Source organism: Bos indicus, chromosome 11 (genome assembly GCF_029378745.1).
Source record: "Bos indicus isolate NIAB-ARS_2022 breed Sahiwal x Tharparkar chromosome 11, NIAB-ARS_B.indTharparkar_mat_pri_1.0, whole genome shotgun sequence".
Classification (NCBI taxonomy): Eukaryota; Metazoa; Chordata; class Mammalia; order Artiodactyla; family Bovidae; genus Bos; species Bos indicus.
Genome location: NC_091770.1, coordinates 46102887 through 46247065, shown reverse-complemented (window position 1 = coordinate 46247065; position 144179 = coordinate 46102887). Strand labels below are relative to the sequence as shown.

At 43.9% G+C, this 144179-nt stretch overlaps 3 protein-coding genes, 2 non-coding genes and 2 pseudogenes across 6 annotated transcripts; 5 read left to right on the top strand and 2 right to left on the bottom strand.

Moving 5' to 3' along the window:
- Positions 1–761: 761 nt before the first annotated feature.
- On the top strand, positions 762–1565 carry LOC109565750 (enhancer of rudimentary homolog pseudogene; annotated as a pseudogene).
- Positions 1566–45329: 43764 nt separating this feature from the next.
- Positions 45330–56391, top strand: IL1A (interleukin 1 alpha). Its single transcript, XM_019970253.2, has 7 exons — positions 45330–45396; positions 46029–46083; positions 47400–47448; positions 49104–49326; positions 50848–51021; positions 52741–52862; positions 55052–56391. The coding sequence occupies exons 2-7, from the start codon at positions 46037–46039 to the stop codon at positions 55241–55243; spliced, it is 807 nt and encodes a 268-aa protein (XP_019825812.1). The 5' UTR covers positions 45330–45396; positions 46029–46036; the 3' UTR covers positions 55244–56391.
- An 8558-nt stretch (positions 56392–64949) lies between these two features.
- On the top strand, positions 64950–87202 carry CKAP2L (cytoskeleton associated protein 2 like). 2 transcript variants are annotated; one of them, XM_019970251.2, is made up of 9 exons: positions 64950–65046; positions 67187–67253; positions 69171–69222; positions 70278–71518; positions 74712–74919; positions 78969–79124; positions 82975–83038; positions 84427–84616; positions 86055–87202. In XM_019970251.2, exons 1-9 carry the CDS (start codon positions 65016–65018, stop codon positions 86278–86280), a joined length of 2235 nt encoding a protein of 744 aa, XP_019825810.2. In that variant the 5' UTR covers positions 64950–65015; the 3' UTR covers positions 86281–87202. The 2 variants fall into 2 exon arrangements, with proteins under 2 accessions (XP_019825810.2, XP_019825811.2); XM_019970252.2 differs by lacking the exon at positions 69171–69222 and having other exon boundaries at positions 65008–65046.
- An 8320-nt stretch (positions 87203–95522) lies between these two features.
- NT5DC4 (5'-nucleotidase domain containing 4) lies at positions 95523–103956 on the bottom strand. Its single transcript, XM_070799825.1, is given in 17 exon segments — positions 95523–95665; positions 98461–98521; positions 98878–98929; positions 99354–99524; positions 99700–99766; positions 100014–100087; positions 100090–100114; positions 100910–100942; positions 101447–101567; positions 101780–101832; positions 102020–102113; positions 102457–102511; positions 102605–102696; positions 102908–103003; positions 103085–103202; positions 103309–103379; positions 103880–103956. Coding segments are annotated over 17 exon segments (1371 nt in total). The 3' UTR covers positions 95523–95554.
- A 3814-nt stretch (positions 103957–107770) lies between these two features.
- LOC109565556 (large ribosomal subunit protein uL16-like) lies at positions 107771–108783 on the bottom strand (annotated as a pseudogene).
- A 13068-nt stretch (positions 108784–121851) lies between these two features.
- On the top strand, positions 121852–121925 carry TRNAN-AUU (transfer RNA asparagine (anticodon AUU)). Its single transcript has one exon. It is a non-coding gene; the product is annotated as a tRNA-Asn (tRNA).
- A 20667-nt stretch (positions 121926–142592) lies between these two features.
- On the top strand, positions 142593–142696 carry LOC139186043 (U6 spliceosomal RNA). The gene has a single exon (XR_011569612.1). It is a non-coding gene; the product is annotated as a U6 spliceosomal RNA (small nuclear RNA).
- The last annotated feature ends 1483 nt before the right edge of the window (positions 142697–144179 follow it).

Sequence of the window (144179 nt, the reverse complement as noted above, 5' to 3'; positions counted from 1 at the left end):
CCAGCAATTTCACTTTTGGGGGTTTATCCTACAAATGGGCATACAGTCATGTGCATTAATGATCAAAATGATTCATTGCGCATCACTTGTAACAGCAAAAGATGAGCAACAACTCAAGTTTCTATCAAAGAAGACTGGCTAAATGAATTGTGAGACATTCGTAGAATGAATTATGGGACATTCGTAGAATGAATTATGGGACTCCTCTCCAAGATATTGTGAAACATAAAAAAGAACAAGAGGCAGTGTTTATAGTGTGCTAGCTTTTATGTGGGCTTCCCTAAAAGTTCAGTCATTAAAGAGTCTGCCTGCAATGCCGGAGACCTGACTTCAATTCCTGGGTCGGGAAGATCCCCGGGAGAAGGAAATGGCAACCCACTCCATTATTCTTGCCTGGAGAATCCCATGGACAGAGGAGCCTGGCAGGCTACAGTCTATGGGGTCACAAGAGTCAGCCAGGACTGAGCAACTAAGAACACAGCTTTTATGTAACAAAAGGCAGGAAAAAAAATATATAAGGCAATACTCTAATGATTAGGACATGGAACTCTGCTCAATGTTATGTGACAGCTGGATGAGAGGGGAGTTTGGGGGAGAATGGATACGTGTGTATGTATGGCTGAGTCCCTTTGCTGTCCACCTGAAACTATCACAACGTTGTTAATCAGCTACACCACAATACAAAATAAAAAGTTTAAAAAGAAATAAGGCAGTCCCTTCCAATGTCTTTTATCTGATTTTGAGAACTCCGGAAGATACATAACAAATTTAAAAAGTAGTCATGGTGCGGCGGCGGAGTCGGCATCGGCTGCAGCGGGAGACTTTGGCGCGATGTCTCACACCATCTTGCTGGTACAGCCTACCAAGAGGCCAGAAGGCAGAACTTACGCTGACTATGAATCTGTGAATGAGTGTATGGAAGGTGTTTGTAAAATGTATGAAGAATATCTGAAGAGAATGAATCCCAACAGCCGCTCTATCACATATGATATCAGTCAGTTGTTTGATTTTATTGATGACCTGGCAGACCTCAGCTGCCTTGTTTACCGAGCTGATACCCAGACATACCAGCCTTATAACAAAGATTGGATTAAAGAGAAGATCTACGTGCTCCTTCGTGGACAGGCCCAACAGGCTGGGAAATAGCTGAGTTTGCAAGCATTAGGGGAACAGGGGTGGGCTTGGAACACAGGTGTGTGCAGTGTGCTGTAGTGGAAGTTTTGTATTATAGTTTTCCTGTTTCCATTTTGGTATATCCTAGCCAGAATTGAATGTATTAGATAAAATGTGATGATCTTGTTCAATCTGAAAACCCCTTTGCCCCCCCCCCTTTTTTTTTTACTTAAACATTTTTATGATGATTTAGATGGAAGTTGGGTTTTGTCAGTTAACATTGGTTCCAGTCCCTCAAACTGTTCATACCTTCTTTATAACATCCACTGTACTAATCCTCCTTCAAGTTGGGGTGGGGAGTGGAGGCGCAGTTTAGTTACGTCCTCAAGATAAAGTCTTGGTGAAAAATAAATAAATGTTCTTTAGTTAAAAAATAAATAAATAAAATAAAATGTAGTCATGAGGGGCTGGGGAGTAAGATACAAGGGGATGAGGGTGGGAGCAGGACATTTCTTTCAATACTTTTTATATTGTTTGATTTTTGAATCATGTGAATATATTAACTACTCAAATAAAATAGTACTAAGTTGTTAAAGCCTTCTATCAAAACAAAAAAGGGAGAAATGGCATATGACTTAGTTGGGGAAAAACAATGTGCCGGTCCTCAGTGGCTCACTGCCAACACCCTCTCCTCCTTCTTCACAGTTCTCCCAGCCAGGGCACAAGATGTGGATGGAACTAGACCCTGCAACCCAGCAAAGCCTCTCTCCCAGCTCAGTCTGCTTCCTAACTGCAGTGCAAAGGATGGGACGGCTGTTAGGAGCAGGCATCCAAGTGGTACCCATCCACAACACGGAATAGGACTCCTGGGAGGCAGGCGGCTGCTTTGGGGGAGAAAGCAGATGTGCCCTCTGGGAGCCCCAGTGGTGGCATTGTTCCGTTTCCTTGGTTCAACTCCACCCACTACTCTCAGGCCCCAAAGAAAGGACATGCCAGCAAGAAAACCAACAAACTGTGAAGGCGTCTCACTCATGTGTGTGTAGGTGCTCAGTCTCTTCAGTTGTGTCTGACTCTTTGCAACCCCATGGACTATAGCCCACCAGGCTCCTCTGTCCATGGGATTCTCCAGGCGAGAACACTGGAGTGGGTTGCCATGGCTTCTTCCAGGGGTCTTCCCGACCCAGGGATTGAACCCGAGTCTCCTGTGTCTCCTGCATTGCAGGCAGATTTTTTTAGTGCTTGAACTATTAGGGAAGCCCTGCAAATCATCTATGTGAGAGTAAATTGGTATAGCCACTTTGGAGAGAAAATTGATATGTTTAATTTATTTTTTTATATTTATTTTCATATTTGTCTGTGCCAGGTCTTAGTTGCAGCATGCAGAATCTTCAAACTTTACTGTGGCACACAGGATCTTTAGTTGTGGCACATAGACTCTAATTCCCTGACCAGGGATCAAACCCGGATCTCCTACATTAGGCGCATGGAGTCTCAGCCACTGGACAGGGAAGTCCTGACAGTGCCTAATTTATTTTTAACATGACTTACTGTTCCACTACTGAATGTCTTCCCTAAAGAAGCAAGTTTAAGGACTTTTACTGTAGAATTGTTTAGGAAAAAGTAAACTGGAAACAAGCTAAACATCCTTTGTTAGGAAAAACCTTAAATAAAACACAGCAAATTAAAAAGAAAACGAGAGCACTGAAAGGAGAGAGATCCAGGTGAATCATTGTGTGCAAAAGTCAAACTGCAGAACTCTAAGCACAGAATGAAATCATCCATATAAAAGAAAAAATAGACACTGCCCATCCAAAATGTATAATCCGGACTTCCCTGGTGGCCCAGTGGCTAAGACTCCGTGCTCCCAATGCAGGGGATCCAGGTTTGATCCCTGGTCAGGGAGATAGATTCTACATACCACAACTAAAGATCCTGCATGCGGAAACTAAAAAAAAAAAAAAAGATCCTGCATGCCACAGTGAAGATCAGAGGTCCAAAATCTTGGGTGCCACAACTAAGACCCAGCACAGCCAAACAAATAAATAAATAAATGTTTTTGGAAAAAGAAGTAAAATGCATAACCATGCGAGTCTAAGAGTATGGAAGGCAAAGAGCCCTAAAGAGTACAGACCAGGCTGAAAATAGTGGGATGGGGCTGGGAGGGGGTCATGAAGAGGAACTTCAACTTTATTCATAATGTTTGAATTTTTTACAAGAGGAATATATTCATGAATTATACATATATATATGTACTTACATTTTAATATTTTTCATTAAGATATTGTATTTTAATTGTTTCAATTCCTGGACCTGAGACAAAGACTAAAATAGAGCCTCCAAGGGCTGTTCTATTCCTGGTTTGTGGACAAGTTATTTCCCAAAACCAGCTCCCCTCCTCTGCACTGAGGAGCCTTATCCTGGAAAAGAAAAATGGCCTATTTTCTGTGTGTATCATTCCATGCCTTCTTTTTTTGTTTGCTGTTCTTAATTTTTTTTTTGGAGTATAGTTGCATTACAATGTTGTGACCGTTTCTACTGTACAGCAATAGCCCCTTCCTTTTGGACTTTCTTCCCATTCAAGTCACCCAGATCACTGAGTAGAGCTCCCTGTGCTATACAGTATGTTCTCATCAGTTATTTATCTTATACATAGTATCAGTAGGATATAAACGAGAATCCCAATCTCCCAATCCCCCTTGATGTCCATACCTTTGTTCTCTACATATGTGTCACTGTTTCTGCTTTGCAAATAAGATCATCTATACCATTTTTCTAGATTCTACATATATATGTGAAAGATAGAGGCATCCCAGTATTCACAGCCACATTATTTACAATAGCAAGGACAGGGAAGTAACCCAAGTGTCCATCCACAGATGAATGGCTAAAGACATGGTACATGTATACAATGGAATGTTGCTCAACCATAAAAGGAACAAAATTGGAGACCTGGATGGACCCAGATACAGCGTGTCATACACAGTGAAGTAAGTCATAAAGAGAAAAACAAATGAAAATAGTCTGTTGGAAAGGAAAGGGAAAGGGTCAGAGGGTTTGAGTGAGGAGAGCTGATACCCTCCCACCCACCATGAACTCAACCGGAAATACAACGGGAAGTAGGAAGTCTCTCCAATGAACTGGGAATTCAATTTGTCTGCCCCTCCAGCAGGTTGCACTCTCCACCACCACAGCTCCAACTATCTTTCAAGGAGATCCTATCCAGGTACTTGAAGAGTAGGGGGCCAGTGCTTGGGGATTTTGGTTTGATGTACTGGATTCTGTATCAAGCCAACATAGGGTTAGGGTGTGGCTCATGCCGTAAGCTTGGCTTGCAGTAAGCAGGTGCGGGAAGGTAAATGATACAATGATGGATGGGAGCATGTCCGGTCTGAAAGACAGGTTGGGGGTGGTGACTGTGCCAGCATCCCGGTCAGAGGGACAAGGGTAAGACTGTGCCTTCGGATAGACCTCCTCCCTACCCATTCCCTACTCCCTGGTACAACCTTGCTGAAGTACTCAGAACCATCTGGTTGAACCGGACACCGGGGTGAGGATGATCTAGAGAACTGGTGAGATGCCCGCCCAGGGGTGTGGGACCACAGTCAGAGCCTCCTCCCAATTCCTATCACATCCCACCCACATCCTGGCTCCTAAATGGGCAGTGTGGAAGCAAGCCAAGTGACGTCCACGGGAAGTCCAGAAGTACTGCTTTTCTTATTTGCAGAAGCATGACTGTTTGCTTACACCAGTAATCGTGAAAATTCACATCCCTCTCTGAGAGCAGGTTATAAAACCATGAAATGCAGGATGTGGACAAGGAAAAGTAAGACTGGGAGGTGCAAGGAAGGTGCCACGGGCCTGGGACTCAGGACATCACTGCCTCTGAGAACAAGTTCCCTTCTGGCAACTGGGGCAGCTAGAGACAGAGGGGCCCAGGTGGGCTGAGGCAGGAAGGGCCCTCTGGAAACCAAGGTGTGAATTATGGTTGTTATTTGAGTCTGTTAAACTCAAACTTCGTCTTGAGTTTCCCCACAAGCTGTTTGAAAGGGCCAGTGCTTCTCTTTCTCTCCAGCCCCTGTGCCCCCATCCCACCAGCCCTCAGAGACAAAAGATATGAAAACTTTCATCTGCCAGGGATCATACAGAAGTAACATGGGAAGTGAAGGTCACTCCAGCATCCTTCCCAGCATTCATGTGACTGTTGCCCTGGTGCTGTGTTGCCTGGACTGGTTGAACGATGCCAAGAGTGACAGCAGCTCATGTCGGTGTGTCAGGTGATGGCAGTGACAACACTTAATCAAGTTCTGCCGCACAGTGATGAGGAGAAGGCTGAAGTGGGGGCCTGGGGCCACTTTGACCTCTGGCTTCTTTTCTTTCTCTGTAATGATGGGAGTGGAGGCGAGGTTGGGTCATCGGCTCTAGCATCTACACCAGTGATAGGAAAATAGCAAAGCTTTCTTAGGATAGAGAATAAAGGGTGGGTGCAATCTTTCTTAGGATAGAAAATAAAGGGTGGGTGCAATGAGAGGTGCCATTTTATGGGAGGTGGCTTGAGCAGAGATGTAAGAGGATGCAAATCTTGCAAAGATTTGGGGGGACAGCATGCCAAGGGGAGAGAACCAAGGAGAGTAGAGGAGGAAAAAACTTTCCTCTACCATTCTAGGATCTTTTGAGCTGGTCTAGTAATGAAATTGACAAAAGACATCAAAAAGAGAAAGAAAAAGTCAAATTTAATTGCACACATCCAAGAACCTCAAAGGTATATAGCTCAAAGAAGTGACCAAAGCGGGCAACTGTTATACCTGTAAGACAAAGAAAATTTGAGAAAATTTGACAAAACAGAGGGAATTTTGCTTGGGGCAGCAGACTATTGAAGTAACGAAGCTTATTTGTTTATACAGCTTTCTTGGCCTTGAATTCCTTATCTCATATTCCCTATGTCTGACATCCGTCTTGTGTAGGTAGGGTAACTTTCCATGATAGATGTATTTCTGGCATTCATGGGAACAGAGGAGGGTCAGAGCCTTCTTCTTACACTGTTTCCAAAGTAACTTTATTTCAAAAGAATCAGTACATTAAAGTGACATACTTGGAGGTGGCCTGCTTTGAATCCCATCAAAGTAAGGTCATGTGACTGAAGCAGAAAGGGCAAAGGAGGGAGAGCTGGAGGATGTCCCCCGTGGCTCAGTAGTAAAGAATCTGCCTGCCAATGCAGGAGACACTGATTCGATCCCTGGTCCAGGAAGATCCTGCATGCCTCAGAGCCATCAAGCCCCTACTGCTCTACTGAGCCTGTGCTCCAGAGCCCGGGAACTGCAGCTACTGAGCCCACATGCCACAACTACTGAAGCCCATGTGCCCTAGAGCCCATGATCCACAACAAGCCCACACACCACAACTAGAGAGTAGCCGCAGATCGCCACAACTAGAGAAAAGCCCTCGAGGCAGTGAAGACCCAGCACCATCAAAAATACATAAATAAATAAAATTATAAAAATAAAAAGAGAGAGAGAGAGCTGGAGAGGAGGACAGGAAGGCAGGCCAGGGCCAGGTCTCTGTGTAAGGAGTTTGGACTTAGCATGTTACACAAAGCATACTACACCCGGAAGGGATGACGTCATAGAGGCTTTATCACTCTTGCTGTCATGTGAAGAATGGACCCTGGGGACAGAGGAGAGGATGTTAAGAGTGGAAGCAGAAAGACAAGTTGGAAGACTGTGGCAATGAACTGCAGAGGAGATAATGTTACCTTGGACTAGGGTAAAAGCAGAGAAGGTGGGAAGGGATGTGTTCTGGCGTAGTGACTACCGAACTGGCGGATGGAGTAAATGTGGGAGGTGAGGGAAAGAGTGTAATCAAGGGGAACTCACAGGTCTGAAAGCTGGTTAAGTGGGCAAATGCGGGTATCTAATGGAAGTGGGGAAGACTTGGGAAGGAACAAAGGGTATGGCGAGGGGAGGGGTGGTCCAGAAGTCTTGTTTTGTCCAAGTTTCATTTGAGGAGTGAAAACTTCATTTCATATGAGACTTCTATGAGAATATAAAATGGGCATACTCCTTGAGATTCAGATTCAGAAATAACTGGCATGTAAAGGTATGAAATGCTGGGGGTCTCATGAGAATAGCTACTAAGAGTATGTAGCTATAAAAGAGAGAGTGGCCAAAGACCGAGCCAGAGGCACTACGTGGAGAGGTGGAAAGGGAGAAATGGAGCCTTCAAAGAGAGGTATTAACTACAATCCAGACAGGAGGCAAGATTCTATCTATTTACATTGCGTGAGGGAAAGATGAAAATGGTTAAGATAAAAACTGCATAAGGATGCCATTTGAAAGATGTCCATGGGGCTTAGATATGAAATCAACTCACAGCTCAAAAGCTTGATTTGAAGGCTGCCCATTGAGGAGGAGGAAAGACTGAGGGAAGAGAAAAATCGGGAAAAGGAAGAGAATGACAGGAGAAAAATGATTAAGAGGGGTCTACCAAATCCAAGGATGCTGACAGGTTGAGTACATGAGGACCTGGCCACTGGATTCAGTGAGAAAGAGGTGGTGTGTGGCCATAACAAAAATGAGGATAAGACTTCTCTGGTGGCTCAGTGGTCAAGAAAACCCCTCCCAATGCAGGGGACTCAGGTTCGATCCCTGCTCCGGGAAGATACCTCATGCCAAGGAGCAGCTAAGCCCATGCACCACAACTACTGAGCCTGTGCTCTAGAGCTCAAGTACCACAACTGCTGAAGCCTGTGTGTCCTAGAGTCTGTGCTCTGCAACAAGAGAAGCCACAGCAATGAGAACCTGCACACCGCAATGAAGAGTAGCCCCCACTCACCACAACTAGAGAAAACCTGCACGCAGCCATGAAGACCCAGTGCAACCATAGATAAATAAGTAAATAATGTTTTCGTTCATTTTAGAAAAAAGCAAGGACAAAGCTGAGGACATGGCAACCCACTCCTGTATTCTTGCCTGGAAAATTCCATGGACAGAGAAACCTGGCAGGCTACAGTCCGTGGGGTCTCAAAGAGTTGGCCATGACTGAGTAATTGAGCACATCCAATAGAAGGCGAGCAAGTGAAGCCAGTGAGTAGGCAAGGCTCCTCTCAGTAGTTCTGCTGTGAAATAAAAGTGGGAGTGAGAAGGCCAGACAAATGCCAAGGTAGCTGGAGGGGGCTGTGGGGTCAAAAGAGGATTTTTATGTTTAAGGTAAGAGCTGTTATAACACACAGGGAGGTTTATATGAGTCAGTCAGTAGAGGGGAGAGAAAAAGGAGAATCACAGGAGCCAAAACCTTCAGTAGCTCACAGGGGAGGTGATGCTTGGCGCAGGTGTGCAGGGATATACATGGGTACAGCAGCAGGTAGGTCAGTCATTCCTAGGATGGAAATACGAAGCAGCTCTTTCCTGCCTTCTGAATGAGACAGCTCAGAGTGCTCAGTGATGCCAGCTGTCAAGGTCCTTGTGGTCATTAGTCCTGCACAGTCTGGGTTCTCCTCTCCTGATTCCCTACGCAGGACTATTTCACTGCCTCACTCTTACTCTCAGATCCAGCAGACTGAGCTGCCCCGACTATGTATGTATGTTCTAGTGGAGTCTCCTCTGCCAAGCCCCAAACACTATTGTGCTTTACCATCAGCTCTTTTGGGCTTCCCTAATGGCTCAGATAGTAAAGAATCTGACCACAGTGCAGGAGGCCCAGGTTCGATCCCTGGGTCAGGAAGATCCCCTGGAGGAGGAAATGGCTACCTACTCTAGTATTCTTGCCTGCAAAATCCCATGGACAGAGGAGCCTGGCGGACTATGTTCCACAGAATCAAAAGAGTCAGACATGACCGAGTGACTAACGCTTTCAGACTTTCACCTCCTTTAAGGTCGTACCAGGTTCTAGAAGGCCCTGAAAGTCATCTCCCCTTTATTCATTATTACATGATGACTGTCAACAGTGGCTTTCACAGGCAGTAAATGCATGAGAATGCTGAAATGTTATGTGTATGAGTATTAAAGTTCCCATTAATCAATACAATGAGTACAGAATCTCAGTCATCAACGAACACTTGGCGAAAAATTCAGGTAGTAAAGAAAGTTGCAACTGATAAACCAATAGGAGATATTAACTACAATCCAGACAACAGGCAAGATTCTATCTATACACAAGAGGTGGGGAAAAGATGAAAAGCGGTTAAGATAAAAATTGCCTAAGGGTGCCCTTTGAAAGACGTCCATAGGGCTTAGTTGTGAAATCAACTCACAGCTAAAAAGTCTGATCCGAAGGCTTGCCACTGACTCAGCAGCCTGACTCCAACACTAAGGGTTGACTGAGTGTGTTACATTGTGGTTTGCGTCGAGAATTATCCAAAAAGAGGTCACTAACGGGTTCAGATTTTCAAGCCAATGGTCCAAATTAAATTCCTAAATCTTTCACCCAGGAACCTCAGGGTCAGAATCTTTGACCTACACACCATCTAAGACAGTTAATCTATGATCTGTGCCCCTCTGTTAAGGAGTTTAACAACACTGGGAAAGTACTTAAAGGAGAAAAAAAAAGGGTAGAACTGATGATATAAATAACATCCATTGTTTTGTCACCTTGGTATTAGTTTAGAAATAAGTTTCTAAGATTTTCCTGGTAAACTGTCTTTGTTATTTAATGTGCCTGAAACCATTAAAAAATTGAAACATTAAAGAATTTGAAATATTAACTTTGCCATTCCAATTTGAAATGTGTAACTGATATTAGGCTTCTGATTTTAATTTGAAGGATAGAAAATTTGATTATGTTGGTAAAAAGTGTTTGAATTTTTAGAGCCTGATTTACTAATTTCTTTTTTCTTTTTCTTTTTTTTGGAGTTATAGAAATTGCTTAGGTGTTTAGAAATACTTTACTCACTAGATTTCTAAATCTGCCCCTGGCAGGTTTTTGAAGTGTTTGCAAGAATCACTTACTAAATTTGCAGGTATATTAAATTTATAGCTTAAAATATTTAAGGAAAACACAATTTACTATGCTAAAATAAAAGCTAAATATTTAATGAGATTTAATATTTTAAGCAGTGAAATAACAGTCTATTAATTTAAAAAATGAGAGTGATTTTCTCATTGCTGTATCAAAAATTAGCCTTATAAATAGAATAGCAAGGTTTGTAATTTGAATTTATTAAGAAAAATCTTGGTTTTTAAATTTATAATGGGTATGCTGCTGCTGCTGCTGCTGCTAAGTTGCTTCAGTCGTGTCTGACTCTGTGCGACCCCATAGACAGCAGCCCACCAGGCTCCCCCGTCCCTGGGATTCTCCAGGCAAGAACACTGGAGTGGGTTGCCATTTCCTTCTCCAATGCATGAAAGTGAAAAGTGAAAGTGAAGTCACTCAGTCGTGTCCGACTTGTAGCAACCCCATGGACTGCAGCCCACCAGGCTCCTCTATCCATGGGATTTTCCAGGCAAGAGTACTGGAGTGGGTTGCCATTGCCTTCGCCAATAATGGGTATAGTTCACAACAAATTTAGGCTCAAATAAATGTTTTTTTCTAAACACAAAAATTGCTCCTTTTTTTTTTTTTTAATTATTTATGTGGCTGCACTGGGTCTTAGTTGTGGCATGTGGGATCTAATTCTATGACTAGGGATCCAACCCGGGTCCCCTGCATTCAGAGTCTTAGCCACTGGACCACCAGGGAAGTTCCCACACAAGCAACTCTCAAACCTTAAGGAAAAAAAAAAAGAATTAACTAACATCACAGGAAGTCATCCCACTAAGAGAAGCTGGTCCCCAGTGGTCTTCAGGATGCTGTGCTTCTTCTTTCTTCCCAACTTGTTAACAGTCCTTGAATGCTTCATTCTCACTGGCCCCTTTGAATCTCAAATGATGGACAACTCTGCTGCCTAGTCTCAGGGCTGAGTCCTAGTAGGGAAAACATCTACCCAACACACGCACGCACGCACACACACACACACACACATTTTGGCCACAAAAAGCAATTTTCAAGTAATTCAGATTCTTGGCTTATTTCCACAAACCCCATGAAAAGTGTCCATAGCCCAAGCATCACTTCTTCTTTTTTTCCCTTCAAGATTGTTTTTGATGTGGGCCATTCTTAAAGTCTTTATTGAATTTATTACAATATTGCTTCTGTTTTATGGTTTTGTATGTTGACTGTAGATCTTGTGGGATCTTAGCTCATCCACCAGGGATTGAACCCACACCCCTCGCATTTGGAAGGCCAAGTCTCAACCACTGCACTGCCAAGAAGTCCCTGAGTAGCATTTCTTAGAATGTCCCTATCTCTTCCATCCATTTCCTTCACAGCTGCCTCCACCCTTTCTCTTCCAAGCTCTCTGTTAAAATCTCTGCCGCATATCCTAGACCCCTTCTCTTTACCGACTGACATCACTAAAGTCTAAACAATTGGACTTACTAAGGCAGAACTGCTCATTTAAGGCAGGCATAAGAGTAAAAACATTATGTTGAGAAAATTTATCCAATGGGGAAAAGACAAAAAACTATTTGCACCTTTTCAGCATCTAACTCGGAGAAGGCGATGGCACTCCACTCCAGTACTCTTGCCTGGAAAATCCCATGGACGGAGGAGCCTGGTAGGCTGCAGTCCATAGGGTCGCGAAGAGTTGGACACGACTAAGCAACTTCACTTTCACTTTTCACTTTTCCCTGTCATGCATTGGAGAAGGAAATGGCAACCCACTCCAGTGTTCTTGCCTGGAGAATCCCAGGGACGGGGGAGCCTGGTGGGCTGCCGTCTATGGGGTCGCACAGAGTCGGACACGACTGAAGCAACTTAGCAGCAGTAGCTGCAGCATCTAACTAGCATGCCTAAAAGGCACCAGATGTTCTAAATATTTTTATTTCCTAGAAGAATACAGATAGTAAATCTTTTATGCTTGAGAGTCATAACATCTCCATCACAATTGCTCAACACCATTGCTTTGGCATAAGACCTGTAACAAATGGACAGGCTGTGTCCCAATACATTTTTATTACAAAAACAAACAAAAGGCCAGATTAAACTCATGGGTCAGTTTGCTGAACACCTTCTCCAGAAGAAAGTGCGTGCGTGCTAAGTTGCTTCATTTGTGTCTGACTCTCTGTGACTATAGATTGTAGCCCACCAGACTCCTCCCTTCATGGAATTTTCCAGGCAAGAATACTGGAGTGGATTGCCATTCCCTTCACTACGGGATCTTCCCTACCCAGGGATTAAACCTGGGTCTCCTGCTTCTCCTGCCTTGTAAGTGGATTCTTAACAACTAAGCCGCCAGGAAAATCTCTAGAGGAAAAGTGTTTTTGTTTAACTTACTGTTTACTATTGATCAAGGCCCAGATGGTGTTGAGTTAGATCTTGATCTGCAGAAGATGGATGAGTGGTGAATCATTTTTTTCCCATAGGATAGCAAATCAATCCTGCCCAGAGAAAATAGTGAACTATATTATTACCCTAGTTTGTATCTAGCTTTGCTATATACATATTGATACTTGTATACATAATTTACATGTATATATATGTAATATAATACATATTATATACATTCATTACATATATACACACATAATATATGTGATATATAGTATAGTGTGTATGTTTTAGGTAATGCATATTTTACATGTATAATATCTGCTCTAAAAAGGTGTAAGATTAGACAAATCTGATGTTTTGTTACATCAGCGAGGTTACATCTATGCTCTGGTAGACTGGTTTTGTGTTCTCAGAGGAGGGAGAAGTTAGGGCCAGAGAGCTACTTGTTGAGAGTTTTTGTGTTTCATGCTGCTTAGGAGAAGCCAAAGGCCAGCACAAGTATTGAAGGCCCCTCCCAATTCAACTTACAGACTGTAGAGCAACTTTGGGAAACCCTCCCCTACACTGGAGCTCAAGGAAGCCATGTGCAAATGAGAGGAAGCAAAAACGTGTGTGGATCTGTTCTGAAGCTCCTGGGTTGCACCATGGCTTTGGGAAATTCCTGACACAGTGAAAGAGACTAGGCGAGAAGGGAGAGGTCACACATCAGCAAGTCCAAGCAGAAGCCCACATAACATAGATTCTCTGGCTGATGAAGTCTAAGGACATTTGAATCACACCATAGTTCATTTTTTTTTTTTTTCTTTTTGGTTTAAAACTCAACATTCAAAAAACAAAGATCATTTAAAAAAAAAAAAAAACAAAGATCATAGTGTCTAGTCCCATCACTTCAAGGCAAATAGACGGGGAAACAATGGAAACAGTGACAGACTTTATTTTCTTGGGCTCCAAAATCACTGCAGATGGTAACCGCAGCAATGAAATTAAAAGACACTTGCTCCTCAGAAGAAAAGCTATGACAAACCTAGACAGCATATGAAAAAGCAGAGACATGACTTTACCAACAAAGATACATACAGTCAAAGCTATGGTTTTTTTCCAGTAGTCATATACGGATGTGAGAATTGGACCATAAAGAAGGCAGAGCACCAAAGAAGTGATGCTTTTGAACTGTGGTATTGGAGAAGACTCTTGAGAGTCCCTGGGACTGCAAGGAGATCCAACCAGTCTTGGAAGGACTAATGCTGAAGCTGAAGCTCCAATACTTTGGCCACCTGATGCAAAGAACTGACTCATTGGAAAAGACACTGATGTTGGGAAAGATTGAAGGCAGGAGAAGAAGGGGGCGACAGAGAATGAGATGATTGGATGGCATCACTGATTCAGTGAACATGAGTTTGAGCAAGCTCCAGGAGATGGTGAAGGTCAGGGAAGCCTGGTGTGCTGCAGTCCATGGGGTTGCAAAGAGTAAGAAATGACTGAACAACTAACCAACAACAACAACTTTTTGGTCACACTGAGCCACATGTGGGATCTTAGTTACCCAACCAGGGAGGGAACCCAGGCCCCCTACACTGGAATTGTGGAGTCTTAACCACCAGGGAGGTCCCCAGTAGTTCTGTTTTTAAAGGATGCAGATTTTTGTCCAGTGCTTTTTGTGCATCTATTGAGATGATTGTATGATTTGTGTCTTTTATCTATTACTATGGTGTTTCACATTGACTGATTAATGTGGAAACATCCTGGCATGGCAGAAGTAAATCCCACCTGATCATAGTGTATGATCCTTTTAATGTACTGTTGAATTTGGCTTGCTAAATTTTTTTGAGAATTTTTGCATCTATATTCTTCAGGAATATTGGCCTGTAGTTTTCTTAGTAGCCTGTTGTGATAGCAGGGTAGTGCTGGCCTCATAAAATGAGTTTGAAACTGTTCCCTCCTCTTCTAAATATTTTTTGGAAGGATTTTGGGAAGAATTGGCATTAATTCTTCTTTAAACGTTTGGTAGAATTCACTAGCCATCTGGTCCTAGAATTTTCTTTGTTGAAAGTTTTTGATTACTGATTCAAAGTCCTTATTCATTATTGATCTGTTCAGATTTTCTATATCTTCATAATTTAGACTGGTAGATTATACCTTGCTAGGAATTTATCCGTTTCTCTATTTTTGGGGGGGGAGGTGTTTTTTTAAATTTTTTTTTGTATTTTATATTTCTTTTCTTTTCTTTTATTTCTTTCTCTTTTTTTTTTTTTTGTACTTTACAATATTGTATTGGTTTTATCCATTTCTCTAGGTTGTCCAGTTTGTTGGCTTATAATTGTTCATAGTCATTTATTATGCTCCTTCGTATTTCTGTGATTTGAAATCACGGTTGAAAACTCTCTTTAATTATAATTTTGCTTATTGAATCCTCTTTTTTTTTCAGGGTTGTCAACTGTGTTTATCTTTTTAAAAAATCAACTCCATTTTGTCACTCTCACCTATTGTCTTCCTAATTTCTATGTCACTTATTACTACTGTGAAATTTGTTCCCTCTTTTGTTCTGCTAAATTTAGGTTTAGTTCATTCTTTTCCTACTTTTGTGAGAAGTAAGGTTAGGCTACTTATTTGCAATACTTCCTTTCTTTTAATGTAGCATTTATCACTATATACTTCCCTCTTAGCACTGCTTTTGCTTCATTCTGTAAGTTTTAGTATATTGTGTTTCTTTTTTTGTTTGTTTCAAGATTTTTTTATTTTCCTTTCTATTTTATCCTTGACTCATTGGTTGTTCCTCAGGGTATCACTTAATTTCCACAGATTTGTGAATTTTCCTTTTTCCTCCGTTATTGATTCCTAGTTTCACAGCACTGTGGTCATAAAAGTTACTAGGTATGATATCAATCTTCTAAAATCTGCTAAGAAATGATCCCCTGGAGGAGGAAATGGCAACCCACTCCAGTATTCTTGCCTGGAAAATTCCATGGACAGAGGAGCCTGGTGGGCTAGAGTCCATGGGGTCGCAAAAGTTGGACACAGCTGAGCATACACAATGTGTAAGATACATTTTGTAACCTAACATATGATCCATGCTGACAATGTTCCACACGTGCTTGAAGAAAAACATCTATTCTGCTGCTATTGGATAGAACGTTCTATATATGTCCGTTAGGTTCTTTTACTCTAAAGCACAATTCATGTTCAATATGTCTTTCCTGCTTTTCTGTGTAGATGAGCTATCCATTGTTGAAAGTCCCCTATTATTGTACTATTGTCTATTATTCCCTTCAGGTATACTAGTATTTGCCTATAGATTTAGGTGCTCCAATGTCGAGTACATACATGTTTACAACTATTATATCCTCTTGATGAATTAACACCTTTATTATTAAACAATTACCTTGTGTCTTGTTACAGCTCTTCACTTAATGACTATTTTATGTGACGTAAGTGTAGTTTGTCGCCAGGTGGGGTGAAAATGAAGTGAGTCCTTCACGTAGTGCCCCAAAAGGGAAGCTGGTGGCTGATCCTGCTTTCGCCTTCCCAGAAACAGGGACTCTCTCAAGCTGGGGAATTCCCTCTTGGTGCTGTGCAACACTGGCTCGAGGGATGGGATGATGTAGGCAAAATGGAACTATTCTTCCTTCCCGTTTTGTGCGGTTATGCTCAGATTTTCTCTTCCTCTCTTTTTCTCTTCCACCTTCTTGCTGATATTTTGTAAGTGGATTCCAGAGCTCTCTTGAAGCTGTTTTCATTCATAGATAGCTGTCTAAGTGTTGATCCTTGTTGGGAAACAGAGAATGGGGTCTCCTATCACCATCTTGTGACATCACCTCAGTGATCCTGTTTTAGATGAGGAAATTAAGGCCCAGGAGGATAAAGAACATAAAGAAGTTAACATATTCATTCAGTAATGTTTAGTGAGCACCAACCATGTGCCAGACCCTGTTCTAGGTACTAGGAGGCAACAGGAGGCAACATTTTAATGTGAAGAGACAATAGTAACCATGTAAAAAAATTATTTAGTCCTTCCCTGGTGGTGCAGTGGATAAGAATCTGCCTGCCAATGCAGGGGACCCAGGTTGGATCCTGGGTCCAGGAAGATTCCGCATGCGTTGGAGCAACTAAGCCTGGGCACCACAACTACAGAACTAAAACCTGCACAGCTACCTGCACACTAGAACCCACCAGCCACAACCACTGAAGCCCCGGTGCCCGGAGCCTGAGCTCTGCAGCAAGGGAAGCCAGCACAATGAGAAGCCCATGCACCACAAAGAAGAGGAACCCCTGCTCACTGCAGCTAGAGAAAGCCCACACAAAGCAGTGAAGACCCCATGCAGCCGAAAAGAAAATAAATAAATAAAATTTAAATTTAATTACTTCAGTTAGAGGTAAATGCTGTGTCAGCAATAAAACAGAGTGACACAGCAGAATTAAGGAGGTTCATCAAGGAAGACCTCTCCCAGGAGATGACTCTGAACTAAGCACTAAATGATAAGAACAAGTCAACCACGGAAAGGAAGAACAATCCAGACCAAGAGAACTATAAGTTTATATAAGCATAAAGACCCTAAGGCAGCAACCTGATGGATGAGTTCAAGTAAAAGCTAGAAGGCCAGTGTGGCTGGAGCATCATAAGAAAGAGGAGACCCTCTGAGAGAAAACAAAAATTCTTGGGTTTTGTCATATACCAGTTTCCAAGGTGTCAATAGTTCCATCATGGCCAACTTCAAGCTACCAACATGGTATCAATAAATACGAACCTGGAAAGCCCGGCACAGAGTCATCTCAGAAGCAGATGTAAGTGGCTTCAGCACATTACTGAGCGTGGTATGAAATGAAACTGATAAGGACCAACATCATCAGGTTTTATAAATCATTTCGAGGAATTTGGAGCTATTATAAGATTATTGGGAAACCATTGTAAGATGTTAAGTAAAATGTAACACTACCAGATTTACATTTTTTAAGCATTATTGTAACCATTGTGTGAAAAATGGATTGGCCAGGAGCAGAAGTGGAAGCTGAGAGACCAATTAGGAAGTTACTGCACCATCCAAGGAATATGGTGGCTCAGAATATGTTGCATCCAAATTTCTCTAGAGAAAAACAAAGAAAGAAAAAAATGATTTTGGATACAATTCAGAGGTAGAAGTAATAGTCATCCTAGTGGATTGGATATGGGAATGAGGAAAATTAATGAATCAGATAGTTTCTTTAAAAAAAATTGTTTCAGGAGATTGGGATTGACATATATCACTACTATACATAAAATAGATAACTAATAAGGGCCTAATTATAGCACAGGGAAACTCTATTCTGTAATGACCTGCAAATAGAATCTTAAAAAAGAGTGAATACACATGTATGTATAACTGATTCACTTTGCTGAACAGCAGAAACTAACGCAAACTTATAAATAAACTATACTCCAATAAAAAGTTTTTTGAAAAGAGAACTTCTTAAGATTAACTAGGTAAATCTTGGTGCTATTTACTGAGGAAGACCAAGAGAGGAACAGGCTTAAAGTAGGTGATGAGTCAAAGATTCTCATTCGGGCATGTTTAGTTTGAGATATCAATTAGATACTCAAGTGATGATGGCAAAGAGTTGGGTAGATGTACAAGTCTGAAGCTCAGAGAAAACAAACACAGGCTGGAGATATAAACTTAGGAGTGGACAAACAGAGGGTAAATGAAGCATGGGACTAAAGAAGACAGACACAAAGCTGAGCCTGGGACATGCCAATATTAAGAGGTAGGAGAGGAAGAGCCAGCAAAGGTGATTGAAAAGCGCAACCAGGGGCAGAGGAAAAGTAAGAGGGAAACCAGGAAAATTAAGTGTCACACAAACCAAAGCAAGGAAGCACTTCAAAAACAAGGGAGTGGCCACCTGTGTCCAGTGCTGCTGATAGGTTGGGGCAGATGAGGACAGAGAACCAGCTGCAAGATGGTGGTCAAGGATTGGCTTTGGCATCAGGGGAGTGGTGGCCACAGAAATCACACTGGAGTAGAATGAAGAAAGGGCAGAATTACAACCCTCCAGGAAGGAACACAAAGAAGTGAGGTGGTGGCTGAAGAGGGATGTGGGGTCAAAGAGGACTTATTCACAAGGTCAGAACTTAGGCAGAGACCTGGGAAAGAGGGAGGGATGGATGATGTAGCTGAGAAAAGGGTCCTGAACAGACCATGGGCTGGGGCACGAGGGGAGATGTAGAAGCCGGAGTTCAAGATGACCATTGTCCCTAGGGACACTTCGTCCACCATAATAGAAGCAGAGATAGGTGAACTCGGTGTTTCAAGTGGACAATAAGAGAGTTCCTGCCCTACTGTCTTTGTTGTTTCAATAAAGTACAAAATGACTATCAGTTGGGCTTAGGGGTGGGCAAATGTAGGCACATTTCTCCCTCTATTCAGCCATCTCCCCTGTAAAAGTAATTGCAGTTTTGCATTGTTGAAATTTGCTCTTTACTATTGGAACACATTCTTAAATAAATGTGGTTATGTTATACATCATTTTAATGCTCATTTCTTGCTTTTTTTTTTTTTTGGCTAACAACTTATTACTTGCTGTTTATTTTACATTTGTTTTAGACTATAGAAATGATATTAGACAAAAAGCAAATTTGAGGGATTCTTTTTTTATTCAAGTTCAAAATGGATCATAAAGTAGCAAAGATAGCTGACAACATACACAACACATTTGGTCCAGAAACTGCTAACATACAGTGAAGTGGTGGTTCAAGAAGTTTTTCAAACGAGATGAGAGCCTTGAAGATGAGGACCATAGTGACCAGCCATCAGAACTTGACAATGACCAATTGAGAGCAATCATTGAAGCTGATCTTCTTACAACTACATGAGAAGTTGCCAAAGAAAAATGTCGACCATTATATGGTCATTGGGCATCTGAAGCAAATTGGAAAGGTGAAAAAGCTCAATAAGTGGATGCCTCATGAGCTGACCAAAAATTGAAAAAATCATCATTTTGAAGCATTCTCTTACTCTACACAACAAAGAACCATCTCTCAATTGGATTGTAACGTGTGATGAAAAGTGGATTTTATACAACAACTGATGATGACCAGCTCAGTGGTTGGACTGAGAAGAAGCCCCAAAGCACTTTCCCAAAGCCAAACTTTAACCAAAAAAAAAGAAAGGTCATGGTCACTATTTGGTGGTCTGCTGCCCATGTGATCCACTACAGCTTTCTGAATCCCGGCAAAACCATTACATCTGAGAAGTATGCTCAGTGAATTGATAAGATGCCCCCAAAACTACAATGTCTGCAGCCAGCATTGATCAACAATATGACCCCAATTCTTCTCCACGATGATGCCCAACTGCACGTGGCACAACAAATGCTTCAAAAGTTGAATGCATTGGGCTGTGAAGTTTTGCCTCATCTGCCATATTCACCTGATCTCTTGCCAACGGACTACCACTTCTTCAAGCATCTTGACAACTTTTTGCAGGGAAAGTGCTTCCACAAGCCGCAGGAGGCAGAAAATACTTTCTATGAGTTCGTGGACTCCAAAAGCATGGATTTTTATGCTACAGGAATAAATAAACTCATTTCTCATTGGCAAAAATGGGTTGATTGTAATGGTTCCTATTTTGATTAATAAAGATGTTATAATGATTTTAACCTAGTTATAATGATTTAAAATTCACGGTCTGAAACCGAATTACTTTTGTACCAACCTAATTAATACACACTGTCATACTTGATACCCTGAATTCTTCCCTCCTCTTTTTGTCCTTGTCCTTCTGGTCCTGCTCGGACTCACCATGCTCCCTCACCTGAGTAAGAAGTATACATTTTTTAATTTTTATTTATTTATTTATTACTTATTATTTTTGGCTGTGCTGGGCCCTCATTGCTTTGCATGGCTTTCTCTAGCTGCTGCGAGCGAGGGCTACTCTTCATTGCGGTGCATGGGCTTCTCATTGAGGTGGGTTCTCTTGTTGCAGAGTACAGGCTCAGGACCCTCTTGCTTCAGAAGTTGCAGCACATGGGCTTCAATAGTCATGGCTTGTGAGCTCTAGAGTGCAGGCTCAGTGGTTGTGGCACATGGGCTTAGTTACTCTGAGGCATGTGGAATCTTCCTGGACCAGGGGTAGAACCTGTGTCCCCTGAATTGGCAGACAGATGTGCCAAACACTGTGCCACAAGGGAAGTCCAAGAAATCTACATTTTTAAAGCAAAGCATCTGGAAATAACACATTAGTCCCTCAACCCTCCAAGTGCTTCTCTATTCAGAAGTATCTCAGCCTAATAGGGAAATTTTGTTTCCCCAGAGCTAGTAGGAAGGCCTTAACCTTGAACCTGATACCACAGCTATTCACAAATGATGAATGACATATGAGACTCTGGCATGTTACTCTCTGGCCTGCAGTATGGCTGCATAACTTACATTTAACCTCCCACCCTCCATCCATAGAAAGTGAGATTTGGGTTATCTGCCCCAAAGCGGGGATGGATGTCCCAGAACCATTCACAGTCCTCGCCAATACCTCAAAAGTGGCAGATGGGGATTCAGATACAACCTGTAGAATGTCTACACAGCTGACACTCAGCTCTGCTTACTGTTACAAGTGGATACCCACCCATTTCCCTTTCCTCCATAATGACACCAGGGCCTTCTTCCTCTGCCATCCCAGACAAAGAGGAACCAGTCCTCCAAGCCAAGCAGGGGTGGAGGCCAATGCCTGAAAAATAAATTATTTCACCCACAGCTTTTTTTTTTTTTTTTTTGTCAACAAATACCTCTAGGCTGAGTTGGCAAATGAGAACCTGGGAAACGTGCAGGGAAATTCTGGTCCCTGCTGCAGCTACTGAGTAATCACTCTGAATTCGTCTTGTCTCTCCCAGAACTCTGCCTCCACTTCCTTGGGAATTCCCCCAGAACAGGGAGTTTGCAATGAACTTGATGTCCTGCTGTTTATTTCTAAAGCTGCACATGGAATATTTGTGGAACTTCCTTTGCAAGAGCAAACGGTGACCTTTAAACTTTCATCGAAAGAAAAGGAAGTAAATGCTATAATAAGATTCTCTCAGCCGATACTGTCTGGCAGGGCTAAGAGACTCTTACCTTTGGAGTGACCCTAGCAGAGCCCCTGAGAGACACCTGGGCAGGGGATCCCTAGTTTCTCAGGGCCTAAACCCCAGAGACCCTTCCTCCTCCCAGCCACTCTCCACTCTCAGGAAGCCTTAGATTCCATTTACTAAGATTAGGATAACAAAAACTCATCTAGACGAACTCTGTAGTCTCTACCTGAACCTATTTCCCAAACCTGTCCCTCCACACCCACCCACTCATCAGCCACTTGGTCTTTCTGTATGAGGAAGGAACTTTCTACCTCGTCACCAAAAAAGTCCAGGCCTTCAGGCTGCTCCTCATCAGCTGAGTTCCTGCCACCTCAGAAACTATACGCTCTTAAATTTCTCTTCCTGGGACTTCCCTGATGATTCAGTGGTGAAGACTCCATGCTTCCACTGCAGGGGGCATAGGTTTGATCCCTGGTCAGGGAACTAAGATCCCACATGTCATGTAGCATAGTCCCCAAAATAAAAACTAAGTCTTTTCCTGGCCTCAGGCCCTGGAACCCCTTAGAAATGAAATGTAAGTCACTCAGTCGTGTCTGACTCTTGCAACCCCATGGACTGTAGCGCACCAGGCTCCTCTGTCATGGAATTCTCCAGGCAAGAATACTGGAGTGGAATGCCCTGCCCTTCTCCAGGGGACTTTCCCACCCACTGCACTGTAGGCAGGTTCTTTACCATCTGAGCCACCAGGGAAGCTCAGAATCCCCTTACTCAGAGGCTTATCTTAACTCCCTTCCCTTTCTCCCTCTTCTTTTCTTGGCAGGAAGACTCACCTTTAACTGACTCCTGAGGTGCCTCTCTTGACCTTCACAGCATCCTAAACTAAGCTGCAGCATCTCATTTGTCTTCATTTACCCTTACTCACGGCAGGCACGTTCTCCTCCTGGGAAGTTTCCCCACATCAGCTACTGAAATAAAAGAAGAAAAGGAGGGATGAAGGGAGACAGAGAGGGAAGGAAGGAGAAACAAGCTTTTACTGAACAGTAAACATAACCAGTACATTGGGCAGTCTGAACAGCACGAATGGCAACATGAAATGATTTTGTTTTCAGCTTGTTTTTGTGTATGGTGTTAGAGAATATTCAAATTTCACTCCTTTACATGTAATTGCCCAGTTTTTCCAGCACCACTTATTGAAGAGACTATCTTCTCCATTATATATTCTTGCCTCCTCTGTCATAGATTGCGGTGTGTGTGTTGTGTTGTGTTGTTGTGCTCAGTCATGTCCGACTCTGTAGCCCCCTGGACTGTAGCCCACCAGGCTCCTTGCTGCTACTGCTAAGTCACTTCAGTCGTGTCTGACTCTGTGCGACCCCATAGACGGCAGCGCACCAGGCTCCCCCATCCCTGGGATTCTCCAGGCAAGAACACTGGAGTGGGTTGCCATTTCCTTCTCCAACGCATGAAAGTGAAAAGTGAAAGTGAATTTGCTCAGTCGTGTCCAACCCTCAGTGACCCCATGGACTGCAGCCTACCAGGCTCCTCCGTCCATGGGATTTTCCAGGCAAGAGTACTGGAGTGAGGTGCCATTGCCTTCTCCACCAGGCTCCTTAGTCCATGGGATTCTCCAGGCAATAATACTGGAGTGGGTTGCCATTTTTTCCTCCAGGGGATCTTCCCAACTCAGGGATCAAACCTGCATCTTCTGTGTCTCTTGCATAGGCAGACAGATTCTTTAACACTAAGCCAGTTGGGGAGCCTTGTCATAGATTAACTGACATAAGTGCATGGGTTTTTTTTTTTTTTTTTCCCGGCTTTTCTATCCTGTTTCATTGATCTATATGTCTGGTTTTGTGCCAGTACATACTGTTTTGATTACTGTAGCTTTGTGGTATTGTCAGGCAAAGTGATTCCTCCAACTCTGTTCTTTCTCAAGATTGTTTTGGTTATTTGGGATCTTTTGTGTTTCCATACAAATTTTAAAATGATTTGTTCTAGTTCTATGACAAATGCCATCGGTAATTTGATAGGAATTGCGGTAAATCTGTACAGTGCCTTGGGTGATAGGGTCATCTTAACAATATTGATTCTTCTAAACCAAGAATGCAGTATATCTTTTCATCTGTTTTCCTGCAGCAACTGCTTCAAACATGCTGTCAGAGCCCTCTGATGCCTCCAACCAGTGCAGAGCTTTCTCTCGAATAATCTTCATTTTTGAACAGTCTCAGATTCCAGATAAAGATGGCAGATATGAACTCATTCACTACTGTTATTTCTGTTCCCAAACCCACTAAAATAACATTAAAGGGGTCTTTAAAGGCACAAACCCACAAGGATGAAGAGAACAGGAAACGAGACAGCAACAATGACCAGACAGCTCCCTGGCATGCCCTGTGCTGAGTTCACCTTCACAATAGAGATGCAAGAGTTCCCAGACTCACACAGGAGTTTCTCAAGGGGGAAAAAAAAAATTGAAAGCTGGAAAGCAGTAATTGGACCAGTGGAAGCTGACCTTAAGTGAGCAGAGGGAAAACTGAGAACCAGGCAACATCTAGTATCTCTGAAAAAGGGAGTAGAGGTTAAACTATGGAAAGTTGCTTAAAAGCTGATAAACAGACCAAAAAACAGTACATCTTGTGCAATTCTATTTTCATAAAACTCTAGAAAATGTAAACTAAGTCACAGTGACAGAAAACAGATCAGTGTTTGCTGGAAATGAAAAAGGGGAGAGGAATTATCAAGAGGCCTGCAGGAACTTATGAAGTGAGGAATGCCTTCACTATCTTGATTGTCGTGATGGTTTTGCATGGGTACATCAAAACATATGAATTGTACAATTTAAACATGCGCAATTTATCATATGTTGGTTTTACCTCAGTAAAGTTGTTTTTACCTCAGTAAAGTTGTTTTTTTTTTTTAGAAGTATTGACAGGGCTGTGAGGGAATTCTCATTTGTTGCTGCCTGGCTCAGTGTTTTTGAAAAGCAATATGATAGTCATTTAACATCTGGATAATAAAGTGGAGAACGAAATGGCAACCCACTCTAATATTCTTGCCTGGGAAATCCCATGGACAGAGGAGCCTCGTGGGCTACAGTCCATGGTGAAGCAAGGAGTCAGACATGACTTAGTGACTAAACAACAACAACAAACAATAATTAAAATGACATTACCAGGGGAAAAAATTAATAAGTAGATCTACAGATCATTTTTCCCATGCTAATACAAGACAACAAATTGATTCTGTAAAGGCTGTAAAATAAAGTGTCTTTGAACTAGGGAACACCAAGTATATCTGAAGGTGGGAGAAGTATTACAAACAGTAATTGCTTAAATTTATTTATCTATTTTTATTTTTGGCTCCACTGGGTCTTCGTTGCTGCAGGTGGGCTTTCTCTAGCTGCAGCAAGTGGGTTTAGTTGCTTCCCTGCAGTGCTGGGGCTTGTCACTGTGGTGGCTTCTCTTGTTGCAGAGCATGGGGTCCAGGGTGTCTGGGCTCAGCAGCTGTGGCACACGGTCTTAGTAGTGCCACAGCATGTGGACTCATCCCGAACCGGAGATGGAACCTGTGTCCCTCGCATTGGCAAGCAGATTCTTAACCACTGGACCACCTGCGCTACAGGAAGAACCTGTGCTACTTTTCAAACTTGTCTGGATGTTTAAGGATTTTTGTGGTGAGAACTGGCAGGGGAGGACAGGAAGCAAAAATACCAATCTCACATCTAATTCAAAGTTTCTCATGGGTCCTACTCAGCCTGGCCCATGGCTCTGGGACAAAGAGGCATGTCGGTTCCTTCACTTTTTCCTCCTTGCCCTTCTTCCTCTGTCCTACCTTCCTCCCTGATTTGGAGCCTAGGAAGAAGCAGTGGGGAGTAGGGAAAGTCTTTCATGTCTGGGGTTTGCCAACCAGACCGAGCCTGCCCTGAGTGATGGGAGGGCCGGGTGGAAACCTAGGTCAAGCCAGTGCTTGGAGACAGCTGGTCCAGGCAGGTCAGATGAGCAGGTGGGGCAAGCAGCAGGAAGTCCCTCATTGGCATGAGCTGATTTGAATGCGGGGGCAGGAGAATCCACCCAGGAATCTGCGGTGAGGAAACATTGTGGCATTCTTCTTTAGTAAGTGCCTCTGTTCAGGCACTGAAACCAGAGAAGGGGCTTGGGAGAGTTATCTCATCAGAGACTCCAAGAGAGGTGGGGGTAAAAAAGTACCCAAGACACAGAGGCAGGTGGTAGGGACATGATCTGCTCTCTTCCGTCCTGATGCAGAATAGCCTTGATGCTTGTCCACAGGCAGGTCCTCAGAGGGCAGCCCCTCCTGGAGGGACCGTGCCTCTGGCCTGTACATCAGTTTTCTCTGCTGATACCCGGCAGCAGGGCCAGCACCATGCCCTCAAGAAGCATCACAAGCCACTCCCAACAAGAGCAGCGTCAGTGCCACTGTGGAGACTGTAATTCCCAGGCCAATTTACATATGAGATAGTGTCAAAGCTATCTCTGCCTCTAAGATAAGCCGGGTGAGACACAGGAGCAGACTCTGAGTTCTTGGCCAGAAGGAAACAGCAGTCAGGGGAAACTGGAATTACGCTTTTGTAGTTTCTTCTTTTTTTTTTTTTAATTTTTATTGGCATGTAGTTGATTTACAATGTTGTGTTAGTTTCAGATTTATTGAATAGTGAATCATTTATACATATACATGGCAATCCACTCCAATATTCTTGCCTGGAAAATTCCATGGACAGAGGAGCCTGGCAGGCTACAGTCCAAGGGGTCACAAAGAGCTGGACATGACTGAGCATGCATACATGCATGCACTTATTTTTTAGATTCCTTTCCATATTTGTTTTGTTTTTTGGCCACACCATGTGGCATGCAGAACCTTAGTTCCCTGACCTGTGATCAAACCCATGCCCCCTGCATGCGAAGCACAGAGTCTTAACAACTGGACTGCCAGGGAAGTCCCCATTTTTACTACAGAGTATTGAATAGAGTTCCCTGTGCTATACAGTAGGTCCTTATTTGTTTTTGCAGTTTCTTTACACCCACACAATTGTGAGACCCAGAGTACCTTTGTTTTGTCTTTTAACAGCTTTATTGAGATGCAACTGACCAGTTTAAAAAAATGCACACACTGAAAGAGTACAGTCTGATCATTTTGACAAAGGCATACACCCGTGAAACTATCCCCACAATCAAGATAATGAAGATTTCCATTAACCCCCAAAGTTTCTTCATGCCCCTGTGTAACCCCCCCTCCCCTGACCAGCCCCCAACACCAGACAACTACTAATGCTTACTGCCCCATTAGTCAGTTTGTATTTTCTAGAACCTTCTATAAATGAAATCATACAACATGTACTCTTCCACGTTTGGCTTCTTTCAGCATAACTATTCTGAGATTCATCCAGATTGATGTGTATGTCATCAGTTTATTCCTTTTGGAAGCTGAGCAGTTTTCCACTGTGTGTGGATGTACCATAGTTTGTTTATCCATTCATTTACTGATGACATTGGGTTGTTGCCACTTTTAAAATATTTATCTTTATTTACTTATTTGCTTGCTTCACGTTTTATTTGTGGCACGAGGGATTTTTAGTTGCAGCATGTCAAATCTTAGTTGCAGGATGTGGGATCTAATTCCCCAATCACGTACTGAACCAGGTGCCCAGCACTGGGAGTGTGGAGTCTTAGCTACTGGATCACCAGGGAAGTCCTTGCCATTTTCAAATAATGACAAAGTTACTATAAATACTTTTGTATATGCTTTTGTCTAAACATATGTTTTCACTTCTCTTAGATAAATAAAAACCTAAGTGGAAGGTCTGAGTCATATGGTAAAATAAATGTTTAAATGAATAAACTGTCACCTTGTTTCCCAAAGCAGTTGTATCATTTTCGTTCTCATCAGTACAGTATGAAAGTTCTATTCCTCTACATATTCATCAACACTTGGTATGGTCAGTCTTTTTCATAGCAGACATTCTTGTAGGTGTGATATGAGGTCTAAAGAGTCTAGAGTACACCGGTATCTTCTTTGGCACCAAGAACAATGCCAGGCCTAGGGGAAATATTTGTTGCTTGATTGATCAATCTTCTTCCAGTAAATGGAATCAGTTACTAACTGGTAGTCCTATGGGTTAAACTGTGCCTAACCAAAGGCACAGACACAGAGACAATGATGCAGAGAAGACAGAATATCTAGTAAAATATGAGTTAAGTAGCCATGGGCAACTCACTCAACTTCCCAGGGGCTCAATTTTCTTATCTGTAAAATGGGAAACTTTAGAACAATTGATTTGCATAAGTTTATGGTTGGTCAGGGAGAAGGCAATGGCACCCCACTCCAGTACTGTTGCCCGAAAAATCCCATGAATGGAGGAGCCTGGTAGGCTGCAGTCCATGGGGTCGCTAAGAGTCAGACACGACTGAGCAACTTCACTTTCACTTTCCACTTTTCATGCATTGGAGAAGGAAATGGCAACCCACTCCAGTGTTCTTGCCTGGAGAATCCCATGGATGGAGAAGCCTGGTAGGCTGCAGTCCATGGGGTCGCACAGAGTCGGACACGACTGAAGCGACTTGGCAGCATGGTTGGTCAAAATTTTATCAGTGAATAAAGTTTTCCTCTATCATATTACAGAAATTTCATTTCTATGAGAGATGCAAATTTCCAAATATTTTAAGGACTGCATCAGATGCAAAAGCAGAGAATTTGAATATTTTTGAGCACTTATTTTTTTTACCAGGAAACTCACCTTTTGTTTGATTTCCACACCTACCTTATAAGGAGAGGTACCCCATTTCAGATGCTAGAAAACATCAGTCTGTCAGACTCCAAAGCCCAGGTTCTCCTTCCTGCAGCAAGAAGTGAAGGAACTAGTTCTCCACAGATGCATTAACCACGCAGGAACCCTGCCTATGTGAAATCTGTCCGCCAAAGCTGAATGGAGTTGTAGTTTCCCAATAATCTCCTCAATCATTCTCAACCCAATCCTTAACATAAATAGCTTCGCCAGGCCTAGAGACAAAGTTGTTGAGGATTTAAAAAAAAAAAAAGAATGTGTTACAAATGAATTTATATGCAACACAGAAATAGAACCCCAGACATAGAAAATAAACTGATGGTTACCCAAAGGGAATGGGGGAAAGAGAAATAAATCAGAAGTTTTGGATTAACATATACATACTACCATATATAAAATAGGGGCTCCCCTGGTCTCTCAGCTGGTAAAAAATTCATCTGCGATGAAGAAGACACTGGTTCAATTCCTGGGTAGGGAAGATTCCCTGGAGAAGGGGTAGGCTACCCACTCCAGTATTCTTGGGTTTCCCTGGTGGCTCAGACGGTAAAGAATCTGCCTGCAATGCAGGATACCTGGGTTCGATCCCTGGGTTGGGAAGATCCCTTGGAAGAGGGCAGGGCAACCCTCTCCAATATTCTTGCCCGAAGAATCCCCACATAGAGGAGCCTGGCATGCTGCAATCTATTGGGTGGCAAAGAGTCAGACACAACTGAGCAACTAAGCACAGCATAGCATATACAAAATAAGGATCTACTGTAAAGCACAGGGAATTGTACTCAATCTTTTTTTATTTTGTCTTGGGGTATAGCCCATTAACAATATTGTGATAGCTTCAGGTGAACAGTGAAGAGACTCAACCATACATACACATGTATCCATTCTCCCCCAAACTCTCCTCCCATCCAGGCTGCCAGATAACATTGAGCAGAGTTCCCTGTACTATAGAGTAGGTCTTTGTTGGTGGTTATCCACTTTAAATATAGCAGTGTGTACATGTCCATACCAAAATCCCTAACTATCCCTCCCCCAAACCCACCCCAGCCCACGAGCAACCGTGAGTTCATTCTCTAAGTCTGTGAGTCTCTTTCTGTTTTGTAAGTCAGTTCATTTGTATCGTTTCTTTTTAGGTTCCACACGTAAGGGATGTCATACGATATTTCTCCTTCTCTGTTTGACTTACTTCACTCTGTACAACAATCTCTAGTCCATCCATGCTGCCGCAAATGGCATTATTTCATTGTTTTTACTGGCTATATATGCAATGCTTTTAATAATCTATAAGGGAAAAGAATCTGAAAAAGGATAGATAGATGTATAACTGAACAACTTTGTTGTACACTTGAAACTAACACAAAATTGTAGATTAACTATACTTCAATAAAAATAAAAAATAAAAAAATTTTAAATTGTAATTAAAATAAAGAAGAATGTGGTTCACCTTAGCTCCATTAGACAGAGCAGAGCATGAGCAGCAGAAAGGCCAGCCCATACTATTCTTCACACTTGGAGAACTCAGGAGTCCACATATTTCAGGAGGGCCACAGAAAAGCTGAGCCTTCACTGAGGAGAGAAACCAGCTCAGTGAGGGGTCTGAGAGACAAGCTATGTGAAGAGAACTCAGAGAAAACTCGGCAGGGGGCGGGGGTTGGGGCAGTGCATATGATCAATGTCATCACCTTCCTCAAGAGCTCTGCTGTGGTGTCCTAACTTCCGTGCATCTTTTCGGATATATCTTGGATCAACAGCTGGAACTCACAGAGGTACTTACAGGCTTCAGTTCATTCACCAAAAGCGAGAACATTCTACTAGCAGAGCTGTCCACTTGCACAGTGGGCTGCTTCACAAAGTTTGTCGTTGTTTGTTGTTTTGGTTGCTAAGTCCTGTCTGATTCTTTTTCGACCCCATGGACTGTAGCCCTCCAGGCTCCTCTGTCCATGGGATTTCCCAGACAAGAATACTGGAGTGGGTTGCCATTTCCTCCTCCACGGGATCTTCCCAACCCAGGGATTGAACCCGCATCTCCTGCATTTGCAGGCAGATCCTTTACCACTGAGCCATCAGGGAAGCATGCTTCACAAAGCTACAAGTACCCCCATCTCTCACATCACCCTAGTCTTTGCAAGAAATGCAGGTGAAGGTACTTACTTCTACCATGAGGAAGAGTTGGACTAGGAAAACAGTCCAAAATTCTAAGAAGTAAGGTACGGTCGATCACATACTAGGAGTTTTCTAAGGTCTCTGTTTAATGAAACTCAAGAACTGAGACAGGAAATGCCAAATTAGACATTAAGAGATTGCATTAAGACAACGCAAGTGGATGGAAATGAAGTAATGAGTTCTAGGGCCTGGCTCAATTATAGTGAAGAGGGCTGAAAAAGAAGATTTCCCAGAATATTAAGTAAAGCTAAACATGGGCCCAGGCCAACTGGAGAGGAATAGTCTGGAGGGACTTTTATACAATGATCTGCTACCCAAAAAACTATCAACATATCCAGTGAAAAGAGGCATACGCACCCCCTTCAGAAGCCCAGAAGAGAAAAACCCCAAGAGCTGAAGGCCAGAGGAAGAGCTCTTGTAAAATTTTCATAAGCAGTTGGGAAAGACTTTTTTTTAATGTTTTAAATGCTTTTAAACAGTTTTAAATGTTTTTCTTAGTATAACAAAAGTAATATATGTTTGTGGTTGAAATACTTTAAATAAAGAAAAGCACAAAGAAGAAAATTTTAAATATCTGTAATCCAAAATTCAAAATATTTCTGTTTGTGACATACTGGTATATATCCAACCAGTCTTATTTGTTTTTATAACATGGGACCATAAACACTGTTCGGGAACTGAAATGCAGACCAAAAGGGAAAAAACATATTTGCTTCAATGGAGTCAATGAGTTTACATTATTATTTTATAAAGAAGTTTTAAAAAGTAATAATAGGGACTTCCCTGGTGGTCCAGTGGCTAAGACACTGTGCTTCCAGTGTAGGGAGCCTGGGTTCGATCCCTAGTGAGGGAACTAGACCCCACATACCACAGCTAAGAGTTCACTGCTGCTGCTGCTGCTAAGTCACTTGAGTCGGACACCAGGCTCCGCCGTCCCCGGGATTCTCCAGGCCATCTAAAAACCCTACATGCCACAACCAAGACCCAGAATTATGTAAATATCTGCCTTTATTCTTCTCATAATTTTATGATTTCTTTTTTTTTTTTTATGTCTATGCCTTTCATTTATTTGGAATTGAATTTGAATTTGGAGGCTTTCCTGGTGGCTAAGACAGTAAAGAATGTGCCTGCTAATGCAGGAGACCCGGATTCAATCCCTGGGTCGGGAAGATCCCTTGGAGGAAAGAATGGCAACCCACTCCAGCATTCTTGCCTGGAGAATCTCATGGACAGAGGAGCCTGGTGGGTTATGGTCCATGGGGTCATATAGTCTGACATGACTGAGAGACCAGCACTTTTTGGCATGGAGAAGATAACCTTTTCATTTTTTCAGTGGATGATTCCTTCCTGAACAGCATTCATTCATTAACGTAAGTATTCCCCCACTGCTTTTAAATACTGGAAGTTTGGCTTTGACATGGAGTCCACCACCTTTCAGGCTACATTTCAGGAAATTTTAGACTGAGCCTCAGAAGATCCTGTCTCCTCCCTCAAGCCTATGAGACAGAGAATACGTCACTTCCTTTTTTTTCACTTTGTTTCTATGAATTTCTTCTTTCCAAACTCTGCAAGGTAAGGCCACTGGTTCCGTTTTGTAGAAATTCTCAGGACCACAGACAAAGCAGAACTAAATAAAATGGGGAAATACGGGAAACGCTTTCTATGCGTGAAGCCCACCCCATGTGACTCAAACTGTCTAGAGCATAAATCATTATTTTCCTCCCCAAACCATTTCCGCCTCCAGACTTCTCCAATTCTATTGTCCAGACTGATGTCACAGTAGAGTCCTCGTTCTCTCTCAAACACCCAGGACCCATCAGGGTCCATTCCTCTTTCCCCACTTGGGCCTCTCTGATCCATTTTCTCCATCCGGTCCCATCACGACTTCCCTCTGCCCAGCCTTCTGTCACTTTTCACCTGGAGGAGCAGACTGAGCTTCCACCCCGACTCACTTCCTGTGCTAATCACTGTCAGAAATTTCCCCCATGCAGCATTGCTCTGCTCCAAACACTCCAGGGGTTCCTTCTTGGACATAAATGGAAGTTCAGATATTATACTTAGTGATGCCCACCACAACTTGGGAACCCCACCCACCTCTTCAATCTTTTCTCCTTCCTCTGACACAAGCTCTCAATTGATCTCTTCAACATTTTGTTATCTCTCTCCTCTTTTACCTTCAGTCTCAGCTGGATTTAAGGATTATTTATCCAAGTATTGAATAAAGCATGACAGTGCCCAATGTTAATTTCTAACATTTTAAATTACATTGTACCTTAATTCTCATGTATTTACTTTTCTCAGTGGGTTAGTAAGGCTTCCTAGTTGACAAAGTGGTAAAGAATCCACCTGCCAATGCAGGAGATGCAAATTCCATTCTTGGTAGGGAAGATCCCCTGGAAGAGAATATGGTAACCCTCTCTGGTATTCTTGCCTGAAAAATTTCATGGACAGAGGAGCCTAGCAGGCTACAGTCCACCGGGCCACAAGAGTCAGACATGACTGAGCACAGCACTGCACAGCAGTGGGTCAGTACCCTCACAAAGCACAGTTCTCAGGCCCAGCCTAAGACCTTGCTTTCTCCAAGCTCTTCTTTCAAGAGACATCAATATCTGCAAGGTGCACTATATTTGGTCCTGGAAATTTTGCATGGAAGATTTTATCAGATCACTTTCCTCTAAGCCACGAAAAGACTGGGAGCACAATAGGCCATGGGATGACTAAAATGAAAGGGCTGGAACAGGTCAGAACAAGCTAGAAGGAGCAATGAGTAACACCACAGGTGAGCCGATGGCTTCAGCTGCACTGTGCCCTATGGATGGACCAGAGCTGGCAGCTTCTTTGACTCCCAGGAACTCACACTCTCTATGCTTTCCCTACTTCCTTGACTTCCCATTTACTCTTTCTACCCTTTCCCAGGCACCTGCCCTCTGACCGCCAGCTGCACCTCTCAGAGCCTCTCACCCTTTCTCAAGACTTGCACTGCTAAGGATTCCACATCACCATCTCCAGCCCATTGGCTCTTTCTGAGCTGTAAACATATGGCCCCAACTCCCACTGGCTTCAGTCACAGGCTCCTCCCACTCCACAGCCTCTTCTGCAAGTCCGTTACCATTTATCTTAGAATATAGTGCTGTAATTATTCCCCTCACTGCTCCTTCCACAATAGGGATAACTGTTAATAAAATACATCAGCCATCCGAGAGGATAGTTTTCTTGGAGCCATCTATCTTCCTCACATCCCTTGTCTAATCATCAAGTTTTGTAGGTTCTACCTTCTAATAACCCAAATACACCCTTTCTCTCTACCTCCACTGCCAGGACCCACGTCAAAGCCATCCTTATCTCTTACTGGGAGGATTCAGTAGCTTTCTCCCCTCATTTGATTTCTCCAGTTTAAACACAATACAGATCTTTTAAAAATACAAACCTGATTTTACCTGCTCAAAACAGCTTGATACTGCCTTCAGGGTAAATCCGATGTCCTTAATGTGTTTACAAGGCTGCCAGTCATGACCTAGCCCTGCCAACCCCTTCACCCTCACGTCAAGCCACTTAAAGTCCCCTCACTATTTTGGCTTCTGCCAAGCTGGCCCTTTTTTCAGTTTCTCTAATACACCATAGTCCTTCTAGATTGGGGGCCAACATGCATGCTGTTCTCATTGCTCAAGATGTGAATCGCTTTCCCTACATCTACTTGCACATTCATCGGGATAAATCCTCCTCTTTCTATGCATTACATTGTTTCCCTTTAAGAATAGATTCAGTTCTCCCCTCCCCCACCCCATATACATCTCCATAGCATCCCACATGACAGCTTTCTTAATAACCACCCACAATTGTGATCACATGTGCAAGATATGGTTTCTGGCTAGCAGAAATGATCCATGAGGTTGTTTTTTGGGGGCGGGGCAGAGGGAAGGGAGGGGTTTGGCTGTGCCATGCAGCTTGTAGCATCTCAGTTACCTGACCAGGGATTGAACATACACCATTGGCAGCTAAAGTTCAGAGTCCTAACCACAGGATCGTCCAGGAATTCCCAGAACCATGTTTCTCCTAATCACTCTCTGGCTTCAAACAGGTTCCCAGATCAAAGATCCCCATCTTCTATGAATGAATGAACTGATAACCTTTAATAATTACTCCAGCCTACTATACCCACTCTAGACAAGCTTGCATTAGAATTCCTTTGACTGTAACCTGATCTCTTACCAGCTACGTTTGACATTCCCTGCAGCAAATCTGTGCTTTCCATTCTGTGTCCAGGAGGGAATAGGGCTAGGAAAGAAAGGTCCTAATTCCATGGATGGAAGAGGCGGAATAAATCCCAAAGCGGGAATAGCTTGAGGAAGGGTGGAAAGATGGGAGAATGTGGGACATTTGGGGAGAAGGAAAAGGAAACTAGCAGTAAACTGAATGCTCTGGGAGTGGGAGGAGCCTACTGTATAGCACAAGGAACTCTACTTGGCAATAGTACTGGAGTGGATTGCCATTTCCTTCTCCAGGGGATCTTCCCAAACCAGGGCTCGAACCCGGGTCTCCTTCATTGTAGACAGATGCTTTACCATCTGAGCCACCAGGGAAGCCTACTTAATGCACTATGGTGACCCAAATAGGAAGGAAGTCCAAAGGGGAGGGGATATATGTGTAAGTATAGCTGATTCACTTTGCTGTATGGTAAAAAACTGACACAACATTGTAAAGCAACTACACTCCATTAAAAATTAATTTTAAAAACTGATTGGCATTTCCTGACTGCAGATGCACTAGAAATTTGAAGTTCACTGGGGAGAATGAGTGGTTTCAAGTTCTGTGTCTAATAAATGACTCAGTATTCCTCCTTTTAGTAGCAGAACTATACCTTAAGCTAATGTGCTAACCGAATAATAAAAATCTCAAGATAAGAGTTAAATAAATAAATAAACAAACTGAACACTCTTGCAACCTCATTTAACCTTTCCAAAATTCCTAAAGAATTACTAGCCCAGTTTTATAGATAAGGCAACTAAAGCTGTAAAAGTTAAGGAATTTGCCCAGGGCACAGTGGGCTTCCCAAGTGGCACTAGCGGTTAAGAACCTGCCTGCCAGTGCAGGAGACAAACAGGATCAAACTTGTAGGTTTGATCCCCGGGTTGGGAAGATCCCCTGGAGGAGGAAATGGCAACCCACTCCAGTATTCTTGCCAAAAGAATCCCATGGACAGAGGAACCTGGTGGCTACAGTCCATAGGGTCACAAAGAGTCAGACACAATTGAGCACACACAGAGCAGGGGAGACAGATATGAAATGTCTTATGCTTTTACTTACATTATTTCTTCAGCCTGTACTGTCCATTCTCCACTATCTAGATCTAATTCTTTGAGACAAAGCTAAAATCCAGCCCTCAGAGGTCCTGAAAGTGAAAGTCGCTCAGTCGTGTCCGACTCTTCGTGATCCCATGGACTATATAGTTCATGGAATTCTCCAGGCCAGAATACTGGAGTGGGTAACCTTTCCCTTCTCTAGGGGATCTTCCCAACCCAGGGATCGAACCCAGGTATCCTGCATTGCAGGCAGATTCTTTACCAGCTGAGTCACAAGGGAAGCCCAAGAATACTGGTGTGGACAGCCTATCCCTTCTCCAGCAGATCTTCCCAACCCAGGGATCGAACCTAGGTCACTGGAACCTGGACTTCCCTGGTGGCTCAGACGGTAAAGCGTCTGTCTACAATGTGAGAGACCTGGGTTCGATCCCTGGGTTGGGGAGATTCCCTGGAGAAGGAAATGGCAACCCACTCCAGTACTTCTTGCCTTGAAAATCCCATGGACGGAGGAGCTTGGTGCAGGCTACTATCCATGGGGTCACAAAGAGTCGGGCATGACTGAGCAACTTCATTTCACTTCTTCTTTACCAACTGAGCTTCAGTAACTCCTTTCCCATCTATCTGCTTCTGTCTTATTACAGCACTTTTTTTATTCTGCTTGTCCTGTCAGCATCTGCACAGGTCTTGCCCACAAGTTCCAAGGCTGTTAAGGCCCAATGGAGGTCTTTTTCACCTCTTTCATGTGGCTTCCAATACAATGCCTTACACGGGATGGATCTGTGAAGCAGGTTGTCAAGAGGGCTCCAGGAAGGTTTCATGGAAGTGTGCTCTATAGAATCACCTGCTCCCCTCTGCCTCCAGGTCCCCCTGCTGAGTCCAGGCTCTCTTAGGCTGCCCCTTCTCTCCCAAGGAAGTCAGTGCTTTGAGCAACCCTGCAGAGAATATAGTGGTCTACTGAGGACAGCCCTGGATGGAGGGAGGAAATTAAGATCATATTTTTTTCTTAGATGTTCTTTTATCTTTTTTCAAAACACTCCAACAATTATCCAGCCTTTCAGGCTCAGAAACCTAAACTTCCTTTTCTTGAGGGTAATAAGGACTCAGATGGTCCTCTATGTATACCAAGCTTTCTAGAAAACAAGCCTGAGTCATCATCACTTAACAGATAAGAGTACAACTGCCATTTCCTTCCAATTTATCAGCAACTGTTACGTACTTCTGTCCTAGAAAAGGAAATTATTTCTATTTATATTCAGAGTGACAAATCAAATTTGCCATTGGAATCATGAAAAAAATACATATGTCTTTGTGATTCAACTGTATGTGTGACTGAGAAAGATTTGACCAAAGCATAGTGCGGAATGAGTCCAGTGTAGGCTCTACACAACGGAACATAACATTTCAAGGGCACAGAGGTGCCACGGTCACGTTCAGGGTAGTCAAGAAATGTGGAATGGACAATCTGGGCTAGAAGTCCGTACAGTCATTCAGTAAAACTTCCTCCTTCTATAGATAAGGAAAGCCTGGGGAATGTGTGGTAATTGCCAAAGGTCACCAACTGGTTAGGGTCAGAGTCAGATCCAAGATCTCTTGCCTCTTCCACTGCCCTGTCTGCCACACCTGCGACTCCACTCCCTGGGCCACAATTGCTCTTATCAAGGGAGCATTCTCTCCAGCTTCCAGGAGTTCATACCAAAGGGAGGGAGGAGAGAATCATGTGCTGGGCATGGAACCTTTGCGATTTAACATTTGCATGCATAATAAGCTGTATTCAGTGCTTATACTGAGTTGGCTCAAAAGTTTGTTCAGGTTTTTTCCATAGCATTATACAGAAACACCCAAACAAACTTTTGAGCCAACTCAAAAGTTTTGTTGATGAAAAAATGCTTTGAAAAACTGTAAAGTATCGTATACAGGTTAGAGTTTTAATGTAATTATTATGTGTTTCTATTCCGGGAGGTTAATTCAACTTTATCATTGGCTATTTTGCTTTCACAGTTAATTGATCTTTATATCTGAAATTGAAATTCAGCCAAAATGAAAACATCTGATTATATTCTTGATTGACCTTAGTGGAATAGTCATCTCCCAGAGGTTGAAGAATGTAACCAGAAGAATTCTAAGACACACTTTTGTCCAAGGAGGAATCGACTGTATGAAAGAGGAGTTTTGAGGAAAAGTATATGTCATCTTAGAGTTTGTGATGGAGAAAGGAAGGATGGTCATACATAGTAGTAGTCAGAATAGGTTAAGTTATACCTGGGTAACAAATAAGTCCTAAAATCTCAGTACGGTTAACACTAATGCAGATTGTTCTAATCGCAGGCTTTTTCCGCCCACACCTCATGCATTTGTGACTACACCCTCTGGAACACATGACCTCTGAAGTTGCTGCATCAGGGGAACTTGGCAATGATGGTGGCGAACACTGGCCCTTGATTGCATCACCCTAGAGATGTGACAAGTCCTGTCTCACTTCCGGCTCACAGGGCACTAGCTGGAAAAACTGTGTATCTAATCTAACTGCAAGGGAGACCAGGAAATAAAGACAGACACTTATTAATTCACCCCAGAAATGAGACAAATATTTGATGAATATGGTCTACCAAATATATACTCCCTAAATCCCAGGAAAGCAAATATGAAAGTACTTGGGGTATCTCATTTGTATGAAACAAATAGATTCATGGCTTGAAAAAAAGAGAGACTGAAAGGAAATGCACCAAAACAGTAATAATGAATATTTCTAGTTATTCAATTTAAGAGGGGGTGTATTTTCTTCATTTTTTAAAAATTTCCCTGGCAATATTTAATCTGCATGTTTTAGAACCCATAAAAGTAATACAAGCTTTTTTTAACTGAGAAACAAGTTCAGACCAGAGATAAACATGACTCCTATGAAAAAATGACTCAAAAGAAAATGAAATTACTTAAAAATGCAGTTCTAACTAAGCAATCACAATTAGCCAGAAAGAAGAAAATGAGAAACAGGCCCAAACATGTCTGTTGCCACACAGGAAGCTTTCTGATGAGCTCTGGTTTATATAGCTTGTCTGTGAAAGAGAGAAAAAGGGACACAGGGTCAAGAGAGAAGGCAAGGAGGGGACACAGCCCTATTTACCACCACCCCAAGAGAAAATGAAAGCGAATTTAGAAACAAGAAAGCGGCAAACTCTGCCCCGAAGCCGGTGCCGGTGGCCCGGTGCACTGAGATCCCGGGGACCCGCACGAGCGCAGGTTGAGACCAGCCACCCCTGGCCCGGGACAGAAAATTTTAAAAAAATAGAAACAAGAAAGCACATACATTAGGGAACAAATAAGCTTTATGCAAAGCGAGGAGATCACAGCTAAATAAGGATTTGCTAACCGATCATGAAACTGTCCCTTCCTGACTCTGCCAACTTGAATTTCTCCATCTGGAGAAAGTTACAGCCACCCCTCTGCTCTCTGAGTTCTCAGAGCACCTGCCCAAAGTTTCAGTTCAGTTCAGTTCAGCCGCTCAGTGGTGTCCGATCCCATGGACTGCAACCCACCAGGCTTACCTGTCCTTCACCAACTCCCAGAGCTTGCTCAAACTCATGTCCATCGAGTCGGTGATACCATCCAACCATTTCATCCTCTGTTACCCCCTTCTCCTCCTGTCTTCAATCTTTCCCTGAATCAGGGTCTTCTCATCAGGTGGCCAAAGTATTAGGTTTCACCTTCAGCATCAGTCCTTCCAATGAACACCCAGGACTGATCTCCTTTAGAATGGACTGGTTGGATCTCCTTGCAGTCCAAGGGACTCTCAAGAGTCTTCTCCAACACCATAGCTCAAAAGCATCAGTTCTTCAGTGCTCAGATTTCTTTATGGCCCAACTCTCAGATCCATACATGACTACTGGAAAAACCATAGCTTTGAAGATACAGACCTTTGTTGACAAAGTAATGTTTCTGCTTTTTAATATACTGTCTAAGTTGGTCATAACTTTGCTTCCAAAAAGTAAGCGTCTTTTAATTTCATGGCTGCAGTCACCATCTGCAGTGATTTTGGAGCCCAAGAAAATAAAGTCAGCCATTGTTTCCATTGTTTTCTCATCTATGTACCATGAAGTGATGGGATTGGATACCATGATCTTAGTTTTTTGCTCAAAGTTTACCCAAAATTAAATGGGTAAAGAGCTTAGTGGGGGCAACACAAGGCCCTGTCTGACAGGTTCTTGCTTTCCTTCCCCTCTAATCTCACCACCTTCTTAGGTCCCTTCCCCCCATCAACTCTAGGCTCCAGCCTCAATGCCCTACTTTCATTTCATCATTTGACCCCCACAGCCTTTGTGCTGCCTGGAATGTTCCCTCTTCCCTCTCCCATTGAACTACCCACTCCCAATCTCAGACTAGCTCTTCTGTTCGATGCTCTCACAACACTTTTATCTCAGTTTGTATAAAGCTGAGCACCGAAGAATTGATGCTTATGAACTGTGGTGTTGGAGAAGACTTTTGAGAGTCCCTTGGACTGCAAGGAGATCCAACCAGTCCATCCTAAAGGAGATCAGGCCTGGGTGTTCTTTGGAAGGAATGATGCTAAAGCTGAAACTCCAGTACTTTGGCCACCTCATGCGAAGAGTTGACTCATTGGAAAAGACCCTGATGCTGGGTGGGATTGGGGGCAGGAGGAGAAGGGGACAACAGAGGATGAGATGGCTGGATGGCATCACCGACTCGATGGACATGAGTTTGGGTGAACTCCGGGAGTTGGTGATGGACAGGGAGGCCTGGCGTGCTGCGATTCATGGGGTCGCAGAGTCGGACACAACTGAGTGACTGAACTGAACTGATCTGAGGGGATTATCGATGAATGCCTTTACTGTCAGCTTCCAGAAGAGTAGAAAATACAGATGGTTTTGCTCGCTGAATGGAATCTCATTTTGTTAATTCCTTTTTCACATACTGGTGAGACACCATAAAAAGATTTTTTTCTTAACCTAACCTTTCTTTATCATAGAGCCAGGGTCAGATTTCCCTAGCGGCATGGTGGGTAAGAGTCCACCTGCCAGTGCAGGGGACATGGGTTGGATCTCTAGTCAGGAAAGATTCCACACGCCTCAGAGCAACTAAGCTTGTGTGCAACAACTACTGAGCCCGCACTCTAGAGCCAGCAAGTAACAACTAATGAGCGCCCATGCCACAGCTACTGAAACCCAAATGCCTAGAGCCTGTGCTCCACAAGAAAAGTCCCCACTCCCTGCAACTAGAGAAAGCCCACATGCAAGTGGCAACAGAGACCCAATGCAACCAAAAATAAAATTAAAAAGAGTCAGTAGCACTAGATAGTAGGGTATTTTGAAATCAAGAAACGGTTTTCATTTTTCCTTCCCACTCTCATAATGAGGTCTCTGTGTGACCTTGGGACTTTTTACTTTCCCTCTGAGTGACTCCCTCTTTGATCAAGTAAGAGTTTAATTTCGAGTGTCTGCAGTGCATCCTTCTCCAACATATCTTTCTAGGTCCTTTGATAGACTAACAAGACAAAGCAGGAAAAAGTAGACATCAACAAGGGCAAAAGAAAGGAGGAGGTCACACTAAGAGAAAGAGAGTCCCTCGTGGTTGAGTGAAACTCTGGAAACTCTGGACTCTGAATCCTGTTTCGGCAATTTGGTAACCTCGAGGCCTTAGATAGACTGCTTCAAGTCTCTGGATCTTGACTTCCTCTTCTGTAAATGTGATAAGAGTACTGACCTCATACCACACGTGTGATTAGAGGATTAAAGGAGATAATGTAGTATAACACCCAGAACATCAAAGACAAGGTTACCTGTTAGATCCTTTCCTCTTTCCCACTAACTGGAATTTAAAAGCAGATTATAGGAGTGGGAAGTGGGAGGGAAGTTCAAGAGGGAGGGAATATAGGTGTACTTAGGGCTGATTCATGATATATGGCAGAAACCAACACAATACTGTAAAGCTATTATCCTCCAATTAAAAATAAATTTAAATTTTAAAAAAGCAGATTACAACTACGTAGGGCATCAGTTAAAACAAAAATCTCTGCATGTGATGGTTTCTGCACACTTTATTTCTCTGAAGAGGCTTTTCACCTCTTAAAAAGAAATCACTGCATCCCCCGATAATTCACAGAGAGGAGTTACCTTTCTCTCTCTGTTCAGACACCCTGTTACATCCCACTATTTGCAATGATTTTAAAGTTGGTCCCCAAGATGCATACAGACGTTTCGCATCTTCATGGTACACAGGCAAGAGCATCACTAAAGTCCTCAGCCAGACTCTACCAGGACTATGCACTCGAGTACACTCACCACCTTCACCCCTTTCTTGTATTTCAGAGAGAAAAGTGGTATTTCATTGGAGACGAAGAGAGGGAAGCTATTTCAAACATTTCCTTGTTTATCTTTTTTTCTTTTACAAAGAACCCCAGAATCACTGAATGATAGGCTGTTTAAAGCAGGAAAGATCTTTAAGAACAATCCATTTCAGCCCTGTCACTTGGCATTGGTGGTGATAAGAGATAAGCATCAATCTATATGCAGTGGGAAGAGAAGCCTGGGCTTGGAATCAGAAACTTGAGTTCGAGAGCTGCTTCTGCTGGTTTTGTGACTGTAGGTTGGTCACTTAACCTCTTCAAGAGTCCTCAGCTGTAAAAGGGCGTGGTGATCCATATCTCTCATAGGTAAAGCAGGTAGTCAGCGAGACTGCCTGGGTGAGAGCTCTTTGTGAACTACGTAAAGCAGTTTCCAAATGAAAAGTATCACTGTGACTTTTTGGACCCACAGCCTTCAAGCTCGTAAAACGTATCTACTCACCAACCAAAATACTACATCATCTATCCCACGTACCTAATTTTGTGAATCATGAAAGAAAATATACCGATGCCCAGCAAAATACCCGCCACAGAAGAAGTGAGCCATAAAATTTTTTAATGATGTAGGTAAATAGGACTAAAGAAGGATCGTTGAGGTCTCCTCGGAATCAAGAAGTGGGTATAACATGAAACCACCCAAAGTCCCAGTCGCAGGACAACCTCCAAACACTCTTGGGGTTCCATAAGTTTCTCTCTCTGTTTCTGAGAAAGAGGGGTTCTGATGCTGAGACTTACTCACAAGTCAAGTTTTGTTCACATTCACAGAAAAGCAGTTCCCCAAAACAAAGCAAGGACCTCTCACTCTCTAAACCTCACCCACATTTTTGTTCTTTCTTTGAAAACTGGTTTCAAGGAAAGTCACGTCCTGGAAAAAGACTCCAACCAGAATTGGCTGACTAGAAAGAAACGTTCAAACCCTCCTTGAAGAATTCAACAACCACATTTGAGGAATTTTCTACAACTGAGATGTGACATCGGCCAGGATGGGCGTTGCCACTGCCAATACAACCAAGGGTATTTTCCTGGATTACCAAAGAGGTGGTATGTATCCCTCCCAGAAACTGGGTATCTTCAGGGTTTCGGTGGAGGCCTTCACCTGAAAATGTCCTCCCTATTGAAGTTTCCAATTACTATTTTCATATGAACGATATTTTCTTCAGTGAACTAAAGTGTTACAGTGATGACTATACAGGTTCCCAAGAAACAGAATCCATCATTAGCGCTGTTATTATTTTTGTTTAGTCGCATCTCCATAGCAGCCCACATTTACAATGTGCTTTGCAATTGTTTCTTAGTAATAGTTCTCACAAGATCTGTAGGAGGCAAGAGGGGGTGATCGGGCTTAATATTTCTGTGTTGCCTGAAGGGAAGCACGTGCATGTGTGTGTGCTCAGTCATGTCCAACTCTCAGCGACCCCATGGACTATAGCCTGCCAGGCTGTTCTGTCCACGAGACTTCCCAGGCAAGAATACTGAAGTGGATTGCAATTTCCTTCTCCAGGGGATCTTTCTGACCAGGGATCAAGCCCACGTCTTCTTTACCATTGAGCCACCAGGGGAGCCCAAAGGGAAGCACAGATGTAGAGAATTGGCTGCCATCACTGTCCACAAGAGGATCCATTCTGAGATCCCCAAGCTGGACCCAGCCTGGTCCTACATTTACATTGCCTGCATCCAGGATTGGCTTCCCTGGTGACTCAGATAGTAAAGAATCCACCTGCAACTCGGAAGACCTGGGTTCAATCCCTGGGCTGGAAAGTTCCCCTGGAGGAGGGCGTGGCAACCCACTCCAGTATTTTTGCCTGGAGAATCCTCAGGGACAGAGGAGCCTGGTGGGCTACATTCCATGGGGTCACAAAGAGTCAGGCACAACCGAGCGACTGAGCACAGGACAGCATCCAGGATACCATTTATTTCTGTGGCTCTTGTTCATAACTATTATAACACCAGGTCTATGACCAGGAGGAACTGAACTGGGCTACAGAATCAGAACCAGAGACTTTGCACCTAGGACAGACCTTAATGATCACAAAATCAGCCTCATCATTTACAAGTAACAAAACCAAACAGCATACCTTACTCACACTTGACTTCTGGTTCTAAGCTTTTTTGCTTTTCAATAACATGTTGCACTTTGGTGCCTTGCCTTTCTCTCTTTACCTTTTTTTTTAATTCCTCCATCCATTTCTTTTATTTAAAATTATGTGGCTTAAACTCCAACCAGGAAAACAGAAACATTTATCTGCTGAGTCTGGTGTTCTGCCACCTGAACTGGGCCATCTTCGGGATACTTAAAAAGTCTTTGATGATAACAGCCAGGCAACACTGAATCAGTTTCATGTATAAGAGTTCCTCCTTCCTTTCTCCCAATCTTTTTTTTTTTTTTTTGGCCATGCGATATGGCATGCATGATCTTAGTTCCCCAACCAGGGATCAAAGCCATGCCCCCTGCTGTGGAAGTGTGGAGTCTTAACCACTGGACCACCAGGGAAGTCCACCCAATCTCCCTTGAATCCAGCTACTCCCTGAGTCTCCAGCTATCCTAATATACCTTGGGTTTAACCTAGAGAAGACTAGACTTCTCCTTGGGCTCTGGTAGAAGGTAACTTTGCTGTAACATGAGCCAGGGCATAGAGTTTTCTCATAAAGCTCTGTCACTTCTGTCTGAAACAGACTGACAGTATTTAGAGGAGTAAAAGGATTGACTTCAGTGGTTGACTGTCGATTTTCCGTCTTCTACCCTGCCCTAACTGGGAGCTTGTCTTCCCACACTCAGAGTGATTTATGGCTACTCAAGCAAACGTCCCTCTTCAGAAAAGATGGATAGGCTTCCCTCAAGACCCACTCCTTAGCTGCCAGGGGCTGTCAAGTCATACTCAGCCCCGGGGTGCAATAAACGAATTAAGCCGAAACACAAGCTTCTAAGCACCCCTCCAACTCTAACCATCTACAATTCTGCTTTGAGGACTTTTCCCTCCCTCCCCCACCAAATACTTTTAGAAATTTAAATTTCTTGCTCTTTCCCCCTTTTCTAAGACCACACGTTTAAAACTGTTAACAGCAAAAGCAATAAATAAATGAATCAAGTCAGAAACTCCTGGAATCTCTAGGAATTTTTCCTGGAAACACTATATTCAAGTATATAATTTGTCATTATTTGGACCGGTATAGGTTGAATGAACTGACATACAAAACAGAATTCTTGTAAATTCCCAGTGACGCAATCGCAATCGTGGCCACGCCCACTCCGGAGCAGACAAAAGGCGAAGTAGCCTGACTCAGTTCAAGCCTCCACGCGAAGACGAGGGAGCCAGTCATCTCATTGTTGCTAGCTCGGTTCAGCAAAGGTATCGTCCTTATCACATGTTTGGCTCTTATAGTATTTTTTGCTTTTCCTCCTTGGCTGTGATCTCTCAAATTGCCCTCTCTGAAGTTGAAGCCTCTTCCTTCCTTTGCCGTCCCACTCTGGTTTGGCGGGTGAATTAGAATCATAGTCAGATTTCAGAAAATGATTCTCTCTCTGCTGGTGGGAAATTGAGCAACAGAGGAACTGGTTTCCTATGAGAGCATGAGATTACAGCCAAGCCTTCCTTTGGGGGTACTCTCTGCTATCAAAAACTATTCAGAGAAAACTGGGAATTTCTAACTCTTTCTCTCTCTTGCAACTGTATAAATTAAATATTTCATGCTTGTTGAGGTTTTTCAGTTTTGATTTTTTACTTATTCAAATTTTCATCAAATGCCTACCAAATGCAATGCATTGGGTTGGATGCCTAAGAGATACCGAGATTCTAACAGAAGTTTACAGTCTAGCAGAGGAGGCAAATACATATGCAGATCATTCAAAGGGAGTGAAAAGAAGAATGCTGGGTGTGAGCTCAGTCATTCATTAAGTGTCTTAGAAGGGAGGTGGTTCCCCTTGCAGGTGTCTTATTCACACAATGGCCAGACTGACAGCTACTGGTGTTTTCTGTTGCAGAAGTGAAGATGGCCAAAGTCCCTGACCTCTTTGAAGACCTGAAGAACTGTTACAGGTAGAAAAGAGATTCTGTCTCTTGTGACTTAATGAGGGAAGCAAGGCACATTAGAATCCAGCTAGGAGGGATTTGCCAGGGAGTCCAGTGGGTAAGACTGTGTGCTCCCAATGCAGGGGACCCAGGGTTCCATCCCTGGTCAGGGAACTAGATCCCACATGCTGCAATTAAGACCTGGCTGAGCCAAGTAAATAAAATAAATATTTTTTAAAAAGAAAGAAAGAATTCAGCTAGGATTACAGTAACTATCAATGGGGCAAGACCAGTAGAGGCTGTAGAGATGTGTTCTATCTCTGAAGTCAGGGCAGATTCAGAGAAGACTCAGGGAAATTAAGCATCTAGTAGGTAAACCAAGGTGAAATTGTTGACAGGGAGATGACCATTTTAGAAAGATTACTTTTAAGGTCTCCTGACTCCTAGCAATTCTCAACATCTACTTAGACCCAGCTTCAGTCAAATTCACATGCCCTGCTACAGTAATAGATTGTCAGAAAGAGAAACCTTTCTTAGGAAAACTTCTTGATCTCAATCTGGAATGGGAAATGGCTTCACAGCAATTTGAGCATGTGAAACCTACGCAGTCAGTCTCATTCAGACGCGAAAGAAAGATAATAAATAAAAAGTTTAACTTGTAGAACACCTTAAACAGATGCAGTGTTCCACATTACCTACACACTAACACAAAGTAGACAGTGGAAATATTGCCTGCATGTTTTGCAAAGTATAAATGATTAAATCTGTTTTAGTGAATACATGAAAGCAAAGTGTAACAAATAACCTATTTGATTCAAATTTAGATGAAGTGCTTCAAAAGGATTTCTCTCTTAAGTTTAAATTTTTTCCCTGAAATTCAATTACCACTCTTCAATCCGTTAGCCAAGCCTCATTTATTTGTTTATTTTGGTGAAGGGGGAGCTAATTTAAAAAATTTTTTAATTGAAGTATAGCTAGCTTACAAAGTTGTGTTAGTTTCAGGTGTACAGCAAAGTGATTCAGTTATATATGTATATATGTATTTCAGATTATATTCCATTATAGGTTACAGTACCTGTGCTATATAGTAAATTGGCCAAGCCTCATTTTTATCGATAGAATACAAGTAAAGTTCAAGGCCTGGCCTGATGATTACTAATTTCAGATTATCAGGTACAAATTACTGTATGGATGTGAATGCATAGAAGTCCTTAATTTTCAAAGATGACAATAATGGCTATGCATGTGTGTTACCCAAGGCTAGTTTGGTTATTAAAATATGTTGCCCAGTGAATGTAGTGATACAACAAACAGAATTAAATTCTCATCATCTTGTTTAACAGTGAAAATGAAGACTACACTTCTGAAATTGACCACCTCTCTCTCAATCAGGTAAGCAAATGACTGTAATTCTTAGAAGATTGCTATCCTTACACAGTATTTTCTCTACTAGAACAGCAACAGCTTGAATCTTAGATGCATTTGTTTTGCCTTCACTAGAAGTCCAGAGAGATTCATTTCTTCATGATAAGTGAGGCCAGCTCCTTCTCTAGACTAACAGCTGATGGCACCCTTCATCTCAGTGGATTTTCCCAGAACAGAGCAGAATGAACCTGAAACTCCAAGAATGAAATCTCCTGGGTCAGCCTTCCATCAGAAAGTTGCTTATGCCCTCCCGGGCCAGCCCCCTTGGGCTACTTCCCCAGGGATCTTAAATGATATGTTGTGGATATCCTCTCTAACATCAGCTCCAGAGATTAGAGATCGCTTTGTAGATCTAATAGTCCATGAAGCTGAGGTGGAGGAAGCAGGCCAACTGAAAGTAAAAAATCTGCAGTCATTCAGATTCTGTGTTATTTCGCTAAGAGACCACAAAACAGTATAGGTCCTGCTTTGTGTGTCTTTGATAGTGACTCTAAAAGCTGTATCTGTATCTAAAGGAGTATTCCTAAAATATTTGAGCCTTGTCAAGTAGACGTTTAGCCTTCTGGGAAGAACTAACAGGAAGGCTAAGTTACTCACTAGCATCACTTGAAGACCTGTCTCATCACAACATCTTTTTTTTTTTTTACCGAAGTGTAGTTGATTTACAATACTGTGTTAGCTGCAGGAGTAGAGTACAGTGATACATTTTTTTCTGATGATTTTCTGATATAGGTTATTACAAGATACTGAATATAATTTCCTGTGTTATGTAGTATATCTTTGTTGCTTATCTATTTTATGCATAGTAGTTTGAATTTACTAATCTCATACCCCTAATTCATCCCTCCTCACCTTCCCTCTCCCCTTTAGTAACCATTAAGTTTGTTTTCTATGTCTGTGAGTTTATTGCTGATCTGTATATGGGTTCATTGTATTTTCAAGTTATTTTTTAAATAATTTTATTTATTTATGTTTGACTGTTCTGGGTCACTGCTGCGCGGGCTTTTTTCTAGTTGCAGCAAGCAGTGGCAACTCTTTGTTGCAGTGCTCGGGCTTCTCCATGGGGTGGCTTCTCCTGCTGCAGAGCGTGGGCCCTAGGGCGCATGGGCTTCAGTAGCCGCGGCGTGTGAGCTCAGTAGTTGTGGTTCCCGAGCACTAGAGCACAGGCTCAACAGTTGTGGCATAGGGGCTTAATTGCTCCACAGAGCTTCCTGTGGAAGTGAGCCTTGTTAGGGGGATTCTTTACCACTGAGCCACCAGGGAAGCCATGTATTATTTTTTAGATTCTACATGTAAGTGATATCATACAGTATTTGTCTTTCTCTGACTTACTTCACTAAGTATAACAAGGTCTCATTTTTGAGTCTGAAGAGGGATAACAAAAAACCTTGCCAAGATCACATCCTTTGAGGGAAATCCTAAAAGGAGAGGTGGGAGGAAAAGGGGAAAGGGGAGGGATACAGAGGAAAGGGGGAAGGAGAGTGCGGGGAGAGAAAGTCCAATGAAACGTGGGTTGCCAAGGCCAAAATGGCCACTCTTCTCTCTGAGACTGTTGAATAAAACTCCTACTATAAAGGAGTCTTGTTCACTGGCCTCTTAGTTTCTATTTTCCTTCATCGCAGAAGTCCTTCTATGATGCAAGCTATGAGCCACTTCGTGAGGACCAGATGAATAAGTTTATGTCCCTGGATACCTCGGAAACCTCTAAGACATCCAAGCTTAGCTTCAAGGAGAATGTGGTGATGGTGGCAGCCAGTGGGAAGATTCTGAAGAAGAGACGGTTGAGTTTAAATCAGTTCATCACCGATGATGACCTGGAAGCCATTGCCAATAATACAGAAGAAGGTAAGGGGTCAAACACAATAATATCCTTGTTTTCTGTTTTCAAGAAAATGCAGACAGCAGAGTACAGGGGAAAATAAAACCTAAAATCAGAGTAACAAGAGGACAACCACCCATTTGTCTGATAATTATAAGAAATAAAATTAATTTTTATCCTTCTGCAAAGGGCAGAGAGCAGTAGGTACTTGAGCTTAGCATATGTGCTCACAGGCTTACTTGGTGGCCATATGATTAAGTCATGTGACTTCTAGCCTGTTGGCAGAAAGTAATTATATACCGTTAGTGAGTGACCACTTACAAGTTATGCTGTCCCACATACTAGTTATGTCTTGGGCAAGTTACTTAACCTTTCTGTTCTTCGGTCTCCTCTACTGTAAATGGAGTTAATCCAAGCCCCTACTTGTTGTGAAGATTAAATGAGTCAACACTTGCTAGCTTCTGAATGAAAATAATGCCTGGCACGTAGAAAATACCTAATAAATGTTCGCTATTATTGTTATTATTACTTTTGCTAATACTACAAACACTACTAACTTATTAATGATTGCATTATCTCTAACCTTCAGACAACCCTGCATTCTCATTTTATATGTGAGGAAACTAAGCTCAGTGAGATAGTGACCTGCCCAAAATCTCACAGTGTGTAAGGGTAGAGCATCAAATCATATCACTTCTACCTGACTATAGATGTCATGAGTTTTCTCCCATGGCTCTTCTGTACAAGCCTCTTCGTGAATTATAAATCTAATACTTTTAAAGTAACAGTTGATCACACGTGTTCACCTAGAAAATACAAGAAAAAAAATAAAATTACTTACACTACCCCACAGAGTTTACCACTGCTAGCACTACATTACTTTCCTTACAGTCTTTTCTGTAATAAATCTTGATTTCTGTCATCATATATTTCCTCAGTGATAAAAGATTCCTGGAAGTAAAATTATTCAGAGCCATGAAGATTTGTAAAGCTTTGAAACATACCACCGTTCAGAAAGGTGGTAGATAGAAAAAAAAAAAAAAACTTTTTTAAAGCAAAAAGATGGCAGACATTTATACTGGCACCTCAGTGACATATAAAATTTTTAGTGGATTCTTTTCTCAGGGTGCATTCATTCGAAAATGTAGTTGAAGAATACAAGGAGTCTTCCCAGTTACTTCCAAACCTTCAAACAACCAAAAAAGTTGTACATGTGATCTCTTTAAAAAAAAAACCACCATTGCCTGAAGAATCTAAGTTTTTAGAGATAAGTAACCACAGGGGAGCCTGGTGGGCTTCCATCTCTGGGGTCGCACAGAGTCGGAAACTACTGAAGCAACTTAGCAGCAGCAGCAGCAGCAACCACAGGGGTAATCCTGAAATCAATTCTGCTGATAGGGTGATTTCACTTCTGTGTCAATTTCCTCACCTCCCTGGGGATATTCTTCAGGTGCCTTCAATAACTACTTTGTATGCTTGTATTAGAGAAGATACATCATCTGTGTTTGTACTTGGACATTAATCTAAGCTTGTGATAATGGTTTTAGAAATCATCAAGCCCAGATCAGCACATTACAGCTTCCAGAGTAACGTGAAATACAACTTTATGAGAGTCATCCACCAGGAATGCATCCTGAACGACGCCCTCAATCAAAGTATAATTCGAGATATGTCAGGTCCATACCTGACGGCTACTACATTAAATAATCTGGAGGAGGCAGGTAAATGGACAATTCTGTCATCTCCCCATCTTTAAAAAAAAAATGATTTTTTTAATTTATTTATTTTTGGCTGTGCTGGGTCTTCATTGCTGCAAGAGCTTTTCTCTAGTTGTGGGGAGCAGGGCCTACTCTCTAGCTGCAGTGCTCTGGCTTCTCATTATGGTAGCTTCTCTTGTTGGGGAGCATGGGGTTATGGGGGACTCAGCCTTCAGCAGTCGTAGCACAAGGGCTCAATAGTTGTGGTTCCTGGGCTCTCAAGCAGTGGCTAAATAGTTGTCCACCACATGTGAGATCTTCCTGGACCAGGGATCAAACCCTTGTCTCTCGCATTCACAGGCGGATTCTTTTACCATTGAGCCACCAGGGAAGCCCTCTTCTCACCTTTTTATTTCTGCATTTCTTTTAAGCTTTCTGCTTTTAAAGAATAAACCTTTCTAGATTCCTGGCTTTGCACATGAAGCACTTCACCCCTGGTTTAAAAAAAAAAAAAACTTCTGGGTTAGGCCAGAAACTTCAGCCAAATCTGAAAGCTTTAACAAGTGTCCTAGCTCTGAAAGCACTAAATGCAGTAAAAAGCTTTCTGAGGTATTATCTCCCTTGGTTCTCTGAGACACTCTTATCCTCAGATTTTAAAGGTAAGGAAACTGAGTCTCAGAAATATATAATGACTTACCCAAATTTACTCAGAAGCCAATGAGGAGCCTGCTGATCAAACTTCCTAATAACACCAAACTAGAAAGAATCCTTATCTTTGATAACATAATTGTGATGCAAAGCACCCAATAATTTTAAAGGAAAAAAAAAACAAAAAACAGGAAGATTTGCATGTGTTCTGAAGAATGAAATTTAGGATCCAAGAAATTTTGTTACACTGAGCCAGCTTCCATGTTGCACATATTTTTAGCTTAAGGACATGTCATCAGTAAACAAAATGATTTCCAGAGATCAAAAGAGGTTACTCTGTGCTAACAAGCAGGGCTGTTTCTGATTGGGTATATTTCAGCTAACATGCTTTCTACTCTATGACATTCACAAATTATCTTGTGTTCTACAAAATAAATTGTTTTCCTACTTGATATTATTTCACATAATTTGCCCATATATGGACAGAGTATATGTTATTTGCCATTTTTAATGGCACTAGGATATTCAGTCATGTTGCTATGCAGGTGCCCAGGGTTTCCTCTAAATAATTCAGTTGCACATGTCTTTGTATAAATTATTTCTTTTCCTATGAGGATATTTCTTTGGAGCATATTCCAAATGCTGGATTTCTAGGCATAAATAATTTTATAGCTCTTATTAAGCATTGCTCTCTAAGGAAAGCTGAACTGCTTTTCACTATTCTTAGCAACATATGAATGGATCAGCTTCCCTAAATCTCCCCATTTTACTCATGACTTCACAAATTCCAGGGTCTTATCCCATTAACATAATTATAAGAGATTCAATAATACTCCACCCACAAACATTTGTTCAACATAGAAAATTCTAAAGTCATTAGGTATTTACTTGCCTAGTGAATATGGCAGACATTGTGAGGGATACAAAGATGTATCAATGTAAATTCCATTTCTGAGCTTCAGGTACTTACATCATAGTTGGGGACATAACTACACACACACACACACACACACACACACACAGCATCTTCATGAACACTTGCTTTTCTACAAATACAATGGATTTACTTTCTTTTTTGGCTTTTCTCTTTGCCAGTGAAATTTGACATGGTTGCTTATGTATCAGAAGAGGATTCTCAGCTTCCTGTGACTCTAAGAATCTCAAAAACTCAACTGTTTGTGAGTGCTCAAAATGAAGACGAACCCGTCTTGCTAAAGGTCAGTTGTTCCCAGTCTCCAATTTACCTTCATTTACAGCCCATGCATTTGTAGATGATCCCAAGAGGCAGACACCCATAGCAGGATGATCCAGTTCTTTCCTTCCTACCACAGTTTCACCTGCCTACCTACCTTCCCATCCTACTTCTGACCCACTATCCCCAGAGGCAGTTCTAGGCAGGATCTGTGAGACAGCAAGACGGAGCAAGATGGCAGTGGCAAAGTACATAAAAGGGAAATTGCCTTCTTCTTGCTCTTTTCCCTGCCTGATCCTTATTCACCTCCCATTCCTGGGCATCTATTTATTCCATCCCTCTTTGAGCTCTACTGACACTTACCTGACCTACGTGATAGTAGGCGTTAGGACAATGGAGTCTGCCTCTAAGAAATTCAGTAAGCCACTGAGATTAGGGAGGATGAATCACCTGTCGAAGGGTACAAAGCAAAAAGCTGTGAGCCAAGCCCCAAACCCTGGCCTTCTGACTCTACCTCCTCCCTCTCTTCATTGGTGCCAGTTTTCTGTGTCATCAGCCTCATCTCCACTACCACCTTCCCGTCCGAACATAAAGACATAAACACATGCCCACTACAGCCAAATGTTTCTCCACTGACTAGTAGATGACTCTTATTCACTAAATGTATAATTCACCACCCAGTCCCTCCCTAACTAGGATTTATGTGGGTGCATGTGTTTCTTTCCTGGATCAAGTGAGATGAAAGTGATGTCTACAGAGTTGGGCAGTAGCTTCAATCGTGAATTCATTCAACAAACGTTGTTTATTGAGAGCCTTCTGGTTTTCAAGCAGAGTGTCAAACAGCTCAGTAGACAGTAGTGAGCCAAAGTCTTATAGAACTCAATCTTCCAAGGGACACAGACAGTAGATGAGCCAAAAGACCAGCAAAAAAAAGGGCAAGATGCTGTAAAGCCAATGAACAGTGTGCTGAGAGAGAAAATAGGACCGTACTGTTTAGACAGAGCTCCCTGTGAGATGAGAGCTGTCAATAGAAAGGAGTATACCATCAAAGGGGTGATGGGGCGAGCATTCCAAATAGAGAGGTCTGAGTGCGCCTAGCCCTAGACCTTCAAGAGGTTACAGGCGAGTTTTAAAGATCAGAAGGAACACCCAAGGATCTGGAAGCTAGGGTACTCTGCAAAAGAGGAAAGATAAGTAGAGGAAAGGAATTCAAACTGAGAAGTGTCCTGTTTTTGTATATTTTTTCTAACTTGGAGAATATAATAGAAAGGAGGCAATAGAGTCCAATTAGGATGCTGTAATAACAGTTGGGGTGAGTGAGGAGAATTGTGAGACAAGTGAAAAGAAGGAGACAGAATCTGGTTATATTTTGGAAATTGAACCAACAGAAGGAAGAGGGGAGATTCCATTTACTGAGATAGGGGGGAAAAAACAGGAGAAAAATAGGTTTGGAAAACAAAATCCTTGTTGACATTGAAAACCCCAGGGAAACCTCAAAAGGATGTTTAGTTCTTTTAGATTAAAAGAACAGAGAAGCATCTCAAGTTAGAATTTGAATTTTGTTTTTCCATGAAAGCACTTTTAGACTTTTCTCATACTCACAAGAGGAGTATGATCTAAAGAGATTACAACTGTCAAAAAATTGTCTTGAAAGGATTGCCTTTCAAAGGATTGCATATCAAAGGACTGCTGATATGCCTGGGAAGTTGTGTGTGTTGAGGTGGGTTTTTTTTTTTTTTTACTTTCAATTGTTGACTTAAATACAGAGATAAACATGTCTGAATTCTAAATTATTTTCCCAAAGTATGCTTTGGACATTTAGAGGTCAAAAGGTTTTCAGGGCTTAGAGTCATTAGTGCTCAGATTTGAGCACTAATTTGATAATGCTTTATGCCCATGTTAGAGGCGATGTTTCACCCTACCTGCCAGGATACAACGAGACACTAGTGTACTTGGCAATCTGCATGATGAAATTGGATTTCTCTCCACTTAACTAAGGAAATTAATTATTATGAATAGATGGGGCCATACATCTAATAGGCATGTAATGAACGCTTTTGGAATGAACAAATGAAGAACTTGTATCATCATGTTACGTAGTCATAGTCCTAAAGTGCTGTGTTTCTCACGAAGGCCAAATGCCAAAGGATTGAGGTCACTTCTTTTTTTAGCATCTTCTTGTTCTCTAACAGATCTTTGTTCTCTGTATCCTAGGAGATGCCTGAGACACCCAAAATCATCAAAGATGAGACCAACCTCCTCTTCTTCTGGGAAAAGCATGGCTCTATGGACTACTTCAAATCAGTTGCCCATCCAAAGTTGTTTATTGCCACAAAGCAAGAAAAATTGGTGCACATGGCAAGTGGGCCGCCCTCGATCACTGACTTTCAGATATTGGAAAAATAGCCTTGACTGTGCACTCTACTTACTTGTAAAGTGGTGACCATCCGTATGTACTATGTACATGAAGGAGTCGAGCCCTTCACTGTTAGTCACTCGCTGAGCATGTGCTGAGCTTTTGTAATTCTAAATGAATGTTTACTCTCTTTGTAAGAGAGAACACAAAGTCCAACACTAACATATAATGTTGCTTGTTATTTAAAGAACACCCTATACTTTGCAAACTACCAATCAATTTAATTATTATTCTGCACAATAATCTTGGGAGGACTGAGGCTACTATCTGTGGCTACAAAAGGTTCTTTCCATATTATAGATGAGTAAACTAAGGCATAAGAATACTAATACCCATGACAGCAGTTGGAATAAGCCGTGGACACACAATTTCATTCCAACTGCTCAGCTTCTACTTTTAAGCCACTGATGGACCCTTTATCAAATACTATAAGTTTCTGGGGTCTCAGTTTGCTGCTGCTGCTAAGTCACTTCAGTCATGTCCAACTCTGTGCGACCCCATAGACGGCAGCCCACCAGGCTCCGCAGTCCCTGGGATTCTCCAGGCAAGAACACTGGAGTGGGTTGCCATTTCCTTCTCCAATGCATGAAGTGAAAAGTGAAAGTGAAGTTGCTCAGTCGTGTCCGACTCTTAGCGACCCCATGGACTGCAGCCTACCAGGCTCCTCTGTCCATGGGATTTTCCAGGCAAGAGTACTGGAGTGGGGTGCCATTGCCTTCTCCGGGGTCTCAGTTTGACCATCTTCAAAATCAAGGTAATGATGACTATAGCCCTCCTACCTCAACAGTATTTTATGCCAATGAGTTCATTTAAGTAAAATTTTTCTTGAAGCTGAGCCTCAAGAAGAATGCAAAGCATGAAATGTTATTTTAAGTTATTATTTATATGCATATATATTTATAAGCATTATTTCTAAGATATTATTATTATTTATAACATATTATTATATTTATGGCAATTCCTTGCAATCTCTGAGTATGACCAGGTATCTTCAATAATAGTAGACAGTGTTTTCTAGGCTGAGTAAGTCCGAGGTACTAACGCACTTTGGTTCAAAGTGCCTTTTCCATTGTCATGAACTTCTGTATTCCAGTACCTGGGAGCCCTGTGATTATGATAATAAATTTATATTAATTGCCCTGTTTGTCTGAGATGCTAATTGGCCAAAATCTTTCACTCCTCTGCCTTTAAACTTGATTTGGCATTTTTGTGTTACTCAGTTTCATCTGTTATCAAATCCTACTAGCTAAAATGGGATGAACTTAACTTTAGCAACCATGAAACAAGCGTTATCTAAACTTTCGTTTCTGGAACATAAGCAATGTTCCTTCTAGGTTCTAAAAGTTATGATCCAATCGTAGTGTTACATTACCATCAACAATGAGAACTGACACATTATTATCAATCATAATTGAATAAAGCTTAAAAAAATAAATCTGGCACATTTTAACCATTAGTTTACTTCATGGTATAATTAGGAACAGATGATAAGAATTCATAAAAATAACTATAATTAGTATTACTTTACAAAACTAAACCCAGATTTTATGCTTTTTCTCTCCTCTTTTTTAGCTTGTCAGTATGCATAAATGGCATTAGGAATGATAATATTCCCTGGTTCATTTAAAACTTGTATTAAACGCAGCATGTGTGTTCATGTGTTTATACAAATTCACATATTCAGAACCACATTAAAGACTAATGAATCCTTTTGGAAAGCATGAATACAAAGTATGTTGAGTTGGAAAAAGTTGAAATCAAGAGATCTTGGAATTAGATGTGGGAATTAATGGGGAAGGAGTAGTTCAAGATGATTCACAGTTTCCCGCTATTGCAGAGTGGGTGAGCTCAGTTCAGTTCAGTTCAGTTCAGTCACTCAGTCATGTCCGACTCTTTGCGACCCCATGACTGCATCACACCAGGCTTCCCCGTCCATCACTAACTCCCGGAGTTTACTTAAACTCATGTCCATTGAATTGGTGATGCCATCCAACCATCTCATCCTCTATCATCCCCTTCTCCTCCTGCCTTCAATCTTTCTCAGCATCAGGGTCTTTTCAAATGAGTCACCTCTTCGCATCAGGTGGCCAAAGTGTTGGAGTTTCTGCTTCAACATCAGTCCTTCCAGTGAATATTCAGGACTGATTTCCTTTAGGGTGGACTAGTTGGATCTCCTTGCAGTCCAAGGGACTCTCAAGAGTCTTCTCCAACACCACAGTTCAAAAGCATCAATTCTTCAGCACTCAGCTTTCTTCACAGTCCAACTCTCACATCCATATATGACAACTGGAAAAACCAAAGCTTTGACTAGACGGAACTTTGTTGGCAAAGTAATGTCTCTGCTTTTGAATATGCTATCTAGGTTGGTCATAACTTTTCTTCCAAGGAGCAAGCGTCTTTTAATTTCATGGCTGCAGTTACCATCTGCAGTGATTTTGGAGCTCCAAAAAATAAAGTCTCTCACTGTTTCCATTGTTTCCCCATCTATTTGCCATGCAGTGATGGGACCAGATGCAATGATCTTAGTCTTCTGAGTGTTGAGCTTTAAGCCAACTTTTTCATTCTCCTCTTTCATCAAGAGGCTCTTTAGTTCTTCACTTTCTGCCATAAGGGTGGTGTCATCTGCATATCTGAGGTTATTGATATTTCTCCCAGCAATCTTGATTCCAGCTTGTGCTTCATCCAGCCCAGCATTTCTCATGATGTACTCTGCATACAAGTTAAATAAGCAGGGTGACAATATACAGGCTTGACATACTCCTTTCCTGATTTGGAACAGTCTGTTCCATGTCCAGTTCTAACTGTTGCTTCCTGACCTGCATACAGATTTCTCAGGAGACAGGTCAGGTAGTCTGGTATTCCCATCTCTTTAAGAATTTTCCACAGTTTGTTGTGATCCACACAGTCAAAGGTTTTGGCATAGTCAATAAAGCAGAAGTAGATGTTTTTCTGGAACACTCTTGCTTTTTCGATGATCCAAGAGATGTTGGCAATTTGATCTCTGGTTCCTCTGCCTTTTCTAAATCCAGCTTGAACATCTGGAAGTTCACAGTTTACATACTGTTGAAGCCTGGCGTGGAGAATTTTGAGCGCTACTTTGCTAGCATGTGAGATGAGTGCAATTGTGCAGTAGTTTGAGCATTCTTTGGCACTGCCTTTCTTTGGGATTGGAATGAAAACTGACCTTTTCCAGTCCTGTGGCCACTGCTGAGTTTTCCAAATTTACTGACATATTGATTGCAGCACTTTCACAGCATCATCTTTTAGTATTTGAAAGAGCTCAACTGGAATTTCATCACCTTCACTAGCTTTGTTTCTAATGATGCTTCCTAAGGCCCACTTGACTTCTCATTACAGGATGTCTGGCTCTAGGTAAGTGATCACACCATCCTGATTATCTTTTTGTATGGTTCTTTTGTGTATTCTTGCCACCTCTTCTTAATATCTTCTGCTTCTGTTAGGTCCATACCATTTCTGTCCTTTATTGTGCCCATCTTTGCATGAAATGTTCCCTTGGTATCTCTAATTTTCTTGAAGAGATCTCTAGTCTTTCCCGTTCTATTGTTTTTCTCTATTTCTTTGCATTGATCACTGAGGAAGGCTTTCTTATCTCTCCTTGCTATTCTTTGGAACTCTGCACTCAAATGGGTATATCTTTCCTTTTCTCCTTTGCTTTTGGCTTCTCTTCTTTTCTCAGCTATTTGTAAGGCTCCTCAGACAACCGTTTTGCCTTTTTACATTTCTTTTTCTTGCGGATGGTCTTAATCACTCACTGCCTCCTGTACAGTGTCATGAACTTCTGTCCATAGTTCTTCAGGCACTCTGTCTATCAGATCTAATCCCTTAAATCTATTTCTCACTTCCACTGTTTAATCATAAGGGATTTGATTTAGGTCATACCTGAATGATCTGGTGGTTTTCCCTACTTTCTTCAATTTAAATCTGAATTTGGCAATAAGGAGTTCATGATCTGAGCCACAGTCAGCTCCCAGTCTTGTTTTTGCTGACTGTATAGAACTTCTCCATCTTTGGCTGCAAGAGTATAATAAATCTGATTTCAGTACTGACCATCTGATGATGTCATGAGTAGAGTCTTTTCTTGTGTTGTTGGAAGAGGGTGTTTGCTATGACCAGTGCATTCTCTTAGCAAAACTCTATTAGCCTTTCCCTGCTTCATTCTGTACTCCAAGGCCAAATTTGCCTTTACTCCAGGTATCTCTTGACTTCCTACTTTTGCATGCCAGTCCCCTACAATGAAAAGGACATCTTTTTTGGGTGTTAGTTCTAGAAGGTCTTATAGGTCTTCATAGAAGCATTCAATTTCAGGTTCTTCAGCATTACTGGTCAGGGAATAGACTTGGATTACTGTGATATTGAATGGTTTGCCTTGGAAACAAACAGAGATCATTCTGTTGTTTTTGAGATTGCATCCAAGTACTGCATTTCAGACCCTTTTGTTGACTATGATGGCTACTCCATTTCTTTTAAGAGATTCTTGCACACAGTAGTAGATGTAATGGGCATCTGAGTTAAAGTCACACAGTCCAGTCCATTTTAGTTCGCTGATTCCTAAAATGTCAACATTCACTCTTGCCATCTCCTGTTTGACCACTTCCAATTTGCCTTGATTCATGGACCTAACATTCCAGGTTCCTATGCAATATTGCTCTTTATAGCATCGGACTTTACTTCCATCACCAGTCACATCCACAGCTGGGTGTTGTTGCTTTGGCTCCATCTCTTCATTCTTTCTGGGGTTGTTTCTTCACTGATCTCCAGTAGCATATTGGGCACCTACCAACCTGGGGAGTTTATCTTTCAGTGTCCTATCTTTTTGCCTTTTCATACAGTTCATGGCGTTCTCAAGGCAAGAATACTGAAGTGATTTGCCATTCCCTTCTCCAGTGAACCACATTTTGTCAGAGCTCTCCACCGTGAGCCGACCATCTTGGGTGGCCCTACACAGCATGGCTTATAGTTTCATTGAGTTAGACAAGGATATGGTCCATGTGATTAGATTGGTTAGTTTTCTGTGACTGTGGTTTTCAGTCTGTCTTCCCTCTGATGGGGAAGGATATAAGGCTTATGGAAGCTTGCTGATGGTGGAGACTTACTGAGGGGGAAACTGGGTTTTGTCCTGATGGGGAGGGATGCTCAGTAAATGTCTAATCCAATTTTCTGTTGATTGGTGGGGCTGTGTTCCCTTCCTTTCATCCACCTGGGGCCAAACTGTGATGGAGGTAATGAAGATAATGGCGACCTCCTTCAAAAGGTCCCATGCACACATTGCTACACTGGAGTGGCAGCTGCGCAGCACTGGAGCAGCGGCTGCAGGGCGCTGGAGCGACTTTGAGGAAATACCCCATGTCCAAGCACAAAGAAGCCCCAGCAAGACTGTAGGAAGGGCAAAGTCACGTTTAGAATCAAATCCCACACCCACCAGAGATGCTTAGTTCAGTTCAGTTGCTCAGTTGTGTCCAACTCTTTGCGACCCTATGAATTGCAGCACCCCAGGCCTCCCTGTCCATCATCAACTCCCAGAGTTCACCCAAACTCATGTCCATCGAGTCAGTGATGCCATCCAGCATCTCATCCTCTGTCATCCCCTTCTCCTCCTGCCCCCAATCCCTCCCAGCATCAGACTTTTCCAGTGAGTCAACTCTTCACATGAGGTGGCCAAAGTACTGGAGTTCCAGCTTTAGCATCATTCCGTCCAATGAACACCCAGGACTGATCTCCTTTAGAATGGACTGGTTGGATCTCCTTGCAGTCCAAGGGACTCTCAAGAGTCTTCTCCAACACCACAGTTCAAAAGCATCAATTCTTCGGCGCTCAGCTTTCTTCACAGTCCAACTCTCACATCCATACATGACTACTGGAAAAACCATAGCCTTGACTAGATGGACCTTTGTTGGCAAAGTAATGTCTCTGCTTTTGAATATGCTATCTAGGTTGGTCATAACTTTCCTTCCAAGGAGTAAGCGTCTTTTAATTTCATGGCTGCAGTCACCATCTGCAGTGATTTTGGAGCCCAGAAAAATAAAGTCTGACACTGTTTCCACTGTTTCCCCATCCATTTCCCAGGAAGTGATGGGACCAGATGCCATGATCTTAGTTTTCTGAATGTTGAGCTTTAAGCCAACTTTTTCACTCTCCACTTTCACTTTCATCAAGAGGCTTTTGAGTTCCTCTTCACTTTCTGCCATAAGGGTGGTGTCATCTGCATATCTGAGGTTATTGATATTTCTCCCGGCAATCTTGATCCCAGCTTGTGCTTCTTTCAGCCCAGCGTTTCTCATGATGTACTCTGCATAGAAGTTAAATAAGCAGGGTGACAATATACAGCCTTGACGTACTCCTTTTCCTACTTGGAACCAGTCTGTTGTTCCATGTCCAGTTCTAACTGGTGCTTCCTGACCTGCATATAGGTTTCTCAAGAGGCCGGTCAGGTGGTCTGGTATTCCCATCTCATTCAGAGTTTTCCACAGTTTATTGTGATCCACACAGTCAAAGGCTTTGGCATAGTCAATAAAGCAGAAATAGATGTTTTTCCGGATCTCTCTTGCATTTTCGATGATCAAGTGGATGTTGGCAATTTGATCTCTGGTTCCTCTGCCTTTTCTAAAACCAGCTTGAACATCTGGAAGTTCACGGTTCACGTATTGCTGAAGCCTGGCTTGGAGAATTTTGAGCATTACTTTACTAGTGGGTGAGATGAGTGCAGTTGTGTGGTAGTTTGACCGTTCTTTGGCACTGCCTTTCTTTGGGATTGGAATGAAAACTGACGCCGGCTGCGATGGACCACATGGCAGAAGCACGCCAGCTGTGACGGACCTCGCAGAAGCATGGCCGAGAGGAGCTACCCCACGTCCAAGAGATGCTAAGAGGGCTCAAAAACACCTTGTGCACACCACGACCCAGAGACCCCACAGAGACTGAGACAGAACTGTGTTTGAGTGTCTCCTGCAGAGGTACAGGTCAGCAGTGAACTACAACAGGGGCAGGGGCTCTGGGTAAAGCAGACCTGGGTATGGCATAAGCCCTCTTGGAAGAGGTTGCCATTAACACCACAATAGAGTCACCAGAACTTACACAAGACTGGAGAAGACTCTTGGAGGGCACAAACAGAACCTTGTGTGAAAGGAGCTGTGACCCAAAAGAGACTGACCCAGACTTGCCCATGTGTATTCAGGAGTCTCTTACGGAGGCATGGGTCGGCGGTGGCCTGATGCAGGGTTGTGGGCACTGAGTGTAGTGGGTGAGCAGTGGTGTCTTAATCAGTATTTTTGGTGGAAATACTTCCCAGGTGGCTTAGTGGTAAAGAACCACCTGCCAATCTGGGAGATGCAGGACACATGAATTCGATCCCTGGATGGGGAAGATCCCCAGGAGGAAGAAATAGAAACCCACTCCAGCATTCTTGCCTGGAGAATCCCATGGACAGAGGAGCCTGGCAGGCTGCAATTCATGGGGTCATAAGGGTTGGACACAAGTGAACAACTGAGCACGCATGGAGTGCTAAGCTCCAGGATAAAACATAATGAGTACCATTTTAGATACATGATTTTAGCTAATGGCAGGACACCCATGTAAAATGAGCAGATGATGATGTGTCTGGAACTCAAGAGAAGTTAGAACTAGATACAGATTTGGAAGATGTCAGTAGGTTTATAGTAGGTAAAATCTTAAAAGTGACATCAGAGAGAGAAGAATATGATGAACACTGTTAGTAGTCCACACAATCACCATCTCCCCTTCTTCCTTACTGACAGGATGCTAACTTCATTCAGAAGGAAATATGTCTCTTTTTTTTATAAACAGAAGTTTTAACACTATTTTTTTTAATTGTAGAAACTAATGCAAGGAAAATACTGCATGCAGTTGATAATTTGTTCATTAAACTTTGAAACAACTTCAGTATAAAGAATTACATAAATTGCAATTTGAGGTCTGCAACCACAGCAAGCCACCGCATTCAAGTCAAGTGAAGAAAAATGCTCTATAAAGAGGGGAGAAAGAAAGTTGGGGAAAGGGGATTGTAATAAACTGAGTCCCTGGCTTTTCACTGGCAAGTCTTTGTCAGGGAAAAGGAGTCTTTCTTCTTATTATGGGGCTTGCTATGTTCACAGTATCTCGCCTGGAGAATTCCATGGACAGAGGAGCTTGGCAGGCTACAGGTCATGGGGTCGCAAAGAGTCAGACTAACTGAGCAACTTTCACTTATTTACTTATGGTCACAGGATATGACATCTCCCCCTGCTGGTCTCCCTAATCTACTGGGGGTTCCTATTTATTAATTTTTCAGTTCAGTTCAGTCACTCAGTCATGTCCGACTCTTTGCGACCCCATGAATCGCAACACGCCAGGCCTCCCTGTCCATCACCAACTCCCAGAGTTTACTCAAACTCATGTCCATCGAGTCGATGATGCCATCCAGCCATTTCATCCTCTGTCGTCCCCTTCTCCTCCTGCCCCCAATCCCTCCCAGCATCAGAGTCTTTTCCAATGAGTCAACTCTTTGCATTAGGTGACCAAAGTACTGGAGTTTCAGCTTTAGCATCATTCCTTCCAAAGAAATCCCAGGGCTGATCTCCTTCAGAAGGGACTGGTTGGATCTCCTTGCAGTCCAAGGGACTCTCAAGAGTCTTCTCCAACACCACAGTTCAAAAGCATCAATTCTTCCGGGCTCAGCTTTCTTCACAGTCCAACTCTCACATCCATACATGACCACAGGAAAAACCATAGCCTTGACTAGACGGACCTTTGTTGGCAAAGTAATGTCTCTGCTTTTGAATATGTTATCTAGGTTGGTCATAACTTCCCTTCTTTGTGACCCCATGGACTGTAGCCCACCAGGCTCCTCTGTCCATGGGATTCTCCAGGCAAGAATACTGGAGTGGGTGGGGTCTGTAGCCCCATGGGATTCTCCAGGCAAGGGTACTGGAGTAGGTTGCTATTTCCTTCTCCAAGGAATCTTCCCAACCTAGGGATTGAACCCAGGTCTCCCGCATTGCGGGCAGACGCTTTAACCTCTGAGCCACCAGAGAAGGCGCTAATAGCAAAGAATCCTGCCAAACAGGAGACCTAAGAGACGCGGGTTTGATCTCTGGGTGGAGACGATCCCCTGAAGGAGGAAATGGCAACCCACTCCAGTATTCTTGCCTACAGAATCTCATTGACAGCGAAGCCTGGCGGGCTACAGCACATACGGTCGCAAAGAGTCAGACACGACTGAAGCGACTGAGCACCCAGGAACTGCTGTACTAAGAACTAAGATCATTTAACTTCAGAGATCCATAAAAAGGAGGAAGTATACTCGTGAGGAGCTGCCAAATTCATCATTTTGGTTTTATACTATTTTTATGTGAACCTTAGGATCTGAAACGGCGGAGGAGGAGCTTTGTCTGTGGGGCCCGGGTGCAGCTCCCCGTCGCCAGTCCTAGCCACCTTTCTCGTAACTGAAACCACAGCAACCCAGAAACCTCATCTTTAAAGGGGTGGGGAGGGTTCCGCCTCCCGCCCAACCAGCCGTCTTCAACGCCAACGGCCCTTTCCCTGTACATTCTTCCAATCAAATGGCCCCAGGGTGGGGCTTGAAGGGTAGAGCCAACCGAAACGCTTCTATTTCCTTTGGGCCCGCCCTCCCCTATTTCCGATTGGCAGGTTTCAAACCCACGGGAGCCAATGAGAGCGGACGCAAGCGCGGCGCTCCGGCTTTCTCTCCAGGCGCGGCCTTTGAAGAAAAACTGTCGTTTGAGAATCATGGTGCGGCCTGGACTCTCCGCCGCCGCGGGTGAGTATGACCTCCAGCAGCTGTCTTACGGGCGGGGACGAAGGGAGGCCCCCGAGTGAGCGGAAGTGACCCGATCGCTTGCCTGCCTGCCTCTGTCTCCCCGTGGGCGTTTTTGGTTCTGCGGGGGCTGACCCAAGCCCACGCTCCAGGCCTCGGTGAGAAAACGGGGCTGGGGGGCTGGGAGGCTGTGCGCGGGGCCACGCCTCCAGGCACCTTCCCAAAGAGTCCCGCAGCAGCTCTGCAAAAAGCTGTCATTGTCACCTCGTTTGGGTAAAGAACCGAGGGTCCTTGCCCGAGATCGCACAACCAGTGGAAAGCCGAGCGCTCTCGCGGCCTAGATTTGGCTTCAGGCAGAGCCGGGGTGTGGCCCTCGGGGTAACGCCGCCCGCCCGAGCGGGCTGTGACAGCTGTCAAGGCGGGTCTCACCCAGACGCGGAGGTCTTCTTGCAGCACACGCGCCCTGGAGGCTGATGGGTTAAATCTGCATCGATGCTGAAGGTCCTGGGCTCCCTGACTTTCCTAAATGTGTCTGGAGCCCTTTGTTGACTTTTTAAATATTCCTGCTCAGATACCTGTCACCTGCTCCAAAATGCACAGTTTTGTTAATTTCTGCAATAACACCTGTTGATTGTTTCCAGGGCCCAAGCACTGCCCTAGGCATTTTACACAACAGCCCTTAAAAATGGGCATTTCTGCCCCATTTTACCTGCTCAGCAACAGCAAGGTTTGCTAACTGGCTAGACATCATAGAACTGGGATTCCAGCCACATCTCTCAGCTCCATCAGCCCTCTCAACACAGCTGTCTCCTGGGGAAAGATCAGAACCAGATATCAAAACACAGCTGTTATTTTTGTTTGGCCGATAAAGCATGTCTGACCCTTTGAGACCCCATGGACTGCAGCACACCAAGCTTCCCTGTCCTTCACTGTCTCCTGGACTTTGCTCAAACTCAAGTCTATTGAGTCGATGTTGCCATCCAGCCATCTGGTCCTCTGTCATCCCGTTCTCCTCCTGCCTTTAATCTTTCCCAGCATCAGGGTCTTTTCCAGTGAGTTGGTTCTTTGCAACAGGCGACCAGAGTATTGGAGCTTCAGCTTCAGCATCAGTCCTTCCAGTGATTATTCAGGGTTGATTTCCCTTAGAATTGACTGGTTTGACCTCCTTGATGTCCAAGAGACTCCCAAGGGTCTTTTTCACACCACAACCATCTTAATTTTAGCCTTTTCCAATGACCCGCTCCCCTCACTCAGTTCCTGCCTCTGGACTCCCATAGTTCTTTCTTTGACCTGCTTTTATCACCACTACCAGGATGAAACTTCTCAAAGAGAGAAATATTAACTTTTCATCCCCTCACAGGTGGCTTGCTTAGAAAGAAAGTCACTGTATGGATAGATGTTTGTGATGAACCTCCAGCCTAGCCTATTTTGTCCTTAGTTCCAAAAGAAAGGGTTTGTGGGCAAAAATCATCATTCCTGTCAGAAGGGATTAATAAAGCCCTGAACTCACCAGCTCAGGTGGGCCAGTAATAGCATTTCTTCATGCAAAGCTTGATAGGTTGTAGCTGAAAACAGTGGATACGAGCAAGGGCTCTGGGTTGAATAAACCTGGTTTCAAAATCTGGCTTTGTATACCATTTTGTTGTTGTTGTTTAATTGCTAAGTCATGTCGGACTCTTGCCACCCCATGGACTGTAGCCCACCAGGCTCCTCTGTCCGTAGGATTTCCCAGGCAAGAATACTGGAGTGGGTTGCCATTTCCTTCTCCAGGGGATCCTCCTGACCCAGGGATCAAACCAGGATCTCCTGCACTGGCAGGCAGATTCTTTACTGCTTGAGCCACCAGGAAATTCCCTGTATAGCATTTATCCATGTTTAAATTTCAGACTGTAAAATACCTTATAGGATTTTTGTGCAGATTAAAGGAAGTAATGTAAGTGTAAAGAGCTTAGCATAGAATGAGACATATGAATTTTATTGTCAATGTTGATGTGAACCTGGAGGCAAGTCTGTAAGGCTAGGGACTTTAAAACATTATGGTCCAACACCAAAGTCAATACAGAAAAGTGCCTTCTTTTGGAATATAAGTAAGCTTGTTAAAATCTTGAGCTAAAATTCTGTTGTTTGCTTGCCTGTTTTGCAGAAGAGCGGCAGAGAAAGCTGCAGGAGTACCTAGCAGCCAAGGGAAAACTGAAGTGCCAAAACACCAAGTGAGTCTATTTCCCACAGTTATGCAAGTCCTGCTGCCCTGGTTGCTAATGGCAATTTAAAGCTCTGCCAAAACATAGCCCTTTTGTTTGCAGTCTGCTCAGACTGCATTAGGATCCTAGGATTATTCAAAAAGGGCATTTTGGTGCAGGTGTGATAAAAATGTTGGCAAAGATTAAAAGCAGTATTATTGTGAGTCTCCCAAGGTGAGAGAGAAGGGTCTACAGTAGCACCTACAATGCTGGAAGCTTCTCCCATCTCTGCTTTGTTTGCTAGGAGAGGGATGGTCCTGGTCCTGGTGCTGCTTTCTAAAATGAAAACCAGTTATATAATCCATCCACTGTGAACTGCACATCCCCATCCTCTAGCCTGAGAATGTGCTTGGGTATTCCTCTTAGCACTGACTGTGGAGGTGAACAGAGTATGACGGCCTCACTTTTCTCTTTTGTTGACATCTTGTCATCTCAATGGTGTCACCACGCTTACCTTAGCACTGATATGTTTTTTTCCCCAACGTGTTGCTAAATTTTTAGTTGAAAACAAATTTTTACAAACTAAGTTAGCTTTCAGCCTTTGTTTTAGCTTCTTTTTACTTTGAGTTTTTCATCTTGTTTATAGTTTCCCTTGCAGTGCCAGAGCTTTTAAGGTTAGTTAGGTCCCATTTGTTTATTTTTATTTCCATTACTTCAGGAGGTGGGTCAAAAAGGATCTTGTTGAAATTTATGTAAAAGAGTATTCTGCCTGTGTTTTCCTCTAAGTTTATTAGTTTCTGGCCTTAAATTTAGATCTTTAATCCAATTTGAGTTTTTTTCTTTTTTTGGCTGAGCCATATGGCATATGGGATCTTAGTTCCCCCAACCAAGAATCGTACTCATGCCCCCTGCATTGGAAGCGCAGAGTTTTAACCAATGGACTGCCGAGGAAGTCCCTTTGAGTTTATTTTTGTGTGTAGTGTTAGGAAGTGTTCTAATTTCATTCTTTTACATGTAGTTGTCCAGTTTTCCTGGTACCACTTAATAAAGAGGCTGTCTTTTTCTCCATTGTATATTCTTGCCTTCTTTTACTTTGAGTTTTTACTTGACTTGATTTCCTTGATTAAATAAATAAACTTAATTCATTTATTCAACAATTTACTTAATACCTATAATGTATCAATCCCTCTTGGTTCTAGAGATAAGGTGCTTACCAAAACAAAGCAGTCCCTGCCCTCCTGGGATGTGCATCCAAGACCAGAGAAACAAACATCAAGTCCTGATCAAAGTTCCTGTTTGGCAGTTTATGATCCGTGAAGTTTGAATCTAAATTCTCCTCTACTTTTCTTTTTTTTTTTTTAATTTTTCTGTCTCACTAGCTAGTTTTCATGTGTGCCTCTATGTTCTTTTATTTATATCGCTTTCCTCACCTAAAAATTAACTAGTTGAAGACACTTAAAAAACAAGCAAGTTTTTTTAAGTTGAAGTGTAGCTGATTTAATACAAATGAATTTATTTGCAAAACAGACTCATAGAAAACAAACATGTGTTTTAAAGAAGCACTTATTTGGCATTGAATCTCTAGTGACTGGCACATTGCATTGTTCAGAGAATGATGTTTAAATGAGTAAGACTATGCAGATATGAAGAAAACATATTTTATTAATATTGTTAGAATGTTGTATCTATGTATAGGACATCTATGAAAGGATCACAGAAAAAAAATAGGTAAGAGTGGTCATGGTCACCAAGGAGTGGAATAATAGGACTAAGGAAAGGTTGATAAGGAGACTTTTTATTAATTTTAATTTTTGAATTTTTTACCACATGGAAATGCTAATGATTTAAAATTATAACCATAATATTTTTTAATATTTTTAATCACTGTATTCCCAAGCCTTGCTGATTCTTCTGTACTAAGAATTAATCTTATTTCATCTTTTTTAGGCCTTACCTAAAAGCCAAGAATAATTGCCCAAATCCTCCACCTTCTAAATCTGTAAGTAGAAATTAGTCTTTGCCCTTAATGCCAAGTGGGTCTGGTTACACATTCACGAAACTTACATAGTAATTATTCATCATTTAACCAAACCAAAAGCAGAAAGTCGTAGCTCTAGCACTGACATATCTTTCCCTAGATAGTCAATAAATCTCTGACAAATTCTCCCTTCTAAGTAATCACTTTCAGTGTGGATGCTGTAGAATCCTCAGTGGCCTGTTTCTGTTTTTTACCATATTAATTCTAAACACCCCTCCCTAGTTTTCAGTTTTCTGCTACCTAGTCCTCCCTTTCTTACCCAAAATTAAGTCACATGACTGAAGTATTTACTTATGAATAATGTAGAATCTAACCTTAAAACCCTGTCCTAACTTCACAGATATGACTCACTTTCTACTGAGATTTGATGCTTATTCAGAGTTGTCTCACAGTATGTCAGGCCTGCCAGCATCTCCCACCACTCCATACCGCTAATCTCCAGGATGAGACAGTGTTCCTTGAGTGACACTCTGACCTTTCAAAGGCAGTGTTGTTTTAAGAGAATTAGTGTAGCAATACAAAGTACAAGGAAGGGACTTCCCTGGTGATCCAGTGGTTAAGACTCAGCACTTCCACTGCTGGGTACACGAGTTCGATCCCTAGTCAGGGAACTAAGATCCCACTTGCCTCTCAATACAACCAAAACAAAAAAAACAAACGAACTTATGAGGAGGAACTCAGGAGGTACCCTAACATAAGTTTATTATGTTTGTATCTTTCTGGAATTCCAGGAAGGATACATCATTGGGACACCGTGAGCACTCAGCAAGTACTTGTTTATTTTGTTAAACAGCAATTTTTGTGTGTTCACTGCAGATCTGCAGAATTCTATTAGAATTCTATTAATTCTAATGTATTTCTAATAGGAACTCAAGTTATAAAAGTCATCTGTTAGTGAATCTTTGTTTTGTCAAGTCAATTTTCTTAAGTTATCAACAAAATAACTAGTTGTTGTTTTTTTTTACTTTAAAAACAATGGACTAATGTTTTTAGCTTTAATTTATTTGTATTTTTAGACTATTGGACCCAAAAAAGATGTTACCAACCATGTTGCCTTGCCTGTCAAAACTACAAGATCCATCAACATTAAACTGCAATCCAGACCTGCCAATATCACCAGGTCCCAGAGGCCAAAGTTGGAGCCACCAAAACTAGGCAAAAGGCTCACTTCAGAAAGTGTTTCTTCTAACCCAAACGGTAAGCCTCCTGGCAATAGTCAACAGCTGCGTGGATTTGGATCGTCCACTGATGGAAAACAGCCAAGAAAAACCATGGGATCACTTAATATACAGAAACTGAAAACTACAAAGCAGCATGTAACAGATCAAAGAACTGCTAAAGGTACAGACCCTGTGGACAATACCCATGTTGAAAATGAATCCCTGGGTGGCTGTCTAAAAGAGATGAATAAAGAGAACTTGCCCCAAGACTTACCAAACTCGGAAAGGAAGCCAAATCCTGAATCCTGGACCATAAATAAGCCCCAAACTAATCAAACCAAAAGCAGTTTGGCTTCTACTAGAGAAGTCTTGGACAAAAGCTCAGTGAACAGTGCTGCTCTGAAAGAGGGAGTTATTAAACCATTTGTTGAAGAAACACAAATCAGTGTTCCACCAGGGAAGTCTCAGAAACTCTCTAGAGTAGCAGACCTTATAAGACCAGGGGGAAAACCCCCCAAAACCCTCCCTTCTCACTTTGTCCAGACACTTAATAGGACTCAAGCCACAAAGAAAACAGTGGTTAAGGACATAAAGTCTATAAAGGTTAATAGAAGTAAGTATGAAAGACCAAATGAAGCTAAGTTACAGTCATACACTGTTACTGAGCAGAAAGTAAAACACAGCAAACCCAGTACACACCCCAGTGTGCTTCAAGGAGGGTGTAACCACAGACATCCAAACATTAAGCAAGATCATAAACCCACTCAGGCTTGTTGTAGACCTCAGACATCATATGCACTGCAGAAATCAAAAGCCATAAGCCAAAGGCCAAATTTGACTGTTGGCAGCTTTAACTCGGTCATTCCAAGCACCCCTAGCATAAGAGCAAATGGAGCCACTGGGAATAAATGCAACAACAGTTGTCAACAAAGAGCGCGGACTCTGGACTCCAAGTTCAAAAGCGCTCCTCCCCAGAAATGTTTTCTAAACAAGACAGCTCCCCGGACTCAAGCTGGTGGCCCAACCATAAGTGGAAGAGGAGTCCCGAATGGGGCCCAAACTAATCCATGTAAGAAGATCGCGGCAGAGGATCGAAGGTACTTTATTTTAATTCCATACTTTTGCAAATTAAGATGGCTAGGCAAATTGACTATCAGGAGTGCTAAAGTCAGGAAATGGGTCATAAATAATGGCTCCTGGGTAATTTTTAGCTATAACTCTTAAAAATTCAAAGCAGATATTAAGACTTGATAGAACTGGGTGGAGATTGTACTCTGTAATCTTCTGTATGCTTGAAATAATTTATTTTTTAGTTTTCTTTTAATTTTTTTTTAAAGAAATTCAAGCAAAATAGTTGACCAAGAAGTAGGGGTTGCAGAGGTAGATTATTCATGCAGGAAGTGCCTGCCCCACAGGGACAGAACAGAGGCAGGGTGGGAGCAGCCAGAGTAGTGAACTTGCATAGATAGGAAGTGCAGAGATGGTAATCCCTCATCAAGCCAACTAGTGTGTAAAGCCAGAAAGGTTATCAGGGAAGAAGGAGCAGGCAACTTCTATGAGTCTGAGCAGGCCAAGTTTTGGAAAGTGAACTGAAGCAGAGAGAATTAAGCAGTTCACATAGAGTTCAGATGGTAGAAATCAGGACCTCAGGCATTAACATAGGTGATGCTTGAAACTGAGCCAAAGGACTTCATACACTTTCTGCACAGGACCATATATGTTCTCACGATGTGGTGAACATCCCAGGAGAAGCACCTCGGTATACTTGCTTCAGTAGAAAATAAGGAGATTCCTGACAAGGGCGAAAGGACCACATAAAATACGATGGTAGCTAAAAGGTGTAGCAGAGTGAAGTGAGGGCAGGATTTATTTTCTGATACAGCCCTGAACACAACTGATAAGCTCTCTGCCCCCTGAAGAAAGAGAAAATAAACAACTTGATTCAGGGTGAGGTGATTGAGAGAGGGAGGCCGGGATGACTTTTTTAGATAGAAAGGTCGGGGGAGGTACTTTCAACAGTGACAACTGGGCTGAAAAAGGACAGTGACCAGAAGAAAGACAAGTCTTAACAGAGAGAAAACTGAATGCAGAGACCTGGAGCTGGTGAACGAGGAGGCCAGGGTCCCTACCCTGGAGCTCACAGTCTAGACCACATAACCTACAGTGGATCATAAGATAGTCTGATTACAATTGGCCAGCGTTGATGACCAAAAGAGAAGGAGTCTGTAGAGGGAATAGATCTTCACTCATTCCTGTGGTGTTCCTTCAGCACCTACAATGTGTCAGGAACTGAGAGATATAGTGGTGTGCACACAGTCGCAGTCTACTCTTAGGGAACGGTTTTTTTCTGGTGTGTATATGGAAAGTACTAGAATAACAAATCTATGGCTTTCTAGTCCTGGGAATGAGTTGACTTTAGAAAAGGCAAATTCTAAGAGTGTTAATAGTTGTTGATTTTCTGGCAAAAGCAAAATAAGGACAGCAAACAGATCCGTGATTGCTGGAGGCTGGACGTGGGTAGCATGGCTGACCACCAAGAAACATCAGGGAATCTTTAAGGGTGTTATATCTTGATTGTAATCATGGTGACATGATATTCATGCATTTGTTGACACGCACAGAACTGTGTGCCAGAAAAGGTGAATTTTACAGCAATCAAACACTTACTGTGTTCCAAACACCGTGCTAGGCACTAGGCCATCCAAGGTTTCCATCTTCACAGACCTTGCATTCCAGTGCAGAAGATATTAATAGAAAATCAACACATTGATTAAATAAGATTAATTACAGAAAATTACCTCTTCAAGGAGGTATCATTTGAGTAGAGGACCAAAGATTGATAATACAAGGCCCTGAGACAGGAATGAGTTTGGGTCAGGTGATTGGAAGGAAGCCAGGGCTCCTGGATGGCAGGGGGTGAGCAGGAGAGTGGTGAGACGTGAGTCTGGAGTAGGCAGGGGGCACATTGCTCTGCGGCTCTGGCCATGGAGAACATTTTGAATTTTATACCAAGAGCCATGAGAAGTTCCTGGCAGTGACTCTGGTTTATGTTGTAAAGATCACCAGCAGCTGTGCACAGGATAAATTGGAAAAGGATTAGAGTGGAAGCAAGGAGGTGACTTAGGAGGCTTGCTGCAGCACTCCAGGCAGACGGTAATGGTGCACTGGACCAATGGTAGCAGTGGGGACAGAAGCAGTACTGACCACACGATGACGTGTCAGATGCGAGGAAAGAAGGGGCTACTCACGACATCTCCTGGATTTAGGCCCTAGCAGCTGGGTAAGTGGGGATAGTATTTACCAATGTAGGGAAGGCTCTGGGAAAGGATTTAGAGATGAAAATAAAGAGCTTTGTTTTGGACGATATTAAATTTTAAATACCTGCCAGACATCAAACAACAGATATCAATTAGGCAGAGGGTTTTACAAAGTTTGGGGCCCTAGGGAATGATCTGGGCTGAAATGTACATTTGTGAGTCATGAAAGTGCAGTTGTGATTTAGAGAAGCAGAAGAGCCTACACTCAGATGCTTGGGTCCTCGTGTTTTGGTGCCACCCCCAAGAGTGGACTGCCTCAAAGCAGGAGTGCAGAGTGGGAACAGTATGGGGAGGGTGCAGCCTAGGACTTGGTGCCATCAGAGACTAGCTACCTAAGAAAAGAGCCCTGAAATTATTGCCCTTGTTAGGGGAAGCAGGGGTCCTGTAACATGAGGAGAGGCTTAAGAAACTGGGCCAAGTGGGTTGCTTTGAGTGGCCAAGACCCTACTGAGGGCAGAATATAGGTTTGGTACATCTGGTTGAGTGGCAGATACAGAGCTTATGAGAAGAGAAATGGAGTGCTGAGTTAGTGATCGTGAAGATGGAGGGATGTCTTAAGAAAGCAACTGTCAGAAGTAGCATACAGGTGAAATAAAAATTTTCAGGGAATAATATTAAAGAATAATCAGGGAATTATTGAGATAGTGAAGGACACGGAAGCCTGGCATGCTGCAGTCTGGGTCGCAAAGAGTCAGACATGACTTAGCGACTGAATAACAATCAGGAAGTTAAGAAATTTGAAGATGGAGATGCTAACCACATGTTGTAATCCTAGTACTCCATCTGGCATCTACCTTCTGAAGGGTGGGAGCAACCAGTGCCTCCGTAGCAATTAGTAAATTGTTTTCAAAACATTCTCCCGACTTTGCAGTTGAAGGTGTGCAGTGCTAATCTATGCTCATCGTATGTTAGAATCTTATCCAGGTACCAGAAAAAAACCTTAAACCTGTTCCCTGTTTTAATTGTATAACAGGAAACAGTTGGAAGAATGGCGGAAATCTAAGGGGAAAATCTATAAACGGCCTCCTATGGAGCTTAAAACAAAAAGGAAAATAATAGAGGAAATGAATATTTCATTCTGGAAGAGTATGGAAAAAGAAGAGGAAGAAAAGAAAGCACAACTTGAACTGTCCAATAAAATTAACAACACTCTGACAGAATGTCTGCAGCTCATTGAAAGGGTGAGTGAGAACGATAATCTTCCAAAGCTTTGCCAAGTCTTAAGGTTTTTAAACACTTTTCTTAAGTATAGTTTCAGGGAGACAACCTCTGTCTAAGCAGAAATTTAGCTACTCCTTTTAATAGGGAGGAGTGATAGTAATAATAATAATGATACATATTTAGATAATGGCTCCTGGTATGCCAGGTACTGTTCTAAGCACTTCACTTATATTATCTCATATAATTATCATAACAACTAGTACTATATTCACTTTATAAATGAAGCTGAGGCCCAGAGAAGTTGGGAAATTAACCCAAGCAGTCTGGATCCAGAATGATCCAAAAGGAACTTTGCCTTCTTTGTGTATCAAGGTCCAAAGAGTTCACATTTGACATTTGGAGGTGAAGCTATAGTCAAAAGGCAAGGCCTAGCCTCCAAACTTGGCTTTGGTCTTATCCTTCAGGTTTGACTAGGTAATGTTTCATATCAGTCAAGAGTCAAGTCAGGAAAACAGAAACACAAGCAATCTCAGTAGAAAGAATGTAATATGAAAATCACTTTCACAGTGTTTTATGTGAGTTTCCTGGAAGCAGACCGTACAAGGAGAATTTGTGTGGAAGTAGTTTACTAGGAAGAGGCTCCAGGGGACAACTGGAAGGGGATTTGGGGATGTGGGACCAGGAGGAGAAAGAGGGCAGGCAAGGCATGGTCTCAAGCAGAGTTCATGGAGAGTCGCTGCGTCACAGTCCCACCTGGGAGCTGCAGAGACAGTGCCGGTCTCATCTCTCAGAGCTGTCCTGATCGGGGCAAGGAAACTGTGGCATTAGTCATTCCATGGTCATTGATTAATGGCTGCCCTTGGGGATCAAAAATGCCCAGTCCCTTCTGACTCTATGGACACATTACAAAGAGGCACAGATGCTGCCTGTAAAGTACTTTGTGAGCCTGTGTGCACAGAAATGATAAAGGAATCATCAAAGGAGATAGGGGTGCCGCACACAGAACGGACAGCAGAAATGAATCTCAGGTAACAGTGGCAATAACTGCAGGAAGCAGCTAGCAGCATCCACTGGGTCTAGGGGAACAAAGAGAGGTTGGAGATGTCAGAACCTAGAAGCTGGGAGAGACAAACCCTGGTGTAAATGGGACTCCAACTCTAAGGATGCTGGCACCACAGGAGCTGCAGGAGGGGCCTACGGGGCTGGGATTCAGACCTGGAGAAAAGGATGCTAACTACCCAGTTGGGGCTTTTGCCTCTGAAGGAGCACAGTGAGACAGGATCCGTGCATGCCAGGGTGAAAAAGGTAGAGGCTAGAACCAACTGCTGCTGCCAGAGTGAAGAGCCTGGGGTGATGAAAGCAAACGAAAAAGAGGAAGTCCCCTCTCTTCTCCAGCCTGCAGCCTTCCTCTACTGCCCCACACTGGCTGAGCCCATCAAGGAACTGCTGTCAAAACAAAGTGATTTATAGACTTACAGAATTCTGTATCACAAAGCAGAGGATAAAAGGTGGGTTTAGAGCTAAGACACTGAAGCTCAATAACTGACACATTCTCATTTGTTGCTAGTTTGACATTTCCATTTTGAGGTCTTCAACCCAGAAGTTACCTTAGAAGAGTATTTTAACTTCCAGATAGGTAGTTGGTTTTGTTGGTATCTGGTTTTTTTGTTTGTTTTTGTTTTTCTGGCTACCTGTCTGTCAGTTTTTAATTATACTGCATTGTGGTTGGTGAATGTAGCCTATATGTGTTCTGCTTTATGGAATTTGTTGAAATTTTCTTTCTGATCTTAATGTCTGATCAGCCTTGGTGAATGTTCCAAAAGTGTTTGAAAAGTGTATGTATTCTCTGCTGAATAGAAAATTCTACATGGATATCCATTAGATCAAACTTAGAAATTTTAAATAGCACGATTATTTTTTTGTTCGTTTACTTGCTTTTTTTTGCTCTCTGAAAAAAATATACCAAAGTCTTTTACTAGCACTGTGATTTCATAATGTCACTTTGTCTTTCTATCAATGTTTACTTTCTATTTTTCAAAGTTATGTTGTTAAGTGCATAAAGATTCATGACTTGCTCTGATTTTTCTATCTGATATTAATCTTGCCACACCTGCTTTGTTGTTGTTACAATCTTTCCCTATCTCTCTATTTTTAAAGGTATGTCTCATATGAATACATAGTTTAATTTCTCTAACAAAATATGGAAAACTCTCTGCTTTTAAAAAGTGCATTTAGCCCATGTACATTTATTATAATTACATATATGTTTAACTTTATTTAAACATATATGTAATTACATATATGTTTAATTTTATTTAGTAACTCAATTTACATGCAGTATTTTTTGGTTTATTTTTCTTCATGTCTTTGTTTGATCCAGTTTTCATTTCATAAAAAAAGCATATAATTTGAAATCACAAAAGAAAGTGCTAAGTATGAGTTCAAACATGGTGTGCAGTTATATATCATATTCTTCTTGTGGCTATTTTTGTTTCAAGTCTTCCAGTTGAATTCTAAAGTTCATTCACTAATAACTTCATGGTTTTTGAATGGTAAACTTTCTGAGTTGTTATGCTTATAAAAATGTCATCATTTCATCCTCATGTTGGATTCATAGTTTGGGGGAAATGTCTAAATTCAGATGGTTTTTCCTGGAAGATTTGAAAGTTACTGTTTCATTTTCTTTCTTGCATCTGGAATTGTTGATTTAGTAAAGTCTCGTGTCAGTCTTTCATTCTTCTGTAGGTAATCTTGTTTTTTTTTCCCCCCTCTCTGGAAGAATTTAAGATTTTCTTTTTATCCTTGGTTTTCTTAGTATAGGTCTTTTTTCATCCATCTTGCTTAGCTCTCTGGGGACCTTGCAGTCTGAACATTTGTTTCTCTGTTCAATCCTTGGGAATTTTCTTCTATAACTGCAATGCATGTTCAGCTTTGTTCTTTCTGTGTCTTTGAAGAAATTCTGTTACGTGGATATTGGAATATATCCAATATAGATGTATCTAATAAATATATCCAATATAGAGTATACATGTGTCCTCCAGAACTCTTTTATATACTTCATTTCTTTGTTCTGTTTCACTGGGTTCTGGAAGAATTCCACAGCTGGATTTTTCAGCTCACTGATTATTCTTCAACAGTGCCACTGTTCTGCCCATCTATTGATTCTTTTTCATAACATTGATTCTAGTTTTATGATGGCAGTATTTTATCACTCTGAAGATATTGACTGCAACACTCTTAAAATTTATTCCTCTTTGTGCCCTCAGCTCTTTGCAGCAGTGTTCATTCTTCTAGTTGTTGCATTTTATGCCTCTTTCATGCAGTGTTGGTTTCCTCAGAAATTAGTGACTCTTGACTGTGAGCTTACCCCTGTGTCTTTCCCATGTCAGGAAGAGTAGGAGGTGCTACTTGGTTCAGTGTGCCACTACCTGGATTTCTGAGCATAGTAGCTCCCATTTTCCTTCTAGTCCATGTCACTGCGCTGCTCTCAGTACAAGGCAGAAAGGGTCCAAACCTATGAAGCCATTATAAAGTTCCTTTGTATGTGGTGTAACCTTCCTTATATATACCTGCAAAGAGTTGGACACGACTGAATGACTCACACACACACACACACATATACGTGCATGGATGCCCAACACATACATATGTACACCCATGACCCTTTCACACCTATGCATCCTTATGCTTCTGTTAGTTAAGCAGAAATTCTGGTCACTATTCAATGTTCACGTTGTTATGACTATGTAAAAAGTACATGGAAGGTTGATTACTCTAGGGTTTGGTTAGGTTTTGGGTTTACATAAACAGGTAGAACAATTTCTTACTTTGAGCTATGATAAACATTTTTCTATTTGGTCTCTTAAAATTTAATCATCAGTGCAAAAACTCCTCAAAACTATTTAAATAGGTTCATTTTATTATCTAAACTACTTCAGTAAAATTGAATATTTTTAATTAAAAAAACCACTTATCAGACTGATTTCTGCATACCTACTATGGTAAGTATTAGGAGATGTGAAAATAACAGCAAGTAACAATTACCTCTGGGTACTTTTCTTTTTTCCAGGGTGTACTTTCTAATGAAGTATTTGCCATTTTGTCCAGTATTCCTGAGGCTGAAAAATTTGCTAAATTTTGGATCTGCAAAGCAAAGTTGTTGGCAAGCAAAGGCACCTTTGATGTTATTGGGCTCTACGAAGAGGCCATTAGAAATGGGGCCACAGTAAGTATCTGTCTTAAATGGGTGACTTCTTAAAACTCCTCTTTCATATGAGTTCTCTGTTTGCAAAATGGCAGTTATATAATGTAATGTTAAAGGTTCTAATTTACTTCATAAAGTTATATGCAAAATATGAAGTACAATATGTCCTTCATGAACATTTTAATTAAAATATTTATTTTCTAGAAATTAGTGTCACATGTAAACAAATAGAGTCACTTTCTTGTCAAGTGAATCAGTTCAGTTCAGTCATTCAGTCATGTCTGACCTTTGCGACCCCATGAATCACAGCACGCCAGGCCTCCCTGTCCATCACTAACTCCCGGAGTCTACCCAAACCCATGTCCATTGAGTCGGTGATGCCATCTAGCCATCTCATCCTCTGTCGTCCCCTTCTCCTCCTGGCCCCAATCCTTCCCAGAATTAGGGTCTTTTCCAATGAGTCAACTCTTTGCATGAGGTGGCCAAAGTATTGGAGTTTCAGCTTCAACATCAGTCCTTCCAATGAACACCCAGAACTTATCTACTTTAGGATGGACTGGTTGGATCTCCTTGCAGTCAAAGGGACTCTCAAGAGTCTTCTCCAACACCACAGTTCAAAAGCATCAATTCTTCAGAGCTCAGCTTTCTTCACTGTCCAACTCTCACATCCATACATGACTACTGGAAAAACCATAGCCTTGACTAGACGGACCTTTGTTGGCAAAGTAATGTCTCTGCTTTTGAACATGCTATCTAGGTTGGTCATAACTTTCCTTCCAAGGAGTAAGTGTCTTTTAATTTCATGGCTGCAGTCACCATCTGCAGTGATTTTGGAGCCCCAAAAAATAAAGTCTGACACTGTTTCCACTGTTTCCCCATCTATTTCCCATGAAGTGATGGGACCAGATGCCATGATTTTAGTTTTCTGAATATTGAGCTTTAAGCCAACTTTTTCACTCTCCTCCTTCACTTTCATAAAGAGGCTTTTTATTCCTCTTCACTTTCTGCCATAAGGGTGGTGTCAAGTGAATATGTCTCACTTAAAACTCATTGCAGAAATGTGCACTTATGGAAAGCAATAGCATAGAAAATTATAGTATAACATCAATATCCAATACTTAGAAATCCAATACTCATGCTATGCTATGCTAAGTCACTTCAGTCGTGTCCAACTCTGTGTGACCCCATAGACAGCAGCCCACCAGGCTCCCCCGTCCCTGGGATTCTCCAGGCAAGAACACTGGAGTGGGTTGCCATTTCCTTCTCCAATGCATGAAAGTGAAAAGAGAAAGTGAAGTCGCTCAGTCGTGTCCGACTCTTCGAGACCCCATGGACTGCAGCCTACCAGGCTACTCCTCCATGGGATTTTCCAGGCAAGAGTACTGGAGTGGGGTGCCATTGCCTTCTCCTCCAATACTCATACCTCACCATAAAGAACCTAAAAAATATATTAAACCCAACACATCAATATCCATAGATCAATCATTCAGAGCCATTTCATGAAATAACTTGTAATTCTAAAACCTAATAAAACCACTGTCTCTATATAATTTAACAAAGACTGCATCAAATAGTTTTAAAACTCTTTTCCCTATAATATGTAAATAGGTGAGAAGTATATACTGATCCATGTAGTACATACTATGGTTACTTTGCCTTCTAAGTATGGTTTTCTAATTTTCCTGAAATTATTTTCTTGTTTTCCCTTTGCTTAGTATTTCCAAACTCTTCTATAATTATCTATACTTTTCAATACTTTCAAAACATTACATTCTGTTGATTTCTTCTCCTCAGGTTATTCTTCTTTTTTTGGCGGGGGTGGGGGGGTGGTGGTGCTATGCTAGGTCTTCACTGTTGCACTGCCGGGCTTTCTCTGGTTGTGGTGAGTGGCCAACTGGTGGTTCTTCACCCCCATCTTTATCAGTTGTCATTCTGGGATCTCCTTTCACCAGAACTATCAAGTTACCTTTTCTTCCTGTACTGCCTGATTCTTTTCCAATGCTTTTTCTTCTCTCATCTACTTTTTTTTGAAGGTTGTATTCTCTATTATTCATTAGAGGCTTTACTCAGATGCTGGTGAAACTGGACCATTTGTATGTGTATGAAGTAGGTTTTAAAAACTTATTAAAAACTCTGGTCACAGATGAGGCTTTACCATAGAGTGATCTGGCTGAGTCAGCTGATTGAGGAACCCCCTCTAAGATCTAAGAAAGATCTAAGAGATCTTTCTTCTAAGGCTGGTCATATTCTCTGAAGAAGGCTCATTTATCCTCCTTCCCGAGAACCAGGAATCAGGCTACCAATTCCCCTTTATTGGAGAAAAGGGAGCTGGGAGTCTCAACCTTCAGCATGGAAACTTCCATTTATCCCTTTTTTCAACAGACACTCCCACCCTCAGTCTTGCATGATATCATCCGGAGACTTGGAGCATATGTGCCTGGTGCCCTGTTGGGATGAAGGTGGGCGGGACAGAGCCACCAGTCTGCATGGAGTTCAGGGATACAGGGTGGATTTGGAGGTCTAATGATTTTTATTGACTGACTGGCCAAACCACCAGCTTTGGGGATCTTCCCTGACCAGGATGGAATCCAGGCCTGGCAGTGAAAGCACCAAGTCCTAATCCCTGGACTGCCAGGCAGTTCCCAGGTGTGACTGCTTTTTGACAGATGCTCTAGAGCCCTCCAGCAATTCCTGAGCCTTTCAGAGGCTTTGAGGTTGAATCAGATTCTTTCTCAGCCAAACTGCCAGCATAGAATTTGACTCTTTCGTTGGTCAAGCTGGCTACCTCTTCCTTCTACATTCTTATTGCTATTTCTTCTATTCTCTGTGGCTATTGCCTCCTTTTAACCCCTTTTTAAAATCATTTCAGAAGAGTTTCAAGAGGGATTAGGCATATTTGTGTACTCAGTCTATCATCTTTAACTAGAAGCTTGTGAAAATATACACTTAATGAGTATTTTATATAGTTAAGATGCTTTGCAATGTATTTTGTACATTTATTCCCATTTCCTTAAGCATTTAGCTCTTAAGTATTTTAGCTTTTGTAAAAATGTATAGACAGCTTTGCTTTTATGCTCTATTTTCAGTTTATATCTGTTATTTATTTGATATAGGGTCCCGGGTCAGGAAGACCAGCCTCCAAATACTGTGTTCCTATGAGAAAGTATAGTTCGTTTGTGATGTTCTGTTTCATGGCATCATTTACATACTTTAAAAAGGAAGGGGGGGAAAAAAGGAAGACTATCTCAGATAATTTTATCAGAAAATTACTTTTCTGTGATAGATTTTAGTTTAGTGTTTTTTATATTACATTACCAAATAAAAGAATTAAAGGAAAAGCTGGCGGGAAATTGTCTAAAATGCTAACTAAAGGTTATATGTAGATGATGGGATTATGGGTAGTTTTCCCTTTTAACTTTGACCTATTGTTCAGTTGTCTGTATGGACATATATGACTTTCATGATGAAAACAAAAATTCAGTTAAGACAACACTGAAAACATATCAATTTTCTGTATAGCTTAGTTATATATCTTTGGGTTAGAGTCTTTATATGGGAATACGTCTTTGACGGGATCATGTTAGTCAATAAGAAACCTAATTTGATTTAAAGAAATTTTATTATAGACAACTTTCCATAAATTCATCACTTCATTAAAGTCAAGCATGCCAGCATTTAACCAGTATTTTTTCTCTTCCTTTATTTTTCCTATAAAGCTAAAACTGAAGCCTTTTAATTAGACAAGAGATTAAAAAGGGAAACATTCTTGTTATAAAAAGTCTATTTGATGTTAAACAACATCATAAATTCCTTGGATCATTTTTTCCATGAATGTTTTTAATATATCATTCATGTATTTTCTTCCTTCTAGCCAATACAAGAGTTGCGGGAAGTTGTCCTTAATATTTTGCAAGACCGAAACAGAACCACAGAAGGTACTGCTATTTTGTATTTAAACTCATTCCCTCAAGCTACTCACGTAAAGGTCACTGAAGAACACAAATAGGGAAAGAATTATAAGTTCCTGAAATGCCTCTCACTTCTTGGTTTCCCTGGTGTGGACCTTTCAGCTTTCATCATCAGCTGATTGATTTCTGTTATTACAAGTAAATATACTGCTCCAACACCAAACAAAGGTTCCCACCAGAGCATCCTAGACCACGGTGACTTGCTTCCCTGGAGAGAAGACAAGAGGCTCTTTACCAGGAGAGACTGAGCCAGAGAGGAGAGGTGCTTTAGTTTAAGTTATGTGTTTAATTTTTACATGCCCACCAACCCGGATACATCCAAATTCATGTTCTACCTTTATAACATAGCCATTTCAGGAATCATTTCACATAGTTCATTCACCATTCCTGTTATTGGCCAAAACATTTAGAGAACCCTTATGAAAAATATGCCAAATAAAGCGAGTGGCACATTATATATATTTGTGATATGATCAGGGTTGGGGGGAAGACACCTTGAGAAAATGAAATGCATTACTTATATAATCTTAAAAGGTGACAAATCTTTTTCCATTAAGAGTAGATTGAACTTTGGGGAACCAAAGTTCAATCAAGCCATGTAGAATTATAGCCAACTAACCCATTACTTTTAGGAATAAGTTGTAGTATATATATACTCAATGATACTCTTACTGAGAATGATGCTACAATTCAGATATTTATTTATAATATATGGCAGTGTTCTTTAAAGGATTAAAAAAGAGAGAGAGAGACAGGAATTCATGCCTTTTCCACATGTTGGCCTCTCTTGGGGTCTCAGCCTCCAGCCACAGTATGTCTCAGTCAAATTTCCTTCCCTTCATCTTGGTTGCTGTGGTGGTTAGGCTATGATGCACATTGTGTTAACACAAGACATTTACACCTACATCCAAGGTGAGAGCCATATGGTCATCCCTGGGTTGGAGGGGATCAGAAGGTCAAGTGGGTTAACCCTAATGAGTTAGGAGAATTGCCCCAAGGTGTGGAATGAGGGGAAGAGGTCAATGGTTAGTCACTAGGGGAGCTCCCTCAAGAGTGAGTAAGAGACTGGGGATGCATTCAGAATGTTGAAAGGGTAGCAGGGATCTATTCTCACAGGCCCAAAGGTTGTGTGGAGGACTGGTTAGGAGGAGGCTTAATGCAGCAGGGTGTTACTACAAGGCTTAGTGGGAAAAACTAGTTGTAAGTCCCACTCTAAATCACTTACTCTTTATTTAGCATATGGAATCCATAAGGATCACTAAGAAGTCATGGAGATATTCCTGTTTCACTGTATTGATTTTTTTTAGCTTCAATATTAAATTGCTAAGTCTTTCCTTTTGATCTTATATACATAGGAATGACCTCTAACTCCTTAGTTGCTGAAACTAACATAACATCAATAGAAGAGCTGGCCAAGAAGACGGAATCTGGGGCATCTTGCCTTTCCCCAAAAGAGAGTGAACAGATGTCAGTAACACCCCAAATAACAAAGTCAGAACAGGATGGTCATCCTGGTATCAAATTACAGATCGCCCCAATCCCTCGGTAAGCACACTGTAAAGCTTTTGTGTTCGCAGGTCTAAATTAAATCCAATTGTCAGCTTCTCCTCTGAAGATCCGGAATACCAGCAGATTAGTGATATGAATACTTCCTGCCTCATATGAGGACTAGGTGATCTAATCAATCTTTGGTGCCAAGGGGAAGAGGGGGAGGGGAGGGGTGGAGCCCATGCCAGGGAGACAGTCCTTTGTACACACACCCACCTCCCCCACCCCTCGACCACAGCACCTCCAAGGAGATCTGACCTTCCTGTGAGGAAGGAGTGGCCAGACTCAGGAGGGATGTTGGAGAGGAGTCACCCCTTCCTCCTGAAATCAGTCCTCCCCCTTCACCTTCATTTGTCCTGCAATGGCAGATCCCATCCACCTTTCCTGGGGGTCAGGAGTGGGGGTGCTGCACTAATTGCTAAGCAAGGGCAACCTCTGGAGCTATGGGAAGGAAGGGGCCATGGATAACCTGTAAGAACAAGGAGGGCGGTCAGGACTGTACTAGTTAGAGGCTGCTCATCTATCACTTGCTCATGTATCAAGTGTTTGGTTCTAAAACAAGTGGAAGTTTAAGACAGAATCCATAATAATTTAAGGAACTGTGTCAGGGTATCAATGTCATTCATTGTTCATGCTCTTGAAAGGAAAATTTCAAACAAAAGCACCAAGACCACAGTTCTTTGTCTTACTTTCCTGGGGAGCACAGCTGGGCTTCTTCCACTCTAAACACCTCTCTCAGATGTATCATTTCCCCACTATACTCCGCTTATGGGTGGGTGAAGTTAAGCTGCTGATGTGAAAGCCACCTCTCACTGGCTCGGGAATTTTTAGGAGCATTTTCAGCAGACTGGCTATGAGTTTTATAAGACTAATGTAATCTGTGATTTTGTATCCTGTGGCCAGGATTCACTCCATGGAAAGTCTCAGCAGCTTATCTTTCAGGCTGTTATAGGAATGCATTAAAGCCTTTACCAGGAAGATGCCCAATTTGCTCCAGTCTCCATCTGTGGTTTGGTCCACCATCTTCAAAGATGTTTTTGGATTTTACTGTCAAAGCTAGAAAGTGTCTTTAAATTCTTTAGTCCAGCCTTTTTTGGTGTTAGGCCCAATTTCCCCAAAGGATGTCAACTCTGTGGAAGTTCATGGAATAAACAAACACCAACTGCCAAGTAGTTGACTTCAAACAAAACCACACTTAGCACTTCATTCAATGAAATCCCTCTGCTGACACCATCTGAGAACAGATGGTGGAGTCCACCCAGTTCATTCTAACATTCAGGGAACGTCCATCTTAGGATGAGAGCTGCCCTAGACACATCTCTTGTATCAGCCAACGTTGAAATTCTCTCATGTTTTATTAGAGAATAAGAAGAAAATAATAAGTAGAATTTTGAAAGGAGTTACAGGGTTTTAAATGCACCTCTTGCTCTCTTAGGATAAATGGGATGCCAGAGGTGCAGGACATGAAGCTGATCACACCCGTGAGGCGTTCAGCCAGGATTGAACGAGCCGTGTCCCGCTACCCGGAAATGCTGCAGGAACATGACCTCGTGGTGGCTTCTCTCAACGAGCTCTTAGAAGTGGAAGAGACTGAGTGCTTTATATTCCGCAAAAATGAGGCTTTGCCTGTAACATTAGGGTTTCCAGTCTCTGAATCATAATTTCTCAGTGCTTTCTTTTTTAAGAGACATTTCAGAGCCTCCATGAGACAAGAAATGCACTTACCCAGGTGACCTGGGAGAAACTGTATAATAGAGAGGCATTGTGGATGCAGGCCATGGGCCCCTGGAACTTGAAAAGTAATTCATCAGGACCGACTCTCAAATTTTATATCCTTGCAGGAAAGTCTGGTTTATTTAAGACTGGAGTTGGCCACAGTTTTACAGCATACATATATTTCCAACTTTTGAAAATTAATTTATCCCACAAGTACAGAAAATTTTTGAATTTTATTGACCTAGCTTAATCCCACCATAGTTACTTTTTATATCAGGAAGTCAGATCCACAATACAATAAACTTTCCTTCCTGCATCCACCCTAGCAGAGAGGGCAGGTCCTCGCACCCTGAAAGACCTGAGCGTAGACACTGGCCATCCCCACTTAGATGGAATGTAACCCACCATCTGGTCAAATGCCCTCATTTAGCTGATGAGTTTACACCAGCCGTGCCTTGGCTCAGAGATCACAAATGACTTTTCTGTGTGATCTTTGACTTCCCTCACAGATCCCTGGAGATGAGGGGTAATTCCCATCCTCTCTGTGCCTTGTTTCCTATAATGATACACAATCCTGAATTGGGGTGGTCATTAAGCTTTTTATATTCAAACCTAGTTTACATTTATTATTCAGAAATGCTTCAGATAAAAGCAAAAGGGAGTAGCAGAGAGCAGTAGGGAGAGGACCCTTGCCTCTTCAGTTCTATGCTCTGTAGGGAACATCTGGCCTGAGAAGACCACCTAAGCCCCAGAGACTCCCCATTTGCCTTTCCCAATCAGAATCAGTGTAAATATAATGTATAGAAGGACCTAGTCGATGTATTTTAGATTTGTTTTCTTAATATTTATATTATCTTAAAAAATTAACCTTTGTTCACTCCTGCTTATTTATCTTATTTATTACAGAAAACTGTGATGGTAGCTTGGCCTAGAGAATTAGGGGTGTGTCTGTGGAAACACTGGTTTCCCAAGTAGCTCAGTGGTAAAGAATCTGCCTGACAAGTAGGAGACTTGGGTTTGATCCCTGAGTCAAGAAGATCCCCTGGAGGAAGAAATGGCAACTCAATCCAGTATTCTTGCCTGGGAAATCCCATGGACAATGGAGCCTGGTAGGCTACAGTCCATGGGGACCCAAACGGTCAGACGCAACTTAGTGACTAAACAACATCAACTGGGAAACACCAGTAGCCCTCACAGGGAACACCCATTACCCTGGAGAACTCACCTTGATCTGACCCCCAGCTTCACCCAGGATGTGGATGTTCCCACTGTGAGGCAAGCAGCCATCTCTAAGATTTATAAAAACAAGATTCATAAAACTGAGCTATAAAACCCTGCAGCTGATAGACTAACTCTCAATGAGAAATAGACTATCACCACAACGAAAATGCAGGAATCCCTGCAGCCAGCCCTTTCCTCCCCTCATAGACAGACTCACTTGATCTGTGAGGCCAAATAATGCTTAGAAGGAACAGAAACTGAAAATGGGACTGGGAGAAATCAAATATTCAAAATCAGCAGACAACAAGAGTCAAGCACATCCCTCCTAGTTCTCAAAAGAGCAACTTTACCGTTGCCAATTCTTAGCAGGATGTCTCGGTACCATTCTGGGTTCTGACAATGCAGGATGAATTATTGGAATCTAATAATGTGTAGTTTTCAAACTGACAAATTAGAGGATTTAAACAGCCTGATTAGACTAAGTAGCATCTTCAAGATCTAAAAGGATGTGGAAATGATAGTGGATGGTACAGCAGCTGCAGAAAACTACACCCTGATTCTGGAGCTCTTTGTAGGTTCTCAGTAACCTTCTTGTTCAGTAAATAACTGTTCCTAGAAAGCAGAGCAGGTGGGAAGGAAAGAAGGCAGGCCCTTAATTGCTTGGCAGGAAGATTCACAGGGAATTGGCGGAGATACAGGCTTTAAACAGAATTAAGTCTAATATGTAGGGACAGCTTCTTAGGAGAGGGGAGTGTGAGTATTGAAGATAAATAGGGAGGGTTATGTGCTGACATCAGGTGCAGAATGCCTGGGAACTAGAAGACAAGGAAGGGAGAAGGTATGACAGTTATTACTGTTTACTAGCTACTGGTTATTCCTGCTAAAAAAGACATCCATCGTTCCTGCCGGGCATGCAGTCCTAATAAGAACACCCTAGGGATTTCCCTGGTGGTCCAGCAGTTAAGACTCCACACTCCCAATACAGAGGTCGTGGGTTCAATCCCTGGTCAGGGAATTAGATCCTACATACCACAACTAAGACCTGGAGCAACCAAATAAATAAAAATAGATAGCTATCTTTAAAAAACAGCACCCTAATTTCCTGAGGACCACCTGTTTCCTGCTCACAGTCTGTAGCTTAAGAGGAATGGACTACCCACCAGAGCATATGACCCAGGTCAGGCCGACCAGCACCCAGTACCTCTTGGCTAATGACATTGACTGGACGATGGAATTGTGGCTCACACAAAACCAGTGAGACTTTTCCTGGTAGAGTTGCCAAAGAAATAGGATGGGAATCTGTAAAGCTACTTATACCCATGGAGAAAAAGAACCTACCTGAGAATGGCACCAAAATGGAATAAGCCTGAGAGCTGGAGAAAGTGTGGTGACATCCAGTGACATCATTTGATCCCCGGGCTAAAGCCCGGAGCCAGCCAAGTCCTGTACTGTCCAATATGAGACAACCGATTCTCTTTTTTGTTTTTTTAATTGGGGTATAGTAGGCAAAAGCTAATAGAGTTTTGCCAAGAGAATGCACTGGTCATAGCAAACACCCTATTCCAACAACAAAAGAGAAGACTACACATGGACATCACCAGATGGCCAACACTGAAATCAGATTGATTATATTCTTTGCAGCCAAAGATGGAGAAGCTCTATACAGTCAGCAAAAACAAGACCGGGAGCTGACCATGGCTCAGATCATGAACTCCTTACTGCCAAATTCAAACTTAAATTGAAGAAAGTGGGGAAAACCACTAGACCATTCAGGTATGACCTAAATCAAATCCCTTATGACTATACAGTGGAAGTGAGAAATAGATTTAAGGGACTAGATCTGATAGAGTACCTGATGAACTGTGGACAGAGGTTTGTGACATTGTACAGGAGACAGGGATCAAGACCATCCCCAAGAAAAATGCAAAAAAGCAAAATGGCTGTCTGAGGAGGCCTTACAAATAGCTGAGAAAAGAAGAGAAGCCAAAAGCAAAGGAGAAAAGGAAAGATATACCCATTTGAATGCAGAGTTCCAAAGAATAGCAAGGAGAGATAAGAGAGACTTCCTCAGTGATCAATGCAAAGAAATAGAGGAAAACAATAGAACGGGAAAGACTAGAGATCTCTTCAAGAAAATTAGAGATACCAAGGGAATATTTCATGCAAAGATGGGTTCAATAAAGGACAGAAATGGTATGGACCTAACAGAAGCAGAAAATATTAAGAAGAGGTGGCAAGACTACACAGAAGAACTATACAAAAAAGATCATGACCCAGATAATCATGATGGTGTGATCACTCACCTCTAGCCAGACATCCTGGAATGTGAAGTCAAGTGGGCCTTAGGAAGCATCACTACAAACAAAGCTAGTGGAGGTGATGGAATTCCAGTTGAGCTCTTTTAAATCCTAAAATATCATGTTGTGAAAGTGCTGCTTTCAATATGTCAGCAAATTTGGAAAACTCAGCAGTGGCCACAGGACTGGAAAAGGTCAGTTTTCATTCCAATCCCAAAGAAAGGCAATGACAAAGAATGCTCAAACTACCACACAATTGCACTCATCTCACACAGTTCTCCAAGCCAGGCTTCAGCAATATGTGAACCATGAACTTCCAGATGTTCAAGCTGGTTTTAGAAAAGGCACAGGAACCAGAGATCAAATTGCCAACATCTGCTGGATCATTGAAAAAGCAAGAGAGTTCCAGAAAAACATCTATTTCTGCTTTATTAACTATGCCAAAGCCTTTGACTGTGAGGATCACAATAAACTGTGGAAAATTCTTCAAGAGATGGGAATACCAGACCACCTGACCTGCCTCTTGAGAAACCTGTATGCAGGTCAGAAGCAACAGTTAGAACTGGACATGGAATAACAGACTGGTTCCAAATAGGAAAAGGGGTACTTCAAGGCTGTATATTGTCACCTTGTTTATTTAACTTATATGCAGAGTACATCATGAGAAACACTGGGCTGGATGAAGCACAAGCTGGAATCAAGATTGCTGGGAGAAAAACCAATAACCTTAGGTATGCAGATGACACCACCGTTATGGCAGAAAGTGAAGAACTAAAAAGCCTCTTGATGAAAGTGAAAGAAGAGAGTAAAAAAGTTGGCTTAAAGCTCAACATTCAGAAAACTAAGATCATGGCATCCGGTCCCATCACTTCATGGCAAATAGATGGGGAAACAGTGGCTGACTTTATTTTGGGGGGCTCCACAATCACTGCAGATGATGATTGCAGCCATGAAATTAAAAGATGCTTACTCCTTGGAAGGAAAGTTCTGACCAACCTAGACAGCATACTAAAAAGCAGAGACATTACTTTGTCAACAAAGGTCTGTCTAGTCAAAACTTTGGTTTTTCCAGTAGTCATGTATGGATGTGAGAGTTGGACTATAAAGAAAGCTGAGCACTGAAGAATTGATGCTTTTGAACTGTGGTGTTGGAGAAGACTCTTGAGAGTCCCTTGGACTGCAAGGAGATCCAACCAGTCCATTCTAATGGAGATCAGTCCTGGGTGTTCATTGGAAGGACTGATGTTGAAGCTGAAACTCCAATACTTTGGCTACCTGATGCGAAGAGCTGACATATTTGAAAAGACCCTGATGCTGGGAAAGATTGAGGGCAGGAGGAGAAGAGAACGACACAGGATGAGATGGCTGGATGACATCACCAACTCAATGGATGTGAGTTTGGGTGAACTCGGGAAGTTGGTGATGGACAGGGAGGCCTGGCGTGCTGCAGTTCATGGGGTCTCAAAGAGTCGGACACGACTGAGCGACTGAACTGAACTGAACTGAACTGATATCTGCTTTACAATATTGTTAGTTTCTGCTGTACAAAAACATGAATCAGCTATATATATACATATATCCCCTTCTTCTGGGACCTCCCTCCTTCATGCTCCCCACCCCATCCCACCCCTCTAGGTCATCACAGAGTTATCACAGAGCATCAAGCTGAGCTCCCTCTGCTATACAGTAGGTTCCCACTAGCTATCTATTAATATTTACACATGATAGCATATATATGGGATAAGGCAATAGCAACCCACTCGAGTACTCTTGCCTGGAAAATCCCATGGATGGAGGAGCCTGGTGGGCTGCCATCTATGGGGTCGCACAGAGTCAGACACGACTGAAGCGACTTAGCAGCAGTAGCAGCAGCATATATATGTCAACCCTAGTTTCAGCACGTGGGCTTAGTTGCCGCATGACATGTGGGATCTTAGTTCTCCAACGGAGATTGAACCTGCACTCCCTCCATTGAAAGGTGGAGTCAACCACTGGACCACCAGGGAAGTCCTGACATAATGTGTTTTTTTTTTTAACACACACACACAAACTGCATCAAATGAACAACCCCCAGATAGAAATACAGATGACTTCCTAGGAGTTGAGCAGAGTTCTAATCCAAAGCTGTCTAGCCTTTCCCCACTTCCTCTTGTCTTTATGATATATCTGTAGCCCCACTCTTTTCCCTGCAAGTCTACATGCCGACCCAGAGTAATGATAAATCAGGTTACGTGGCTCATGCAATAAAACAGGACACTTGACAACAGAGATACCATGGTGACCCAAATGACCTGTCCCCATGGAGCCACAAGTCTAGTGGGGACACATGTTAGAGCATCACAAATGTCAGAGTATGATGATCCTGAGAAAGAGGATCAGGGAGGTGGGAGGCCCCTGAGACCTGAGGGAGGAGCAGAGGTAAGATAGAAGGAGAAGCACAGGAAGGGGCCTTCACCTCTTCTTTCTTCGGGTCTGCCTTCCCCCTCCCCCTCCCCCTCCCCATGCCTTTTCCCCTCCCTCTGCCTCATCTCTTCCTCAGACCCCTTAAGGATCTTCTGCCAGACTGCTTATCCCCCAGGCCATTTCTGCATTCTCTCTGCCCTAGGAGGGAATTCTAAGTGTTCATTTTTGTAGTATTAACAAAATACTTTTTATAATGCTGCTGCTGCTAAATCGCTTCATTCGTGTCTGACTCTGTGCGACCCCAGAGACAGCAGCCCACCAGGCTCCCCCGTCCCTGGGATTCTCCAGGCAAGAACACTGGAGTGGGTTGCTATTTCCTTCTCCAATGCATGAAAGTGAAAAGTGAAAGTGAAGTCGTTCAGTCGTGTCCGACTCCTAGTGACCCCATGGACTGCAGCCTACCAGGCTCCTCCATCCATGGAGTTTTCCAGGCAAGAGTACTGGAGTGGGGTGCCATTGCCTTCTCTGTTTATAATGCTACTGGATTTCAAAGAAAAGCATGCACCCTAGGGTCTGAGCAGTTTTGCTGGTAAAATACTATCCTCTAGGCCTTTTCACTTTCATGCATTGGAGAAGGAAATGGCAACCCACTCCAGTGTTCTTGCCTGGAGAATCCCAGGGATGGGGGAGCCTGCTGCGCTGCTGTCTCTGGGGTCGCACAGAGTCGGACACGACTGAAGCGACTTAGCAGCAGCAGCAGCAGCAGCAGCAGGCCTTTAATAAGAGTCTAGTGTTTAAAGACACAAGACCAGGGACTTTTCTGAGAGCCCAGTGGCTAAGACTGCACTCTCGATGCAGGAGGCCCGGGTTCCATCCCACACGCCGTAACTAAGAGTTTGCATGCTGCAACTAAGACCAGGTGCAGCCAAATAAATATTTTAAAAGACTGAAAACAGCTAAAAATATACTTTCTGTTTCTTTAAAAAATAAAGACACAAGGTCAGGGGTACCTAGTCCTTTCCTCGAAAACTTGCCCCTGGTGACTCTGAGGCACAAAAGTCGACACAGGAAGAATAATGAAAGGTCTGGAAGCTTCTGAAATGCACAGGAGATGTCAAAAAGTGTGAACTCTGAGCACAGGGCCTGTTGTCCCTTATTTATCCTCAGATATTCCAAATGTTTCCCCTATTTACCCACAGAAAATAAAACGAGTGAACTGGATCACATGCTTTCATTTCAAACATCTATTCCTTCTAAGCCTCCACTGAGGGCAGGAGGAGAACGAGGTGACAGAGAATGAGATGTTTGGATGGCATGCATTGGAGCAAACTCCAGGAGATAGAATGAAGGACAGGGAGGCCTGGCATGCTGCAGTCCATGGGGTTGCAAAGAATCAGACACGACTGAGAGCCTGAACAACAAAAGCCTCCAGATGATACCATTAACAAGAAAAGTGAATTCAAATTCAGTAAAGGGCAAGGGCTTAACACCATGGAGGAGCTCCAACTAGAATGAAGAATCAAGCTTTAAAATCACAAGTAGGACTTTTCATAGATTTTAATGCATGTATATACATCAAGTTCAAAAACTATCTCGCTGTCTTTCACAGTGACTGGAAAGAATAGTTAATGAAGTCATCGATGGCCATTGTCGTTACTAGTAACAGAATCAAAAGTGCACAGAAACACTATTTTTTTTAAAATTGATAGAAATAAAAATGGATGAGAAATACACTCAGGGGAACTGGGTTAAATAGTTCCACTTAGTACACAAAAATGGCCCAGCAGCCAGGGAGAACAAGACCCCTTCCTCCTCCCTAAAAGAGGGGCTCTTGGGCTCCAGATCTGTTACATTTAGATTTCAATATGGTTGCTTTCTCTCTTTCCCATATTTGTCCTGTTATCTGAAAAATATCTCATAGAAGAGGATGGTGATGCCAGCCATGTCCTGGATTCAGTCTGCCTCCATGCAGCCCTCCTGGTCCTTCTCGCTTTGCCCTCAGCCTTACAAGAAACAAAGAAAGCTGGTTATGGAACCTTCCCAGGTTCACACAGTGACTCCCAGCCAGGGGTAGAAAATGTGTCCAAATGCCTTAGTCTGTGCTGGGATGGAGATGAGAGCATAGAGTAACCAACACATCCCCAGAGAACCCACAGTTACAGAGGGGAGTGGGTCTAGTCCCCTGGTGGGTTGGGAGGGAAAAAAATAGTTGCAAACCACTGGTTTAAGATTGGAAATAGCTCAGTTGGAATTCCGTTATCTCCACTAGCTTTGTTCGTAGTGATGCTTCCTGAGGCCCACATGACTCCACACTCCAGGATGTCTGGCTCTAGGTGAGTGACCATACCATCATGGTTATCTGGGTCATTAAGACCTTCAGTTCTTCTTTTGCTTCTGTTAGGTCCTTGCCATTTAATGTTATCGATGTACTTGAATTTTGAGCTTCTCCTGGGCAGGAGTAAAGTGGCTCATAATTCAGTTTCTACTTTGTCAGGCATATGGGAGGCACCTGGTGAAAAACACTGATGGAAAGAATGTACACTGAGCCTGGAGCCACCACACTAAAGGGAACCGATAAGATGGGCATTTTGAAAATCAAGCCCTAAGAACGCCAGGGTAGAAACAGGAACCCTCCTGCAGGGCTCGGGGCTGCAGAACTTGGTGAGGAGCCAAGCCTGCCACTCAAGAAAGCTTGGGTCTCCACTCAGAGGGCAGAGTCACAGAGCGGGCGAAGAAGAAGCCCCTCCACTTTGTGTCCATAAAAGTCGCCTGCTGAGGAAGCCTGGCCAGGGAGAGTCTGTGTCCTGTCACCTGTCCCAGAATGAGGATGGATCTGTCAGAGGAATGATCCAGAAGAGATGTGGGGAGATATGGGACCCCATTCAGTCAGCCGAGCAGGACCTGTGAGTCTGAGAGCCAGTGATTCTTGGCCCTCTCAGACCCCCTGCCTCGTCTTAAAACCAAATACTTTCTAACACAACACTGCAAATCAACTATACTTCAATTAAATAAATATTTTCATTTGCTCTTCTTGATTCTGAATTGAGATTCATAGACAATATGATTGTCTCTATAATCTTAACAATCAATATCATACCTTAACTATAACAAACAAGAAGTGAAAAGCAACGTATAATAAAATAATATGTATTCCTACATGAATATTCAGGAATGATTGCACTAGAAGACAAAATAGCTCCCGCAGACCTCCCAAATAACCCCTCGGGTTGATACTGCTCCACTGGGACCCCTGCTCTAGCCCAAGAGGAGCCCCCAAGTCTCTGAGCTCCCCGGCCAGTCAGCTGGCAGCCCTCACTTTCCAGTAACTCACCCTCTGGCTGCAAGAGAAGAAGCTGAAGGCGGGAACCAGAGCAGCCCTTTCTTGCTCCACTGCTGTCTCATGGGGCACCTGTAGGGACCAACACCGGAGGTGGAGGAGCTCCAGCAGTGCTGAGGCCTTCCAGAGTCCCCAGTTACACATCAGTACCCCCAACGCCATCCTCTGCCTACAGCTGCCAGCTTCCTGCCCAGTGATGCTACAGAAAAGGGAGCCCAAGAGGGTCAGCAGGAGGAGGAAGTTTCTGGCAGATGGACTTCCTCAAAAATCCCAGGCAGCACTGCTGGGTAAGTTCAGGTTTCTTTAGCTCTTTCACCTGGGCTCTCCCGATGCTGTTTCTTCATCTGTCTGGTCTCTACTTTAGCAACGGTGTCTAACTGCACGATAATGCCTCAGACCCCCCATTTTGCCTACAGGAATCCTCCAGCCTGCTCATTTAAAAGCCCAGAGATGAGACGAGGCTGCACAGTGAGAGCTCAGTGTGGCAGTGTGACGCAGTGGACAAAGTGGCCCTGGATTCAAATCCTGACTCTGCAGTCTACCTAGCAGCAGTCTGAACCTAAGTTATTTAGGTTCTCTGCACTTCCAGTTCACCAGTGGTAAAATGAGAAGAAAACCTACTTTGCTGAGTTATATTAAGCATTAAGCAGAATCAATTAAAAAAAAGAAAAAAAAAAACCACCCAGCCCAGAAACATAAAATGGGTTCTCCTGCTCTCAATTATCAGGAAGGCAGCTGAGAGTGGCAAGAAAAATAGGGTTCATGGAACCCCAGAGAACTAGCTTCAAGTCTAGATCCTTGACTGCAGACGGTACATCATCTAAGATGGAAATAATGACCGCTCGTTGGGAGAAGGGACATGCATGCCCTGGGGAGCTCTGCACTGGTCAGTCTCATGCCCTCCGTGAACCCTGTGGCGTCACTGTCGCCTTCACCTCATTGCTCTTGACTGAGAAGCATTCCAGGTCTTCCAGAGGAAAACCAGCTGGAGTGTTTACTATGCAGTCTGCTGTTTCGTCCACTTTCCCTGCGATCACTGTACTGCGATTACTGAGGGTAAGGGGACCACCGCCTTCCTCCTTGAAAGCGGTATCATGTGTCCTAGGGAGATAATGCAGTCTCAGTTTAAAGCAGGAGTTAAAATTGAGCAGGAGGAAAACTTCTCAGCAGAGGCATCTTATCTATAGAATCATAACCCCTCCAGAGCATTCTTTATGAGACAGTTATCTGCAAGGGTTTGGCCCGTTTGTGCCTGGAGATGGGAGAAGGGGGTCTGGTGATCTCAAATGCTCTTGGCAGGGCCAAGCATCCATGGGTCCTTCTGAGATGGAGGTTCAGGGATGCTAGGGAGGTTCCGCGGGGACATACCAGCTCCCCAGCTGCCCGGTACAGCGAGCTGAGTGGGCGGTACAGGAAACTGAGACAGGTGGCTGTGTAGAGGTCGGCGTAGTGCATCAGCTGGCTGGAGAAGAGTGTCTGGTGGAAACCACACCGGAACCAGGCTGCCCATCACACTGTAGCACAGGTCCAGCTCCCGGCTGACTCTCTGGCAGAGGGGCAGCTCACTGATTCGAGATCCCATTCCCACCCCCACCCCCACGCACAGGACCTGCATCACCCACAAGCAAGCCTGTCTGCCAGGGTCAGGCCCAGCTCTGCCCTCCTGGGAAACAGTCCCCTAAAGACATTGAGGCCCTCGCCCACCGCAGGGAAGGAAGGAGCTGCCATGGCGCTCAGCCAGCCCGGGCTTTGGGAGGTGGGGCGACTCTCTCTCCTTGACCCCAGGTCCCACTCCCTGTTTTCCTGCCTGGTCCTGGAGAGCGACCAGCCTGCTCTACACTCTCAGCGTCACTTACTTTCTGGTAAGACCCACACACCCAGGCCCACTCCTGCCCCACCCCACTAGCAGGCCCCTACCTCATTACAGGCCCTGCTTTCAGAATCTAGAAAAGCATTCATTCCCTCGTAGTTCAGTGGTTAAAAATCTGCCTGCCAGTGCAGGGGACACGGGCTCCATCCCTGCTCCAGGAAGGTCCCACATGCCTCGGGGACAACTAAGCCTGTGCACCACAACTACTGAGCCTGTGCTCCGTGACAAGAGAAGCCACCACAGTAAGAAGCCCACATGCCACAACTAGAGAAAGTCCATGCACAACAGTGAAGACCCAGGTCAAAAACAAACAAATAGTTTTTTTTTTTTTAAAGAAAAGTGGTCCAATATTACTCCCAGAGTGACCAAGGATGTCTTTGTTACCCTCTCTGTGCCTCAGTTCCCCCATCTATAAAATAAGGGTGACGATCCCTGTCCAGTCCCCCTCGAGGGGATGTGGGAGGATCACATGGCATGAAAGCACTGAATTCCCCACAAGAGGTTCAGCCAAGATCCTACACTATTGGTCCCCACTGGGCCTGGGAAGGTCAAGTGGCCTGAACCCCTGTGGGATTCTTCCACCTCTGGTGACTGGTCAGGAATGACACTAGGGAACGTGTCCTTTCCTTACCCAGACACACCAGCGCATCCACCCTAAATCCAAAAGGTCTTCTCAGGCCCTTTGCCTGGCTGACCCCAGACATGAGCCAGGCAGTCGGTCACTTGAGGACCCAATGCAGGAGGCAGGCAGTTCTCAAGGTTAATGGTGGAGATGGAAGGACCTCAAGCCTTCAAGAGCACACGGCTGTCATTCAGCACGAGGGCCAGCAGAGGGCACAGGCTAACAAGGCCCAGTGGCACTCCTGGAGACTGCGGGAGTCATAATAGGGCTCTGGAGACCTGGGAAAGAGCTAATCCAGGCAGGCAACCTGGAGTCACATGCCTCACCCACCGCCCCGCCAGGCCCATCCCCTCCTCCTCAGCACCCTGCTCTTACCTGAAACTCCCTCTTGGTGGAGTTGATGAGTTGCAGGCCGTAACTGCTGCCATCTGTGTGCCTGGTGCAAAAATGGCCACTTGACCCAGGAGGAGAGGAGCTGGGGGCCCCGGAGTCTCCGGGTACAACCTCCCCAGATGCCATGGGGTGGGAGGCACTCTGCGGGCACCCAGTGGGGGCGCTGAGCTGGGTGTGTGCCCACGTGTGACAGGGTCAGTGGTTCAGGAGGAAGGGCCTAGCGGTCAGTGTGAGCATCTCAAGGGGGTCAGAGTCCAGTTTAATAGGGAAGCCCAGTCTGAAACAGATCGTGATTTCCTGAGCAACCTGGCGTGGACCCTGCTGCCAGGCGTGGACATGGACCACCACCCTCCATCCTGCTCCCCTCCTGGGGTAGGGGTCACAGGTCAGGGCTCTCACTGGTACAGGTCCGCTAGATGCACATCCAGCCTCTTCAGCATCTCCATTCGCTCTGAAAAGCAGACAGGTGACAGGGGGCATGACAGCCCTGCCCACTTTGTCCTGGGCCTAGCTCAGCTGGTGAGGTCAGGGTGGAAAGATCACTGGAGTCTAACCCCACTCCCCTGCCCCGGGCCCAGCTGTGTGCATAACATCCTTGCCCCTCTCCTTACATTGAGGGAGACTCCGCCCAGGGCAGAGCAGGGAGAGCCCTGTGGGACAGATGCCTTCAGGCTGTGTGACTTTGGGCAAGACACTTAACCTCTCTGGGTCTCTGTTTCCTCATGAATAAATAGATCCACTCTCATAAACCACAGAGCAGACAGTATGATCATGGTCACTACTGACCCCACATGGGAGAGAGGAGATAATGACCATGGTGCAGGCTTTAGCATCACTGGCCAGTGCCCCCTGCTGGTCTGCCCCCTACAACTCACCCTTCTCTTGGGCCCAGATGCCCAGCTCCCAGGACAGCTCAGGAACCACCAGACAAGTCCGCCAGCCCTGCGGCTTCTTGGACTTGAGGATGTCCCCAAAGATGTGATCCCCAGTGTATAGGATGTCCTTCCCCCGCACCTCAAGCAGCTCACATACCACATCCAATGACCCTGCCGGACCAGGGGAGGACAGGCCCACTCACAGTCCTTCCTGTCCTAGCGAGCAGGCTGGGGACAGGGGCTCCTAGTCCCATCCTGGTGGGCAGGCCTGGGATGTGGGCTTCTAGTTGAAGGTGGGTTGCTAAGGAGGAATGGGAGGGAGGGAGGGAGAAGGGGGAGCTGGTACCTCCAGAGTAGACAGCACAGTGCTGGTGGGGGCTGGTGTAGGTACCAACACAGAGCTTGCCCGTGTCCTGGAGGGGGCAGAGGGGTGCCCTGGTCAGAGACAGTGGGGGGTTGGGACTAGCAGGAGTAGCTATGGGGTAAGGAGAGAAGGGGGCCACAGGGCCCTGAAGGAGTCCCCTCCCTGGATCCCTGCCTCCAGGGACAGACAGACAGCAGAGCAGCCACCACCAAGGGCAGGTCAAGCCTGAGAGGCGGGCTCCCTCCCCACAGTGCAGTCCATGGGTCACGGAGGACAGGCCTCGACCCCTGCATTACTGTGTTGACCTGTCTCAGCACTGTGGCCTCCACGAAGAAGTGGGGCTTCTGTGTGTCCACCACGATCAGATCAAATAAGACCTCCAGGGCCTGGCTGCAGCCTGCAGGTGGGAGGACGAGACGTGGCGGGCCACATGGAGAGGCACATGCCAACACACGCGCTCAGCCTGGAAAATCTGATTCAGGCTCTCAGCCAGGTCCTCACCCACAGCTGTCCCACCCACACCTGACCGGGATGCCTGGCTCTGGACCGGTGAAAACTCGCCAGCTCCCCATCTCAGCCCTGGCCTCTCAGCTAGATGGGACATCCCGAGGCTCAGGAACCGGGGCCTCTGACCATCCAACATCCCCAGCCATGCTGGCAGGAAGTGCTCCAAAGCTATTAGCAGAGGCCAGCGTTGGATGTCGAGTGGGCTGTGTCAGCCCCTGGAGTCCCTCATAGCACAGAGTCAGAGACCCAGGGACACAGGACGAGAGCACAGGTTCCTTCCCACCCCACCCCCAAGCTGGAGCCCTGCTTACCCATTAGCCAGCTGGGTCCCCACAAGGTATGTCGCACTCCCTGCCCCCAGGCCTGCCAAAGCCACTTCTCACCCCCTCCCTCACCCGCTTCTGCCCCATCCAGCCCGTCCCCAAATATCTAGTCACTTTTCCAAGGTCTCTCCACCCCTCCAGGCTCCTCCCATAGCCTGGCTGAAGTCACCAGTCTCCACCCACTGGGGAAGTTCCAGCACCCACTGGGGAGGTTCCGACGGGCCCACTCAGGTGAAACAATCCTTCCCATACCCTTGGTTCCTCCTGGAGGAGAGAACTGGACATGGGAGGGACCTGCAGCAAGGTGGCCTGGTCTCCCTGCCCTAGACACAGCCTCCACCAGCCAGGCCCATGGCACTCACCTCACCAGCACCTAACAGGTAGGTCATGATGGCCTGGCAAGGACAAGGCAGGAGTTAGGGCACCTAGCTGGGTCAGACCAGGGGCAGCCAAGGCCCTCAGCCCACAGGACACACCGGGCACCACAGGAGCAAGATGGAGGGGAAATGGATAATTTCACAGAGACCCTAGGCTTCCCTGGTGGCTCGGGGTAAAGAATCTGCCTGCAGTGCAGGAGAGGCAGGTTTGATCTCTGGGTCAGGAAGATCCCCTGGAGAAGGAAATGGCAACCCACTCCAGTGTTCTTACCTGGGAAATCCTGTGGACAGAGAAGCCTGGCTACAGTCCACGGGGTCACAAAGAGTCAGACACAGACAGTGACTAACATTTCACTGAGACCTTAAAAGGTCAAGAAATGGAACCCAAGATACCAACCAGGCAGTGAGGGTTTCATCCCCACTGTTTCTGCAGAGCCTCAGTTTCCCCAGAGCCAGAAAAGAAAGTTCTCTGGCCCAGAGGCTGAGCTCCGCCCCTCCACCCACCTCCATTTACACACTCACATCTGTGTAGTTGTAGCTGCTGTTGGTGGCCAGGAACACTTTTCCCACCTCCTTCATCTTGTCCAGAAGGACGAGGATTCATGCCTGGGGCAGAGAGAGGAGCCACCTCCAGCAGTGGGGCCTCCCCGGAGCTGCCCTGGGAGCCTGTTCTCAGGTTTCAGCCCCATGGCTGGGCAGGGGGCCCCAGGTCAGGCAGGAAGGCAAGGAACAAGGCCAGGGTGCAGAGCTCTGTCTACATCTTGAAGAAAGAGCCAGGGAAAGGAGGAGCAGCCCCACCGCCCTGGGAGAGGGGGGGACAAGGTTTAGTCATGACCCTAGTCTAGGGCCACTCACATCCTTCTCCAGAATTTCTCTAAGTCCTCCAAGGTCTTCTCCTTGAGACAGCCCTGCAGGAGGGAGCAGAGCTGTGAGTTCACGTGCTCATATGTGTATGTGTGTATGTGCACACAGGCATGCGTGCACACGCATACATCCAAGATGGAGGAACACAGACCACCATCCTCAACCGGAAGCAGAGTGAAACCTTATGGAGTCTGGGGACCTGGGTGTGGCCTGGGGTCCTGGGACATTCACCAAAAGGTGGACATAATCCATGGCATCTATCACATCCTGGAAGAGGCTTCAGAAGGACATGAAGAGGTTCCCGTGCTGATAGCCTGTGTCACAGCTGAGTCAAGCCAAGAGGGAGGCTGATATGGGCCCCTGAGGTGACCACCGCCCTGGAGCCCTACCAGCAGGACTCCTTCCATCCACAGTGAGCAGGACACCAGCCCTCTTGGGAGGGGTGTCACCCTGTGCTGAGGGTCATCCCTTGGGGCTATCAGTTATAGAGTTGAGGGCGCCCACATCTAAGGCCTTCCCACTGAGTTCTTGAAGCCCTTGTTGAAGGGGTTCCTCAGGAGGAGCCGCTGCCTCTTGCTGGAGCCCCCATTTCAGGGCTTGGCCCCTAAGGGGAGCGCTATCCTGCTGGGTCACCCAGGGCGGGGCGAGGGGAGGGGCACAGAATGCACTTGATGTAGTGGGAGCAGCCAGAGAAGTCTACCAGGCAGGCATACAGGTAGGTTTCTGGGGGTGGGGAGAGCAGTCAGTCTCTGGTCCAAGGATCCAGGCCAGAGCCGAGACTACCTCACCATCAGCCCTCACCCCATCAGCCCTCACCAGGCAGGTTGAAGAGCATGTTGAGGTTGTGAAACCGCTGCAGGTCATCCCTCTGAATGAACTTGCTGAGGTAGAAGCCCCAGACCTCCGCCCTGGGGAAGAAGTGAGCACTGTGCCATGATGCCACCTCCTCCACAGTGCCCACCAGTGGTCGGCCAGGCTCTGCCACTCCTTCGCGCCTCTCCCCATCTTCCTGTCCCTCTTTCTCCAGGTGGCACTGCCAAGCCCCTGCTGTGTGCTTGACTCACCCCTCAGCCCCAACGTCTTTCCTGCACCATCCTTGCCCCCCAGCCAGTGCCTTATTCTGAGAGGGAGGATAAGCCATGGGTGCCCAGCAGCATGTTCCTGTGGGCATCCACCTTCAGCAGGTTTCCGTAGAGCACGTTGAACACCAGCCCCGTGGGTGAGGGCACAGAGGCTGTGAATGGGGTGCCAGGGCCGGGACTCGGCTCAGCATCCCGCCCTCTGGGCTCTGCTCACCTGGTGGGGAAGGTGGGATCATAGGTATAGTGCAGGATCTCGTGCGGGTACCCTATGCACACCAGGCGCTCCAGCAGCAACTTGAAGGCGAGTGTCTCATAAGCTGGGGAATTGTAAACTGCAGGCCGAGCAGACCCAAGGCCGTTGGTGCCCATTCCCCAGCTGGCACCCCTGGCCCCCAATTCCTCACTCCCCCACCCCCCATCCCTCCCCCTCTCCGCTACCAGCCAGAATGTAGTCCATGTCAAAGCCGCAGCCAATCTTCCCCATCACCAGGCTGCAGTTGACAAAAATCCTGGAAAGGGGAGGATGTCCCCAAACTCCAAGGGCCAGGGCTTCCCTGGGCCTGTGTGTGTCTGAGCACATGTGCGTATCTGAACACGAGTGCCAGCGTGTGCAGGGCTCCTCTCACCGTGGGAGTGTGCTGGGGGCATCCCCAAGAACAAGGATGTGCCCTGATCAGTGGGGGTGTCACTTTCCTGATCGAGGTCACTGTGTCCAAGCTCAGAGATGTTATGTTTGTCCCAGGTGGGCAGCACAAAGCACCATGTCTGGGGGTGGGGGAGGGGGATAGCCCCTCCCCCCACTGAGCGTACACAGTCAGTTTTCCATGTGGTCAGCCACTGCCCACCTACAAGGGGATGTTCCCTTTTGAGAGCAGGGGCTTGCCTGTGTTTTGAGTGTCATCATCTCTGTGTACTTGAAGGAGTCAGTCCCGGGGCTGCTATGTTGTGTGGGGTATGTCAGGAAATGGGGTGTTTATCATGATCCCCTCCCCTCCCCCATTCATCTCACCATTGATGCCAGTCCGGCTCCAGGGCCTGCGGCTCCCCTCTGGGCTCCCTTAGCTCTCCCCCGTCCACACTGGCCATCGCCACCAGGAGTGAGAAGGCAGTGGTTCCTTCTCCAGTCACCTGCCCACTATCAGTGGTGTCCAGCAGCTCCCCTCTCCCTCAAACCTTCAGACACCACTGCTGACCCTGCTGGCCCCACCCTGGGCCCCCATCTCCTCCTCATTTGAGGGTGGAGTCAGCCAGGACAGTCTCTGGTGTCCCTTCTGTTCTTTAAGTGCATGTGCCTGGGTGCTCAGTTGTGTCCAACTGAGACTCCAGGGACTGCAGCCCTCCAGGCTCCTCTGTCCATGGGATTTTCCAGGCAAGAATACTGGAATGGGTTGCCATTTCCTCCTTCAGGGGATTTTCCCAACTCAGGGATCGAACCCACATCTCTTGTATCTTTTGCATTGGCAGACTAGTTCTTTACCAGCTGAGCCATCAGGGAAGCCCCTGTTTTTTAAGAGAGAAAGCAGTAATAATCAAGGAAGAACAATTCATCTATATTGTACTATCTTCACTTCTTGAATTTATGCATCCAAGGACCACAACGACCTAGAATGTAGCAGAGAACTCAGACTGCAACAAACATAGGGTTGCAAAAGCAGGAGACTCACGTGCTTTAAAAATAAAAGACTGTCCCATGACAGAGGGTACCAGAGATAAGCATTTTAAGAGCTTTGAGGTACTGTTCTGAGAATATATCTTTCTGTTCCTGAGTAATGTGGTCCACTGTTAGAAGACTTAGAGTTTCTTTACTGTAGCTCTCAAAAGCAAACTGAGATTCCAGGTTACTGTGCTGAACTCTGCAAAATTTCCCTTGGAGTCTCATCTGAATGTCAAGTTTGCTTGCCACATTTGTGGCTTCCTCAAACCAAAATTCATGATAAACTTCAATATTTTCCATCATTCACTTACTAAATGCGGCATGACAATCAAGCTATTGGCTGAGCAGAAGACATGACTGTGTCTACTGCCTCATCTTGATTTACAAGCAAAACCTAGAAAACCTAAAAATATAAGTGTTTTGTGGTTTACCTAGGAATAATACACAAAGTATTGTGGGTATTTTTAGTGAAGGAAATCAATTTTGCATAGTTAATTTCAACCTAAATAAAATGTGAATTTTGTTTAAAAGATTTTTTTTTAATAAATAAATAAAAGTGTCTAATAAAGAAAAAAAGCACTTAGGATTCTTGCTTTACTAACAATTCTTGCATGTTGGGTTATCCAATCTTCCTAGCCCAAGGCCATTTAAAGAAGTCATTTCTGGAGACTTCCTTGGTGGCTCAGGGGTTAAAAATCCACCTTGAGATGCAGGTGACCTGGCCAGGGAACTAAGATCCCACATGCCAGGGAGTACTGAGCTTCGACTACTGAGTCATGCATTCTGGAGTCCGAGCACAAAGAAAGATCCTGCATGTCACAACCAAGACCTGACACAGCCAAATAAATAAAAATAAACTGTAAAAAGAAAAAAAGAATTGCTAGAAGTGTGCCTAGTTGCTCAGTTGTGTCTGACTCTTTGCAACCCCATGGACTGTAGCCTGCCAGGTTCCCCTGTCCATGGAATTCTCCAGGCAAAAATACTGGAGTGGGTTACTATTTCCTTCTCCAGAGGATCTTCCTGACCCAGGGATCAAACCCACATCTCCTGTGTCTCCTGCCCTGCAGGTGGAGTCTTTACCCTCTGAATTATCAGGAAAGCCCTAGAAGTGTACCAGGAGCTGTAAGAAATGGCAGATGAGTAGAATCTCAGAATCAGGAAAAAAAAAAATACAAAAATGAGTACCCAAGAGCAGAGTAATTGCGACCATTTAGTGCAGAGCTGTAAACAGGCCCTGTGCTGTGCTGTGCTTAGTCCCTCAGTCATGTCCGACTCTTTGCAACTCCATGAACTGTAGCCCACCAGTCTCTGTCCACGGAGAATCCTCAGGTTAGAATACTGGAGTGGTTTACCATACCCTCCTCCAAGGTATCTTCCCAACCCAGGGATCAAACCCAGGTATCTGCATTGCAGATGGATTCTTTACCATCTGAGCCACCAGGGAAACCCAAACAGGCCCTAAGGGTCCATAATTGCTGGTTTTGCAACAAAGCACGATGATTTCCATTTAGAGTTTTGATGTAGATCATCCAGAAAGACTTAAAGGATGTAGCATGTCCTCTTTTAAAAAGGAACACAAGTTTGTTCTCTCCAAAATGGCCAAACTAAATGAAGTTAGGCACTGTTGAAGGGATAGAAATTATCTTGGGGGAAGAAAATATTTCAGTGAAAGAGTCCCATACTTGGTAATTCCAAATGAACAACGGTTAGATGGTGAGGCAAGAGTATGGAGGCTGCAGGAGGTACGTTAGCTCATTTTCACCCACCTCTGCTTAGAGTCCTCACCAAGACTTTTCAACAGCGCGGAAGACAAAAGCAGAAGGAATGTTTCAGAGGAGGAGGCTAAAGAGACATGCCAACTAATTGTAGTATCTACTCTCAGATATTCAATCAGGGAAGGGGATTTAACCCAAGGACATAATAAGATCAACGAATAGGACTAGAAGATCAACGGCAGCTTAAAGCACTGGCTCTAGGTCAATTTCTAAAGTTGACACCACAAGAAAAATATTCTTGGAAAATATCGAAGTATTCAGGGTGAAGGTCATGACATGTGTAACTTACCTTCAGATTGTTTAGGGAAAAAATTATGCATGTACACATATGTGTGTGCGTGTCCATTTGTGTGTGTGCATACTGGCGGGGACAGATGATAAAACGATAAAACAAATGGAGTAAAATGTTAGCAACAGGTAAATCTTTTTTATTTTCGGTGGTGGGGGAGGCACACAGCTTGTGGAATTTTAGTTTCTGCCCCAGGGATTAAACCTGGGGACTCAACAGTGAAAAATGTGGAGTCCTAACCACTGGGGACTTCCCTGCTGGCTTAGCAGTAAAGAAGCCGCCTGCAGTACAGGAAACACAGGAGACTCAGATTCAATCCCTGGGTCGGTAAGATCCCCTGGAGAAGGAAATGGCTACCCACTCCAGTAAACTTGCCTGGAAAATTCCACAGACAGAGGAGCCTGGCAGGCTACAGTCCATGGGATCACAAAAAGTCGGACACGGCTGAAGTGACTGAACAGCAACAACACCACCACTGGACTGCCAGGGAATTCCCAACAATAGGTAAATCTTGGCAAAAAGAATAAAGATGTTCTTTGAACTATGTTTTATTTTTACAACTTTTCATAAAAGTTGGAATTATTTCCAACTTTTAAAAATATATATTTTAATTAAGGAGGTCCAAGGTGGCCACATTACCACCTAGAATGGTCACTTCTGCTCCCACTTTCTTCTGAGCTCCCAGCCGGGCCCCTCCCATCCACCCAGAGGCAGCGTAAAAACAGGACCGTTCAGCCTGCAATCCTGTTGACTCTCACACCCAGGCTGTGCCTGTTTGGAAGGTGTCCAAGCCCAGCATGTGATGGCCTTGTTCCCCGTGGCCACCTGACACTCACCCAGGGCATGGGGTAGGTCAGTCACCGCTCACACTTCACCTCCACCTTCAGCCGGAGGCATTATTCCACACAATTGGTCCACTGCAGTACAGAGTTTGAGGGGCATTTTGTTCCCCTGAGTTTGGAGAAACCCTCTCAAAATCACCAGAAACTTCCTGTAGACCAGGCTTCCTCACACAGGGGTGGCTGGTACGTGGAGGGATCAAGATGGGAAGTGGAGCAATACATCAGGAAGGCCTTTATTCTGTTTTAACAGGAAAGTAGAATTTATTGGTGAGTGTGATAAGAAGGGGACAGCGCCAGGCTCTCCTGAGCACAAGGCCTACCATTTGCCCAGGGGCAACAATTAAGGATGTGTTTGACCACAGTCATCTGGGATGAGCCACTTTTCTGTCATCATGTTTTCAAATTCATCTACATTAAACTTAGTAAGTCCCGGGACTTCTCCAATGGTCCGGTGGCTAAGACTTGGAGCTCCCGAGACAGGGGACCTGGGTTCAATCTCTGGTCAGGGAACTGAGATCCCACATAATACAACTAACAGTTCACATGCTACAACTACAGATCTCGAATGCCACAACTAAGACCCGCCTGATGCAGGCAGATAAATAGATTTTTTAAAAATAATTAATAAACTCAGTAAACCCCCCACTTCTTGGAGACAGGGATCTTCTGGTGGCCAGGGAACTTGAATCTGGCCATGAACAGAGTCTCAGGGCTTCCCTGGTGGCTCAGCGGCAAAGAATCTGCCTGCAAAGCAGAAGCCACAGGAGACATGGGTTCGATCCCTGGCTGGGAAAGATGCCCTGGAGGAGAACATGGCAACCCACTGCAGTATTCTTGCCTAGAGAATCCCATGGACAGAGGATCCCGGCAGGCTACAGTCCATGGGGTCACAAAGATTTGGACACATCTGAGCAACTTAGCACACACCAGGGCCTCAATCACATGCTCCTTGCTCTGCAGCTTGGTACAGATGGACATTATAATTTGGCCAGTGTGGACCCTGGTCACTGGGTCCTGGCGCTTTCCAAAGGCACCGTGCATACCTGTCTGGAGCCTATCAGAGCCTAAGAGCACAGAACAGCATCTTGTTGATGCAGGTGATGTGAAGGGGTAGAGCCACACTTGGATGTGAAAGCTATCTTTGCCACAGCTTTTCACCATGTACGTGTTGGCACACACAGAGGCAGCCTCTGGGGCCTCGGAGGACAGCTGCCTATCCTCATCAGACACTGTGTGCCCACAGAGTGGGAACTCATCCACTTTTGCCTTCTTCTACCCTAGGTCAAAGATGTGGATCTTGGCATCAGGGACATTTCAGCAGAAGTGAGACTCTGGGTTCAGCTTGTTTTCATGTTACCAGTAACACCAGGCAGGGCAGAAGCTCATGGCAACAGCAGGATCTTCAGTGGGCATGCCAAAGGGAAAGAGTCATCAGGAAGACTTTTTGTTTGTTTGTTTGTTTTTCTTGGCAGCACTATGCAGCACGTGGGATCTTAGTTCGCTGAGCAAGGATGGAACCCACTCCCCCTACATTGGAAGCATGTAATTTTAACCACTGGACCACCAGGGAAATCCCAGGAAGTTTTTTTTGTTTTGTTTTGTTTTGTTTTTCAACAAAGGGGCATCCTGAATGAGATCTTCTGGAAATGTAGGATTTGTATTAGTTTAGAAGAGAAAGAGATTTCATGTAGCCCACAGTGTGCCCAGTGCTTAGGGGCTGAAAAGAAATTGACCCACGAGGACAGTGGAGGCTGGGCACTGCCTACAGGCCATTGGCCATGGGAGCCCGGGCTGGTCCAAGGGGGCTCCTCCCCTCTGATGTGGCCACAACAGCCAAAGGACACATCACCCGTCACCCCCAGGTGAATAAGGAGGGACGTGACTCCACTTGCAAGAAGGGCCTGGGGCTGAGTCAGGGCCCACATACAATTCTGCCCCAATCCTGCCCCACCCAGGGCAAAGGCCAGTCCCCTAAATGGGTGGGGGACCATGGAGGGAGACATTTGGGGTAAGACGTTAGGAAACTTGCAAGATCCTGTCTCTCTCACCATCAAAATAAAGGAAGTGTCTGGGAGTTTGTTGTGTGGGTGTGAGTGCAGATGTGAAAATGGGCATGAGTGTATGCGTGCGTACTGACTGGCCACTCGGCCATTCTGACCATCCTACAAGAGAACAGGGTGGGGGTAGGGAGGCGAGGGGCCAACATTCCCCCTCAGGACATCATACAGCACTTTGGGGCCACTCTTTTAGGAAAAATTGGCCCCTGAGGGAATGAGGTGAGGCCTCGTCTACCCCTAACACAATCTTGCAGACCCAGGGTCCCCACAGGATCTGAGGCTGGCAGGAGGTAGAAGAAGCCACAGCCTGGGAGATAGTGCCCTCCTGTCCCTAAACTGATGAGGCAGTCTGAGCCCGGGTTGGAAAAGAATTTCCAGACAAAGAGCATTTTGGAAGGAAAGGAGTTTAAAAAGAACAAAGAGCAGAGATAACAAGGGCACTGTGAGTGCAGTGGGCCGACCTCCTGACAGACCAGGAAGAGGCCACAGTTTTTGTGGGTTAATTGTCAATTTTTATAGCCTCAAGACAAAGAAAATTCTTGCCAGAAGGTTGACATTAGGTGATTGGTTAGGATAACCCACTCCAGTATTCTTGATTGAGGGACAGAGGAGCCTGGTGGGCTATAGTCCATGAGGTTGCAAAGAGTCAGACATGAATGAAGTAACTTAGTATGCATGATGATTACTGGAGTGGGCATCTTTGCCTAATTTTCAACATAAAGCTTGTTAGTGATGATCGGGGCTTTTGGCAAGAGTTACAAAGGGGCTCATTTAGCTTCAGAGGTGACCTTGGTTCTGGGCTCCTCTTCTTGGCCGTGGTACAAGGCCTCACACCTGTGGCCTTGGGGCAAGACTCAATGTAAACCATGTAGCTTGGTGATCCTGATGGGCAGAGGGTGAGGTGCTACAGGAAGGCCCCAAGACAGGTCTGGGGCAGGTTTGTTGTTCAGTTGCTCAGTCACGTCCAACTCTTTATGACCCCATGGACTGCAGCATCCCTGGCTTTTCTGTCCATCACCAACTCCCAGAGCTTGCTCAGACGCATGTCCATCGAGTTGGTGATGCCATCTAACCAACTCATCCTCTGTCATCCCCTCCTCCTGCCTTCAATCTTTCCCAGCATCAGGGTCTTTCCCAATGAGTCAGTCTTTTGCATCAGGGGGCCAAAGTATTGGAGTTTCAGCTTTAACATCAGTCCTTCCAATGAATATTCAGGGTTGATTTCCATTAGGATTGACTGCTTTGATCTCCTTGCAGTCCAAGGGATTCTCAAGAGTCTTCTCCAACACCACAGTTCAAAAGCATCGATTCTTCAGCGCTCAGCCTTCTTTATGGTCCAGATCTTACATTCATACATGACTACTGGAAAAACCATAGTTTGACTAAATGGACCTTTGTTGGCAAAGTAATGTTTCTGCTTTTTAATATGCTGTCTAGGTTTGTCATAGCTTTTCTTCCAAGCAAGCATCTTTTAATTTCATGGCTACCAAACACCATCTTCAAGAAAATAGTCTGTCACTGTTTCCTTTGTTTCCCCGTCTATTTGCCATGAAGTGACGGGACTGGATGCCTTGATCTTAGTTTTCTGAGTGTTGAGTTTTAAGCCAGCTTTTTCACTCTCATCTTTCACCTTCATGAAGAGGCTCTTTAATTCCTCTTCGCTTTAGGTCATAAGGGTAGTGACATCCTGGGGCATGTTGGAAGGGCATCTGAGACCTGCCAGACATGCCTGAGGCTGGGTCACGGGGCTTGAGAGCCACAGGCAGGGGCAGGCTCCACCCCTGACAGAGACCCACACCTCTCCTTGCTGTGATCAGGAGAGACAGGAGGGGACTAGGTAGGATGAGTGCCGGCTTGCACAGAGGGTCAGGGCAAAGGGAAGCTGCACGAGAGTCAGAGATATGGTGCATTTCAGTATTACGTGCCGTATTTTCTTGCACATAAATCCATCTAGTCAGACACTGTGCATTCATTAAGTGTCTACTTCATGCCAAGCTTCTGCTAGAAGCTGGATTTAAAACTATGAAGAGGACTTCCTTGGTGGTCCAGTGCTCAAGAATCCACCTGCCAATGCAAGGGACACAAGTTCAATCCCTGGTCCAGGAAGATCCCACATGCCACAGAGCAACTAAGCCTGAGCATTATAACTATTGCAGCCCTTGTGGCCTAGAGGCTGAGAACCGCAGCAAGAGAAGACACTGCAGTGAGAAGACACTGCAATGAGAAGCCCTCATACCGCAACTAGAGATTAGACCTGCTCTCAGTAACTGGAAGACAATGGCACCCCACTCCAGTACTCTTGCCTGGAAAATCCCATGGACGGAGGAGTCTGGTAGGCTGCAGTCCATGGGGTCGCTAAGAGTCGGACACGACTAAGCGACTTTACTTTCACTTTTCACTTTCATGCATTGGAGAAGGAAATGGCAACCCACTCCAGTGTTCTTGCCTGGAGAGTCCCAGGGACAGGGGAGCCTGGTGCGCTGCCGTCTATGGGGTCACACAGAGTAGAACACGACTGAAGTGACTTAGCATAGCATAGCATAGCAGCAACTAGAGAAAGCCTGCACACAGCAGTGAAGTACTCAGCGTAGCCAGAAATAAAATAAAAATTTTAGAGAAACTATGAAGTGTTACCTGCCCTTAAGTAGCTGAAGAAGACAAACAATGCTCATTAATAGGAAACAGTGAAACGAGAAACCTACTGGCTCAGTGGTAAAGAATCCAACTGCAATGTCAGAGACTTGGTTTCGATCCCTGGGTCAGGAAGATCCCCTGGAAATGGAAATAGCTACCCACTCCAGTATCTTACCTGGGAAATTCCATGGACAGAGGAGCCTGGCTGGTTACAGTCCATGGGATCACAAAAGAGTCGGACACGACTTAGTAACTAAACATGCCCAGAGAACCCAGGGGAGGTCAGGGACGGCTTCCTGGAGGAGGAATTAGCCACTCAAGGGCTACCTCCAAGGGTGCTGATCGACAGCCTGGCAAGCATGTGGAAGTCACAGACATGCTTGATTGGGGTACAGAGTTGGGGTGTCAGCTGGGGCTCACTGTGGCCAGCTTTCCAGGCCACACTAACAGGTGGAGACTTTCTCTGGGAGGTGATGAGAGCAAAGGAGTGTAAGAGAAGAATGATCTGGTCCCATGTACCCAGGGGTGGATTGCCACGGCTCAGGGTGGAGGAGGACACATGAGAAGGGTCAGCCAGGAGTCAGAGGCCAGTTCAGTGCTTCTCAAACTTCAATATGCATGTGAATCATCCAGGAGTCTAGTTAAAATGCAACTTCTAAGGGGCAGGGGGTTCAGGATAGGGAACACATGTACACCCAAGACTGATTCATGTCAACGGCAAAACCACTACAATATTGTAAAGTAATTAGCTTCCAATTAAAATAAATAAATTTTTAAAAAATAAAGAAGAAAATAAATAAATAAATAAAATGCAACTTCTGACTCAGGAGGTATGGGGTAGGTCCCAGGAGTCTGCATTGCTCACAAGGGCTCAGATAGTTGCATGATGCCCATCTCACTATATTTCAGTGACAAGAGTGGAGCCTTAGCTGGCAAGTTGGAATGACTAAGGGAGTTTTAAAACCTCTGACATATGACTTACCTGGTGGTCCAGTGGTTGAGAATCTGCCTACCAATGCAGGGGATGAGGGTTCAATCCCTGGTCAAGGAACAAAGATCCCACATGCCTCAGGGCAACTAAGCCTGCGAGCCACAACCAGAGAAGCCCATGTGCCACAACAAGACCCAGAGCAGCCAAAAGAAAAATAAATAAATTAAAATGAAGTCTCTAGTGAATGGGAAGCAGTCAGGCAAGGGCAGGTGGGCACATTGAAGTCAAGGATGGCCAAAGCCAGTGCTGAGTAACAGCCTAGTGGGGGGAACCCCTCCCTCTCTGAGAGTTTCATGAAACTGGTCTAGGGTAGGATTCAGCCATGGGGCATTTTTGCTCCCTGGGTGACTCTGTGTGTTAGTTGCTTAGTCATGTCTGACTCTTCACAACCACAAAAGTAGCCCGCCAGGACTATAGCCCTCCAGGTTCCTCTGTGCATGGGCTCGTCCAGGCAAGAATAATGGAGTGGGTGGCCATTTCCTTCTCCAGGAGGTCTTCCCGACCCAGTGATTGAACTCAGGTCTCCTGCATTGTAGGCATGTTCTTTACCTTCTGAGCCACCAAGGTGACTCTAATATATAACAAAATTTCAGGACCTTGGCTTTTAAAAGTCATTCAACACATCCAGCCAACGATAGATGTAATGAGTGCAAGAAGAAGCTGAGATCACCCTACCTTGGGAGTCTCATGCCTCTGGAAATATTCAGTGTCTGGATAGGACTGACTGTGTCCCAAATTCATTTTCTCATTTGCTTCTCACCTCAGCCCTGTGATGTAGATATTATCACCATGATTATTATCCTCTTTTTCTAGAGAGGCCAACAAAGGCTGGGCTGGGTGAAGGACTTGCTCTAGAACCTCACTCACTCCTTGGAGGCTTCACCTGTCCTTTCACCGCCCCTCCTTCTAAAGGTCAGCCGCCACCACAGACAACATGAGCACTGTTTGTTTTTTTTTAATATTTATTTATTCTGCTGCACCAGGTCTTAGTTGCAGCACACGGAATCTCTGATCTTCATTGCAGCATTCAGGATCTTTAGTTGTGACATTAAAACTCTTAGTTGCAGCATGTGGGATCTAGTCTCTGGACCAGGGATCGAACCCTGGCCCCCTGCATTGGGAGTGCGGATGGAGTCTTAGTTACTGGACCACCAGAGAAGCCCACCAGCAGTGGGTTGGTAGGAAGATTTAGCGGCAGGGGTGGGGGGAGATTCACTTCCTAGCGCGTTCTCTGTAGCCTGCCCTTGGGAATCAGTCACCACTCCATTGCAGTTTGTGGCGGCAAAGGAGGAAAACAGTCACCTCCCTTCTGGGGCTACTGGTCCCTCTTACACTAGACCCATTAGCCAGATGCACTTCAGGGGTAAGAACAGAAATGCCCAGGAATTGTCAGGAGTTCAGCCCAAGGTAGAAATGAGCAGAGGGTAGGAGAGAAGGGTCATATCCCAATGTTTTATTGTTTTATCATCTGGTAAATCCTTCTGAAGCCTGGCCAGGCCCCACATCTCATATAGAATTGTTACGGGAAGCACACTGATTGAAACCGCCCACCCTGGCCAGGCACCATAGTAACCATTTGCATGAGTTGTTTTATGACAGGAGATCCTGATAAGGAATACGGAACTAATAAGCCACCACCAACCGGAAGAATTCGGGAAAGGTCAAAAGGAGACAACGCGTGTCCATCCACTTCCCAGAATCCCTCCCGCTAGCATCCATCTTGGCTGAGTGATGCGTGCACCACCAGGAAAGACTGAGTTAGAATGATTGATCAAAGACCACCCGGAAACTAATTCCATCACCATCAAACCCAAGACTGTGAGCCACACAGCAGAGCAGTTCTCCTGGGTTCCCTTACCCTACTGCTCTGCACCTGGGCGCCCTTTCCCAATAAAATCTCTTGCTTTGTCAGCATTTGTGTCTCCTTGGACAATTCATTTCTGAGTGTTAGACAAGAGCCCAGTTTTGGGCTGTGGAAGGGATCTGCCTTCCTGCAACAGAATCAGGCAGGACTCAAGTGGATGGGAGGTCAGCTTGTCTAATAGGCCGTGTTCCTAGAATGACCACCCCTCCTGCGCACAGTGTTTTGTGTCATCAACTAGTCCCCCAGGGAAATGAGACTTGCTTTAGAAAACCACTTGGTTTTGCAGATCAAGTCATGAAAATGTACATTTCCTTGGAACAATCCTGTTCTGAGAATCCATCCTAAAAGTATACAGAAAACAGAAAAAGCTAAATGCAAGAAGAGGATTCACGGATGGGGGACAGATAAATTAAGAGTTTGAGATTAACATATACACACTGTGTGTGGGTGTGTGAGAATTGCTCAGTCGTGTCCAACTCTTTGCGACCCCATGAACTGTAGCCCATCAGGCTTCTCTGTCTGGAATTTTCCTAGCAAGGAAAATTTCCTGGCAAACAACAGGAGTGGGTTGCCATGCCCTTCTCCAGGGGATCTCCCCAACCCAGGGGTCAAACCAGGATCTCCCACATTGCAGGCAGATTCTTTACCATCTGAATCACCAGAGAAACTCCATACACACTTTACTATGTATACAACAGAAAATAGATAAGCAATAAGGAGCTACTGTATAACCCAGGGAACTATACTCAATATTTTGCAATAACCTATCAGGGAAAAGAAACTGAAAAAGAATCACTTTGCTGTACACCTGGAACTAAATAACATTGTAAATCAACTCTACCTTAATTTAAAAAAAAGAGAGAGAGAATTCATGAAAAATCAAAGGCTCCTTCAATGTCCATCTAGAGAAGAGGAGACTCTGTTATTTATAAATTATTACACAAACTTTGCTAATTGTGGTCAAGAAGATTAACTCAGAAAACGTGAAAATGCTTTTCCCACATGGGGAAAAGAAAATCAGAACCCCAAATTGCATTTGCACAGGCTTGTCAACCATTAACAAATCGCATACACAAAGGCTGAAAAAAATAATTCAAATGAAGAGTGGCTTAACATGCATATGAATCACCCAGGGGAGGGTCTGGGTAAAATGCAGGACCATATTTAATTTATTTTTGGTATCTTTATTTCAATAATAAAATTTCAACTACATAAAATGACATAGAAATTTCAAGAAATGTTTATGCTAACTGAAAAAGGAACAGAAAATGATGTATACATTAAGATTCTCTGTTTTTTGAGTAAAACCTCTTTTTTTTTCCTTTATGCATATTGTGAACATCTGCCCTGAACTGCCTTGGGGCATTAAGGGATGAGCCCATTGGTGCTGACTGTACCATTCACCCTACCCCCACCACTCCCATCCCCACCATGCCCATCCCCCCCAACCCCTCCACATTCACCTCCCCCCACAACCTCCCACACAAGCCAATCAATACTGCCCACAATGTCCAGACACAGCCATCCGGAGGGACAGGAAAGCACATCTGTTGGGATAAGGGCAATTCCAGAAGGTGATGCCCACCAGCCTCTTGAAAAGTAAGCAGGAGCTTCCCCGGAGATTATATGAAAAATTCCTAGCCAAGCAACTGCAGCTGTAAAAGGGGGAAAGAGGGGTCATGAACCCACAACTGTTCCCAGGGCCCACAGCGGGTGGGGGAGGGGGCAAGACCAGATTAAGAAGGTTCCTGTGCCCTAATAAAAGAGCTTGACCTGGACTCCGCAGCTGGTGGGGAGCCCTGGCAGCGTTTTGAGCAGGATGAGGTGTCAAAGCCGCTCTGGTGTCAGAGCAGGGGAGGCTGGGCAGGCTAGGATGAGGGGAGCTGCCAAGCTGACCTCCATGGCCCAGGCAGGAGCTGTGAGCGCCTGGATTCATGAGGAGGGGGTAAGGGAGAGCTGGCCAGGGAGTCACTGGGCTCATCAGGACCTGGGGACTGATTAACCGAAAGGGATTCTGGAGGGAAATGAGGATGAGACACTGAGAAACCTGCAAGTATATGACCACCAAACCAGAAATATCAGCAAGAAGAGCAGGGGCTTGTTAAGACAAAGCCTTCGTCCACAAACTAGAGAGAGCATTCGGGCTCCACCAGCACTGACCTGACACCCTTGGGGCCTGATATATCTCAGAAGTCAGTATTTTCTGAGTCTAAGGAGGTAACACATGATTTACTGTATATATGCATGATCACACACTTGCTGAGGTCTGATGCAACAGCCCATAATCTAATACATTAGCATTCCTGCTGCCAAGCCATGAATATTCATTCACACGAAGTAGGTCCACAAAGACAATAAACAACCTCAGGTCAGGTCAATCAACGCTGCCACCAAATGAGTTTGAAATCCTTTGGGTTTGGGGAAGTGAGATTGAGGATGAGGGATGTTGCTTGAGCAACTATGGTAGCTGAAGACCCAGTGGCAGGTGGGCCCCTCAGAGAGACAGGAGCAGAAGAAAGCTGAGCACAGAGTCCTGGCAACAACCATGTGGGGGCCGAGGCAGGAGAGGACCCAGCAAAAGAAGCTGAGAGGGAGCTGCCAGATTTACAGGGAAGAAGTAGGAGGAAGGGCTGTCCCAGCAACCCCAGAAGGAAAGAAGGAACCATGAGCAGTGACAGTGCTACAGAAAAACCAGGGGCAGAAAAGGCCCAAGGTCACAGGACTGGAGACTTGGACCCTGTGGGATGTCAGTGGCAAGAGGTAGTAGCAGTAGAATGAGGGCAGAGGGCAGGGAAGGGGGAGCCACAGGTGAAGACCTCCTTTTGCAGGAACCAACTGGACATGGAACAACAGACTGGTTCCAAATAGGAAAAGGAGTACGTCAAGGCTGTATATTGTCACCCTGCTTATTTAACTTATATGCAGAGTACATCATGAGAAATGCTGGGCTGGAAGAAACACAAGCTGGAATCAAGATTGCTGGGAGAAATATCAATAACCTCAGATATGCAGATGACACCACCCTTATGGCAGAAAGTAAAGAGGAACTAAAAAGTCACTTGTTGAAAGTGAAAGAGGAGAGTGAAAAAGTTGGCTTAAAGCTCAACATTCAGAAAACGAAGATCATGGCATCCAGTCCCATCACTTCATGGGAAATAGATGGGGAAACAGTGGAAACAGTGTCAGACTTGATTTTTGGGGGCTCCAAAATCACTGCAGATGGTGACTGCAGCCATGAAATTAAAAGACGCTTACTCCTTGGAAGGAAAGTTATGACCAACCTAGATAACATATTCAAAAGCAGAGACATTACTTTGCCAACAAATGTTCATCTAGTCAAGGCTATGGTTTTTCCTGTGGTCGTGTATGGATGTGAGAGTTGGACTGTGAAGACGGCTGAGCACCGAAGAATTGATGCTTTTGAACTATGGTGTTGGAGAAGAGTCTTGAAAGTCCCTTGGACTGCAAGGAGATCCAACCAGTCCATTCTAAAGGAGATCAGCCCTGGGATTTCTTCGGAAGGAATGATGCTAAAGCTGAAACTCCAGTACTTTGGCCACCTCATGCCAAGAGTTGACTCATTGGAAAAGACTCTTGATGCTGGGAGGGATTGGGGGCAAGAGGAGAAGGGGACAACAGAGGATGAGATGGCTGGATGGCATCACTGACTCGATGGACGTGAGTCTGAGTGAACTGCGGGAGTTGGTGATGGACAGGGAGGCCTGGCGTGCTGCGATTCATGGGGTCGCAAAGAGTCGGACATGACTGAGTGACTGATCTGATCTGATCTGGCCAAAAAAGCAATGAGACTGGGTTACAGAATTAGACTGATGGTGCGGCTGCAGGACCTGGGGTCTCGATGAGTGACAGAGAAGATGAAGGACAGAAAGTGAGTTCAAAGACACTGCAGCACTATTTACAATTGCCAGGACATGGAAGCAACCTGGGTATCCATTGACAGATGAACGGATAAAGAAGATGTGGTACATATGTACAATGGAATATCACTCAGCTATTAAAAGGAATGAAATTGGGTCATTTGTAGAGATGTGGATGGACCTAGAGTCTGTCATACAGAGTGAAGTAAGTCAGAAAAAGAGAAACAAATATTGTGTATTAATGCATAATGTGCAGAATCTAGAAAAATGGTACAGATGAACCTATTTGCAGGGCAGGAATAATGACACAGATGTAGAGAACAAATATGTGGACAAGGGGAAGGTAGGATGAACTGGGAGATGAGCATTTACACATAGACACTGCGTGCATGCTTAGTCGCTCAGTTATGTCCAACTCTTTGCAATCCTATAGACTGTAGCCCACCAGGCTCCTCTGTCCATTGGATTCTCCAGGCAAGAATACTGGAGTGGGTTGTCATGCCCTCCTCCAGGGGATCTTCCCAACACAGAGACTGAACCCAGGTCTCCTGCATTGCAGGCAGATTCTTTGCCATCTGAGCCACTAGGGAAGCTCATATAGACATTACCATGTGTAAAACAGATAGCTAGCAGGAAGCTGTTGTATAGCACAGAGTGCCCAGCTCTGTGCTCTGTGATGACCTAGAGGGGTGGGATGGGGGTGGGAGGGAGGTCCAAGAGGAAGTAGATATATGTATACATATAACTGAGAGACAGGGAAGCCTGGCATGCTGCTGTCCATGGGGTCCAAATAGTCAGACACAAAGGAATGGCTGAACAACAGCAATAGCTGATTCACTTCATTGTGTAGTAGAAACTAATACAACATGGTAAAGCAATTATACTCCAATAAAAAAAAATTTCAAATGGCATCCACTGAAAGACATGTATAAGAATGTTCGTGGCATCTTTATTCACAATAATCCCCAAACTGGAAACAACCTGAAGGCCCATCAAGACCAGAAAAGATAAACAGTGACTTATCCATCCAATGGGGTTAGAAGGAGAATAAACTGTATTGCCCACAATAACTTGGGAATTTCACGGACACAATGTCAAGCATAAGAACTCATGTATTGGGACTCCTCTGGTGGTGCACTGGATAAAAATCTGCCTGCCAATGCAGGGGACACAGTTTTGATCCCTGGGGCAGGAGGATTCCACATGCCCTGGGGCAGCTAGGCCCGTGCTCCACAACTACTGGAGCCTGTGCACCTAGAGCCTGTGCTCTGCAGCAGGAAAGGCTGGTGTAAAAGGGAAGCCCGTGCACTGCAACTTGAGAGTGGGCCCCAGCTGCAGAAACTAAAGAAAGCCGGAGTGCAGCAACGAAGACCCAGAGCAGCCAGGAATAAATAAATAAATAAAAATTTTAAAAAGAGAAGGAACTCATATATTTTACTGTCTGTACATTACACCTCAAAGAAAAAGGTTAAGGATGATGGACTTGAGGGTTTCAGATGAGAAACAGTGTAGGAGAGGACCAGGCCCTGCAATCCAGGGCTGAAGCAGATCCCAGGGAGGCTGATGGAGTCTGAGAAAGGAGGGAACCACGTGCCCCCTGGACAACTGAGCCCCTCAATAGTGACAAGATTGTAGGGACTTCCCTGGTGGTCCAGTGCCTAAGACTCTGAGAGTCAAATGCAGGGGGCATGGGGTTGATTCCCAGTTGGGGAGCTAAGATCCCAAGATCCCACATGCCCTGTGGCACAAACAAAAATTTACAAAAAACAAAAGCAAAAAATAAAACAGTGACATGACGTGAAACAGCTATGAAAACCTACTTTGCAAAGTGGGTGGCACTGTATTCAGTTCAGTTCAGTTCAGTTCAGTCTGTCAGTCGTGTCTGACTCTTTGTGACCCCATGAACTGCAGCACACCAGGCCTCCCTGTCCATCACCAACTCCCAGAGTTCACTCAAACTCATGTCCATCGAGTCAGTGATGCCATCCAGCCATCTCATCCTCTGTCGTCCCCTTTTCCTCCTGCCCCCAATCCCTCCCAGCATCAGAGTCTTTTCCAATGAGTCAACTCTTGGCATGAGGTGGCCAAAGTACTAAAGTTTCAGCTTTAGTATCATTCCTTCCAAAGAAATCCCAGGGCTGATCTCCTTCAGACTGGACTAGTTGGATCTCCTTGCAGTCCAAGGGACTCTCAAAAGTCTTCTACAACACCACAGTTCAAAAGCATCAATTCTTCGGCGCTCAACCTTCTTCACAGTCCAACTGTCACGTCCATACATGACCACAGGAAAAACCGTATTATTAATGGTTTATTCAATGAAACTGCCGGTTCCAGCTGCTTCCTCCCTGTCTGGCCCAGGTCTGGCCCCCAAATCCACTGCAGCTTCTGTTGGGCAACACTGTGGACACCTCCCCACACACACAGTGCACACACACAGTGCACACACACACCGCACACCACGTGGCACACTCTCACAAGGACCAAACCTGGATAAAGGCTTTAGTGACACCATATCAGTGGAGTAGCCCTGGCTGGCCCACTACAGCTGAGGTCCTCTAGGACAAGCCTGGTCACACTGGGCTCCTTTTCCTCTGAACTGAGCTCCTCTCTAAGGGACTTCCAGCTCTCAGGCACATTCAATGTCCCCTGTCTGCTCACCAGTCTCTCGGGACCTCCATGTATGTGACCCAGGACAGACCCGGCAGGCCACAGGGGACCATGAACAATAGCTGCCAGGCACAGCAGTTATCCTCAGCCAAGACTGTTGTTGTTTTTGTCACTAAGTTGTGTCCAACTCTCTTTGACCCCATGGACTGTAGCCCACCAGGCTCCTCTGTCCATGGGATTCTCCAGGCAAGAATACTGAAGTAAGTTGCCATGCCCTTTTCCAGGGGATCCTCCTAACTCAGGGATCAAACCTGCATCTCCTGCTTGGTAGTGGTTCTTTATCACTGAACCACCTGGGAAGCTAAGATTATATCCATCCAAAAATGGATAGTCTCTGTGGCGCAATCGGTTAGCGCATTTGGCTATTAATCAAAAGGTTCATGGTTCGAGCCCACCCAGGGACGAATTGGCTTGGACTCTAGCCATGTCTCAACTGTTGGGCTTACCTTGTGGCTCAGCTGGTAAAGAATTTGCCTGCCACGTGGGAGACTTGGGTTTGATCGCTGGGTTGGGAAGATCCCCTGGAGAAGGGAAAGGCTACCCACCCCAGTATTCTGACCTGGAGAATTCCATGGACTGTATAATTCATGGGGTCGCAAAGAGTCGGAACAACTGAGCAACTTCACTTTCATACTTTCACTTTCTTTCAAAAATGGGTAGGACACTTACTTCCTGAGTCTTCATTTTCTCTTCAATAAAACAACTAGGTCCCAGTTAATTTTTAAGGGAGATACGTTAGACAGGCATCATACATTTCTCAAATTCAGTCTAAGCTAAAGGCAGGCAGCAACCCAGCTCCTGGCTGTGAAGCTCCAAGTTCAGGCAGGGTGCATCCCAGGAGTTTGGGCAGCACAAGCTAAGCCCTGTGCAAAGATTCTAGGTCGGCAGGAGAGTGACCTAATTAAACACACAGGCTTATTCTTAGATGAGGAGCCCCAATTAAGGCCCCTGGGCAGCCACAGCGCAAAGGCACAGCCCTAGAAGTGACCAGAATAATTCTTATTTTTAAACAGCAGTTACTTACTTCTGATTATAAAACTAGCACATATTCATCAGAGCACGTTTGGAAAATACAGAAAATACAGACAAGAAAATGCTACCCAGAGATAGCCACTGTTTTTCCTTATTTCCTCATGGGTATGGAAATATTTACACGTTTGACTTTTGGGGGGAATATATATTCACATAATGTAAGTGAAAAAAAGAGACAAAAATAAACAGTGTGATCCTAAATTTGTTAGAATTGTCATAGGGATATAGTTTCCTATCTTGTTTCTTTCACTCAGTACTAAAATACAAACATCTCCTCTATCTCATTAAATATTCAGCTACTTGATTTAGTTTTAGATTTTTGTGTGTGTGAACCATTTTTAAAGTGTTTATTGATTTTGTTATGAGACTGCTTCTGATTTATGCTGTGGTCCCTTAATCCTGAGGTATGTGGGATCCTAGCTCCCTGAGCAGGGATTGAGCCCACACCCCCTGCATTGGAAGGCAAAGTCCCAACCACTGGACTGCCAGGAAGTCCACAGCTACTTGCTTTTTAATGATTGCATAGTGTCCATCATATAGAATAATGTATAGACTCTTCCCTTGTGATGGGGTATTGACATTGTTTCTAGTTTTTCAAATAACTTTACAGTGGACCTCTGCATACATCTCGAATTTTTTTCTTGGGCTAGATTTCCAGAAGTAAAATTTATTTAAGACTCTCATTATACATGACCAAAGGGCTTTCTGAACATTTGAAGCCATTGGCACTGCTATGAGCAAAGTTAGAGCCATCATTGTGCCTGTGGCATGTCTTGATTCTTGTAATAACAACCAGAACTCCTTTATTAACTGGTAGTAGACTCAGATCCAACCCAGAGGCCAGTGTCAGCAGGTATCATTTCCTTAGAGTCACCTGGACTTTGTAACAAAGCACAATCCTGGCGTAAGTCAGCTTTCACTAGATGAGGCTGCTGTAACAAACAGTCCTAGAATTTTAGGGACTTACAATGAGGAAGCTTTCCCTCTCGCCCGAATTACTCATCAGATACGACTCAACTGTGGCTGTCTTCCATATGCCATCTTGTTCCAGGACCCAGGCTGAAGGAACCACCCCGACTCCATTCTCATGGTCAAGGACAAAGAGGCAGAACAAAGAAGCCCACCTTGGCTTTTGAGGCTTTGACACAGACATGGTGAGCATCACTCTCACTTCCGTTAGCCCAGGAAGGTGATCAATCCAGAGCCAGTGAGAGGAAGAAGTACCAATATATTCCTCCCACGGGGACAGAGCTCACATCCAAGTGTGCAGAACCCTCTACAGAGTAGACAGGAAATAACTGGGAGCAAGAATACAACTGACCAGGGACTTTCCTGGCAGTCCAGTGGTTAAGACTTCGAACTTCCAATGCAAGGGGCACAGGTTCAATCCCTGGTCGGGGATCTAGGCACCCACATGCCTCGTGCATAAATCGTGCTGTGTGGCACAGCCAAGAAAATTTAAAAATAAAAATTATATAGCCAACCACAGCTCTGAGCTCTCAGATACAAGGCTCCCAGCTTGCCATCACATCCTGGAATGTGACCTCTGGAATGTTTGGCAGGGAATTTCCCCAGTGGTTCAATGATTAAGACTCCATGCCTCCAGTGCCAGGGACCCAGATTCAACCCTCAGTTGGGGAACTAAGATCCCCAAAAGCCAGACAGTTCGGCCAAAAACAAAAAAGGAATGTTTGACAACCAGAATCCCTCTCCCTGTGGAAACTCCCATGCCCTAGAAAGCATCACCGGTAGTGCATGAAGGGGGTCACCTAGGTTTCAAATACAAGAAAATACATATGTGCTTGTATGTGTGTGTATTTATGTAATATACTTATAAGTGGCTCCATTAAAAATAGTAAAGATATACTGTTATATTTTCAAAAGTTAAAAGAAAAGCCTTATGTATAACAGGCTACTATTTCTTTTTTAAAGAGGGAGCATACTTACACTTAATACATACAATTTATGCTTATATATGCATAAAACATTTCCCAAAAGTCAGTAAGAAGCCAGTAGTTGTGGTTATTTTAAGAAAGTGAACTAAGGGACTGCGGGTGGAGAGGGGAGACTCTTCACTGTATACTCTTATTTACAATTTGATTTTTTTTCCTTGTGTTTATATTGCCTCCCTGTCTCCAAACTTTTTTATAAATCTTTTGGCTATGTTGCATGGCATGGGGGATCCTAGTTCCCCAACCAGGAATCAAATCACACCCCCTGCATTGGCAGCGCAGAGTCTTAACCACTGGACCATCAGGGAAGTCCCTCCAGATTTTTTTTAATTAGAATCTTTTAAAATTGTCCTTTCTCAATCTGCTCCCACCCATGTCACACAGACTCCCCATCTGTTCTTTCTTCATCTCTCCCACATCAGGAAATGCCCTAATTCCTATACCTCAGTTTTAGAAAGCAGAGTTCCCAGAAAGCACTGGAAAATCCAGAAAAGCAAACAGCAACAGGCCCCCGAATCTAGTTGTGCAGGTCATGCTCTGTTATGGGCAGCCAGTTAAGCCCCTTGGAGCAAGGTGAGGTTGAAGGATGGGGATAATTCTCTTGCAGGAGTCAGGAGTCTTGCACCCAGGAGGGAGCTAGAGAGATGGGGACAAAAGGAGATAGAAGGAAGGCAATAAAGTTTGTGAAGGAAGCTAGTGGTGCCCCCAAGTAAGGACACTCTAATGACGGAGCTGCCTGTGTGCCACCAGCTGCCCTAACCCATGCTCTGTCCTCCCGACATCCCCAGTCTGCTCAAAATCTTCTGTAAAGCCCCCTCTACCGCACATGTTTGGGGCAAGCTAGTCCCTTTGTAGATACCTAAAGGGCTGAAATTTACCATCTGGAACCATGGAACAGGGCAGCATTCATAGAAACAATAGCTTACATCAGAGATAATATGAGAATACAATTTCCAGAGAAACAATGGAGATCCTGGGGAGTACTTCGGCTTTCTAGAAGGCATGGACTTTGGAGTCCAAACTAAGCTTCTTGCTGTTCAGTTGCAAAGTCATATCCAACTCTTTGCGTTCCCATGGACTGCAGCACACCAGGCTTCTCTGTCCTTCACTGTCTCCTGGAGTTTGCTCCAACTCATGTCCATTGAGTCAGTGATGCCATCCAACCATCTCATCCCCAGTTGTCTCCTCCTCCTGCCCTCAATCTTTCCCAGCATCAGGGTCTTTTCCTATGAGTCAGTTCTTCACATCAGGTCGCCAAAGTATTGGAGCTTCAGCATCAGCATCAGTCCCTCCAATGAATATTCAAGGATTGATTTTCTTGACTGCTTTGATCTCCTTACAGTCCAAGGGACTCTCAAGAGTCTTCTTCAGCACCACACAGTTCAAAGCATCAATTCTTTGGCGCTCAGCCTTCTTTACAGTGCAGCTCTCACATCCAGTCCACATGACTGGATGGACCTCTGTTGGCAAAGTAATGTCTCTGCTTTTTAACATGCTGTCTAGGTTTGTCATAGCTTTTCTTCCAAGGATCAAGCATCTTTTAATTCCATGGTTGTAGTCACCATCTGCAGTGATTTCAGAGCCCAAGAAAATAAAGTCTGTCACTATTTCCTTTGTTTCCCCATCTATTTGCCATGAAGTGATGGGATCAGATGCCATGATCTTCCTTTTTTTTCAGTGTTGAGTTTTAATCCAACTTTTTTACTCTCCTCTTTCACCTTCATCAAGAGTTTCTTTAGTTCTTCTTTGCTTTCTGCCATAAGGGTGGTATCATCTGCATATCTGAGGTTATTGATATTTCTCCCAGCAATCTTAATTCCACCTTGTGCTTCATCCAGCCTGGCATTTAGAGTGATGTACTCTGCATAGAAGTTAAATACGCAGGGTGATAATATATAGCCTTGAAGTACTCCTTTCCCGATTTTGAACCAGTCCATTGTTCCAAGTCCAGTTCTAACTGTCCACGTCTGGTTCTAACTGTCCCTTTTTTGTTGTTGCTGTTTTAATTTGCAATTCCCATATGTCATTAAGAATTGCAAATTAAAACAACAAGAAAAAAAAAAAAAAAAAACAAGAAAAGGGACTTCCATGGCAGTCCAGTGATTAGGACTCTGAGCTTCCACTGCTGGGGGCCCAGGTCTGATCCCTGGCTGGGGAACTAAGACCCCCACAGGCCATGTGATGCAGCTGGAAATTATTATAAATAAATAAAACAAAGAGATATGACTACACACCAAATAGAATGACCAAAATCCAAAACACTAATACCACCAAATGCTGGCAAGGTTGTGGAGCAGAGGGAACACTCATTCATTGCTTATGGGAATGCCACATGGTACAGCCACTTCAGAAGACCGTTTGTCAGTTTTGTGTAAAACTAAACATACTTAGCATACAATCCAGTAATCATGCTTCTTAGTATTTGCCCAAATGAATTGAACATTTGTGTCCACACAGAAACCTGCACATGGATTTACATTACAGCTTTTTTCATAATTGCCAATACTTGGAAGCAACCAAGAGGTCCTTCAGTATGTGAACAGATAAACAGTCTCTTCCTTTGTCCAGACAATGGAATATAATTCAGTGCTAAAAAGAAATACACTACAAAGCCACAGAACAAGAACATTAGGTGAGAAACTGGGAAAGCCTGAATAAACTCCATAGACTTGTTAACAGTAGTTGGTCAATATAAATTTTCTGGGTTCAGTAATTATATAATGATTTCAAAAGAAGTCAGTATTGGAAGAAGCTGGGAAACACGCATAAGAATGTCTCCATATTATCTTTGTAACTTGAAGTTTAAAATTATTTCCAAAAAAATTTTAAATTAAAGCAATGACAAAAAAAGCCACAATAAAATATACCATGCGGGAAGCCAAAAGACACATGGCAAACTGTAGGAAAGGAGGCTTGCAATTCATATCACAGACAAAGGTCAAACCTCCCTAATACAGAAAGAGTTCCTAGAAGACTATCAATAACCCCAAAGAGAAAAATGCACAAATACTTCAAAGAACAGAAATACAAATGACTTTCAAATGTAAAAAAAAAAAAAAAGATTGTCAATGTAATATTCAAATCAACTATACTTCAGTAAATAATAATAATAAATTTTTAAATTTAAATTTAAAAGATCATCAAACTCACTCACAAGAGAAGTGCAAATTAAAGCTATAGACACCAATTTTCACCTATTGGATTGGCAAAACTCCAACAAGTTGATAATACACGCAGTTGGTGAGGTTGTGGAGAAAGAGGAAACTTCACACATCCTTCACAATGGTGTAAATTGGTACAGCCCCTCTGGGAAGGCAATTTGGCAGCATCTTCAAAATTAAGAGAAATCTTTTGACCCAGCAGTTCCACTCTGACACTCCAGATTGACCTGTATACATCCAAATGACCACCTGGACAAGGGCATGGACCACCCTGCCACATTGTGTATCATTTCAGTCACTCAGTCTAAATCAGATAAACTCATCAATAGAGAGATCAGTTGCTCAGTCGTGTCCGAGTCTTTGCGACCCCATGAATCGCAGCACGCCAGGCCTCCCTGTCCATCACCAATTCCCGGAGTTCACTGAGACTCACGTCCATCGAGTCAGTGATGCCATCCAGCCATCTCATACTCTGTCGTCCCCTTCTCCTCATGCCCCCAAATCCCTCCCAGCATCAGAGTCTTTTCCAATGAGTCAACTCTTCGCATGAGGTGGCCAAAGTTCTGGAATTTCAGCTTTAGCATCATTCCTTCCAAAGAAATCCCAGGGCTGATCTCCTTCAGAATGGACTGGTTGGATCTCCATGCAGTCCAAGGGACTCTCAAGAGTCTTCTCCAACACCACAGATCAAAAGCATCAATTTTTCGGCGCTCAGCCTTCTTCACAGTCCAACTCTCACATCCATACATGACCACAGGAAAAACCATAGCCTTGACTAGACGAACCTTTGTTGGCAAAGTAATGTCTCTGCTTTTGAACATGCTATCTAGGTTGGTCATAACTTTCCTTCCAAGGGGTAAGCGTCTTTTAATTTCATGGCTGCAGTCACCATCTGCAGTGATTTTGGAGCCCAGAAAAATAAAGTCTGACACTGTTTCCACTGTTTCCCCATCTATTTCCCATGAAGTGGTGGGACCGGATGCCATGATCTTCATTTTCTGAATGTTGAGCTTTAAGCCAACTTTTTCACTCTCCACTTTCACTTTCATCAAGAGGCTTTTGAGTTCCTCTTCACTTTCTGCCATAAGGGTGGTGTCATCTGTATATCTGAGGTTATTGATATTTCTCCCGGCAATCTTGATTCCAGCTTGTGTTTCTTCCAGTCCAGCATTTCTCATGATGTACTCTGCATAGAAGTTAAATAAACAGGGTGACAATATACAGCCTTGACGAACTCCTTTTCCTATTTGGAACCAGTCTGTTGTTCCATGTCCAGTTCTAACTGTTGCTTCCTGACCTGCATACAAATTTCTCAAGAGGCAGATCAGGTGGTCTGGTATTCCCATCTCTTTCAGAATTTTCCACAGTTTATTGTGATCCACACAGTCAAAGGCTTTGGCATAGTCAATAAAGCAGAAATAAATGTTTTTCTGGAACTCTCTTGCTTTTTCCATGATCCAGCGGATGTTGGCAATTTGATCTCTGGTTCCTCTGCCTTTTCTAAAACCAGCTTGAACATCAGAAGGTTCACGATTCACATATTGCTGAAGCCTGGCTTGGAGAATTTTGAGCATTACTTTACTAGCGTGTGAGATAAGTGCAATTGTGCGGTAGTTTGAGAATTCTTTGGCATTGCCTTTCTTTGGGATTGGAATGAAAACTGACCTTTTCCAGTCCTGTGGCCACTGCTGAGTTTTCCAAATTTGCTGACATATTGAGTGAAGCACTTTCACAGCATCATCTTTCAGGATTTGGAGTAGCTAAACTGGAATTCCATCACCTCCACTAGCTTTGTTTGTAGTGATGCTTCCTAAGGCCCTCTTGACTTCACATTCCAGGATGTCTGGCTCGAGGTGAGTGATCATACCATCATGATTATCTGGGTCATGAAGATATTTTTTGTACAGTTCTTCTGTGTATTCTTGCCATCTCTTCTTAATATCTTCTGCTTCTGTTAGGTCCATACCATTTCTGTCCTTTATCGAGCTCATCTTTGCATGAAATGTTCCTTTGGTATCTCTGATTTTCTTGAAGAGATCCCTAGTCTTTCCCATTCTGTTGTTTTCCTCTATTTCTTTGCATTGATCGCTGAAGAAGGCTTTCTTATCTCTTCTTGCTATTCTTTGGAACTCTGCATTCAGATGTTTATATCTTTCCTTTTCTCCTTTGGTTTTTGCTTCTCTTCTTTTCACAGCTATTTGTAAGTCCTCCCCAGACAGCCATTTTGCTTTTTTGCATTTCTTTTCTATGGGAATAGTCTTGATCCCTGTCTACTGTACAATGTCACGAACCTCTGTCCATAGTTCATCAGGCACTCTATCTATCAGATCTAGGCCCTTAAATCTATTTCTCACTTCCACTGTATAATCATAAGGGATTTGATTTAGGTCATACCTGAATGGTCTAGTGGTTTTCCCTACTTTCTTCAATTTAAGTCTGAATTTGGCAATAAGAAGTTCATGGTCTGAGCCACAGTCAGCTCCTGGTCTTGTTTTTGCTGACTGTGTAGAGCTTCTCCATCTTTGGCTGCAAAGAATATAATCAATCTGATTTCGGTGTTAACCATCTGGTGATGTCCATGTATAGAGTCTTCTCTTGTGTTGTTGGAAGAGGGTGTTTGTTATGACCAGTGCATTTTCTTGACAAAACTCTATTAGTCTTTGCCCTGCTTCATTCCATATTCCAAGGTCAAATTTGCCTGTTACTCCAGGTGTTTCTTGACTTCCTACTTTTGCATTCCAGTCCCCTATAATGAAAAGGACATCTTTTGGGGGTGTTAGTTCTAAAAGGTCTTGTAGGTCTTCATAGAACCGTTCAACTTCAGCTTCTTCAGCATTACTGGTTGGGGCATAGACTTGGATTACTGTGATATTGAATGGTTTGCCTTGGAAACAGAGATCATTCTGTCGTTTTTGAGATTGCATCCAAGTACTGCATTTCGGACTCTTTTGTTGACCATGATGGCCACTCCATTTCTTCTGAGGGATTCGTGCCCACAGTAGTAGATATAATGGTCATCTGAGTTAAATTCACCAATTCCAGTCCTGAAATGTTCACTGATTCCTAGAATGTCGACATTCACTCTTGCCATCTCTTGTTTGACCACTTCCAATTTGCCTTGATTCATGGACCTGACATTCCAGGTTCCTATGCAATAGAGGACTAGTTAAAGAAATAAGGTCCCTCCATAATAGAATATCATATATATATACACACAACCATGAAAACGAATGAGAAAACTCTCCATCTTCTCCAAGGTATGCCAATAACTAGCAAGGAAAAAATGTTGCAGAAATAATAAACTATATTCTGTGTAAAAAGAGAGGGGTAAGAATCCATATTTACTTCCTTGTATTTTCATAAAGAAATACTGGAAGGATATATAAGAAACTAAACACAAGGTTTCAGAGGATAGGAAAGGTGGTAGAAATAGCAGATACAAAATAAGGAACAAAGACAGACTTTTAACACCAAATTATATTTTTGGATTATGAGCCATGTAAATGTATCACTTATTCATAAAATTAAATTTAAAACTATTTTAAATAGTTTTAAAGGGCAATTTTCATACAAAGAAGGTGTGATTGTAAGTCAAAACAAAAATTATACCCCGAGTGAATGTCCCTGGTGGTCTAATGGTTAAGAATCCTCCTGCCAGTGCAAGGGACATGGGTTTGATCCCTGATCTGGAAACATCTCACATGCCTCAGAGCAAGTAATCCCATGGGCCACAACCACTGAGCCAGCATTCTAGAGCTCTCACTCTAGAGAATCGCAGCTACTGAGCCTGAGTGCCTAGAGCCCCAGCACTGCAGCAAGAGAGTAGCCCCCACTCGCTGCAAATAGAAAAAGCCTGGGCGCAGCAACGAAGACCTCACGCAGCCAAAAATAAAATAAAAATAAATTATATCCTGAGCAAAGCAGTCATTGCTTAGGATGAAAGATGTATTTTAAACTTTATAAGAATCTACTGTAGAACACAGGACACTCTACTCAGTGCTCTGTGGTCACCTAAATGGGAAGGAAATCCAAAAAAAGAGGGGCTTCCCTGGTGGTTCATATGGTAAAGAATTTGCCAGTAATGCGGGAGACCTGGGTTCGATACCTGGGTTGGGAAGATCCACTGGAGAAGGGAAAGGCTACCCGCTCCAGTATTCTGGCCTGGAGAATTCCAAGAGTTGTATAGTCCATGGGGTCGCAAAGAGTTGGACATGACCGAACGACTTTCACTCACTCTATGTACACTTTATGTATACATAAAGCTGATTCACTTTGCTGTACAGTAAAAACTAACACAATATTGTAAAACAATTATACTCCAATAAAAATTAAAAAAAAAAAAACTTGCCTCAGCAAGACAAAAGGAATGCACAAGCCCCAAACATTTCAAGATATCTTAAGTCCTACAGTAGTAACATGATGTGAATTAAAGCAAAAAGATGAATATAGCCGAGAGTTGGATGCCAGAAAACCAGCTAGACCAACAAGCTATGAGACATTGTAATATATATTTTATTTTTATTCTTGCCATGTCACAATGGAAAAGGTAAAGCTTTTGCTTGCCTGTTCATTAGGTGGAAGAAAGGAAAGAGGGAGTGGGAGAGAGGGGAAAGGCAGGGAAGGAAATGAGGAAGGGCCAAAGGGAGGAACAATGAATCCACAGATAAGAATGTAAATAGGTGAATGCTTTTTGCACAATAATTTTGTAATATCTATAAACACTTTTAACACACATGTCCTTTGACCCAGAATTCCCTTCTATGGGAATTTACTCAACAGATATATTCCCACAGGTATATAAAAGATGATTAATGTGCCTTATAAAGATTTTTATGCAGCATAATTTATAGGGCAAAATAAATGTTTACCAAGAGAAAACTAGTTAAATAATGAGGTGTCCCAAAATGCAACCCTCTACAGAATGAAGTCTATACAGAAACAAAAAGACGGGAGACTTCCATGGTGGTCCAGTGGTTAAGAATCCACCCTCCAACACAGGGGACATGCGTTTGCTCCATGGTCAGGGAACTAAGATCCCACGTGCTGTGGGACAACTAAGCCCATGGGCCACAATTACTGAGCACTTATGCCTCAACTAGAGAGGCTGTGCATCACAACTAAGACCCAATGCAGCCAAAAGTAAATAAATAATTTTCTAAAATATCAAAAAGATGGCTATGATATTAGCAAGTGAAAAAAGTTGCAGGATAGTAAACACTGTAATTCTATTTGTTTAAAGTTGAAATATGATTAAGGACAAGCATGTCTATAAAATATGTCTGGAAGGATCCAGTGATATCTGCCAATGATGAGTTAGGGTCAGGAGTGACACCAAGAATGGGGACAAGGAGAAGAGATGGGGAAGACCGATCAGAAAACATTAGTCTTTTGAACAGATTGTATTAGATTCTTGAGAGTCCCTTGGACAGCAAGATCAAACCAGTCAATCCTAAAGGAAATCAACTCTGAATATTAATTGGAAGGACTGACACTGAAGCTGAAGCTCCGACACTTTGGCCACCTGATGCGAAGAGCCAGCTCATTGGAAAAGACCCTGATGCTGGGAAAGATTGAGGGCAGGAGGAGAAGGGGGCGACAGAGGATGAGATGGTTATATGGCATCACCAAGTCAATGGACATGAGTTTGAGCAAACTCTGGGAGATAGTGAAGCACAGGGAAGCCTACCATGCTGCAGTCCATGGGGTCACAAAGAGTTGGACATGATTTAGCAACTGAACAATATTCCACATATTATTTTGTTTTCATTATGGGTAAATACACATAATATAAAATTTCCACTTTTAAATGTACAGTTCAGTGGCATTAAATATATTCACAGTGTTATGTAATTATCATGATTATCAGAACGCTTCATCTTCCCAAAATGAAACCCTGTACCCATTAAACAATAACTCCTCACCTCTTCCGACCCTCAACCCCTGACAACCATGCTCCTGTTTTCTGTCTTTACAAATGTGCCTATTCTGTGTACTGCATGTGAATGGAAACATACAATATTTGTCCTTTTATGTCTGGCTTATTTCTCTCATAATTTGTTCAAGGTTCATCCACATTGTAGCATGTGTCAGAATTTTATCCCCTTTTTTATACTGTAAAACTTTATATGACCAAGCCTGAGGACTTTATACCATAACACTTTTTTCCCCTAAAGTGGATCTGTAGCATTATATTAGTTTCAGGAGTACAATATCGTGAGTCAATATTTTTATAGATTATTCTCCATTTAAAGTTAGTGTAAAATGTTGGCTGTATTCCCTGTGCTATATATAACATGCTTGTACCTTACTTATGTCATACTTAACAGTCTGTACCTCTTAATTCCCTACCCCTATTTTGCCGCTCCCCACTAGTAACCGCTTGTTTGATCTCTGTATCTAAATCTGGTATCTCTGAATCCGTTTTTGTTTTGTTATATCTACCCATTTTTACTTTTTAGTTGCTGGAATTTCACCCCTTTGTATGGATGAATAGCATTCCGATATAGGGATATGCCACATTTGGTTTATCCATTCATCTATTCATGGATATTTGGATGTTTCCACCTTTTGGCTCTTACGAATGACGCTGTTATGAAGATGTGTAAATACTTAGATAGGTATATCAACAGATGAATCTATTTAAGTCCCTGGGCTTCCCCAGTGGCTCAGCTGTAAAGAATCTGCCTGCAATGCAGGAGCTGCGAGTTCAATCCCTGGGTCAGAAAGATCCCCTGGAGAAGGAAATGGCAACCCACTCCAGTATTCTTGTCTGGGAAATCCCATGGACAGAAGAGACTGGTGGGCTACAGTCCATGGAATTGCAAAGAGTCCCACACAACTTAGCGAGTGAGCACGCACTTTACAGCCAGATTGGCCTTCATGCTCTGCGGGTTGGCTGGGTCTTTACTCTCCCTGAAATGCAGGAGGATAGATGGGGAGGAAGGAAAACCCAGAGCGCCTGCACAGGGCTCGCTGTCTGTTTCCCCAGAGCCGCTGGTTGGGCTGGAAGGCGGGACAGTTTGGGGATGAGAGGTGGGTGAGAGGATGCCTCTCTGGCCTCTCCATCCGGCTTCTCTTCCAAGTTACCCCGCACAGCCGTTGCTCCGTTCGCCTGCCTGGACCCATTCTGCAGACGGAGCTGGAGACTGTCAAAGCCCAGAGAACAGCTTGTCAACAACCGGCTTCCACCCTTTCCTCCCCTCTCCCAACTCACTTTCCCCTCTCATCACCCCATCTCCCCAAACACTTCTGCCTCCTGTTCCTTAAAATCACCCCCACTTCTTCCTGCCCAGGCCAGGCTTTCACCAGCCCTTCCAGATGTGGCATATCCCTATAATGGAATACTAAGCCCGAGCCTACATGCTGCAGATACTGAAGTCTGCACACCCTAGAACCTGAGCTCTGCAATAAGAGAAGCCACTGCAGTGAGAAGCCCGCACACAGCAACCATCACCCAGCACAGCCCAAAATAAATAAAACAAAAGTAAGTAAAACATCTGTGTCTTATCCCTCTTTGTGCTGGCTCTTTGTTAGGTCTTACTGATAAACCAATGCAAATAACAGTGTCTAGAGTTTAATGGGTTTGCAATTTTACTGTGTTTATTTGCATGAAGATCCTGTACTAACTCAGGCTGCTAAAACTGTACTAAAGTAAGGAGAGCTTTCTGGGACCCTCGAATCACAGAATCCTGGCACTCACCAAAGTGTATGCATTCATTTCCTTTTCACAGGCCTCTCTCTCTCCCCATGATTCACTCTCTCTCCATCTTCCTTCTTCTCAGTTCTGCCCTCTGTCCCATGCAACCAGACCAGAGGACCCTGCTATCTGTCCCCACGGTGGCCAGGGGAAAAGCCACAGGGTCCAGGAGAAACTGAGCCCTATCTCTGGGGATTAGATGGCCTGATATCAGGGGGAGCACCAAGAGACTGAAGCTTTGGAGGGAGAGCAAAAGTGGGCTTGGCACAAGAGGTTAAGGGAGAAAATGGGCAAGGCTGGCTCTGACCATAGCCCCTAGGTTGGGTGCAGGAGTGAGGGAGGTATGGGTTGGGTCAAGCAGGTCCACAGCAGGAAGGAAGAACCTGGAATGATGGAGGGATGGAGCCGGCAACAGGGGTAGAGTGTGGACCAGGCTGGACCAAAGCAGGAGAAACTGGGTGGATACAGACTATGGGGAGTTGGGGGAAGGGCTCCTGAGGTCACTGTTGTAGCCTTCCTGCAGAAGCCAGAGATCAAGTTCAGGCTTGCTGGTCTCTAGCAACAGAGCCAACCTGGCAACCTCAGCAGAAAAGGGCATTGATGAGAAGGTGGAATGAAGCAGAAGAAGCAAAAAGTAGAAAGGTTAGAGTAAGGGACCCAGGGAGCCAGAACTGAGCTGACATCTATTGGGGTGCCTTCTAGCATGAGTCAACACCAGCCACATTTCTCTGGTTCTACCATCACCTCATGCAGGAGTCAAAGTCCAGGAGAGAAGCTCTCGTTGGCCCAGATGGAGTCACGTGGCCTCACTCTCTGGCTAGTGATGACTGCTTGCCACCTGACCTTGGATGTGTATTTCCCTAGAAGGAGATGGGGCTGCCACATCCAGAATAAGAAGTGAATGCTGAGAGGTCAGGCAACCAAAAATCTTCATGTCAGTCTGACAGTGGAAGGACCAGCCTCTAAATCTATCCCTAAAATTAAGAATTTGAATTGCTCGGTCATTATCCAAATGTCCAAACGGTATTGTGCCAAACTGCCAAACGAGTCCCAACCACTTCCTCTAATTTGGCCATTTCATCAAGTCTTGTGGCTCCGGGTAATGGCAGCCAGTCTCAGTGGAATAAGAAATGTAAAGCTCTGTTGTTGTTGTTGTTTATTTAGTTGAGTCCGACTCTTTGTGACCCCCATGGACTGTAGCCCTCCAGGCTCCTCTGTTTATGAGATTCTCCAGACAAGAATACTAGAGTGGGTTGCCATTTCCTACTCCAAGAGATCTTCCCGACCCAGGGATGAAACCCATGTCTCCTACATTGGCAGACAGATTCTTTACCACTAAGCCACCAGAGAAAGCTCTGTGCATATAATTACTGTTTAGGTTGTGACATTTCTCACTAGATTTCCTGCCAAGTCTCACTCAGGTTTCCATATCCACCCACAAAGCATATGGCACCCTCGCTGAAAGCAGCCCTTGGGAGGCCCACCCAGCTCACTATCACTTCACACCCCAGGGTGTGAAGGGCCAGAATTCTTGCCCAACTGGACCAAGCCATGTCCCTCCTGACACAGGGGGGTAATAGACAAGCACAGGCTGCAACATCATTTGAATTCTGAAAGACTGACAACAACTAAATGTCCATCAGGAGACAATGTATGAAATTATTCATGGTTTGTTGACTATTTCCTGGAGAAGGTCGTGGCAACCCACTTCAGTATTTTGCTTGGAGAATCCCATGGACAGAGGAGCCTGGTGGGCTGCAATCCATGAGGTCGCAGAGTTGGACATGACTGAGCAACCAAGCACAGCACATTGAATATTTGGCAACCAAAAAGCAACAAGTAGTTCTCTATTTGTATTGAAACAGAATGATCTAAAACTATGCTATTAGAAGCAAGGTGGCAAATGTTATACAGGGTATGACACTGCTTTGTGTAAAAAATGCACACTACTTTGTTCTCTCTCATATATGTATGTGGCATGAACAAAACAATAAAAGTATAAGCATTCAGAGCTTCCCCGGTACACCGTAAGGAAGAAGAGAGCCTCACAAAGGCAGTAGAAGAGGGATGAACAAGCTGGAGAGTCAAGGAGATAGTCTGGATTACCTGCAATAATGTGGCACCCCATTCTTAAGGAGTTTCTCAGGGTGGTACTGAGGGGCTTCTCTGGTGGTTCAGACAGTAAAGAATCTGCCTGCAATACAAGAGACCTGGTTCGATCCCTAGGTCAGGAAGATCCCTTGGAGAAGGGAATGAAAGGCTACCCACTCCAGTATTCTTGCCTGGAGAATCCCATGGACAGAGGAGCCTGGCAGTCTACAGTCTGTGGGGGCATGACTGATCGGCTAACACTTTCACCTTCACGGGGTGTTATTGTAGAAGGCAAATTTCATTTCTTTGGTCCATTCAGCATCTAAACTTCTGTCTGTGAGACAGGAACTTATTTGTTTATTTATTTATTTGGCTGCACTGGGTCTTAGTTACGGCACGTGGTATCTAGTTCCCTGACCAGGGGTCGAACCCAGGCCCCCCTTCATTGGGAGTGAACCACTGGACACCAGAGAAGTCCCAAGAACCCCCTCTTTAAAGGGGAGAATCCCAGGAATTCCCTGGCAGTCCAGTGGTTAGAACTCTGCGCTCTCACTGCTGAGGGCCCTTGTTCAGTCCCCTGGTCAGGGAACTAAATCTCACAAACTTTGCAGTGAGGTCAAATAAATAAGGAAATAAAATTTTTAAAAAATAGAAGGCAAAATCCTCTATATAAGAAAAGCAGGAGAGGCCAGAAGCTCAGTCTCCCAATTTATCTTGCAGGTAGGGTATGAACTCTTGGCTCCACCAAACAGACAGACTCATCCAGAGTTTGAATCAGAATTTAGGAACATAAGGCAGCCGGGGTGGCAGGACGTTCACTCTCCAGGGTGGCAGTTGCCAACAGCGTCCAGAGTGGGCATTGGTGATATTGTCAGCCATAGCCAATGTTGCCAGCCATAGTCCTCATCCGTCATCATGGTATTATAACCAGAGCAATTCTGGGACATGACCGGGGGATTGGTCTCACCTGCAGAGGCTCCCAGCTGTGAGCTATCCAGAGATGACATGAGCCCCCAGTATTGTCTAGTATAATAGAAAACAATGATTTCTGTTGCTTCTAGTTAAGAATCCTGACTGAGATACTTGCTTGTGTGGACGCTGTGAGCCTCTCTCTGTAGTGCTCTCAAGAGAGCTTCAGTAAAGCCTAGCAAAGACCTAGACAATTTTGAAAAGTGAAACCAAGGCCTTCTCTGGTGACCCAATGGCTAAGACTCCGCCCTCTCAATGCTAGGTGCCTGGGTTCAATCCCTGGTAGGGGTACTAGGTCCCACGTGCCACAGCTGAAAGTTCACACGCCACAGCTAAAGACTCTGAAAGCCACAATGAAGATCAAAGATCCTGCATGCCACAACTAGGACCCAGCACAGCCAAATAAATAAATATTTTATTTAACAAGTGAAGCCAGATTTGTGTTTCCTATGGACAATCACTGTTCTAAGGCAAGAACATGGAGGCCCAATTTTTTTTTTTTTAACACCAAAAACAGTTTGTATTGAGGTATAGCTGATCAACAATATGGTGATAGTTTCAGGTAAACGGTGAAGGGACTCAGCCATACATATACATGTATCCATTCTCCCCCAAACCCACCTCCCATCCAGGCTGGCTCATAACACTGAGCAGAGTTCCATTTGCTATACAATAGGTTTTTGTTGGTTATCCATTTTAAATATAGCAGTGTGTATATGACCTTCCCAAAGTCCTTAACTTATCCCTTCCCACCAGCAACCATGAATTCATTTTCTAAGTCTGTGAGGCTCTTTCTGTTTTGTAAGTTCATTTGTATCATTCCTTTTTATATTCCACATGTTAGTGATGTCATATGATATTTCTCCTTCTCTGACTTACTTCACTCAGTATGACTCCCTGGATCCATCCATGTTGCTGCAAAGTGGAGGCCCAGTTTTATTTGGGTTACGTACAACATGCACATCAGACACTGTAAATGTTGCCAGAGATTCTCACCAACCTGTTCCCATTGGCTGCCCTGAGAAATGAGAATGATGTGGGGAGGAAGACTTTTTTCTTCTCACTTGACATTCTTCTGTATTATTTGAATCTTTTAAAACCATATTCATATATTATTTTTAAATGTTTTTAACATTTAAAATAATTACTTAAGAAAGAAATGTGATATATCCTCAAATATACTGCAGTGTCTGCATAAGGGAAAAGATAAAGTAAAATATGCAGTCTGGCAAAAAGCATAGCCTTTTGAAGAAGCAGGTGGTGAGGGCTGGGTAGTCTGCTAGAGTCTTGATGTGGTAGGCTGTCAGAACTGCACATTTTTTTTTTTTTTAGCTTTTTAATTTGGCATCTCTTTATGTTACTTTATATTACTTGTGTGGGAAATGGTTATTTTAACACAGTCTTCAGCCTTTCAAGTGTTGCTCTGCTCTGCAGCAAACTTAAGGCAAAGGAGGGGACAGGGATAGGGAGAAAGGGCCCAGGTTAGCAGCAAGAGGTGGGAGATAAAAGTGTAGTACATACAGGGAGTTCCCTGATGGTCCAATGGCTAAGACTCTACGTTCTCAATAAAGGGAGCCAGGTTCCATCCCTGGTCAGGGAACTAGATTTCACATGCCACAATTAAGAGTTCGAATGCCACAACTAAAGATCCCGAATGCTGCAACTGAGACCCTGTGCAGTCGAATACATACATTTTTTTAATTAAAAAAAAACTTAGTTCACACATAGAAGTGGCCCAGAGGGTCACCTGCACCGGAAGGGGACATTGAATAAACCAAAGTCAAAAGGAGGGAAATTTAAAATTGTGATATATCCATACAATGAAATAGTACTCAGCAACAAAAACTGAAGTATTACTGATATACCCAGCAATGTACAAGAATCTCACAGACATTATCTTACTGCAAAAGTCAGACAAAAAAGAGTGCACACTGCTTGATGAAATTTATATGAAATTCTAGAAAAGGCAAAACTATGGTGACACAAAGCAGAAGTGGGAGAGACTGACCGCAGATGGACAAGAGGAAATTTGGTGATGGTGGGGGGTGATGGAAACATTCTCTAACTTGATTATGCTGATATTCACACTGGTGTATACATTTGCCAAAACTCATCCTACTGTATACTTAAAATGGGTGCACTTTATTGTATGCAAGGTTAGGGTTGGGATTTGGGTTTGGGTTCAATAAAGTTGATTTTTTTAAAATATTTATTTATTTGGCTGTGTTGGGTCTTAGTTGAGGCATATGGGATCTTTTTTAGTTGTGGCATGTGGGATCTAGTTCCTTAATCAGAGATCGAACCTGGGCCTCTGCATTGGGACCTCAGAGTCTTAACCAACGGACCACCAGGGAAGTCCATAAAGTCGATTTTTTAAAAAACAGAGGAGGGGGTTTTGAGTGAGGGTCTTATACGCTGGGTTATATTTACTCTAGTATGTGTGTTTGATGGTATTTATGAGTGAATAATGGAAGAGGATGAACCTGCTGTTGCCCATTTGGATACAGGCCATAACTAATTGGAAGCCAAGTTTCCAAGTGTTAGAGAAGAGCAAACCAGGCCTCTATCCATCCATCCACATCCTTGGCCTGGTGCCAACGGATGCCAGGCAAAAGTGAGCAGTTGGAGTAACTCTCCTCTCGCCACTGTCCCTGCAGGAAAGGAGAGTGAGACAGAGCATCACTCTGAGCAGGGCCAACTGCCCAGCCCAGGGCCTTGGCCAACCCCAAGCCCAGGACATCTTCATCAGCAAAGCACCAGGTGTGTGAGTTGGCCACAGCCTCCATTTCAGTTTCAAGATTTGGCATTTATCCTTCTATGGGAAAATAAACGAGCAACATCAAGGGGAAAGCAGACTCAAGAAGATAATGATGGATTTCTCTGATGGTCCAGTGATTTAAAAAAAAAAAAAAAATCTGCTTGCCAATGCAGGGGACAAGGTTTGATCCCTGGTCTGGGAAGATTCCACATATCCCAGAGCACCTAAGACTCTGTGCTGCAATTACTGAAGCCTACCGCTGAGAGCCTGTGCTCTGCAACAAGAGAAGCATCCACGAGAAGTCGACGAACCACATCAAAAGTAGCCCCCTGCTCACCGCAACTAGAGAAAACCCACACAAAAGCAGCAAAGACCCAGCTCAGCCAAAAAATGATTAATTAATTTTTTTTAATAAATAAATAACAGAAATGAAAAATACACTAGAAGGAATCAACAGTAGATTCAATGATACAAAGAAACAAATCAGCAAACTAGAATCAGAGTAGTGGAAATCAACCAAACTGAACAGAAAAAGAAAAAAATAATATAAAAAATGGGGACAGTTTAAGAGACCTCTGACACAAAAATCAAACAACTAACATTTACGTTATGGGGGTCCCTGGAGGAGAAAAGAGAGAGAAAGGGCCAGAGAACGTATTAGAGGACATAATACCTGAAAGCTTCCCTAACCTGAGAAAGGAAACAGACATCCAGGTCCAGGAAGCACAGAGACTCCCAAATAGGATCAACTCAAAGAGGAAAACACCAAGACATATTATAATTAAAATGGCAAAGAATAAAGATAAAGAACCAGTCAGTCCTAGAGGAAATCAGCCTTGAATATTCATTGGAAGGACTGACACGGAAGCAGAAGCTCCAATACTTTGGCCACCCCATGTGAAGAGCCAACTCATTGGAAAAGACCCTGATGCTGGGAAAGATTGAGGGCACGAGGAGAAGAGGGTGCAGAGGATGAGATGGTTGGATGGCATCACCAGCTCAATGGACATGAGTTTGAGCAAACTCCAGGAGATGGTAAAGGACTGAGAAGCCTGGCGTGCTGCAGTCCATGGGGTCACAAAGAGTCGGACACGACTTAGCAACTGAACACACACACAGATAAAGAGAACATTAAAGCTGGAAGGAAAAAGCAACAAGTGACATACAAGGAAACTCCCGTAAGTCTGTCAGCTGACTTTTCAGCAGAAAGTCTACAGGCCAGAAGGGAATGGCATAATATATTTAATGTGATAAAAGGGAAAAAACTACAACCAAGAATACTTTATCTGCAAGGCTTTGGTTCAGATTCGATGAAGCGATCAAAAATTTTACAGACAAGCAAGAGCCTGTAAAACCATCAAACTGTCTTTAAGAGAAATGTTAAAGGGACTTTTCTAAATGAAAAAGATGGATCACTTCAGCAGTACATACACTAAAATTGGAACCATACAGAAGAAGATTAGCATGGACCCTGCACAAGGATGATATGCAAATTCGTGAAGCTTTCCATATTTTTACCAAACAAAAGTAGAGTCACAGATGTAGGAAACAAACTTATGGTTACTAGAGGATTGGGGGTAGAGGCTGTGGACAAATTGCGAGATTGGAATTGACATACACACACTACTGTATATTAAATAGATAACTAATAAGGACTTACTGTATACTCAATACTCTAATTGCCTATATGGGAAAGAATCTTTTTAAAATTGTTTTTTTTTAATTAATTTTTATTGAAGTATAGTTGCTTTACAATGTGTTAGTTTCAACTGTAAAGCAAAATGAATCAGCCATACATCTATATATATTTCCTACCTTTTGGATTTCCTTTCCATTCAGATCTCTGCAGTGCATTAAGTAGAGTTCCCAGTGCAATACAGTAGGTTCTCACTAGTTATCTATTTTATCATAGTGTTAATAGTGTATGTATGTCAATCCCAATCTCCTGATTCCTTTAGCCCACTCCTCTCCCCCTTGGTATCCATAAATTTGTTCTCTACATCTGTGTTTCTAGTTCTACTTTGCAAATAAGATAATCTATACCGTGTTTTTAATTTCCACACATATGTGTTAATATAAGATTTTTGTTTTTTCTTTCTGACGTACTTCACTCTATATGATACTTTCTAGGTCCATCCACATCTCTACAAATGATACAGTTTCGTTCCCTTTTATGGCTGAGTACTATGCCTTTGTATATACGTACCACACCTTCTTTATCCATTCTTCTGTAGATGGACATCTGTTCTCAATCCTGTCCCTACTTGGCTCAGCCACACAGTCCCTCCCTGTGTAACCCACACCCTACTCTGTCCCCTTACACTTTTGTCCATAAGGCGAACAGTTCGTGTTTGATAGGTAGTTGCTTTCATTATAGGGTCTTTGGTAGAAAAAAAATCACCTAAATTCATGGATCACATGGAGTGGTCTCTTGGTTGGCTACACTCAAGAAAAGATATTCTGAGACTCCCCCCTCCCCCTGCAGATCAGCAGGAACCTGGCGTGGGGGTGGTCTCCCTGAATGTCAGCACTGGAACAATAAGGGGAGGGCCTCCAGTATGGGAATGGTGTGCCTCCCAGGGATGCTGGGGGAAATACTGCACTGCCAAGGGCAGAACCACTTTTCCCTGGGTGGTTTCACGCATCACTATTAGTGTTCATATTATCATTGCTATTTTTATGGATGCCTTCTCTTCTTGCTACTGGGCATTTTAAGCCTCTCTGGCGGGGCCAAGCCTCAGTGAAACTTGAAATTCTGTGTACAGATAAGAAAGTTACAGGTCATGGAAGTCTGGCCCATGGGTCCTTGAGATGGGTCTCTAGGAACCTATTTGTCTGGGCAGCTTATCAGGGAGACCTACCCAGCCATGACTCCCAGCCCAGGCCATTCGGTTGGTGAAAGATAACTTGACCTGTCTCCTCCAGGCCTCACAGCCCTCTCCCTGCTCTGAACCCCACTGCACTATCTGGCATGTCATTGCACTAGAAGTGAATTGCTT

Bases quoted from the DNA above. Each gene is read 5' to 3' on its own strand.
- IL1A (XM_019970253.2), top strand. From the start codon at position 46,037: ATGGCCAAAGTCCCTGACCTCTTTGAAGACCTGAAGAACTGTTACAG. The intron at 46,084-47,399 runs GTAGAAAAGAGA...CTTGTTTAACAG, and splicing joins GACCTGAAGAACTGTTACAG to TGAAAATGAAGACTACACTT. The intron at 52,863-55,051 runs GTCAGTTGTTCC...TCTGTATCCTAG, and splicing joins ACGAACCCGTCTTGCTAAAG to GAGATGCCTGAGACACCCAA.
- CKAP2L (XM_019970251.2), top strand. From the start codon at position 65,016: ATGGTGCGGCCTGGACTCTCCGCCGCCGCGG. The intron at 79,125-82,974 runs GTAAGTATCTGT...TCTTCCTTCTAG, and splicing joins CCATTAGAAATGGGGCCACA to CCAATACAAGAGTTGCGGGA. The intron at 84,617-86,054 runs GTAAGCACACTG...TTGCTCTCTTAG, and splicing joins CAGATCGCCCCAATCCCTCG to GATAAATGGGATGCCAGAGG.